Source organism: Drosophila hydei, unplaced genomic scaffold (assembly GCF_003285905.1).
Source record: "Drosophila hydei strain 15085-1641.00,03,60 unplaced genomic scaffold, DhydRS2 tig00000063-arrow-pilon, whole genome shotgun sequence".
NCBI classification, from domain to species: Eukaryota; Metazoa; Arthropoda; class Insecta; order Diptera; family Drosophilidae; genus Drosophila; species Drosophila hydei.
The window spans coordinates 7,625,887-7,748,217 of record NW_022045657.1 but is presented as its reverse complement, the minus strand read 5'-3'; the positions used below and the strand labels follow the sequence as shown (position 1 = coordinate 7,748,217).

General features: G+C 38.6%; 1 protein-coding gene and 1 long non-coding RNA gene across 23 annotated transcripts; one reads left to right on the top strand and one right to left on the bottom strand.

Annotated features, from left to right (window-relative positions):
- Window positions 1-782: 782 nt before the first annotated feature.
- LOC111596097 (protein lap4) lies at window positions 783-67,867 on the bottom strand. 22 transcript variants are annotated; one of them, XM_023310169.2, is made up of 29 exons: window positions 67,634-67,867; window positions 66,029-66,558; window positions 58,445-58,562; window positions 46,481-47,063; window positions 46,004-46,422; window positions 42,336-42,550; window positions 41,422-41,727; window positions 41,277-41,356; window positions 40,959-41,215; window positions 32,412-32,977; window positions 32,137-32,340; window positions 31,864-32,050; window positions 31,426-31,769; window positions 30,144-30,428; window positions 27,257-27,367; window positions 26,612-26,791; window positions 25,257-25,415; window positions 24,943-25,156; window positions 24,789-24,877; window positions 24,457-24,732; window positions 24,109-24,369; window positions 18,428-20,347; window positions 15,131-15,269; window positions 14,121-14,448; window positions 6,858-7,304; window positions 6,225-6,360; window positions 5,620-5,799; window positions 1,776-3,440; window positions 783-1,198 (listed from the first exon to the last, which is right to left on the bottom strand). In XM_023310169.2, exons 2-28 carry the CDS (start codon window positions 66,188-66,190, stop codon window positions 1,812-1,814), a joined length of 9,795 nt encoding a protein of 3,264 aa, XP_023165937.2. In that variant the 5' UTR covers window positions 66,191-66,558; window positions 67,634-67,867; the 3' UTR covers window positions 783-1,198; window positions 1,776-1,811. The 22 variants fall into 22 exon arrangements, with proteins under 22 accessions (XP_023165937.2, XP_023166021.2, XP_023166078.2 ...); XM_023310211.2 differs by lacking the exon at window positions 783-1,198 and having other exon boundaries at window positions 1,550-3,440; window positions 18,428-18,715; window positions 18,956-20,347; XM_023310177.2 differs by lacking the exon at window positions 783-1,198 and having other exon boundaries at window positions 1,550-3,440; window positions 66,029-66,573.
- On the top strand, window positions 27,694-28,495 carry LOC111596224. The gene is made up of 3 exons (XR_002751243.1): window positions 27,694-28,032; window positions 28,085-28,260; window positions 28,342-28,495. It is a non-coding gene; the product is annotated as an uncharacterized LOC111596224 (long non-coding RNA).
- Window positions 67,868-122,331: the final 54,464 nt, after the last annotated feature.

The following is a 122,331-nucleotide window of genomic DNA, read 5'->3' as shown; positions in this document are numbered from 1 at the left end:
CTCCTAATCAGGCCAATGATGTTTCGCTTTTAGTTGGATATCATTTTCCATTATAAGTAATATTCCGGTAAAATGGCTGATAATCTTAAAATGTTAAAATATACGTACCTTTATACAAATTTTAACTAACGCATAGTTAGTCAAACCACTAATTTAATTTAAAATATTCCATTTATCTCACATGTTTATTAAAATAATTTCCAAATGCTGGTATTTGAAAATTCATTTCATACAACCTGTATATGACGATAAATTCCAAATCATCAGTATTGACAAATATTGTGCAAATTCCCCACCTACAGATAATCTATGATCGCATGTTTATTATACGTATCTGAAAAGCTGTAATTGCAATAGACACCAAGTATAGAAGCTGTTTCGTTTCTCGTATTAAGCCTCTGTGCGGCTTTACCTGGTATCATGACGCTACCTAAATATAAACCTAATGGCTCAGGCTAAGCTTTATTTGCCAACCTATAATCCACGCCACTCTTAAACTCGTACAAAAATAGCACGTTTGTGTATTTATGTTCGGATGTGATAAATGGCAGCACGCTTTTTGGCTATTTGACCGAATTCCCCAAAAATTCGCGTGGGAACATGAAACTTACCATAAATAGAAAGTAAAATGAGGTTGGCCTGAAATATTTTAAAGAAGATAGAAAATAAACTTGATGCAGACTACTCTCGCTAATTTTGGAAATATATATATATGCGTGGTAACCACAGTAAAAGATTTTTTTAAAAATAAAAAATAAATTGAATTATTTATTGTACAGTGTGTTTTCTTTTGTCAGTTTATAAAAGGTTGATTTGCTTACATACTAAACACATTTTATATAGATCGATTTTATATAATTTTACTCGCATTGCATTTGTACAATTACAATTTAAAGAAACTGACTACTTTGACAGTTGCTGTTTTCCATACATTAACTGCAAGATCAGCAGCAGCTGAGTAATGCAAGGCGATGAATACATACATCAAAAATCATGTTCTTTTAAATATATGTTGTTTGTTTTTAATGTTGTTTCGCTTAGAGCTAGACTTCAAGATAAATGCCCAACTTAAAGTGGACAGTCGGAATGCTCGAAGTATAAAGTTTTGCATACGACGGGAGCATCAAAAAGTAGTTGACCGGTTCACATTTAAATATCCGGTTATAATTTATGTAATTTTTATTTTTCATTTATTGTGCTAAAATAAAAAACGCATCATTTAAATCAATTTCATTTGCGAACAATTCTTTGCACGTGACATGAAAAAAGGGAATGTAAATGAATATTAAAAGCAAAACAAAGTGAAATTATTTAAATTAATTAAATAAGATTTTGTTCATTGCAACTTAGTTACTTGGGCTTCAGGTAAATTTAATTGCCAATTGATGTGATTACCTAATTAAATGTTGTTAAAAGCTCACAGTGTTTAAGTTTTTGTTGTATTTAATATTTTTTTCAATAACAAACGCAGTTTTTTTATATTGCGCGAATTTTTATGATTAGTTACAAATGTGTTTTTTTTTTTAATGCAACGACAAGTTATTTGCACAGTTAATTAAAATTATATACACGCATGTATACTATATGGTATATACCCATGTCCATATGTAGTCATATGTATATGGAACTTACATACATTATGTATAACGGCACATTGCCAAATGTTTCTCAATGCGCTGATATGTGACTATGTCTATATGGGGGAGGGGTTGCTGGTGAAGGGCTTGTGAGAATATTCGTGTGTGAGTGAATGTCTATTTAAATGCTTTACAGACCATGTGTCGTATACGCAATTTGACGGTCACTACTGCCTATTTCTTCTTGCCTTTGCGCTTGTTTTTGCTGCGATTGTTGTTGTTGTTGTTGCTGTTGTTACTGTTGCGACTGGTTTGCTTGCTCGGCTCAAGCCTCGGTATACCGCTGGTGACAATGTTGGAAACAGTGCGCGTTGTGGTTACCACACTGGTGCTTGGCTCACCAGAAGCAGCAGCCGCTGCCGCTGCGGGCAGCGCCTCTGTGGTTGTTGTAGTGGTTGTGATGGTTTCGCCTTGCTGCTCATCGAAAATTTGACGCTGAGACTCTCCGCTGCTGAGTAAGCGATTAAATATAGCTTCTCCAGATTCGCCAGTGGCCGATTGACGTCCAGTTTTCGTTTGTTTCTTCACCACCTCTGTGACGGTGACGATAGCAGGGCTGTGGCTGGACGCTGGTAGTGTAAATGTGCGTTGTGTTTCCACTACCGCGCCGCTATCGGCGCTGAGCAAATCCTCAACAGATTTACGTAGCTGTTTTGAGATCTCGGCCAGAGCACGCTGCTCGGCCTGCAGTTGGGCTAGTGTGTTACTGCATTGTGCTTTTCCACTTGCTTGTTGTGCTTCGTCCTCCTCATGCTCGGCTTCCTTGATGGTGTTGAAAGTCTGTGACTTTTGAAGTTTGTTGCCCTCAGTCACAGTGTTGAGATTCTCGATTACCTCTGCGCCCTGCACGTAGGCAATGTTGAGTTGCTCCTCAGCATTGTCCTCCTCATCTGAGTCTTCGCTATCATCGTCCGAGGAATCGCTACTCTCTTCCTCCTCCTCGTCGTCGTCCTCCTCGTCATTGTCGTCGTCGTCTTCGTTCGTTGCCAATTGGTTGGCCAATTTACCAATTATGGTATTACGATTGCTATCCCTGATCAGTGCTTCTAGCACCTGCTGATTGCCATTCCTGGTATCGCTCAAGCCTTTAGATGTAGCCGTCGGCACTGCTGTAATGCCAAAGTCAACAACATCGTCCATAGCATCACCATAAGCGCTCTCATCGTCATCCCGTGCATCTACGTAGACATTTTCAGTTTCATCCTCCTCATCGTTCTCATTGTCACTTTGTTCCTCGAGGCTCTTTTGCAAATTCAATTTAACCCGCTCATTCTCAAGCAGCTCCTCAAGAACATTCTTCATTTTTGCATTTAATGACAGCTCCGACTTGCCGCCAGTGGGCAGCACAAAAGTTTCGCTGCGCAGCAGCGAGGTCGCGCCTTCCTCAAGCTCATCTATGTCGAAGGGCGCGCCACTCACTTGTATAGTTCGCGCGCTGCCATCACCGCCAATGACAGGATTCAGCACCTCCACAATGGTCGTCTCCTTGGCTAGCGTCTGGTGCATTGTCAGTGGCGTTGCTTTAATGCGTACCTTGCCCGACGAGACGCTCTCAATGGACGATGGGCCATAGCTGTCCGCATCGTGGCGCAGAAACAGTTTCTCGTTATTCGCTTGCACTGTAACAATGGATGCAGTGTCCTCCTCTTCATCTTCATCGTCATCATCGTCATCGTAATCATCGTCGTCAAAATCATCATCTGCCTGCAGCTCCAGCGGCGGCTGCGTCTCATCAAGTGTTCCTTCATCCCCCTCCGGTACTTGCAACTCCAACGAAATGATGCGCTCCTTGCAGGTCTCCACCTAAATACATTGGAATCGAAATGCGATATGTTGTGCATTTGTTTTGCTGGCAGACAAATAACTAATAAAGGCAACAGGAAGCAGCAAGCACCAAGCATCGAGACCAAAACCAAAGCAATAGCTTGAATATTTAATTACTGCTCTACAATGATTGCAAGACAACAGGATCAGCTGCTTTTTTATGTAATTAATTTGTGAGTTTAATATAACAGGAATACAGAAAATATATTGGTAAAAGTGATGCGAGTAGCAGAACGAATTTTAGTATTTCAGTTAGTTAAAGTATGAATAAGGTAGTAATATTTAAATAATGAGTTCAATATCAACTATCAGCATTTTTTATTTAAATGAGTTCAATATCAACTATCAGCATTCTTTGCTCATGCATAAACTGAGTATCTCTCCTTAAGAGCCCTAGTTGTGAAGTCAAATAACTTATTTTACCTGAACTATCTACATAAATATTTAACAAACTCAGTATAACATGTTCAAGAAATTGTGTAAGTTAGTTTCCGCGAACTATTTATATACTTCTTACAGACAGAGCGGACGAGATCAAATTGATTAAAATTATCAAAGTATTGAACTGGATGATCTCAACGATTAAATTGCATTGATGTGAATTATTATATTAAATAAGAAACAAAATTATAAGTCATTAATGTGTAATATATACAAATATGCTGAGAGTATTATAAAATATTGTGAACAATGAATTAGGCTGAAGAGCCAAAGGCAAAACTATATTAATGTGATGTGGACTAGAGCGTGAATGTGAAAGATGAGAAAGTGGACCCAAAGGATATATGAAGCATGAATCTCATACATCTGGCAAACTGAAGACTGCAAGGACGACCGCAGCGTCTACTCGTTGACAAAGTAAAAAGCTCCCATTGTCCAAAAACACGATAATCTGCAGCTTGCCGCTGACTGGCGTCGCACTGAGCCAACTATGAAAACTGCCGCAGGCCGCCCGCAGAGCATTTTGTGCATTTGGGGTCAGTTGTAGAGACTGCATGCCTCGGGCAAAAGTTGTTGGTCTCGAATCACTAGAGTTGCCAGCGAGCTTGGGGTAGTTGGGCAGAGCCTGGTGTGCCGCTGACATTTTAGCCGTTTGTTGTTTCTATCGCTCCCTTCCGCTTACAAATTGAAAAGTAGAGCAAAGCGACACAAACAATTTTTAAAATTCAGAATTGCGGCCAAAAATAGCAGGGGCTATAAAATATTTTGCGTTGTGTTGGTTTTTATTTCGATTGGAATCATTAAAACGACCCCAGCGTCAGAAAACGAAACAAAACTTTTGCTTTAATTTTAATGGACTTGGCCATAAAAGGCAGAGCGTCATTATAATGCGTTTGCATACATAAAATGAGGCAAATATCTGGCTCTAAAAGCGGTCGTCGTTGCTTTATGGACACGTGACAACAACAAGCCCCAAAAACACAATCAAACTCTTTGAAGGTTAGAACCCGAATGGAGCGGCGAGACAAACGGGGGGATTCTATAAACCGCGACACTTAAAAGACAACAATAAGCACGGAAATGATTTTGTTGTTGTAGCGCTCACGCTGCGGAACACAAGACCTTTTCGCTTAGATGGGCCGCAAAAGTAGCTTACTGTCTTTTTTATGTGCTGCATTTCGGTCGGTGCCACAGTTTCAGGTGGGCGGGACAACACTGACGCAATGTCAACAATGGAAGCCACTGCGAAACTGAAAGCTGTGCAGAGTATAAAAGCAACAACATGAATAACTGGTAAACATTTGTGGCATAGCACTTACAAGATGTGCAGATACTTTTTAGAGGGCAGCAGGCAGCTTTGTGCAGATGGCACATAAAAATCATGAGCTCTATAAAATAATTAAGTTGCGTTCAGTGAGAGAAAGCGTCTTGATGAAATGGTTGTTTTCTATATACAATGATACAAGTGGAGACGGGTGCTCTGTGCGCAGTGCATTAAATATTTTTTAGGGTGTGCAAAATACGTGAATCAACTACAAAATCGAGAGCGAGACCATACGATGACGCTTACGTTTAAGCTAACGCTTACGAGTACACAACAGAAGCGGCTTTCAACCAAAGAAATGTAAAACGCATTTGCATTGCTCACGAAACTCAAATTGGTGCCAATTAAATATAAATATACGATGTATACACAATTTCAGTTGGATTAGCTAACCTCCGTCTCAATGATTTTCTCAATGTACTCGACTGTGCGCAATTGAGGCTGCCCCGTAATGGGGCAGGGCACTTCCTCAGTGCGTCGCACAATTTTCTCATCGAGTATTTTCTCGCGTTCGCGCACGATTACCGGGCCATCGCTCGACTTAATGGCAATTTTCGGAAAGACTATTTTCGGCTGCATTACGGAGAAAGAATGTTAAAATTTATAAAAGAATTATTAGGCGATTCGAAATTTGGATATTTTATTTCGTTGTGTTGTTTTATCTTTTCCTCTTCTTCGGATTCCCAATGCAATGAATGCTCTAGCTACCTTTTGATTGAACTAACTCTGCGTTAGTTACAGTTGATCATGAAACAGATTCAATCGTATGTTGGATTTCTGATTTTAGTATATTGTTGTGGTTAGTAAAGCAATCCATGTAGCTCTATGGGTTGTATTTTTAGCTGGTTAAGAGTGGCTCAACCGAAATCCTCAGGCAAAACACGCATGTTAATGGAATGTTCGTTCGTTTGAATTTTGGGATGTTTTTTTTTTGTTTAGTTGGAGGTTTCGCTTGAAAGTGGATTAATATTAACGTGGTCAGAACGCCGACAACTTACCTCACTAGCTCTGGACTCATGCGTAATCAAATCATCGGTCATCTTGCGCATGTTCTTGATCACGTCCTGGGCCTCAACGGCGCCCTGTTCCAGTGAGCGAAGGCGGGCCGCACGCCAAGAGGCGCGTTTCTCAGCGCTACGTTATTTAAACATAAAGGCAATATTAATATAAATTTGGCTAGAGTCTTTCGCTTTTTAACTAAGAGAACTCAAATTACGAGAAAAATATTTATCTATAGATATACCAGTGTATTTATATACAGATATCGAGTGACTAAGGCAGACACCGTAAAATACTAATACAAAATAAAAGAATAGTTTAATCAAACTAAAAGTTAGATGAAAGTTGAAAGTGTTTCCCTAGAATATAAAGATTGATTTACATAGATAAACAGATATAGGCTGGAAAATTACACTGAAACTAGAAGTTGCTGTTCGCTTATGCGTGTGCGATGTGTTTGTGTGTGGGTGTGCGTATTGTCTTCGCCGTCAAAGTCTATGTGGCACACAGATACTTAAACTAAATGGCTACGCCTACGAGCTGTTGATTTGCTAGAACTTTAACCTGTGACCTTTGCGGCAACTTCTGCTCACACGCTTGTCAACTCGTTCACCGCCACACTTGCAACTTACTTCATCATGGCTCGGCTCTTGACCGCAGGCGATGTCGGCATAGCGCCTCGCTCGAGCTGCTGCTGATGCTCCGCCTCCTCTAACTGTTGGACGTACTCGTCCACGGTGAGGCCTGCCTGTCGTGCAGCTGCTGCCAGGGCGCGGCGTTCTGCCTTCAACGTGCGTACGGGTATGCGGCTGCTCGAGCTTGTGGGCGTGACAGGCTGCTCCTCTTCGTGTATGGTGGGTTCCTCAGGCTGGGATGGTTGTTGCTGTTGCTGCTGCCTAAGACGTTGCTGCAGCGCGGGCGGCATTACAACTTTGACCTTTGGCTTGGGCAGCAGCGAGGGCTTGGGCGTATCACCAGGCGGCATCGCTGTGGGCGTTGTCTTCATTTGCTGCTGCTGTTTTAGTTGCTTAGGTATTTTGCTGGGCGAGTGCGTTGCCTGCGCTTGATTTTGTGCGGTTCTGTCGTTTGTTGCGAATTTGAAATTCGTTGGGTGTTTCAATTGTGCAGAGTAAAACACATATGAATATACAGATATATAAAATTACCATAAATTTGGCAGGGTAAGCCAACTTGTGAATGTGTAATGCGGTTAGCACATGATATGAGAGAGCGGTTACAAAAACAATGACGTTAATTCTTTTAGTCGGATGGGTGTACGTGCCCGTGGCTCCATGCAACAAACTTTGCCATAACAAGTCAAATTTGTTGTAATTAAAATCCAAGAAACACATTGCGAACTTCTACCCATGCCCAAACCAAATACCCATCACTGACAAAATCACTTTTTGAACAACTTTGCCAACAAGTGCAATAACATGGCATCTGGAGATTAGCGTGTTAAGGCAGACAACCAAGGCACTGAAGCGGATCACAGGCACAGGCACAGGCACAGCCCTGAACACTGAACAGGAGTACAGAGTCATAGTCAGGCCAAAGCCCGAGACAATCCAGCACAGTCGTAAAACTTCTGATGCCAGTTCACCATATATATACATATATATATATATATATATATATGCAAAATTAATTTTAAAAGTGAGCACACTAAAACTATTTGCAATAAGGTTTCATCTGGCAGTGTTATTCGGCTTCCCTTGATCCACATCCTATGCACTCGCTGTCTGCGTCTGCCACTGACAAACTTTGTGGCCTGTTTTTTTGTCTTTTTTTTTGCTAAGAACTTGCTGCAAGTGGCTTTTGTCTTAAACAAATTGCTACACACTTTTGGTTCAAGTTTAATTCGAAATTATTGCAGCTGAATCGGCGCTGTAAAGGCTGCAACTTCTACTTGAGTGATTTATGCATTTCAATTTACACGTCGCCGTTGGCATCCGGAAGCTCGCTACCTATGGTCGAGCAGCAGAAGTCGCTACAGCTGCCACTGCTGAGAACTGCATAGAAAGGCGGGTGCAGTTGTAGGCTAAGTGCGGCCACGTTTGACCCAGCCGAGCTGCGCTTACTTGTTATACTATTTTTTATATGATTTTCATTTCTGTTTTGTTCACATTTTAGCGCTGCCGTTTGCTCGTCTCGTTTTATTCATTTATTTGTCCTTTCGACTTTTAAATGAACTTTGCAGTGGCCCTTCAGGGGGCGCCACTAGAGATGTCGCCATTTTGACCCAGTAGAACAACCAGACCGTTATGTACATACCATAAAGTATTTAAACGCGCTGAACTTTTGCAATTGACAGATTTATGTAAACTATGTCCCTACAAATTTTGCAATGCACTTTTACTTGGAATAAATTTAGTTTATGTTTTGTGTTCAACTTAAAGTTGTAATTAAAACATATTTTTGATATTAAGTCAGTAATTATTTGAAAAAAAGCCCGATACCAAAATATGATTGTTGTTTATAGTTTGTGTGATATAGTTATATATGTAAGATGGATGACAAACTGCAATTGATTTAAATTGATTATCATTTCCATTTATTTGTAGACATTTTTCCATTATGATGAGGAGGAACAAAAATTACATACATATAGACATAAGAAATATGGCACATGTTAATCATTAAATTCATTGGCAATGTTGTGAGCATAAATATTAATTGATGTTGGATTTTGTTTCTGTAGATGACGATGCATGGATATATATTTATTCGCGTATGTATGTGAGTGTGTATCGATTAATTACTACATTGCTAGAGTGCAGTTGGTTTTTGTACATATTACATTCATATAAATATTTATAAAATATATAAAAAATCTAACGTTGACAACAACGCAATGGTTTTCAAAAACTTAACATACATGCGTTTAGCTGGAACATATTTCAAGGATCTCCACGTGGAATTGTGAGTAGTACATAAACTAAGTATTAACACTGTTTTAGTTGTTGAACTGTATCTCCGCGTTTTCAGCAGCTATCCTTAAGAAATTATTTAACTTCCATTTAAATTTTAAACAATGAAAAACGAATGCTTCTTTCTTTGAACAATTAAATATGCAAACATAACTAAATAGATTCGGGAATTACCCATACCAAACACAACTAGGCACTTTCTTTTTTTCGTTTCTCTGTCTGCACAAATGCACTGAACGTGCAAAGAGCATAATAATTAGCTCCTTGTTCTGCTCTAAAAATTATCATAAATTTCGTATTTCCTCCACTTTTTCTTTCAAATATAAAATGCGTGTACTATAGAGTAGTAGTAGTTCAAATATGCTAATAACACGACCCCAGGCGCTAAGGGCGGTCAGTAAGTCAGTAAGTGTCAGTAAGTGTGGGTGTATGTGTGAGTGCGTAGTTTAGAAACGCTGCAGGTGTGTGAGTGTGAGTGTCGCAGAGCAGTGCAAAAGCATTTCGAGTGCTGGCAAAGTGTGCACCGCTGAGCTGCAGTTTTTTGTTTCGCACGATGAAAGAGGCGCCGATTGAAGAAGATAAATAATATGGCTTATAGTAATAAATATATACTTATTAAGTTATGCTGCGATAGAAAATATATTAGTCTGTTCATTTACGTAGTCATTAACATTGTCTAAAGAAAACTGTTCTGCATATAACAAGGTGTGTTCATAATTATGTGGGATCGAGTTAGTTGATTTTTCGTTTTAGCTAGTTACTTATTTTAGTCAAAGTCTCTCGCATAGAAACTATTTATAAATACACGTGTGTAGGCTACGTATCTATATAGTTAGATATCAAAACTTAGTCAATAAACGTGTCTCATTCTCATAACTGTGAGAGATTGACGGTGTATTTGTATTTGTGAGTGTGTGTACTTAGTTAAGTTTTAGCTTCTAAATACTGCTTCAATTTCGTCAAGTGGATTCCTGAAAAAGTTGGTGAGAAGCAGAAACAGAAAGTTTTTGTGATGTACAATTAAACAGGTGCATTGTTACCGGGCTTGCAGGTAGAAAAACAACCAAAAAAGCAATTACAAAAATAATAATACATTTTTAACAAAATCAGAAAGTTCATCGTGCGGGCAAAGAAATGCTCAGCTGTCTTTGGATTTGTTGCTGTTGGTGTTGGTGTTGCTGCTGCTGTTGCTGTCGGCGAGTTGTCTTTCGCTTATTCTTTATCGCATCAGGTTATCGTGGTTTTTCCAACTTTAATTAATATTTATGTGCCAAAAGCAACAAGCAAAATGTACAAAAAAAAAAAAATACCAAGAAAAAACAATCGAAAATCTGCCACAGAGTAAAATAATAAGCTGAAAAAACAATAATTGTATTCGTTGAAGAAGAGCAAATGAAATAGCTTGTCACTAACGCACACACACAGATTTAAAAAGCATCATTAACGCCCTCATTTTAGCTTAAGGTCAAATTATGCTTTTATATCAGAAAAACACAGATACAGGCACAGACAACTAAATGTTGATTTGCATATGCGCCACGGTGCGCTGCGGTCCATTTGTGGACGAATGTAGCGCCAACGCCATAAAATATAAATTAATTTATGCGTAATCAACAAAACATAAATATTTTCATCTGCATAAAAACACAAAAGCGGCCCAAGTAGCTGCGCTCGGTCACAAACCTACGTACCCAAATGTAAATACCAAAGAAAAAACAAAAACAGAAAAAAGCTACCAAGAAAACAAAACAAAAATTAAAGCTAAAGCTGCCCAATTGTCTTGACGTCGCGATCAATTCAAGGGCAACCGCTGCGACAAACCGCCAAACCACCAAAACCAATTGAAAGCGAGAGCGAGGGAGTCCATAGCAAACCGCGGGCATGTGGTTAGCTAAAGCGTTTAAGCATCTGGCGGCTGCGACGGATGCGGCGGCGGCATCAGCGGATCAACTAGAAATAGTTCATAAATTATCAAACTATAAATTAGCCGATTAATGCACAAATAATATTTCGATTGCGTTTTGCCGCCGTCGGACGTCGAATTTGTCGCCACGGAAGCTGGCAAAGAATTTATAAACACGGATCTGCCCGAGCCTTTGTGCTACACCACTTTTATAGATTTAAACGAGTTTAATTTGAATATAAATACAAATCGAACATTGCGTTGCCGGCTAATTTGCTTTGGCTTTAGTGGCTATACAAATATATAACTAACTTTTTTTGTTTGTCTTTATTTTTATTTTTTATATCAACGATAAAATGTAAATTTATGCGCAAAAAAAGAAGAAAAAAACAAGACTCGTAGAAATTCTTGCTGGGAAATTTTTAAATAGGTTATTAACATGTTTATCTTCTTTTCTTCGTTATGAGTTCCAAGGCCGAACAATGCCTACAATGCCATAATAACACACATTTAAATTTATGTAAATTTCGGGTTGTAAGCCATTTGGTCAATCGGTCCGGCCCGGCCGGTTTGGGTTTATGGATCTGAGCAAATTTGGCTTCTAGGTTGTCATTGATTTGCTGACCAGTCACAAAGACCTTCGTGTAATGTAATCGACAGTCAACGAGTTAACTTGATTCTCTCTTTAGTTGTAAGGAATTATTTTAAATGATTATTAGCACTTCAGGTATTTTAAATAGAATTGCAATTAAGAAATGTTTTACATTTTATTTGTGTCTGTCAATGAAAAGAAAACAATTGCAGTCTTTGGATCCTGCTGACGTGTTACAGACGTTCACATAATCAAATGTACATAAAGACTCTTCGTTCAGTCATTGTTTATAAGATATATTTTCATGGCAGCCCCTTGCCCGTTCGCTACACTCTGCACACATCTAATTCGCTAACTCACATCAGACAGCAAGACACAGAGACAGTTGATTGCCCTATGGGAGTTGCGGGGTTCCGCTGTCTGGCGACTTGATACCGTGTGCTACTAAAAGATATCTCGCGTTGTCATTCTTTCATGACGACTTGTCTGACAATTGCGGGCTATGTAACTTCTTCAAGCTGTTTGCAACATCAATCAACAAAACTAGGAGTTAAAATTGAAGAAATTATAATAATGAAAATAATCTAATTTGGTACAGAAAACAAAAAGTTATTTATAATTCATTTTTCATCTTATCTACTATATAGTGTAGAATAATGTTGTCTTTACCCACATTAAATCACTATTTGCTATCTACTATTGAAAGCTATCTCATATTTATTACCAGGGTATTTAGACATTTATGCGCTTGATGACAGACTTTCAGGCGTTTATTATTCTTTGTTTGCGTTCTTTTTTTTTAACAACGTAGAGTATAAAATTGTATTAAATTACACTGTTCTTGCTCATTACATAATGCTGCCATAGTCAACAACTTGAAGCGGCACCGCCACAGGCAACGACAGTCTACACTTAGCGTTCGTTGCCTGATAAACATGTAAGAGAATGCCAGTTACATGGACAGACAGTCGAGAGCAAAGAATTTAATAACAACTGCTTGAAGGGTGACAGAAGCCAGAACCGGGACTGAGCGTGACATCAGTAGTCGCTCCCAGTTGCCTTTTGACATACATTAGTAGAAATCATTTTACGGGAATTGCTACATATATAACTTTATAGCTTGATTCTGCTGGCAAGCTAAACTCTAGAGAAATCCAACAACAAATTTAGTATTTATAATTGCCAAATCCGTCATTCAGCAAATATTATTTATTTATATTCGGAGACCAAGTTGTATATAATATTCAATTTTTAAAGACAATGTCCCTTGATATAAGAGCGTACTAGAACGCATTGTGGGCGCGCTTTAAAATATGATGCGCCTACACATTTCAAGGATGTTTTGAGCTTTTATCAACGCAATGCTTATTTTATAAGTAGGTGGTATTTGCCTTGTATACGAGCCCACGCCCACGCTCACGCTTACGATAGAACCTTTCGCCAGGTGCCCATTTGATATTTACGATGCGTCGAATGTGTATGTAGGCGGCGCAAGGCAATTTGCGGCTTGTTTGAATGATGAAGTTAACCAATTTTAAAACAGCTGGCATTGGGCCGATGGGAATATCACTGCACATTTCCAGCTGAGCAACTCATGAGCTCCTGACAACGCTGCGTATTCGCAATGCGCTGCAAAATAAATGACCACTGGACGCGGCCCTGCGCAAGAAATTGAATAGCTGGCAGTTGTAGCACGCTGGAGCTTTTTATAGATAATATAGTAAAATTATAGTAAAATATACCGTGCTTTCCGTCTCACTGTCTTTCTGCTGGTTGCTTTAAAAATATGCAGCAAGGGACATAACATGTTTTTAAGTGGAGAAACGCCTCTGAGGCACTGCTGCGATTTATGAATCTAGAGAACGCTTAAGTGCTACTTAAAACTTAAACTACTTAGGGTGTATACCCTCCATTTTCGCATTCGGTACGTACTCTAGAATTAGATATACATACATATATGGGTTACTTAAATAACTATAGTAAGTGCTTAGAACGCACACTACGTTTCGATGATGATGATTAGGTCCATCATTTGGCTGGATGTGTATGGCATGTGGAGTGAAATGGATAATGTATACATATGCGAATATGTCTGTGAATGTGTGTGTGTGTGGGTGTTTGTGTGCAAGAAAGTATGATTATGGATAATTTAATTTAAGAGCAACTTAAATAAAAGCATCATTACACCAGCACCAGCACCAAACCATAAGGCAGCACGAGATAACTTTACCAATGAAACCTAAAACTTAAAATTTAGCAAAACGATTTGAAAAACAAATGCACAAACACCGTTAAATATAACTAGTATGTGTTTAAATATTTATATTTGTAACTGTGTGTGTGAACCATTATCATAATTATATTGTGGTTTGACCAATTGTAGACGTGTCTGTGCATTGAAATGTAACATAAAATGCAAAAAGAACGCAAGCACCAATAATCCAATAAGACTTTTCCATCAAGCACTCACCTAATGTCCTCCGCATCATCGAACTGCGCCCTGACAACGTTGTCAACGACATCCTTGCGATTGGTCGTGATCTGTTTTCCATAATCATCGTCGTGACCATCATCTATGTCGTCTTCATCGTCATCATTGTCATCGCCGCTGCTATTGCTGTTGCTGTCATCGTTAGCCGATTGCTTATCAGCATGCCGGGCGTCGTCCTTGTCAATGTTGTCATTGGCGGCATCTAATAATCTGGATTTCTTATCACGACGGAGTGTTGCAATTTTCTTTTCCTCTTCCTGGCGCAACTTTTCGACTTCATCCTTTGACAGGAATGAAAAAACTTTCTCTGTAATTTATAGGAAGTAAGAAAACCCATTAAATGAAGCGCACTTAAATGTCATCCTTTACTTGAACCCGTCAAGGCATCAGCCCTCCCTCCGGACTAAGAAATAAGATGAAAAGCTCTATAGCTGTTGCATTACGCAACGCCTGCTTGATTTGCCTTAATCTACGAGTGGCATCGCGTATATCAAAGTAAAGAAACCGTGTAAATGGCATATTCTGGGAACAGCTCCGTCTTGCACCCTTTTCTTTGTCATGTAAATGTCTGAACAACTCGCTCGCCATCTTTTCTAATTATAAAAGCCACTGAGCTTTCCAACTAGAAGGTACAAAAGCAAGCGGATACGCAGGAAACGTATATACTCTCAAATGGCTTCATTTTAAGCCTTTTTATTTCTTTTATACCCTAAGCATCTTGTAAATGGTTTTATAGTTATATACTATAAAGAGAGAAACTGGTTGGACCATCCAGCTAACATGATTTAATAATGTTTGTCTATCCAATCGAAAATGAAAATAGATGCAAATTATTTTTTTTATGCAACTAATTACTAAGCTAACCTAATATTATTTATGGTCATTGTCTGTATATTCTGCACCTTTCAGTCGAGCATTTTTAAAAATTACTTTTGTTATTCATTTCATTTCGTTTATTACGTTTCTTGAAAATTTCAACTTCAACCAACCTGCTTTTTGTGTGGGCTTCTGTTGATCCTCCATCGCAGACTCAAAAAATCGTTTTTTGTCGGATACCGATTTAGGCACTTTTGTGGGTGTGGGTGTGGGTGTGACCACGGCTGGTACATTGTCGGCCGCAGGTGTTAACTGGAAAATTGCAAAGTCTTTTGTTAGCAAGTCAACGAAAAAAAAATAAATTGAATTTGAAAAAAAACAACAAAGAATCCATAAAGGTTAAAATTTTTTGCAAGTTGAGCTCAGTCGCGCTTCGAGTCTAGATACTTTTTACGGCTGTGGAAAAACTGCAGTTCTCAAAGTAAGAGTCAAAGAAATCCAAACGACCATAAACCAAATGGATGGCACTACACAAGTTTATTAAAAAGCACGTGGAATGATGGAGGAGCATTTACTTGCATCATACGCCAGCAGCTTAGACAAAGGGAGTAGTTGCTAAAGTAGCAGCAGCCAGCGTTTCCATCATAAAGGGAAGATCCGGCGGAATGGGTAAGGGATCAAAGCTTTGTTTTTTATAATTTACGGGCGCGGGGACACAAATTACAGCTGTGCCAGTTCGGTTGAGGCCGACGAACAGCAGAGAGCATGACTGGGTCAGGCCATTTATCATCCAAAGTCATGTACTGTCGGTTTTATGCTTTCATGCAATTTCTTCGTTTTAGGCAATATGAGAAGGCCAATGCCTAGAGGGCAGAGTAGAATTTTCTGTGGGTGTTTGCGTGGGCGGCTACTGGGACGACGACAAAGTCATTAAGCGCCAGTGTAGAAAGAGCAAGAGCAAGAGCAAAAGCCAGCGTTTAACTGCACAAATTGCAACCTTATCCTTTGGTTCGTATAGCCCATACACACACGCACACCAGCACAGTTACACAGTAACGAATGCAACAACAGCCCTACAATAGCCAACACACAAGGCCAGGCTCATAAATAAAGGAGGCGACCATGCGACCAACTAACGACAAGTGCATGGAAAAACGATATCAGCTAACCAATCCACCCCCGTCTCAAGCCCATAAAGACAAGTCAAGTACACTACTTTATATATACAAAAGCCATCAGCCAGCAGCCAGCTGCCAACAGCATGGCAGGCAGCCAATATCAAGGATCCAGTTGAGCTGTATTTTTAGCAGAGAAATTAATTTCGTATCGAATTTTTCGATTTTCAATTAAAACTCAATACGTTGAAGTAAGAGCAAAGGCAGCAGCAGCAACCATGATGCTCGTCGCCAGTTCGGGCTAATAGAAACTTATTGAGCCATGAAAGTGTTGAGAATATGGCCACTGGGAGCTCAGCTAAAGTATCTGGTGCACAAGGAGCAAGCAGTTGTGGTCGGCGCATTAAAAGCCAATAAGCTATAGAATAATTCGGGCACAACCCTTGCTGCGTTAATTGCCTTCCCCTTGCATGCTTGCATGGTTGATGTGTGTAAGTGTGTTAGTGTTATCGATACGCAGACATTAAAAACGCTTATCTCTTATGGCAATTAACAATGTCAACTGATAAGATAAGATTGCGAGTTGGCACAGAGATGCCACCAAATGCGACACATCGCCCAAAGCGACAAATCAGTGGTGCGCTAAGCGCCAAAGAGTTCGGCAGGCATGACGCGTGGCCTGCATGCAGACGCCGTTAGTTGCAAGTTGAAGCTAGAAACAGCTAGCCTACGCGAGGTAACACATAAAGTGGCTTATCTTTTAGATAAGCTTTGCAATGATATTATAATAGCCAACGGCAGGGACAACACAAAATGAAAGATATCCACATATCAAATTACAGAATCGTTTATTGAAGATACGTATTTTTTAAAAAATATTCAACTTGTTTCATCGTTTTGTTAGTCAAAATAAATTAGCATTAAAATCAACTTAAGAGCTCTATGGAAAAATTAACTATATAAATTGTAAAATTGTAAAAATTGCATTTGTATTTTGTGTGATTTGTATGTCCGCTGTGTGTGACTGTGTCTGGGCGCTAACATTGGGATTCTTCTCGCAAATTCGTGTAAACAGAAGAAAAATGAAGCCGGGGCGAGTTGTGCAAACTTTAGCGCTTTAAGCTACGAACTGTTTCAATCAACGTCAGATTAATCTGGACGCAAAACGAGCAGCGAAAGAGATAAATAGATAGAAATGAAGAAAAGGAGCAAATATGTTGATTGAGGTCCTGAGCGGCAGATGAGGGACGCACATTTAACTTCCACTGTTCATTGACCACCTGTGGTCCATTTCAGCAGCAATTGGTGTGTGTGGAACGGTGTGGGATCTGATGCCAAAGTCAACAAAAAGTCGCACCTAATTAGCAATACAGGCGCGTTGCATGTTTTTTTGATTTTTAGTATGTGTCGGATTGCAGTGGTTGCTCGTTCCCATGGCTTCACGGGCGCTGGCAATCAATCAAATATAAATATTGAAAGCAATTGCAGCGCTTGCACTATGCTGCTCAATTTGCTGTTGCATTTTTAATAGATTGCTGGAGAGGTGTTGGATTTTAATTAAAACGCAAGACGGACTGTACGGGTGGGCGGCAGGTAAAGGGATTTGTGTTACACAATTTAGGTAGTTAGCTTGGCAGCACTTAAGCAGCGTCGCCTGCTTGACCCAGAAAGCAACAGTCAGACGGTAGACGGTATAGGGTAGAGGGTAGAGGTAGCTAACTCAAGTGGACATCTCGCAGGGAATGGGTCGCTACTTGGTGGCTACACAGTCGTCTCCTTGCCAGTCGGTGTTGAGGGCGTTTGGGGCGTGGTAGGTGCCGTTGTTAACAGCTGTGGCTGCGACTGTGAGCGTATTTTGAAGTTACCCATGCTGCGCAGACCCTGCGGCTTCTTGGCCACCGGAGGTGGCGGTGCCGTGCGCAGCTTAATGGGTTTCAGCGGTCGTTTTGGGGGCAACGGCGGCGGGGTGGGGGACTTGGAGGCGCGACAGTTTAGGGAGGTATCACTGCTGCGACGGGAGTCAAAGAACGCAGTGTTACTGTAAATGGCCTCCTCTTCGATGGTCGAATAGATTTCCTCGGCTGTCTCATAGTAGCTGTTGTATGGTGCAGCCACCGCTGCGGTGGTCTTAGTCCGCAGCGATGAATTGGACGAGTTAATGGAGAAGGTGCTGTTGGTGCCCAGCGAAGAGTTCGATATATCAACGCGAGCTGTGGTCATGTTCTGATAATTACTATTTGAGTCTGGGCTGACCAGAATTTCCGAGAACGTTGGAAATTTCATTGTGGCATAGGAAGGTGATTTGACCGTTGGCGTGGTCGTGGTCGATGTGACAGCAACACGCGTTTCACTCACCGGTAACTGAGCTGACGACGATGCAGACGCTTGCAGATAAAGTGGCACAGCTGAGCTGGTTAAAAGCACAGCTGACTGTGAGGAGCTGGCGGCAACTGCCACCTGGCGCTGATCGCCGGGCAGCAGTAGCAGGTTGAATACAGGCTGAGACTGCGGTGGCGGTGAGGCTGCACCACCCAGTCTAAGTTTATTGGGCTGCTGCGGTTGCGGCAGGCTGGCGTATTGCACAGGCAGTATTTGGGCCGTGGGAAAGATTTGTGTGGGCGACGCTGACCCCAAAAGCAGCGGCTGCGGCGTGGCATCCAGATAATTGTTAGCAATGGCAATGGGAGAATAAGATGTTGCGTTAGTAGCGGCAGCGATTAGTGGCTGCTCATGCAAATGATGTGAGTGCTGGGCGGACATTGTGGGCGGGTCGGCATTAGTTGGTGTCGGTGGTGATGGCATTGATATTGGTATTGGTGGTGGTGGAGGTAGTGGCAGGCTGTCAATGTCACTATCGCAACTATCTAGAAAAGAGTTGTTTACCGCAAAGTTGCTGCCGTTATCACCACCGCTGCTGCCTGCTATGGGTATGGGTGGAGCCGGCTCGTAGGGGGCGCGCAGCTGATTCCGCATCTCGTTTTCGCGTAGCAAAAAGTCGCGATGTTGCTCTGGTGTCACCAATATGTTATCCGGAGAGTTTTCGTGTACGAAATCATGAGGACGCCGCTGTGACGGTGGCAGAGCTTCCATATAAGTGGATTCCTCCAATAGCGGCGACGCTAGCTTGGGCAAAGGCGACTTGGGAACTGTTGCAAAGTTCACAGGCGGCGGCGGTGGGCTTTCACGGGGCCTGTTCGCTAGGCGCACGGGGAGTTTGGCTACCTGGTGTATGGTATTGGTGCTAGCATCGTGCTCAAACACCGCGAAGTCGCCTTGACCAACATCACTCGCCTGGAACGTCTCGAGCGCCACGTTGCGTACCAAATCGGCCTTCTTCAGCTGTGGCTTGGGTAGCGTAGGCGGCGGCACTTTGGGCCGTGTGCCTGTCAAGTTCTCCGTTGACTTGGATATTACCGTGCTAGGTGTGCTGCGTCCGCTGGAATGCGACTGCTCGAGTAGATCCTCGTTGGAGCGAGCTCCACCGAAGAAAAAATGATCGCGCGGTGAACGCGGCGACATACTAATTGCTTTGGCAATTTGGGTATATTCGTCATCTCCAATGGGCTGCACGTGGCGGAATGGATTTTCGCGATCCAGCTCACCATCAGGTCGATCGGGCGATGTGGCACGTGAGACACGCTGCAGCTTTGGTGAATCAACCTCAATAATGCGCGCAACGGTCGGCACAATGGGCGCCAAATGATCTGGACGACGTTCCAGGGTGGAATTAGTCGAGGAACTAGGACTAGTCGCACGGAGGATACCTTTGCGAGGCATGCGACTACTGATCTTTGAACGTGTTTCCTGCTCCGAATCATAGGCGCGCGTGAACCGATCTGGTGTGCGTGAACGCGAGCGCTCATAGTCCGATTTTGAGCGTTCATCGCCACTAAGATCAAAGCTAACAGACTTTCGATGGCCACCGGCATACTCAGGAGTGCTGCGTCCTGAACGTGACGGCTTATACGGCCGACAATCGCTTTCAGAATCACTGGTATAGCGCCCGCGAGGACGCTCAAAGCAATCGGAATCGGTGTCCGCGTACGAAGGAGGTGACGTCAAGTCGATGGGTGGCGAGGACTCGTCTTCCTCAGCAATGGCATCTATTTCATCATCATCATCGTCGTCGTCTATGATGTAGACCGGCTCGGCCCTTTTGGGTGTAGATGTAGGTGCTGGTCCTTGGGGTTGATTCTCTTCCTGGCACTCCAGCATTTTCTGATATGAGTAACGCGCCCCGGGTGCTAGTCGTTCCGGCGTCTGGGTGCCGCGCTGCTATTGGATTTTGGATTTTTGGGTTTTTCATTTAGTTTTCAGTTTGGTTTTCAGTGTTGTATTTGTTTGATGATTACAGCAGGAACTGCTTCACACAAGCATGAAACACAAATTGCAATGTGCGAAGTTAATTGAGTGCGTTTGGGTGTATGTTTCGTGGTTGTTGGTGTGACAGCACAGTTGTGTGTGTTGATGGTGGTTGTGCACATGATGATACATATTTGGTGCTGCGACGACGATATTCTCCTAAAGCTTACGTATACGCGTAGAGGTACAGGCCCCGCCAGCAGTTTGTTAGCCAATTAGCAATGTCTCTGTCTGATGATGAGGTGCATTTGCGTTGCTCTGGCCAATTTGCTTGATGGATGGAATGAGCTGCACAAAGGTTGCAGCGTACTGAAAACCCGAGTATACAGCGAAGCGAAACAGAGACAAGGACAGTTAACAAGAATGAAAGAAAACAATGAGATAACTTACAATGAAAACAAAAATGGACAAAATATGATATCTGCATCTGGCAATCAGTCTAAGCGCTTTCAGCCCACTCCTAACGGAGCTGAAAGCCATCATACTATATACTAGGCTTTACCACTCTTTCGAATACCCCTTAATAATTTGTTGGTACGATTATAACATTAAGATTTCATTTATTGACATCAAAAATGTACACTCCATTATTCCATTAATCTAGCCATGTGTCATTTAGACCAACAATAATAAACAAAAACAAGAAAAACAATATAACCAAAGAATCAAATCAATAATGAAATGGCTAACATACATCAAATACCTTTGCTAATTAACTATTAACAAATTGGTTTCCAATAGCTCTAACACAATTCATACGTATAATCTTAGATGTATGTGATAATTGATTAACACTCAAATATTATAATATTCTTACAATACTTGGCCTTAGAATTTCTCTTTATTTTTTGCTTATTCGTCAAGGTTGCGGGTAGTATGATATTTATCTATTAGTACAATTTAGTTGAATGTTTGGACCGTTTGTGTTTTTGATACACGCATATACTTATATATTTATATATATATATATATATATATATATATATATATATATATATATATATATACGACTCTTTAAACAGTGAAATACAACAATACTTTAACAGTGAGTTAATACTGGACGCCGCAAAATGACGGCACAGAAATATTTAATACAATTAGTTCATTTGCACTTTAAATAGGTTTTCCATTATTCAATTAACAGGAGGGACTTTTGGGAGTTTCGCTTTTTATTTCTTTTATATATACCTCTGCAGAGTTTTTGTTTTGTTTTTGATTACAAAATGAGCTGCATTGAGAAGTTTATAAGTGGCGCCGTTATTTGGAAATTCCAATATGAAAGCCACTGTAAAAACTAATCTTTACATATTTGGTATTGTGAATTGTGTAGAGTTCACAATCGAAGATTACTCATAATTTGAATTCAATAATTTGATTTAGGTCTGCAAGAGTACAAAGTCCTCGGCTAGACGAAGCTATATCTTTGTGATGATTTAGTGTTTACAATTCATATTAAATCCTTTCAACATTTATATAGTTAGAGAGCTAGTCGGTGAGAGACTCTTGAAACCATTTGCTTTGATAAGTGCGTTCAGTATTCTTTATAGGCAACATCGAGAGTGAACTTGCTGTTCCACGAATAGATGTAGATATACCTTCTCTTTGGTGCATTTTGTATTCCTGTAACTAGTAACTCTTTGCCCAATGAACACGAAAAGGCTTTGAATGTAAATGACATTTAAATTAGGGCGACTTAGCCATGCTGTTGCCTGTATCCTGTTTTTGATGTTGTTTAACACAAATAAATGTGTTTTACTTTTTATTTTCCTGTATTTTAAACTAAATACTCAGTCTTATGGTGGGAAACATCCGATTGTTAAGAAATACGCTGCAGTGATATCTACGCAAACTCAAGAAAAAATTATAATGGAAAGAGAGGTGAATAAAACACGGAAAACAATATGTTGAAAAGCAGCGAACGGCGCGCATGTCATTGAGAGCAATAAAATGGAAGAACGAGAAAAAGATAAGAGAAATATTTTAATGGAAATTCCTTTCAGCAGATTTTGAATTCCTTACATATATATATTTATACACATTTATTATACGTGCCATCTATGCATAATATTAGGTATTACTTTTCTCTTTTCCTACTACTGCCAATGCAAATTCAAATGTTACTGGATTTAAGGCAAAGCGGCATCCAGCAATAATAACAACAAAGAATAATAATAACAACAAGAACATCAACAGGAAGAACAATCATACACAATAACAATGCCGCCCATGCCCAAGTAGCAGCCAGCCAAAAGGTAACAATAAAGGCGCAAACAGAAATTGATATAAAATGTAAGTAGCATAAATAAAAGAACAACAACAACAACAACAACAACAACAAACGGCAGGCAAAACGAACGTAAGTTGGTCTTCTACCAGGTCCTTACGAATATCCTAATAAATAATAAATCGTGTGCTGCCATTTCAATAAATGCGGGCACGTGAGCCCAGCACCACTTGGCCTGGACGAAAAAGGGAACGAGAGAAATATATACACTACTATATAAACGCTTCGCACAGCACCCACTCGCATGCAGCAGTTCACTCCACACACCTACTCCCCGAAGTATTGATAAGTGTGATTATATAGTTCTATAATACTATCAAATCAAAAATATAGCAAACAACAGATATACATACAACACGATTTATAATGAATACACATGAGAGAAAGAAAGAGAGAGAGAGAGAGTATTGTGATTGATTTCGTCAAGAGTGTTTTTCTGATGAATATTGTTTTTATATGATGATTCCAATTCAGATTCAGATTTTGATAACGTTTCTATATATATATATATATTCTTTTTATTATGCTCTTTGTATATGAACTCCTGTATTTGGCAGCAAGTTTATCCCTACAATTATTTTAATACCATATACTAATTAGTTAATTAACTAATGATCTAGAAAGTATACAATTTTTTTAAGCAACATGATTCAGCATTAGTTATGTTGATTTTATTATGTAACACAAATCTCTAAAATCAAAGTCTTGCATGCACTTTTCAGAGCGAGAAGATCCAAGTAAACCTGCATACCATTGCCCCCTCTGTGTTTCCAAGTACGAAACCAAATTACCAAATTCGAAATACATTAAAATGTTCTCTAGTTAAAGGTCATAATATTTCAAGCAGATACACCAAAATCAGAATAAGGTTCAGACAGTGTGTTATCAATGGGATGCGTTATGAATTTTGAGTAGATGGAGTGTTATTTCGAATGGAATGAGTTAAGTTGTGGCAATTGTGGGAGCATACGAATTGCATAAATTGTAAAAATATTTTAATATTAAATGTAAAACATGGAACAGGCACAGTTAATAACAGGCTCATCCACACCGACACGTATCCTAAAGCTCAGACATTGGAAAAGTTATTAAAGACAACAAGTAAACAAAAATAAATAAATAATAATGAATAATTTGTTGAGTTGTGGTGGGGTTTATTTTTTGAGTTTGTTGAGTTCACAGCAGTCACTTGCGCTTGTATATGTTAAGTGTAGCACAGTTAAATCAAGAGGACAGACATGTGTTGAAAAATGTTGAGCAATAGTAACGCACTCGCGCACACAGGCGCTCACACACACATATATATGGACATTTATAAAGGAACACACACACATTAAGATACAGATAATTTGAAGTAAGTTAGCTGAAGACGTGCGTATTGGATACATACCTGTTGTTGTTGGGTTGGCTGCTGGCTTGGATTCGATTGTGGCTGTGTCTGTGCCGCAGCAACTGGTGCAGCGGTCGCTGACTCCGGTGGCAACAGCGTCAGAGGTGCGGGTGTTGTGGGTGTGGTTGGATTTGTATCGAGCGTGTGTTTCGATATAACAACAGTCGTTGTCTTTTGTATTTTATCCTGTTCATGATGCTCGGATGGTGATTTCGGCGGTACTGTTGTGAAGGCATCCGCTGCGCGCACAATTTCCAGCACCTAATTTAGTTTAAACACGGCAGGTTGAAAGTGCGTGGCCCATTAAGTTGCTGACCAGCCAGCTAAAGGTCAAGGATATTCTCTTACCTTCTCCTGGGTGCTCTTCTCCTGGCCGATTGTTGCCAGTTGCGTCTGCGGCTGCTGTGTTTGTTCTGCGTGAATGAGCGCCACGGTCTGCGCGGCAACTGTATCAGGCTGCTCCAAATCTTTGTTCATCGCCGGCCCAGCGGGTGGCGTCGGGGTGGTAGGTATAGGTGATGGCGAACCATGCACCAGAGCAGCGGCAGCTGCTAAGCCTGTTTGGCTGGTGGGCTCTGGCATGGCAGCAATGTCTGGCTGCTGTGACGCGAATACATCGAAATCCTGTAAGGGGCAAGGTTTAAAGGCTGTTGCCACTGGACAGGCTAATTTCGGCTCACCTGTCGCAGACGCTCCTCTTCGTCGTGATCCAAGCTGGATATGCTCTGACTCTGACTTAGCTCCGAACCCGTTTCTGAAGCTCGAGAGCCTGCAAAACAGAAATTCAGGCGAAATTTAACATTGAAAGGCATTTCGGTATGGAGTTTTACTCACCTTGACGACTGCCACCGCTACAGGATGTGGATGAGTTAAAGCCAGTGCTCATGCCGCCTGCTTGACCAATGGAATGCATTAAACTAGATTTGTCGTAACCTTTACAGACGACCAATTGAATTTCGTTGCCGGCAGTGCGCAAAACGTTGACTGCATCTTGATGCGAGGCGCCCAGCAGTGAATGACCGTTGACTTCCAGCAAACGCATACCCACCTGAGGTAAGATAAAAGTATAGTTTTGTTCAGTTCCAATCAATTGAACTTAATGAGCGCATTCGCTTTTGTGCTCAATTGTCAAAGAGTCACGTCGTTACCTTAAGCCTTCCATCGCGTCGTGCCGCTCCCACTGAGTTAATTTTAGACACGAAGACGCCCTCGTCAGACGGATCCAAAGGATTACCGCGTTGTCCATTCAAGCCGCCTTTAATATGCATACCCAAGCGCTCACCTTCGGCCTTGGCAAGTAAAATTTCCTGCGATTTTCAACAACAAAATTAACAATGGTATAAAAATTAGCATTGGCTTTGTTGGGATGCTCAACAATTATAATTAGGAGCAGGAGGATTTGGCAGAACAATTCAGTTGATAATGGAGCTTAGCGAAGCAGTGCAAAGTTTTCTAGCAGTGGAGTAGGGTATAAAAAGGATAAGATATCCTGACAGTCGAAGTTTACAAAATGTTCACTTCAGTGAACAATAAACTTATATTTGCACCTCTTTCTTAAGTTATGCAAATCTGTGACCCATTAACTGCTCTTTCCCATTTCGCGAAACTTAATAACTATTTTCCATAGCTTCTAGTCGTGACTTCAAACTTAGTTTTCAACTATTCAAACTTAAGTTGACCTTACTACATACGTATATACAAAGATAAATGTGCATTTATATTGAGCGTGGGTGAGATCTCTTATCAGTTCATCGTATATTGGAATAAACTTAATTTTTTCTATATGATCTAGCTACTAATTATAATTTCGACAGATATATTATATATATTACAAAATATGTTGATATCTAAGAGCAATGACTTATTTGACTTAGAGATTTTGGAGAACAGCTGTTAACAAAAGTGAAGTATATTTTTTCTTCAAAATAAGTTTTATGCTGATTCTTAACAGCAAATATCTATTTAAGTGGACTAGCAAATTAATAAAGATAAAATGTTTCAATGGAAATATTGTATAAATTAAATAAATTAGTTTAAGTTACTACTAATTAATTTCCTCCAAAGCCAAATTTAAGTTAAGAACTTTGTATACAAAATATTGTATGATCTAAGTATAGCTTATCAGAAAACTAAAAATTGATGTGAGCTCTGCTTTATCTACATTTTTAACATATTTATGGAGTGTGTGTGGTTTCAAATAATCGATAGCAATTCCAATAGTTGGCTGAGGGTAGAGTATCGTAATATCTTACCTCGGTGATTATATAAACTACTTCTATGTGCTTTGCATCGTAAATGTTTTTATAAGCATTCATAGAGCATAGATAAAAGAGAAGTATAAGTGGGTTTTTCGTATTTGATTTACAGCTTTCAAATTTTGATTTTTACAACAATAATTGGTAAAATATATTTACAGCATAAACTAATAACTGGCGTGAAAGCAAACTGAATACTAAAATAAAATAGTATACTAATGTGATTAGTTAGTTCGCGTTAGGCTTACCTGAAAACCTGGTGGCAGCGGGTCATGCTGTATGGTGAGCTTTATCTCATCACCGGGCTTCAGCAGCTCCATAACAGCATCCTGGTGTGTGGCCTTCGAGACGTCTGCTTCATTTACTTTCAATATTCGATCGCCCATGCGCAGTTTTCCACATTTCGATGCAATACCGCCGGGTACAATCTAAGAATTGAATGAATTTTTTTCTGACGTTAACGAATATATAATAAATATAGTTTATTGTGCTGTCAGGGCGTAGCCCAAACTAATTAAGTTGAAGTTTCCAGAGTCGTCATACATTTTTTGTACCTCAACTCTTTTTTATAAGGAATGTGGAGTTTAAAGAGTGAAAGTTCAATTTTTGCATTAGCTTTCAGATATAATTAGAGATGTAAGGTTAATGTACCACGGGTGAAAATTTGAATCAAAACTTCGTCCGGGAAAACTGGGTAACACTTGGTAGTCAGAATATATAAGTAAGTAGCGAGTTCAGCGGACCCAGGGTTTATTTAATTGCTTGCAAAGATGTCGGCATACGCTGGGAACTAATTGTGCAGTTCATTTGCAACCGCAAGTTGTGGCATGTCAATTGCTCTAATTTGAAAAGTTTGTCCCCACTACGCTGCAAATTGCTGTCGTTTAACTTACATGTGAAATGAAAATGCCCGGTTCGCGTGTACCGAACGGTACACAGGAGTGATCCGTGCCGCCGATGATGCTGAAGCCGAGAGAGCCTTGATTTTTGGGCAGCACCACTTCCTACAGAGACAACAAAATGCAATATAAGTATTTGTTACGAGTGTATAAGTGTACATAAGACTAAACAAATAAAATAGCTACTAAATATTTCTGTGTTCTATCTCAAATTTGATGAGCACGTTGTGAAGGGTGCTTATGTGGATGGCCTCATTGATGAGTGTAATTATGTGCAAAATTGTTGGTAATATTTACATGAACAATTTCCAAATTTCATGTTATGATAAAGGACAGAGCTTAGTAATAGAGAGAGACAAAGACAAAGAAACCAGGTTAAAGGCAAAACAAAGCAAAAGCCATGCAATTAACGCCAGTTAATCAAACAAAACACATAAACAAGTCAGTTAGAGACGAAAAATAATTTAAAATAAGATGTTATACATTTATGATAACTTCACTGCATATTAAATTAGATTCAATAAGCTAAAATAATTATTTGGTTTGTAGACAAAAGCCCCTGGTTTGCGGTTAAGATTCAATCTAAATCAGAAGACGGAACATGTGTATATATGTTTGCATATGCCAAACACAAGTTGCAGAAGTTGTTTATAAGTGCTTTTAACTGCCTGCGGTGTAACACACTCAATTTAAAATTCAAAACACAACGACACAAACACATACGCCCACGAATGCACGCACACGTACACACGTATGCACACACGCCAACTGTAAGTCTTTTATTAAACTGTCAAAGTATAATTTCAGTTTTACATTCATTAGCCGAGCAGACGACATGCATCCACACAAAGAACTTTTCTGCTACAGATGTAAGCCGTGTCTTGGCTTGCTTTCTTGGCTATAACTTTTGGAAGTTCACTAACACAAATTGGAATCTTTTGGAATGAAGTGCCGCAATCGACGCTGCTGGCCAAATCACATCCACACGTTGCCGAACTGTAAGCCAAATGGCAACAAGTGAAATGAAAAACAATTAAATATTTTATTTGTTCTCGAATGCATGTTTGCTTTGATGTCAGCCATTTGACAGGCGAATGAAAGAACCCTTATGAGTTTGTTCAAGGACTAACAATGAAACCTCCACATTGCATTCTAGGCAGATCTTTCTGTATTCTGTCATTTAGCTCTTACAATAAACGCATTTTTCATGTATCTCTCAGATACAATGCATTATTGAACGGACTCTGTGTGTACATCTTGTTTCAATTGCTTATTCATGTAGCAAACGCTTGAGAGGGAATCCAATACAGTTGCACAGATTTGTATATGTTCAACCGGGTTTTAAGTTATTCCCATCATGGGATTTATGTTTAAATACAATTGTTTTGGTATAAAAAAATTTAGCTTGAATCAACTTATATTAGTAGTAGAATGAACAAGGTAGCGCTGTTATCTGTGATGTAAGGAGGACTTGACTAGTCTTCTAGACATATTTTCTTTTTGTTTTCTTGTTATTGTGTAGTTATCTAATCTATGTCAAAATAAAGTACTGAGTAAATTCATTTAATAATTGATTTTTATGTCAGCTCAGATCTGATAGATATGTTGAAGTAGAGAGCTCTTTATAGAGAATATATAGAAGTTTATGTAAAATTTATAGAGTGTAAAATGACGTGAGAACCAAGGAGTTTTATTTTTCATCTACAAATTCTTTCAGGGGTAGTCATATAAAGATATGCGACTTGACTAAGCTGTATCATAATATAACACATATTCGTATATAAAACATTATATATAATCGTATTAATCTGAATTATATTTAGAAATTGATTATAAAATACTAAAATTATGATATAATTATTTTATTGTGCTCGCGTTAGTAAGTTTTGTTTGCGATAAAAACCACTTTAAAAATTATATTTATTCTTAAACACGTAAAAAAGTTAAAGGTCTTAATTATTTCGTTAGTAAATATCAAATCAAACTTTTAATTATAAACAACCAAATTGAATTCAATAATCATAAATCGTATTTTGCATGCACCATTAACCAATTGCAAATCCTTTCCGATTTCATAGCTTACAATAGTATTGGTTAAAGAGGACCATAGACCGACTACAACTAAGTCATAACTATAATTAAATACTATTTTTTAAATTAGTTCGATGTGCGTGTTTTGCATAATGCTGAACATTTCAATTGTAATTATTTAATCATGTGCATTGGACATCGCATTTTTCAAACGCTTCAACATGGTAGTTCGAAACATTCTTGGGTCTATGCTGTAGCGTCCGTAGTGCATTACAAGCAAGGAGGAGTTTCGATCAAATCATTTCGTTTGCAAAAACGCACAAATTATTTTATTTACAATACGTTTTATATAGGTGCTTAACGGCTATACAAATAAGATGAGGGCCAACAATAGAAAAGAGCCAATTACATTTGTAAACTTTAAAATAAAAAAGTGTTTTTGTGGATGTATGTGTATGTGTGTGTATGTAGGTGTGTGTGTGTGCGTGTGTGTTTATGTTGTGCATAAGTAGGTGAAAAGAAGCTCTCATCCTTGTTGTTGATTGCGTGTGCAATGAGCAGCAAAATGATGCCCCATGGGGAACTTCCACACAATGTTTCAACATTTCCGCTACGTTCGGGAGAGCGTGGAGCCACTTAATACAGGGAATGTATTGTACAAATATATATATATATATATATATATATATATATATATATATATATATATATATATTTATATATATGTATATATTTATATATATATATATATTTATATATATATCTATATATATTTGACAACTTTGGTGTCTTTTGGCATTTTGCTATTTTTTTTTTGCGTTTAGTGTATGCGTGATGTTGTGATAGTCACCTCACTGATCAATGGCTCCGCCAGCTGATTGTCGGTGATGCGCGTCATCACAGTTTCCGTGAATGTTGACTTGGTGATGGTCTCGGTGACGCGACCTATCTCGGTGGGCGCGGCAGGGAACATGGGTAAGTCTGGTTGCGGTTTGTTAACATTCACAGTGACAGCGCTGACGCCCACCTCGTTGGGCCGTGCCACATGCACCTGATGCTGACTGCCGCCGCTGAGAAAATGTGCCGGAATCATCGCCTGAAAATCATCGCTAGTCAATGGCCGTAGAGATGAGGGCTGCTCGTTGTCGTAGATGGTTGATTTTTTATTTATTTTTTTTTTTGCATTTGATTTGGACAATTTTTTCGGTTTTGGATATTTTATTTGTTTTTTTTTTTGGTGGAAAGTTCAGTTTTAATGCAACATTTGGTTTTATAGAAAAAGAAACAAAAATATGTTGGTTTTTGTAAATTTCGTTACACATGTTTTTGAATTTGGGTCTAAAAGCTAAGCTAATCTTTCTGGCTGTAGATGGTATGAATGTGTGGCGTTTTGTAAATTATATACTTTTATAAATGTATATACACAGCTTCTGTCCAGACCCGCCCTCAACTGGGCTCTTCAATCTCAGTGCATACGTACGCATAAGCCAAGGACAAAAAAGCAACACAAATTGCTTGTGCATACTTATCTATAAATGCTTGGGGGTAATATGAGACCAAAAAATGACGAGAAGTAACAAGATAAAACACGAATAGGGCGCGCACAGGGCACATGCAAAACAAACACAAACAAATTTGGTAAATATATGTATATAGTATATATAGTATGTACTAATATTGTGTTTATGTAGTATTTATGTATGTGTGTTGGCTAAGAGCTAGGGTTATAGGTTGATAAACTGGCAGATACGAGTATGTATTAGCACAATTAGATATTCAATATATTTAAATCGTTTTATTGTATATAAAATGAGCTTGTAAAAGAAGGAGTGTTTATGTGTTTATCAACAACAATTTGCGTGAATCCTTGGGCGTGAACTTGTGCGTCAGTTGGCCAACATCCATTCTTAAACTTACCTGCACAAGATTTGACTAGCTGTCGCACAAGTTTTTATGGTTTTTAGTGTTGGCCTGAAGGTTACTTAAGGCTAGCCTGAGCATATAATATTAAGGAACGAACAAACGAGCTTATGATACACATTAAAATGACGTGCAGGCAACTAGATAGTTGACTTAAGCTAGGACACTAACACTACAAAGAACTACTACAAAGTATACGCTTGTTATCTTACCTGAGCCTCGCCAGAGTCGCCGCTACTGGTGGATGCGGCGCCATTAAGCGGGCCATCGCCTTCAGCCTGAGGCACTGAGTTGGTACGACGTGGCGCTGGCACAGGCTGACCCGTGGATTTGTCAATATGCGCAGCTGGAGCAGCGCCAGAGCCAGCAACAGTAGCAAAAGGTGCAGCATTGACGGCAGCAGCTGTTGCAAATCCGTTGGTCTTATTGCTGGGAAGGGTATTATTATTGCTGTTGTTATTATGGACAACACCAGTCGTCACAGTTGCCGCGGGCATGGTGGCCAATGTGTTGTACTTGTAGGGCTGCTCGTCGCCAACAGAGCGTCCAAAGTTTGCTGTTCGAGGAGAGAGAAGCGGTTGAACGAAAGAGATAGGAAAAAGTTAACTAAGTTAAGAGAGCGATGCATTGAGGCGTAAATAGTTTCTAACCTGGTCGATTGGCCAGATAGCCGGATGGGCTCAACGAGTTGAGCACGGCGGGACTGCGCGGACTCAGTGGCGGTTCAAGTGGACCCCGGTATTCGCGTTGAAGCACGAGACGCACAAACCGCTGCGGCTCAGTGAGGCAGGCAACAGCCGCGTCGTGATGTGCCTGCGCCATGTCGTTGCCGTTAATCTGCAGCGAAAAAGGTGTTTTCGTTTATACAATGAAATGCAATTAGCGTCAGTCACTTAAACTACAGCATGGTTTGTTTCACTTACAGCCATCACACGGTCTCCAACCATGATTTTGCCGTCGCGATGCGCCAGACCGCCCTCAGTAATGCGCGATATGAAAATCCCGTCGCAATCATCTTTGAACGGCGGTGAACCCTTGCCGCCGGCTATGCTAAAGCCCAATCCCTGACCAATTTGGTCGCGTATAAGCGTTGTGTGCAATTGAATAAAGCTCAATGGTGCCAGATCCTGTCAAAAAACCACAATGCCAACACAAATCAATCAAATGTTCTAGGGAAAACGGCGGCTTATACTACTACCTTGCCATTTTCTTGCAGCATTCCATTTATGGCTGGCGCGGATGTGGCGAACACATTGCTCGAATAGGTATGAGCAGGTGGCTGCTGTTGGAACTGTTGCACTAACTGCTGTTGCTGCTGTTCTGGAACTATTTGAATGGGCGGAGGAATGTAACGCTCCTGTGTGACAGCTGGAACTTCAGCCACCAGTGGACGTGTCTCTACAGAGATCTGTGAGACGCTGCCATCCTCACTAAAGACTGGATGCCCAATCAGACGTGTCACTTCGCGCTGTACTACCAGCACCAGCACTGCACCACAAGCCTTCAACACCTGTACGGCCTGGTAATGATCTGCATCTACGACAACAATGCCGTTTACTTTGAGCACCTTATCGCCAACTTTAAGGCCGGCCAGATCGGCGGGTCCCGCTTCAGTTACGCGGGATATAAAAATGCCATCGTCATCGCCCTTGAATGGCGTGGAGCCTTTGCCACCAGCTATACTCAGGCCTAAGCCCGCCGTGGTACGCTCAATGTGTATCTCGTACTGCTCCAGACGCAGCTCCGTCACGCCATCAATGTTGTCTGCAAGGAAATAAACTTGTTAGGTCTCCGTTCGAGAAGAGTTTTGCGACCTCAACTGGTTTACAACTGTTTACCAAAATGCTGCCTATTTCGCTCATAGTCCCGCTCTATAGGATCGTAGCTGGTCACGATGCGCACGTGCTTGCCTTTGCGGCGCAACGAACCACCATTGGAGGAGGCCAGCGAGCTGCGTAGGCTGCCCGTGGCAGGACTGTTTCGACCGCTGCCGCCGGCGGCAATCAAGGAGCTACCATTGGTGCGCTGTGCGCTTCGAGGCAGTGTGTTGTTGCCCTCTTTGACTTTAATTTTGACATTGAACATGATGCAGCTTATGAGTTTCTTCTTGAATGCACTTTCAATATGCGCTGCTTAACATTTTCATAGGTTCACTGTTGCACTATTGAAAATTCACCCTGTTTGGTAAAGAAGCTTTTCATTTGAATGCGCTTTCAATAAGCCAAACATTTGCACACCCTGCACTTTATTGCTGTGCGCTTGATTGGAAAATTGCATAATATAAATTTGAACAGATTGTGAAAATTATAAAATACAATTTTTTTATTGTCAATACATTCGAGCCGACAGACTCAATAGATAAAATTTAATTTAAATGCATTGCATAAATTACACATTAATGATATCAATATTTCTTTGCAAATTGAATGGCCCACAAAAGTATCTTGGCCAAATGAAAATTCTGCAGCTGGGCCCTAGTCAAGGCCAATAAGCGAGTGGAGAGCAGACCAATATGGCCTCTCTTGGCTCATAAAGCCAACGACCTTAAGGCATAAAGCGCGCGCACGCCAACATCTACCCATGAAGGCCTTCAAGCAACTTTTGTATAATAATTAAATAAATTAGGATAGAGAGTCCCAAGGAGGACAGCCTATGTTCGTTGTCTACACCATGACTACATCTCTCAACTGCCCCCGCTGCCAACTTGGTTGATTTACACTCAATAAATCCGTCCACAGTTTGCTAAACTTATTTCGGTTTTAATGACTGTCAAGTCTAATGGCATGAGTCGCTTCGAAATTATAATTTCAAATATTAATTGAAGCCTACATTTTTGATGTATTCAAACCGACAGTTATTCGCGGTGTAATCGATACGAATATAAATTATTAAATTCCACTTTTTATAAGCTTCTGTTTAACATTCGCCCAAAATATCGCTGCTCATTGTTGTAATAAATTGGCAATTACTTATTTTGAGTTCCGCCTGAATTATTCGAAAAGGCTTTTATTTAAATCATAAAACAACGACGAATAATAAAAGATACGGCAATAAAAACGAAAAGATTTTCATTTTTTCTTCTTGTTGAGTAAATGTGTGAAATGCTCAACAATTTTACTGATGCTGCGCCATATAAAAACATTTTATGGCTTTTCCCACACACCACACACACACAGACGCATATACGTGCACACAAATTAGGACTTGAAAGCAAAGCCACGAAGAAATCTTTTGCACTTTTCTTCAAAATCTCTAAACACAAGCACAAACATGAAAAACTCTTGCTGAAATTGAGAATACTTGTGTGCTTGTATATATAAACATATATAAAATAACACGGATACCGAAGATAATGGTCTTAATTTTTGAAATAAAGAACAATATTCTTTCATTTGCCTGCCATAGTAATCAGATTAGATAATTTAGTGAGTTGATAAGGGCTATGACTATATATTTAAATATGTATGTATCGCATCAGTTGTTACTTAGCAAAAATGTATTTTCCGACCAATTTATAGTTCCCTCTATACCTTCTAGGTATGAGAATACAAAATAGCAAACAAAATATATAAGACTGGATTTGGCAGACTCAAATCTGATTACACGAATTGACTGCATGAGTGTGTTATTGCTTATGTGTCACAGTCTGTGTGTGATTGGTTGTGAGACTATAGCCACAGCAGCTGCCTCTAAGTTGGCAACAAGTGCAAAGGTGGAGAAAACGATTCTAGCTTATTGGCGCAGATTTAATGTCTACGAGCCTTAAGCTAGCCCAAAAGCCAGTTCTTTGTTCTCAGTTTAAGCCGTATTATATATGTCTAAATATGAGCGACAAATGTACTTTAGAAATTTTGGCAATGTGGATTTGGTAAGAAATATAATCAACTAGATTTTTTTAACTTTGATGGCATTTGCATATTCGATACAATTCTGTACTGAATACAGATTCGAATTATGTAAAAACTCATTATATTTGTTGAAAAAAAAAAACAATATCTTAAGCGTTTCATTCTTTGATCAACTCTAATTTTTAGCTGCGCCACGTGCCAGCGTGTATAGAAGTTACCATTTCCACGCACTCAAATAAACATTGAGCATTTTACGACATTCTTTATACATTTAAGTATGAATTTAAGTATTTTAAAGATACTCAAATGAGCGAAAAGAAGGGAATGAAGATAAAGATATAAAATATAAATACGCCAAAAATGGAACAGCTCATAAAGTGCGCGGGTAAAACTCATTACAAGCGCTGCTGGGAAAACTCTAAACAACAACAGAACGCGATTTCCCTGAACGCACATTCAATGTGAGAAGAGTGAATCAGAGAATGTTCGCCTGCCCCCCACACTGTGACATACAGCTGGCGAATGCCAAATCAATGCGTTGCCGTTGCCTGGGACGCGTTTTGGTTATTTATATGTAAATGACCTGGTCTAGTCTGAGAGTCAAGGAATTTGTGTGTGTACATATGACCAAAATCCCTGGGCAGGTCTGGGCCTGTGGCCCCTGGCGCCTGGCCTTTAGCTCAGATGCAAAACTCATATTTCACATATAACCCAGGCTTTGTGCTTTGTGTCCAGCCATGTCGAGCATGTCCTGTGTCCGGGCATTGACAGCCCGACAGGCGTCTCCGGCATGTTCTTGGTTCGAGTCCAAGTTCAGTGTTAGCATAGCGTCGTACCCTATAGCCTGCTTGTTGACATGTTCGCATTACTTCTGTTGCTACTGGCAGACCATTGACATATTCTCTTTATGACACAAGTCGAACTTGCTGCGAAAACTTGCAAAAACAGTTTCTTTATGCAAATTTAATGGACGCATGTCATAGACTTTATGCCAACTGATGAGCTGGGCACTTGTCCGCCACAACGGAATTTTCATTTATATTCCGACTGCTATCAATTGATCCACAGACCCTTATATACCCAATGCCAATGGCCGCAAATATAAACGCTTTAATTGCATTCCATTTGGATTTCTCTTTTTAAAGCTAATAGCAAAAGATCAACTGTCCAATTGCATTTAAAGAGCTATCGATGAGCACGTGAGCTGGCTCTGCCCTGTGCCCGGCCGTGAAATTTTATGTGGCACGTTGTATCGCAGGGCTCAGCCGGCAGCCGTTGTGATAAATTGCCGGTCATGTTGTGGGAGCTCTTGACAAATTGTAAGTGTATAGCTATCAAAATCCAGCGAGCAACCAGTCGAGCGACGTTTTTAAATGTGGTGACAAAAACTAATGAATCACCATTTTTGTTGTAACATAAAAAAGTTGAATTATTGTTATAAAGCAATGCAAAATGTGGAACTTTGTTATCTGCGCCACTGAAAATTATATATCCTTGTTGGCCCAGCCCAACGTTCCATTAGCGGCTATAGAATTTAAAAATCTTGATAGCACACGAGCGGAGGCGAAAGCATCGAAGACATTTGGTAAATCAAAGTAAAATTATGGTTCGATAGATGAACAAAAGACTTCTGTTGATACGGGTTAGGTATGTATATAAGTTACACATTTCATCATTAAATTAAAACACCCTTTAGAGGTGTATAAAAAAGAATACTTTTTATTGTGTCTATCTTTGATAGGATAGCTGCTTAGACTCTACGCATTTTGTAATGAGTTGCCCTGAGAAGGGGTGCGCTCTTTCATATCTAATCGGCCGTGTACAGGTATGACAACAACAACTTTGGAATGCCTAAAGCCAATTTGATAAGCGCACAAAGCACAACAGAAACAGAATCACGAAATAAAAACAGAAACAAACATCGCTGACGCGCAGCTATGAAAAGTAAATTGGGGGCTGCGATAACGCAGCAAAAATTGGAAAACTGAATCATTACGACATATTTGGGGCGGCGAACAGCACCAACGTTACACGAGCCCAAAGTCAAGCGTTAGTTAATGACCTTGGTCCACCTGTCGTATGCGTAATTTCGAGCAAGGGGCCCATACACCATTGGCTTATCAATGATTACGCTGCGACGGACAACAAAAATTGATATTACGGTATGAAGAAATGACATACAATGCACGCACACTCCCACAAATTACTACAGGTGTGTGAGTCCATACGTGTGGGTACGAGTGTGTAATAAGCTAAGCGATGACATCATAAGTCCATTAATTTTAAGTTCAATTTAGCGCATAATTCGCAAGCCTGACAACTGTTTGTGAATGAAGTAGGATTGTAAGAAATACTATATAGTGCTTAAAGTATGCGAATTATAAATGATTCATTAGAGTAAAATTGTCAGGGCTGAGTTGGTTAGGCAAAAAATGAATTGAACTCAATAGCTTTCAATTTCATTGGAAAAGTTATATAAATTCTTGGTTGGCTACATAGAGAATGTCAATTAAAATGGGTTTCTTGTCATCGCATATCGATTTAGAGTTCAAGAGAATCATAATTATTTAGATAAATCAGGATTTATGATTAATTTCTATCCGAAACAAAAAGCTATTGCAAATGTTATATATTCCGTAACAGCTTTTTTACCAGCGAATCAGAAGGTTAAGCATATTAAAACGCAGTTTGACGTGTGTTCACTGTTGACACATACAGAACGCTTGTTCACTGACATGTTGCCTATTCAGCCGTCAAATCAAACTCCCCTCGCTCGGCCCGTAGCAATAAGCTTCTAGTATTTCGCGCATTTGCCGCATTTTCTCGCTGTGAAGTGTAATGCAAAATCGTGTGACATAACCATCTCCACTTCCGCTGTCGCCGCTTGCTCCCGCTATTCCTGTCGGTTACGCAGTTTATTTCTTAGCCATATTTTCTTTAACTGACATTTATTGCATTTTTTGTGCTTAATTTCAGTGTGAGAAATGTTGAATTATAAAGTAAAATGCAACCATTTAAGCTGCTGAAAATAAGGAACAATTGAACGAGTATTCGACAGTGAAATATCCATCAAAATGCGGATAGTTAAAATTGTTGCCTGCAGCAGCAGCAGCAGCAGCAGCAGCAGCAGCAGCAGCAGCAGCAGCAACAACAACAACAACGACGACGACGACACGGGCAAATAATAATCCAACAAGAGTGTTTAGTATAGCAAAAGGGCAGTTCGGCAAACAAACAAAACAAATACGCACAGTGCAGAAATTCAATAAGGGCCCAGCGTGCAATCAGCAATACAATACATAAAATCAATTGCATTGCTTTGGGCTTATCAACGGTTTCGGATTATTTATTGGCCAACGTACGGCTGGGTTGGCGGTTATATATTATTGAGGGTTGAGGGCTGGGGGTTAAGCAGCAGCAGCCACACTTTAAGAAATCACAATGCGAGCTGATGGCAAATGCAGCGTAGTGTTTGCCAAAGCAATGCAAAAAGGTACTGAGCAAATGTTGATTGTGCTTGTGAAGCAGCTAACCAAAATAAAAAGCAAAAGGAAGGAAGGCAGCGAGCAGCCAGTAAACCGGATATGCACACTACTACTACAACAGAGACCCACACAGACACACACACAAAGGAGATAGACTTGGCATATTTGTCATGTGCAAATATATAAAGATTGAGAGAGAGGAAGGGAGGGGCAGAGCAAGATAGAACTCTGTGACTATATAAACAACATACAAAATTTCCTTTCAAGCTCTTTTTTCAGCGTATTGCATTGCAACCAAAATGCAAATAGCGGAAGCAACTGAAGCTCCAAGGCAGCAGCTCATGTGCTATGGCATAACCTTGAGCAGATATACCGACCTTGCAAGAGCTGCAGCGCCTTACACTTTGCAAATTTGCACTTGAAATTCAATTTGGGCCAACGCTGCGTATCAGCAACCTAAGACTCGGCCGACAGACAGTGTCTAATCAGTGGATAGGTAGCTGCAGCTAAATCGATAAACAGCAACAACAGTTCACACCCTTTTGTAAAATATACTATACATATAAATATATATATATATATAGATTTAACAAGCAACTGTGTGTTTTACATTTCGCTCTTTGTTTTGGGCCTATGACTAAGTCAAGGTATGTGAAGATTTGGACGTCAATGTTATTATTGCTATTGTTTTGGATCTCAAGTGTGAGAGTGTGTTTGTGTGTGTGTCTACTCAGCAGGCGTTAATAATAATAAACAAATAATAGTAAATGGTATTTGTATGAAACTCAAGACAAACGCGTTAAATGTAGCGCGCGCTCTCGCGATGTTGACAAAACGCCAGCGTTACTAAAAAATGACTAAAGTCAGCGGCAAATGGGCAAAGTGTCGAGACCCAGACCCAGAGGCAGACTGCCAATTGCACTCACTCACTCTTCCTCTCTTTCTCTCTCCCTCTCTCTGTCTCTCTCTGTCACTCTTTCTCTCTACCAACAGTACTCACAGTACACCTACCTATACACACAGACTCGCTCAGGTGGCTACTCGACATTTGCCATAATGAGGCGGCTGATTTCAGCTTCAGCTTCAGCTTCAGTTTTCAGTTTTCCGTTTTTAGTTCATTTTTTACACTTTCTCAACTTGTTGCGCTCTTCGTAGCTGTCGCTCTTTGGCGCTTCGCTCATTTGCCTCTTTAATCTTTTTTTTGTCGAGTGTTCACACTGACTTTTTGCTGTAGTTATCTACTCTCCCACTTGCCAGCCCCACACATCTATACGTTCTTGTTTGTTTTATCAGCTTTTGCAAGCCAACAAACAGATAGCGCTTGCTGATAGCCCCAGGCCCTATATATAGGCGCTGTACTGGCCCTAATAACTGGAGTTGTGTGTATTTTTATTTATAGACCGAATTTCGTGCGCTTGTTTACCTGTTGCGCACATATTTTCTTCCCAAACTTTTTTATCTTAACGCACTTTTAATGGGCTTGTGAGATAATTAAATCTTTGTTGCCGTAGTTAACTCAAATTGGTACTCGAATCATTCCTGAACTGATTGTCTCAACATGCTTGATTACAGCCAGGACTGACCTAAGACGTCGTCAGCTTTTCACAATTTTCACTGTCATTGATGCATATGAATACCTTACTTGAAATGCGGAACCTTAATACAGTTCATTAACAAATGTACTGTCCCTTATTACTCTTTACTCTTTGCGGGAGGATGCATTGTTCATTGAAACTGCACTGTGTACCTTCCACGCTTAGGAAACGTCGCGAAACCCAACTTTAATATAAGTACAATACATTACGTAATTAGTTCTAAGAGCTGAAAGTAAGCAGTAGACATTGGCTTAAACTTGGAATTGTTTAGGTTTGGTAGGTTTAGCAGAAAGATAAAATCTATTAGCTACAGAGCGGTAAATTCTTCGTGGAAATACATTTATAAAGACCTCTTTTTGTAGATTTCGGATTGTAGAAAGTCAATTTCACTTAATGTTATTGGCTAGTAGTTTTTTCCCATACCTAATCAGACTTTGACTAAGACCTTTTTCCTTTTCAAACCAACTATTTCGATTGCAATGAAGTTTTTGTTTTGCTATTATTTATTCTACACGCAAGCTGCAGATGGGTATCGTAATTATGATTATTTTAAGTAAATGAAAAATACATTTCTTGACATATTTTTCTATAGAGTTTAACGGTTCTTTACACGAAAAGAAATAAACCAAAGTATAATCAGTCATAAGTACCTAAAATGTGAATTACACTGAAATATTTTAAGAATGGACAAACGCATCGATTGGTTATTGATTATTTGTGGGGCGTAGCCTGCTGTTGCATTCTGAGCATTTAAGAGAGCCTCTTAAAATAGTGAGAGCTCTGAAGAGCTATTTTTTATTGTTTTAAAAAGCATTACCTGCGGCCTCGGCCTTGGGGGCTGGTATTGGGGAGAGCGATATATCGAATGGTTGCTGTTTTTGCTCCTGCTCCTGCTCCTGTTCATATTGCTCGGCATCGGCATTCTCCTCGATGGGGGACTGAACATTGGTCAGCGAGTGCTGCGGCGTAGGCGAATTGCGGTCTTGTGAGGCCAAAGCATTGGCTAAAATTTCATTGGCCTGCTTGTCGGTCAAGTGCTGCACGCGTTTATTTTTTAGATGATGCGGCGTATCGCTAAGAGAGTACCAATCGGATTAACAACATGATGCACAACGCACTTCTTAATATGTCTTACCGTCTATGCAGCTTGGGGGGTCGTTTGTAAAAGTCGTCGTCTTCGCCCTCCACCTGAAATCCCACGCGTCGGTCGGTCTCCTAGAAGCATGACCAAAAAAGGTTATCAAACTTATTTTATTAGTTGTAAAGTATAAGCTACTCACATATTCATCTTTATCATCTTCAGCATTAGCGACATCAGCAACTGTTGCTACTGCAATGTCGCTGCCGCTGTTGGTTCTGGTTTTTGCTGACACTGAGTCACCCTGTGTGGTGGTTGGTGGCGCAGCTGCGGTTGCTGCAGATTGCGTTGGTGAAATGACACCAACTGTAGCGGGTTTGGAATTCACCACTGCAGCTGGTTTCTGTATTGGCTGAGCAGTAGTTGAGTTATTGGTGGCTGTCACCACTAACTGTTGTTGACTATTGGCCACAGCGGGGGTTTCTGTCACGACTAACTTGCTGCCATTCTGTTACAAATAAATTGGATATAAATTTTAGTATGCAAAATGTTAAGGAAGCAGAAAATAGTAGCGTAAAAAGTTTAATTTAATCCAGAAGATAAGCATTATATGTAACTAGGCGAATAAAAGCATACCTATAAATACAATACTTTAATTTTAAATTTTAAAAATTGAGCTATAATTATAAAATATATAAGAAAAAAACGGTATAGCTAAATTGAATTTGATTTTAATTAGATATCAATATTACTAATAATACTGTTAGTATGGATAAATAATAGCTTATATATTTTATAATTAGGGTAAATAGAAAGTTACGGTAAATAGAAAGTTGGTAAATAGAATCGAATCGAAAAAATTGATTAAAATAAAATAATGGTATTATAGATAGATATGTAGGAACATTAATAAGAATAAAATATCAATAAAATACGGTTTATTAAACTACCATAAAATGAGGTCAGAAGTTTTGAAATGCGTTCAAGAGTAAGCATGCCTTTGATGAACCCCAATTGTGTAAATTGTGTTCTTTTTCATGGCAATTAGGGGCATTTGAAGTAGAGGCATAAACTTGACACTTGAACCTGTTCACTTGATCTTCTTGTATCATTTACCTCCTCTGGCAGTGTCACCAAATTGACATTTTCTTCATGTCGACTTCGCTCCACTTTGAGTTTCTGGGCCTTCGCTTTTAGATCCTTGGGATGCGGCGTATTCTGGCGCACAAATGGCGTATCCTTCTCCTGGGCGACCTCCTCTGAAAATTTGACAATGGTTCGTGATGGTTCACGCTCCTCGTACGGCTCGGAGTCTGATTCCAAATCGCGTGCTGCGGCAGAAGTGAAAATTGTTTATGAATAATTTACTCTTTATTGTTGTTTAACTAATTGATATATTAAAAAAAAGGCATGCGCATGCATAGTTAGGAGCTGTCGGTATGATTTCTAAATATTTACATTATTTTCGCTTAACGACCTGTGGCTCAGCCTATATAAATTCAATACATACGGCAATTGAAAACCCAACTGCAACAACGAGGCATATATATATATAAATATTTTTATTTGTTTCAGGCAGTGGCATAAACATTCTCCCCCCGTCCGCATCCGCAGATACTCTCTAATCCATCAAGTGCTTGTGGGAATGTGCGCCATAAATTTCCACTCGTAAACAATATTAAAATTGCAACATGTGGGCAACCCGCTCACCATTTATAATACATTGAGCGGCTGGATTGCGGTCAGAAGAGCGGCCAGTGGCGCTGATCAATACACAAATTCAAATCGTTGTTTATGACGGAAGTAGTTGGCCCTGGCTTAAGTAGCTGCATCCAATGTCAGCTCGTAACTTACAATTTTTACTGAGCACAACAAATTTTTACAATGACCAACACCAAGTGGGGTGTGTTTGTGTGTTTACGGACGTTGTTACCGCCACTGATAGCTCAAGTGATTTGGCGGGGCTTCAGCTATGCTCATATGGAGATTTATGTAAATAAAACAGACTAGTAATAACAATAATAATGCTGAGGGGCGCCCATTGTCTATTGTCTCTCGCCGGTTTAACGACTGCGTGTCTTGACCGTCATAGCTTTAATTGGATAATTTGAACGTCTAAGTGACGCGGGCGCAGCCACCACGCACAGCCACTATATGTCGCAACAGACCCCCAAAAAGCTTAACCCACATATATGCACTCGACTCTATTGAAGAGCCGCCGCGCCGACTGGTCTTGAGCATTTTCACGCAAGTGTGTTAATTGGATAGAAATATGCTTGATGCACTCACGAAAATCATTTAATTCAGCATTCTCAAGCTTAGGCATGAGTAACAGGAGCTGAGACTGATAGACTACAATAATATCCTGTACACAAAGGCCGCAGCATGTCATTTTATCCAGAGTTTATGAATTTATCACCAACTCTAGGAATATGTTTGCAAATGTGTTTATAGTAAGTTATATGCATCTAGACCTTATAATCTCTAAGTCATGCTTGATTCATTTTCATTTCTCATAAATAGACAGAGAACTTTATGCCCCTCACAGTCGCTTACACAAAACTATTAAACATACTTCACGATGAGTACAAGTTATGAAGAACGAGCACAAAGGCTGATGATCTGATCGATGTATTTTTAGCACTTTATGCGCGTTGCTTTAAAACTGGTTTCCGACTTGAAAACAGTTACAAAATATTATTATTGAATGCCAAACTAGCGAGGCTGAGAGTAAAACTACGCAATAAAACGAAAACAATATGAATGAGTTCCACAGTGAAACATCGAGAGAAACAAGGCATACCACACTGAATTATACTGAATGATATATGATATAAGCAATCAAGTTTATCTACAGACTTAGACCCGTGAATTCTCTATTCGGCTGTTTTAATAGTTGGGTTTAGTTACTGGAAAATACAATTGGAGGAAGACCACAAAGTATGATATTTGTTAAATAAAGTTCTCATTAGGCATATTCCAATGTTCTTCAAATGTCATGCTTCACTGTAACTAACAGACAGTCAATTTATCAATGTACACATTTTGTCGGTCTAGAATCGTGAGCTCTCTTAGAAAACGATTAATATTATTAAGCATCGGGTCTTTTTTAAAATACGATTACTCGTGAATTCAATTATATGTATTCATCGACCGCCTGTCGATCTTGCTCTACATTCAGAGCAATCCAGACCAGAACATGACGTCATTAAAGTTGACATCACTCGGAGCAGGGGTGTCTAAACAAAGAAAACGGCTGTGCAGCGGAACAGACACTTTGATCTGACGTGCTGCTACTGACAGGCAACTGTTTAATAACAGATTTCGTATCTGAATCAGAATCTGTATCGATATGGGAAAGCAAGCCACGAATCAGTAGCATAAACTAGGCAGCTATCGTTCAAGAGCCGAGCGTTGAATGATTGGCAATGCGGTGGGATCTTTGATGGAAAGCACGCGCAAGGCAAATATTTTCCGGACCGGCTGTCAAATGAATGAATATACACAGCAAATAATAGCATTATCAAATCAAACAGCAAATCACAATCCGAGTGCGCTTTCTGAAGTACATGTTGTGAATGGAATGGGTGTGCACATTACTAATGCTGCTCCACAGCTTATACCCTCTTGGCATGGCCACGACTGGCCCAACTTCCACATACAACTTCTTGTTATCTGATTTATATGACGTCATCTGACGGCACTAAACTGGTTTTCTTTAAGCAAAACAACAAAATACAAGTTCTAAAAGCAACCACAATGGACAAAAGAGCAGGCTTTAGTAGATTCTTTCTCAAAGCCAGAGTTTAGAGTTTTTAAGGTAACAGACGTAAGGAAAGGGCATGCATAAGTTAAGGCTAAACGATTATATGCGCTTACTATTTAGTAGAGTTGTGTACCGAAGATAAATGTTTACAAATTTGGTAGTTTGAAGCTTTACATATGCATAATCTATCATACATCACTAAAATTAATTTTTCGACATATCTTGTATTAATTTTTTTATACAAAATATTAGTAAAACATGAAAAAATAATAAACATTTATTTAACACAGCCCTATAAAAAGATTCACAACTCTGCTATATATTTATTGTTACATGCCAACTATATATATATGGGTTTTATATGAATAGCGATTGTTATTGGAAAAGTTACAGGCAACGCAAACCTTTCTGTTGATAACTGAAGAAATCCATCGAATCGAACTTTTCGCTAGATCTATAAAGCGCTTGAGGTGGATAATCTTTGGAATATTTTTGTTTGTGTGTTTGTTTTTGTTTGTTTAAGATATGTGAGTGAAGGTGCAGTAAGGTATTGAGAGTGCAAAAAAAAGAATAAACATAATCGATAAAAATAGGAACATTGAGATATTTGAGTTATTTTCAATAATGTGTGTTGGTGCACGAACAAATTTTAAGGCCAAATAACGTTCAAAGTTTTTAGTTACAAAAAAAAAAAAAACAAAATAATTAAGAAAATTTTAGAATTTAGAAAAGCGTTTACAACTGGATATCCAAAGCATTGCGCATTGCTTTAGTTGGGACAATCACAAAAAAGTTTCAACTTCTTATCTTATCGCGAGCATAGATTGCACCACGACGATATGGCCCAGGCATATACGCGTGCAAAGTATGCCAGCTAAAGATAAGCGCCCTATATTTATTGGCCAATGTTGAAATTTTTGGCCCATGACTAAAGCAATGAGAACGCACCTGAAATCACGATCTCAAGCAGCATTTACCAGTTGCTAGTTGCCATTTACCCTTAACATTTCAAACTTACCTGGTGTAATGGGTTGGTATTCCTGTTGGGGCAGCAGATAACAGGAGAGCACCTGTTCGCCCGTCTCAACATCCATGTCCGGCTGAAAGGTGAGCAGTGGCTGTGATTGATTTTCAGACAACCAGACTGCTTTCAGCTGGAGATTGACCAACGAGTAGGGCAAATACAGCAACTGGTTGCCGCTCACGTCGAGCACATGCAGCACCGTACAGTTGCCCAGCTCGGGCGGCAGCTTTTTCAGCTTGTTGTCACGCAGACTAAGCACACCCAGATTGCTGCACTGGCCAATCTCCAGAGGCAGATACTCTAACGCATTGCGATCCACGTTTAGATTGCTTAACTTGGTCATGTTTCCAATCGAGGCAGGCAGCTCGGATAGGAAGTTTTCTGTCAATATCAGCTCCTGCATGTTATCGCAGCTACAAAAAATATTGTATGTTTCTTATTGGAGCCCAGAACAAATTTTTTTATACTCACTTTCCGAGTGTATCGTTTAGGCGCTGTAAACGATTCTGATCCAACTTCAATATGGTCAGACGGCTCAGTTTGGCAATACCATCGGGTAGAGTCTCGAGCAGATTTTGCGCCAAGTCCAGATCGGTCAAGCTAATCATGCCGCCAATTTCGTTGGGCAGCTCCTCCAGCCGATTTTCGGAAACATCTAGATAAGTTAGCTTGGTTAAGAGTCCCAGCTCTGGCGGCAGTCGCTGCAGCTGATTGTGATCAAGCCAGAGCTCGTGCAGGCCTGGCAAATAGCCGAGATATGGTGGTAAATCCTCGATTTCGTTATCGCCCAGATCCAGGCGCTTCAGCTTCGTGAGCTGGCTAATAGTTTCGGGTAAATGCTTGAGCAGGTTCTCGCGCAACTCCAATGACTCGAGCTGCGTCAAACTGCCAAAATCGGCCGGCAATGTTGTAAGCGACATGTCATTTAAGCCCAGCACAGTCAAATTCTTCAGCTGCGAAAAGCCCGATGGTAATTTCGGTATCGGGTTCGAGCTGAAGTCGGCCACCTGCAGGCTTTGCAGATGCTTAATGTCATCGGGAATGTCGGGAATATCTGCGATATAATAAAAATAATACATCAATATTGTTTGTTATCTTGTTTATTGAGCAACATTATCGATTTGGGAGCATCCATTGTTGAACCCGACCTATTGCTTACGCGTGAATTGCGCTAAAGGACGTCCCTAAAGTCCACATTTAATTATTTATAAAATATCTATAAATATTTAATGAAAGCACTCTACAGCAACAAGTTGGAGAGTTGGCTAGTAAAAGTTATTCAACTAGAAGATACTCTATATGAGTATTTCGTCAACATAAACATTCAAAAAAGCGCTTAGAAAGAAGCCATATAGATATATAGCAGAAATAAACCGATAACTGACTCAATAATTTATTTTTATTTCATAGCTGCAATCAACTTTTTCTATATGTGAGTTCACAAACGTCTGCATTGTTTGTATAGTGTATATTCAGATTGTGTTCGATTCACTTAACATAGGCTTATTCACTCTGTCCTTTTGTTTTTTGTTGCGGTCACAGCAGTTCGATAAAGCGAGACGAAGCGTAAAATGACAAATGAAACTTGTTGATTGAGTAAAATTTCAACTGTCATAGCGGAAATGCGCACGCAAAAGCCAAAGTTTTCATTCATTCATATATATATAAATTAATATGTTGCTGGTCCAGCGATGAACTAGGCGTCGGTGGCAGGTCCAGCGTTGATCGGGTATTTATAGTCTTAATCAATAAGTTGCTGGTCCAGCTATGAGCTAGGCGTCGGTGGCAGGTCCAGCGTTGATCGGGTAATTATAATCTTCTTATGATGATTATGTTGGAGGGTTTGACTTCACCCCCTTTTCTATTAACTGGCCTTGTGGCTCAGCAATGATCAGAAATATAACAATTTGATTACGGCGGTGTGCCGGAGTAGTGCGGGTTTATTCTTCAAACTTCAATGCAAAACTGATTTTTAGCTACATAGAATATTTCACTTAAGCTAAGCCAAAACTCGCATCACACCACAATGTCATGGTCGGCAAGCCGACTCAGCAATCTTAGGCAATAACGGAAACTCTTGCAGTAAACAAAAGTATCTGGTTACCGCCGCTGACCATTGCAGTTATAGCGCGCTGATACAAAGTATGCAGTGTCGCAATTGCGAGGGCTGTTTCTTAACTTACGAAACACGCGATAGCGAGGGTTGGTTATAAACTTATGAAATACCCTATATTAAATGTTATGTGTTAACTACTCCCCCTTCAAGTGTAAGGCCGCCCTCGGCCGACCCAATTCCGGCGACGACTTCTCGTAATTGCTTCGCAGACTTCCTTGCGTCGATGAACCGCCAAAGGGTGAGGCCAATGCAGATTAAAGCACAGCATATACCTCCAATGATGAATGCCACACGATAAGCTTGATCAGTTCCGGCGTCTTTCTTGAATTGCTGTATCTCCTCCAAATTACGTTCATTTAAACGATGAAGATAAGGGAGGCTGAGGACATCTTGGCTGGCAGTGATGTTCAGCAAGGGAGAGTTGGCAATGCCCGGGACTCTATTGCGTACGTTGTTGTGGTTGTAAAACAGAGTCCCGTTGATCGCGACTCGGTCCCCGAACGTAATGAGATGCGTGCCGTGTACTTGGATTTCAGTGCCGTTATCCACCTGGATCCTTGCGGACCCGTCGTTAAGAATGATGATTCCATCATCTACGTGGGTGATTATTTCCAGGTTGCTCGGCTGGATTTCACAGTGTGCCGTGCCACCTGCATGGAGCTCTTTGGCACATGAACTCTCTAATGCCAGACGACAAAAGGTGGCTCCAGGTGAAGCGGTGCAACTCTGCAGTGTGTGGGTTTTTCCATCGCATTCGGCTATGACGTTGTCAGGCAATCGCAATATGAAATTCTTGTGAATGACAGGATAAATCGTAATTTTTCTGCAAGCTTGTTTAATATGATTTAAATTCCAAAAAAAAAAAAAAAATTTTTTTTTTTTTTTTTTTTTTTTTTTTTTTTACGTTGGGCGCCAATTAATATGTTGCTGGTCCAGCGATGAACTAGGCGTCGGTGGCAGGTCCAGCGTTGATCGGGTATTTATAGTCTTAATCAATAAGTTGCTGGTCCAGCTATGAGCTAGGCGTCGGTGGCAGGTCCAGCGTTGATCGGGTAATTATAATCTTCTTATGATGATTATGTTGGAGGGTTTGACTTCACCCCCTTTTCTATTAACTGGCCTTGTGGCTCAGCAATGATCAGAAATATAACAATTTGATTACGGCGGTGTGCCGGAGTAGTGCGGGTTTATTCTTCAAACTTCAATGCAAAACTGATTTTTAGCTACATAGAATATTTCACTTAAGCTAAGCCAAAACTCGCATCACACCACAATGTCATGGTCGGCAAGCCGACTCAGCAATCTTAGGCAATAACGGAAACTCTTGCAGTAAACAAAAGTATCTGGTTACCGCCGCTGACCATTGCAGTTATAGCGCGCTGATACAAAGTATGCAGTGTCGCAATTGCGAGGGCTGTTTCTTAACTTACGAAACACGCGATAGCGAGGGTTGGTTATAAACTTATGAAATACCCTATATTAAATGTTATGTGTTAACTTATATATATATATATATTTATATAAAACCCATGTGTATATGTAATATATATATAGATGAATCTATCAGTGTTTTCTCTGTGAGTGGAGCGCTCGTTCGTGTGTGTTTCTACGGCTGTTTGTCTACGCGAAACACACCCACGATAAACCACAAGAGCCTCGCACAAAAGGTCATCGCAGTGGAAACTGGCAGGTGGGCGCACAATCCTTTGCTACGCGGCGTTTAAGCTGACCTAGTTAAACACAACAGTAGGAGCGCACACACACTGACAGCCACCTACATATATATTTACATCAATATATATTTATATACGTTCCAGACTGGGGATAATAATACGATGTTACTAATACCGCACGTGGGACCTATGCAAGGCGACAACTTCAACGCCAGAGTAAACAATAAGCAGGACTGTCGTCTCTCGAGCAGGACATGTTCGAGTTGCACTGAAACAAAGGGCATTGTTTTTGCATCGCCATGTCGAGTGGCAGCCAGTGGCATCGGCCGGTGCCCGTTGCATATGAAGAACAGGTCAAATGTGGAATTTGTGCAAATGTGCATTGAATGGATGTGTGTCAGTATGAATGTAAAGCGCTCGCTGTATTGACTACAATTGCCACCTCAATTCGCTACACCAGCGCCACTGAAGTATTTGGTATGTTACTGATAAAATGTTTACCAACCGCAATTTAATTAAAAATATCTACCTGCAACCATTTGTTTGCAAACAAATGCATTCAAGTGTTTGAATTTTCATTTGGTGTAATCCACTTTGTGAACACGAATATAAAATATTGCTGAGCTTAAAATAAATTGTATGAATTGATGTTAAGCAATTGAGTACAATAAATAAGTTTATAATGACTGACATTCAGACTAAAGCCTTGTCTAAATGATAAGAGATATCACATCAGAATATTGTTTTTAGTTGAGAAGAGTATGAAAATGATGTTTAAATTTATGAGAAAAGCATTCAATTGGAATACTTCCATTCATAAGCAAATATGCTTTGCTGAGAATTGCAATAACAAATGACAAATCGATAGAAATATATATTTGAATTTAAAAAATATAAATTGCAAATATATTCAAAATAATAAGAACAGATAACTTTTGCTTTGATTCTTTTTAACTACGTGGCAAGAAGAAAAATAGATAAATAAAATATTGACAAGGTCTCGAAACCCACTAACTGTTTGGTCGTTTTCATATATATATAAAGAAAGAATTATTCAGTTTAGTCAACTAAGGGTTTCAAAAAATTAAAGCAATTTCTGAATCTCAGTCAAATTTTGATTTAATAAGCAACAAGTTGCAGTAATAAGTGATATTTTTATAAAAAATAAGATATTGAGGTACACAAGAGCAGGTCTTAAATGTTTGGGACAAACCAAATGAAGAAATACTGAGATAGTTAATGGTTAATGTATAATATTGTATATAAAGTGTTTCATGAACAGAATATGAAGATTTCTCAGACATTTCTGATGTTTGTTTGTAAAAATTCGACGTTGGCTGATGCCGAAGGGCTGTATCCAAATTGTGCTCAGCTGTGCGGCACAGTTGGCGGTCATTAGACGGGCGACAGGCGACCAGCAGCACGCGTTTCATTGACCTTTTCGCTGCAGAATTGATGGCAGATGAGAGGGGACTGCGGGGATACGAATCAGTTGAGCATATAGAGACTAATTTAGTTACCCGGAAATAAAAGGAAATGCTGAACCGTGCGAGTAGCCCGAAATGTAATCAATTTGTGCAATTATGAAATGACCGTGGCAACTAGAGGAACGAAACACACATACGACCCAAGTTCTGGGCCGTGCTAAAAATATTAAATATTTTATCATTTTTATAGCGCACAAGGCAAACACAATGCATGTAGCTTAAAATAGCGAACAGAGACCAGGAACAAGGCCGACAAGCCCATGAATTTATAAAGCATATAAATTTCGATGAAATGGGGCGAACAAGAGACAAGAGATCGAAGAGTCTACACTTGGGCGTTGCCAAAATTCGGCCAGGCGAAACGTCAGTGACGACGTCAACATTGTAGATGAAAAGCAAAGGCACACACGCATACACAAATATATACGAATTCTTTTCAATGTCATTGAACGAGCAAATATTTTAAGAGCGTTTTGTCGTCGTTGCTCTTGTTTTCGCTGTTGTTGTTGCTATGAAAAATGAAATGATTTGTCAGTTATCAAGGCAGGGAGCATGTCGTCCGACAGGCAGACAGAGGCGAACATCAGGCTGGTAGGCCTACATATCGAGGCCATACTTTTCAGTGTGACTTGCACATTGCACTTAATTAAGATGATGGCTTGGAGATGAAATACTTTCGTCAGACTTTTCAATTTCAAAGCCAGGTTAAGCTACTCTAAGCTTTACTAGAAAACACAGTATATGAATAGTTTTGTAGTACGTTGCCATTACTTTATTGAATGAATGAGCCGTCCTCTTTCTCGTCCATCGCCATCAGGAGCAACGGCATTAGCCTAGTTCCCGTTTGCATTTTTGCTGCCAGGTTTTGTTGAAAGCATCATCCGCATCAACATCAGCATCCGCAGCCACATCCGCACACATCCAGCAAATCCCTAAGCGTCAGAAAGCAAATATAAATGGTATTTGCGCCGTCTCTAGATGCTTTATGGCTCGATTCATAATAGTTGGCAGCGGCAGCGGTTGCAGCTGGCTGCCTGTACTACTCTAGCCCTCAAGCCGGGCTAAGCTGTTCAGAGAGCGCGTTAAGTAAATGGCTTTTAATTGTAGGCAGTGATGCCATAGAGACATAGACAGAATTATGTGCAACAGGTGCTATTAACGTAATTAAGGTGCTTAGCTAGCAAGGCTAAAGAGAGCTCATAAGGCAAAGCTCAAATGCTCTTAAGATTATCAACGAAAGGCATGTATTAAGATAAACTAAGAAATTAATTAATTTACTGGCCAGTTGATTTTTTATTGCTTGTTAAGTATCTTGAAAGTCTTAAAGATGATTTAGAAACCATTAAAGGTTGAAGACACTTACGGTGTTATTTTATGGATTAATTTATTGTCAACAAATAACTTCAAGATTCGGAGATTCGGAGAGCCAACCAAAAAGCTATTTAAGCAATATTTAATAATAAGAACTGTGTTAAAGGTAGTTCAATGTTATTATTTGAATATAAAAAATAAAATTCGACGCCGAATAGATTCTGCATTCCTAGAATAGTGTGTAACGTAAATTGTACCTCAATTTTCACCAGGAATTAAGTGACATGGTCTACTAAACAAATAAAAATTCTGTTCGTCGATAAAAACCAGTCATGGGACTGTAACCTAACGTTATTATCCACAATCGAGTGATTGCGAAACTTGTTTATATGCAGCACATTCGATTGCAGCTAAAGGGAAAGAGAAGCCGACGAAACTGTAAATTTTCAAATGTTGAGAGCTGGCACTGATTCCTAAACTAACTAATATGTGCCAACGACTCTTCTCCGATGATTTACGTTTATTAATATCTGCATTTTTCTCTTAGTTTCCGGTATAGTATATATTAGCGTATAACACTATAGAACCTGTTTTTAATAAGTATACCAATAAAATTAAAAAATTACTTTCTTTACTCTTAATTAAATGGATTCACATCTGTTTTTAAATTGAATTGTGTTGACTTAGAGTCTTATTGTTCTTAACACACTAAATATAACATTATTTGAAGTGTACCTTTTGTGCAGCATCTGGGAAGCTTTATGTGAAAGACATTAAATTTTGTCTTGTTTAGCTGTCAATCAATTAAAATACTTTGCAATTAATACAAATCCGCAAAATGTGCGAGGCACACCTGTGCCCAACGCACTCAAGACAGACCGCGGCTCACTCAATTTCCACGTTTTGTCTCTCACATTCTCTTGCGAAAGCAATCATTCAGTCAACCGCAACAGTTTTCCAATAATTTTTCTATCCCGCGCATTCGCCCCCTCTTTGTTTTATAGCCCGAGGGCCAACTGTGTTTACCGGGAAGTTTGCTATTCATTTGAGAAAGGAACTTCATAAGCTTTTAGTTGTAAGCCGGCAAAGGAAGTTACTTTTCTAATGCGTCAGTCAAAGTTAAATTCAGTTAATATAAACATAAATTTATATACAAATCCAGTTACTCATTAATGTTACTCATTTTATTAAATGGAACTGTTGTTATCAATTACTTGGAAGATACATTAAAAACAAAGACACATTTTAAATATTCATGTTGCTTAAGCCTTTACCATCATCATCTTCTCAGATGATAAAGGGCATTCTGTAGCATAATATACATTTTTTCTTTAAATGACGGGTATCTGACAAGTCTAGTTTACAAATATTCAAACAGTTCGTTCGATTTACGTTTTTCCAGAACATTTTTGCAATATTCGCTGAATGCTTCTTTGTTTCTAGGCAGTTCATGTCGTACTTTTCGCTTTTGATTTGTTTTCCGCACACAAAAATATGGTTCATCTGTCGATTAGTTTTTAATTACGTTCGCCCACTGACGTCAATAGATGCCAGGCATTTGAAATATGCCTGTATGAACATATTTATTATGGGTAAGTACAATGTGTGAAGAAAAGATTTTTCAATTTTCTGATTTCTGGATATAGTTTTTGTTTAATGCCATTAATGAAGCAATTTGATTTTCTCACACAGCTTAGCTTGTCCATATACAACTACCTTTTTTTATTTTTTCCTCAACAATGCATATATCCCTGTAGTCAATAGCAAATTGATTATGGAAAGATTTCACAAAGTCATTGCCAATAATAAAGTGTCTTCTTGACGCCTTCAAATAACTTGGCTTTGATTCTTTTATTGTGTCTAATTAAAGCTCTCTGTTGTAAGGCTGCCAAGCCCTTTTGATCTAAAGTGAAGGGCCTTCTGCAGCTTAGTGCCTGCCTATCTCTCCCCGTAGAGACGAGCAACAGCAACTTTAACAAGTTCTGTCTGCTGTCAGCGAAAAAGAACAACAAGAATCTGGCAAAAGCCACTTAAAGAAGAAGACGCGGTGACTTTGAATGCACTCGGCGCACAGCTTAACTTTGACCCAGTTGACACCTTAACTGCAACGGCAAAGAGTAAAAGATGACACATATTCTGTTGGTTTCTCGTGGACCATCTTCGAGGACGTCGACTCCGGATTAGAACATGAGTGGCATTTTATTGGACTCTTTGTTAAATGCATTTTTCGATCATTTTTTGTAATCGTTAAATTGAAATCGTCTGTAAATTTGTTCCCACGGTGTGAATACAGTTGATAGAGTTTAAAACACAGTCTTCAATGTGATTTAAATATATTCTATCACCCTTTCTCTATCTCTATCTCTATCTCTATCTCTATCTCTATCTCTATCTCTATCTCTATCTCTATCTCTATCTCTATCTCTATCTCTATCTCTATCTCTATCTCTATCTCTATCTCTATCTCTATCTCTATCTCTATCTCTATCTCTATCTCTATCTATATCTCTATCTCTATTTCTATCTCTATCTCTATCTCTATCTCTATCTCTATCTCTATCTCTATCTCTATCTCTATCTCTATCTCTATCTCTATCTCTATCTCTATCTCTATCTCTATCTCTATCTCTATCTCTATCTCTATCTCTATCTCTATCTCTATCTCTATCTCTATCCCTATCCCTATATCTATTTCTATTTCTATTTCTATTTCTATTTATATTTATATTTCTATCTCTATCTCAATCTCTCTCTGTCTCTCTCTCTTACATATGAATATGTATATATTAATTTAGCTGATTTTCTGTTTTTCTTTTTTAATAGACAAATAAACGAACCGTTGATAAGCAATGGCAGCTCTGTTGGAGGAGCAGTGTGTTTTCTAAATAACAATTCAAAACTTAAATGTGCATTAATACACAAGACACGAACTTCCAACGCACTGCACCTAAAACAAATTGCGAAATTTAAGAAATAGAAACCACAACAGGGAAAATAAGCAAACAATTAGCGGCACTGCGAAAACAAGAAAACAAAAATAAATAAAAAAAAATATTAAATACAATGAGTAGCAACGGCTAACAGCGCCCCCTAGCGCACGTTTCGCAAGCAGGTCAACTTGTCATAATGATTTACGTTTCGTACAAACTCGCCACTGCTAACAACGCCGCCGACGACGACGTCCGCAGCACCTGCACAATTGCAAACACACCTCACACCGCACACATACTCACAAACACACATATACAAATGCACACCAATACACACGCTGGTGCACCGCAACAGCTATACAAATTAATGTTTTTATTAGCATTGCTAGTGTAGCAACTGCAGTGCACAGTGGAACAATACGAAATAAAAATCGATTTTGTCGTTTTATATTTCAATTTTCTTGATTAAGTATCAACGAGCAAGTAGACATATGCAGCGCAATCTCTTATCAAACTTAGAATTACTTTGCACTTTTGTTGCAGGCGGAAAAGCCAGTGAAAAATAAAGTTCCTTTAAGGAAAACGATTCGTCATTATAACCTGACAGATTGCACAAGGGTAATAATTTTCAAAAATGAGCTCTCTTCATTAATTATTAACGAATATTAGCAATTACTACTATCATTGATTCATTATCATCAGACCTGCTTATTGGATTTTGATTTCTATATAAACAAATATATAAATGGTTAACAGTGTATAGCTAATTTTAATATAGTATGTTTTCAGTATGTATTCAGCCACTGTACATATCACCAACAAATTCAATGCACGTCGCCGTTACCGCTGCCGTCCAATTCTTTTGTCAAGTGCAAGCGGGCGTATACGTAATATACTATATTTTTGCCTACTGCGCTTGGCAAGTTGTTTTGTCGCGCATTGTTGTTGTAGTTCTGTACAAACACTTGCACAACTGCTGCTGTCATTGCCATTGTTGTGGCTAACAAACCAACACAAATCAAGCACACTAATTTTAACAATACGCCCCACCGTTGAGAACTGAAATATTTCTTTTGGCGTTGACCAATTTTGACGTTTTAAAAAACACGTTTTGCCATATAATCAAGTACACCAGTGTGTGTGTGAGTATTGCAAGGTGTGTCAGCACCTGTCCATTGCGGTTTTTCCTATTACGAGTCGAGTTCAAAGCCATCAAGCGACATTGCCTTGGAAATAATAATTGTAATTAATGAATTCGAGCATAGGTAATTGAATGTGAAAGGCTTTCTCTACAGCCACCCACCCACACAAAAGCTTCCAAACTATGCGAAAAGCACAACTGAAGGTTTAAGATCACAAATGGTCTATGAGTGTTTGATAGTCTCTTACTTTCCATAGGCTACAAATCACTGGAAATATCCATCTATGTCGCTGAGGGCCTTTCACTTAGAGTCCCAGCTCGAATTTCCCGCACAAGGCGACGATTTCCGAGCTTTAAATGGCAGTCCGTTCACTTGGATTGGTTTGGGTGTGTTTACAGATCATTTGTGGGTCATATGCATAAGCAGCAACCACAACAAGCTGCATGGTCAGCATTACGGCAATGCAGGCCAAATGCGGCTAATGGGTGCAATCAACTTGGCAAAATGGTAATGCAATACTTCTTGACAGTTTATATTCCGCTTGAAGCTCTTGTAGCCAAAACGGAAAGAGGAAGCCGCAATAAGTTGTCAGAACACAATGTCATAAAAACAGATTTTTGTTTTTCTTAACGAAACTCAGGTGCAAACTACAATACAACAATTCGAACCCATGTGAGACCAAATTTTATATGAATTTTATTTTATAATATTTGAAATACGTACATAGCTTTGACAAATCATCATTATTTACAAAGCAAAACAGAAATTAAATTCCAGCGCTGACTGAATAAATTACATGAATGAATGAGTAACTTCAATGAAATAAATTTATTACTTTATATTCTTTTAATACCCTGTGATTAAAAGCATGATGGCTAAAGTTTAATATAATATGATAAAAATATCATAAACTAGAATTACATTAACTATGTATATTATGAGTTATCGATTATTATTTATAATGGTATATTTATAATAATATATACTAAAATATCTCCATCTTCCCATATTTATTGACAACATATAATATAAATAAAATATTTAAAGGGTATTTGTTAAACGAAGTGAAATCGGCTTTTCTTGCAATACACATGTATATGATTGCATTTGTGTGTGTTTGTTTTATTTTTAATACGCGCTGCTCTGCGCACTGCACTTGACTCCAATTACTGATTAGTGTTTTCGGATTTATGCTTGCTTAAGCAGAAAACGAATACGTATATGGGATATGCGACTCTCCGACTCCAAAGCTCAACTGTCTGGCAGAGTGCTTGTGCGTGCAATATTTCATTAAACAGATGCGAGAGTATAAAACAAAACTTTGTTTACCTAAGCTATTCTGATACTAATGCACTCTGTTAAAAGTTATATTAAATTGACGCTGGCAGCAGCACACATTTCTACTAAAGTATAAGGGACATACTGCAGGACGACTACCACGATATGGGTCAAAGTTTATATGGGTTACTGAGACTTATTGTCGTTGTTGGATAACAATGGGTGAAAGCTAAGCCACAAGAGATGTTCGCTGACTTGCACAGGCCACAGAGCGTACTCCAGCAGGCTCAATGAAAATGATATGCAACTGTTTTCTACAGAGCATTGAGAGACTTCAAACGTATTGCAAAATGGACATGTTGTGTGTCAGTCAATTAGATGGATGGGCTCGTGCTAACGCTCGTTTGAAGAGCGCATCTGGAGCTTTCCCAACACAGAAAGAGCAACCCATCAATGTCAATAATAATTAGGCGGCACTTGTTGCATGTTTAGACTTACCGTTACGTGAAACATCAAGCTCCACCAGATTTTCAAAGTTTTGTATGTCCGGGGGCAGGCGTCCGATTTCATTGTCGCTCAGGCCCAGTTTTCTCAGGCGATTCAATCTGAAGAAATTCTGCAAGAGAAAGAGTGAAAGAGAGAGAAACAAAATAAATAGCTGGTTAAGACAACGGCACGACACAATGCAGCAAAGCCTTTCTCTAGTCTTTGGCAAACAAAGGCCGCAATCGTTAGGACGTGTTTCTGTTCATCTTCGAGTTCGTTTTCGTGGTCATAAATTTCGAAGAGTTTGTCATTTGTAAGAGCCGTGACCCATCCGGCGGGTCCAGCATCCCAAGCTATTAGAAGTTGCCTATGTGCCTTTGCTGTTGCTTTCTTTTCATCAGACATGTCGCCAACAATTCATTTATGAAAATCACGATTTTCCGGGCTCCCCATCAATTTTGACGTTCGATTTACAATAAATTATTTTGGCGCTCCTCGTACTTTCCCAAAGTGAAGGGTCGCGACCGATCACAGCCATAAACATTCAGTTGACCTTCCAGCTATGTGGAGCACACACACACACATTCACACCAGCCCAGTCATCTCTTGGCACTTGGAAAAGAAAGCAGCGCCCCGTAGTGGCTGAGTCAGTGAGTCATAGACCTCAAGGTTAACAGCCGCACCGGGCGGCGTTGCTGCTTTCATTGTGCTTGCGATTTTAATCGGCCATTGTTGGGTCACTCCTCTTACTTCTGCCCCCAAAAAGAATCTACCACACATAGCAGCAGTCGCGACAATAACAATCATGAAAATAATTCATAGTTGTAGTCGTAAAAATTATTAACTTTTTCGCTTGTCTCAAAATACTTGTGACACTGAGTGCTGCATGAGTGTCGCTGTTGAGACCGTGACTCGATAAAGTTGACGACCCAGTTCAACAGCCAGAAAGGTGTAAAAAAAACTCACTAGTTGTCTACTTACGAGAAAGCTGAAATGCTTTACTTACATCTCAAAATAACAACAATAAATGCGAAGCGATTCAATTGTCACTTTTATTCTATGGAGCTCAACAACGAAGCACATGATCTGCATCTATAGATACACATTGGTAAAACTTATCTGTACTATGAATAACTACTTGTTCTGTATTTAAATCATTTTCTAATGCTCAAAATTTGTCAAATGTTATTAATTTATCCTTTACAAATGAAATGATAATTTAAAGGTAAAAAAGTTGGACTTGGACTATTTCTATACCCAAATCACAACTTTTATAAAGAAATATAAATATTAAATACTAAAAATAAATAATTAATAAATTAATAGACCGAATCATACATACATCTGGTATTTCTGAACCAATTTCCTTCATATTTATGATGTTTCGTTATTACTAATTTACTCAAACGACCCGCACAGCGAAAAAACACGAATAAATTCATTTTTGTTGGTCAGTTTCGCTAAGGGCAAAGTACTTTGACTCGCTCCGCAATGGCATACGTTTTCCTGTTTCATTTGTACAAACGAGCACCTACAATGTCCCAGATTCTGTTTCCTATTTATAAAAAACGAAAGGCCTTTCAACAAATCATGCGTCAGAAAGTTGTATCTGTCAGGGACAAAAGCTAGCGACGAGCGAAAAATTCAGGAAGACGAAACGAAACGAGAAAAAATGACAACAAAAATACAGTCATGCAAATTGCATATGAAATAGGTATGAGAAGTGAGGGCTGGTGGCCCGTAGACAACAGAGCGGTGCAATAGCCGACAATGCAAAAAATAAAAGCAAAATGCACCCAAAGGAGGACAAGACGTGATGACAATAAAAACGAATGCGAATTGTAAACTTTTAGCCAAGTGCTGCCAGCCAACAAAGACCCACGCCACTGCCCTCCGCCCGCATATCCAGAGCCCACAGAGTCCACAGTCCACGGCCCACGCTGTGGCAGTGGCTTGTTGTATCTATGCGACTCGCTCTTTTGCATGACCATAAATTACAAGCCGGCCGGCCGGCATTGCTACGTGCCACACGTCCATTGCACGAGTACTACCAGTTCCCCCGACATACTCGCACTAGCTCACTCACTCACACACACAGACACATTGATCGACTCACTCACTCGCACGACATGCATTCACTCAGTCGGCCAACACACTTTTACTATTGTATCTAGTTGGAGCAGGCGCCCAGCAATCGACAGCCAGCAACTAACTGAATAGGTTGTGTTGGCCAGGCCAACAAGTTGAGCCAGCTTGCATAGGTTGCAACTCAGCAGCAAAACGTGGCGCGCATATGACGTAGACCCATGACGTTAAAGCCAGATACTGAAGCTGCATTCGATGGCATCCAAGTAGCTCCAAACCAGGCCACAATTTAATTAATCCACAAAGCGTTCGTACGCGCGCAGTTGGCAAAGCAATTAGTTTTGTTGAAATCGAATTTTGGAACCACTTTGCACTGCCTAACAGCAATTTTATTAGCTTTACATGCCAATGCAAAACTGGCTAACATTTTTAATCTATTTGCATGCACTATAACTAGTAGATTGACTAAAAACGCTGGGCCACACTTTACAACATAACTACAAGCATTGTTTTTATTCAGTAAAAAGGAGGGGTAAGATTTTTTGGCTCTGTCTGATGTCGATATATAGGGTGTATTTGAATTGGCTACTCCTGACTAGAGTATTCTTAAATATTTTCGAACCATAAAACTGTGTATGCGTTCACTGCGCTGAACCATGACACGAATATAAATATACACAATACAATACAATACAAAACAATCCAAAGCAATACGAAAAGATACATAGACACACACACATACATTCGTTCACAACCTGCACATCCATGCAGTGCGCTTCGTTGATTTTGAGTAATTTTATAATGTATCTGCAAGTGTAATCAGCTAAATGTATCTCGTTCTTTGTACACATATGAACACACACATGCGTACACATCGACAGCGAAATCAATGCTTGGTGGTGTGCATGTTGCAAATGACTGGGCGAGCAGCAAATGCCAAAACGGCGTACCTCACAGTAACAATCGCAACAGTTGAAAACGAGTTCTAGATATGAGTCGTACATATCTTGCGGGACGCATCTACTAAACGCGAAAACCAGCTGAGCTAGAACAGAGCAGAGCAGCGAGACGAGCCACACTTGAAATTGAAAGGCCGTTGATGGCACAAAAATATACGTATGCATATGTATATACTACGAACATGTATTCATGCAACTTGGCCAACCGTCAGAAGTTGCGGCATTGCTGACACAGGCACAGATACAAGTAAGCAAGCACAAGTTTTTGAGTATGTTGGTGGATCCGACTTTGTGTGCCATCCACAACCATCCCCAGCCTAGGCCAACTCTGCCTGCTGACCGATTCTGTGCGCCTGCTCCATTTTGTACATCTTCATTTTCCTAGCAAGGCACACAGACATCGCTCTAACGGAGCAGTGAGTGCACGCTCATAGCTTCATCCATTGTTCTTCTTAAAATTGTCGCAGCCACAAGTCGCAAGTTTCACGCAGCATTTGTCACTGCGACAGCTTGGTTTCGAAGCTAAATGTAATTTGTCATTTATCTCGTGCAGACAAGCAGATATGTTAGTTGTGCTATTTGATGAAACGAATCGATAAATTTCCCCCACGGTAGCTCCTATAATAATACTTATTTTTCGCTGAAAGTATTCCAAGTGCAAACGGTTTGTTGACGTCAGTTAGTGGATTATTGTTTAAATTCAGTCAGCAAATAACAACGGTTTCAAATAATTTTAAAGTAAATGCTCGACTAAAAGATATCTAAGTATAACATGAACAATATTAATATAAACATTGATTTTAAAATACACAAACAATGATTGAAAACAATAAAAAAAAGTTGAGCCAAATTTATCACATCAATCAAAATTGCGCTAAACCAAAGAGATAAGAAAATCGTAGAGAAGTTCGATCTGGCAAGTTATGTGAGACATCGTATCTGTATATATATATGTATATTCTATACATATATATATATATATATATATATATATATATATATAAATTTAGGAAAAATACGATTAAGAACTAATTTATTTATGTATAGAATATAGCTATAAATAAATAGTATACCTGAAAATAAAGACGAAAGCATTTTAAATATAAAGGAATAGAGAAATCAAAATGGAATCCACATAAAATGAAAATTATTATATTATAGAGCAAATTTTCAATGAATCTGAACTTGAATCAAGCTGAAGTTTATTCAATGTAACATCTGCGCAATTTTATTCTTTAGACATACACCTCTAATTGTGTTTGTGTTTACAGGGTATTACAACTAATTGAAATAGCTTGTGAACATTTATTGTACGTCTGTTTATGGTAACCGGTTTTGAGCGACTCGACGCGGCTAAAGAATTTATATAAGCGAAGCGTTGAGTGCGCAGCTAGAAAAAATAAAATAAAAACAAACTAACTGTGACCCATTGCAAAAGCTAAATAGATAAAATCCATTTCGAATTTCGGCCGCAACATAAGGTAGAACTATCGGGCACAATAAGACACTATCAATCGGGCCAGCTTATAAGCTAAGTTTCATTTGCTTGTACGCTTTGCTAAGCCTGAAGAGAGAGGGAGGCGAGCACGCCGACGCCATTTTAAATGATATTTAGTTGTTGTTTTCGTGGCTGCGCTGCTGCTAAATGATGTCATTGCCGACGTTGTGGTATTGTGTTCCAATAGCCAGACAAACAGACAAACAGCCGGTTAAGTTCTCAAAAAATAAAAAAACGCACCTGCAATAACAACGGCGCGACGTTTCGAATTGCAAAAGACAAGCAGCCAAAACGGGAAGGTGCTCAGGCTTTTGTAGGTTTGTGTACCTGGAGACCAGACCCCAAGGCAGCGGCAGGCGATAAGAGGCGATTACTTGATATCTTATCTGCGGGCGTGACTAATTGGCAGCCAACGAAGAGAGCATGGAATACGGCTCTATAGTACCCACAAGCAGGGTGGACAACCCAATTTAATACTCGAGTGAAAATGTTGAACTTTCTACGAAAGACACTTGAGGTAGGTTCCACAATCCGCAAATTAAATTCTGGAAAACCACAACGCATTTCGCATTCTAATGACACTTAGCTCAACACTGCGCCCTTGATATGATTATCAATAATTTGAAAGCCGTGAATTATGGATCATCCTTTAATTACAAAGAATAAGTCAGAACTTTAATTTGTCATATTTTTAAATTGAATACGATCTTAAGTCAGAAATAAATAAGGGCCAAAATATTTGATATCACTTTAAAAAATTTTTTATAAAATAAAAGATATATTTTCAGTAATTCTAACAGTTGCTCACGGGTCTCGAAAAGAGAGCGACTTCTAAGTATTGGAAGATAAGAAAGCCAAAAGCGATAGCCGCTATCTTTCTCTATTAATGGATTTGCTAATTTTAGCTATTAAGCTATACGTGTTTTACGTATATAGCTTAACTTGTAACTAATTTAAAAAGTGCTCATCTCTAGCTACCAAAGCTAACAACGCACGATATGAATAGACCACAAGATTGCTGCAGATTGTCGTCGAGTTAGCAATACAATTGAAGCACGGATTTATTGTCGCTATGACAACGCGGAAATTGTCTGCCGCACACAAACAACTAAAGGGTTGATGGCCGATCAACAACAGTAACATCAACATCCAGTAGCAGCAGTGACAGCAGCAACAGCAGCACATCCGACTTTTTCAGTTGATTTGGAATTCAAACGAACTTCCACAGCGCAGCAAGAAGAAACATCATCATTATGGCTGTCCATTGTCATCGTTTGGTTTGCTGATATTGTTGTTGTTGTCGTCGGTCAGCAACATGTTGTTGCTGCCGCTACTGCTACTGCTTGCAACGAGTGGTTCCATTGCTTTAGTAAATGCTGTTGCTCTTGTTGTGCACTTTATTGATGTAAACGAACAGCAGAAATTTGCATTAGAAGTTCATTAGCGAGTGCGGCTAACCGCGAAGGAAGCTCTAGAAAATGGAAAAACTTTACAATTTCATGACATGCGGCCAACAACTGAGTGGAAATTGCATAAAAAATGCTGGAAGAGTTATTCAGGACTTCAGGTTTGCCGTAGGTGAGATACCCTCACAAAAGTTAACAAGAATACAATTCAACTTTATAATCAGATAGATGGGATTAATAATGATTACGACAAAACTTGGTAATATGAACTCATTAATTACGTCTGACTTGTTAATAACTTTTTATCTCACAATTTTCTTAAGCCATAACGAACGATGTAAGACTTTAAAGGAAACTGTTTCAGAAGTTTGTTTAAATATATAATTTATTAAATTAACAATTTTTGGGCTTTTTCAAGCAACTTAAAGACTAACAAATCTGAGAAAAAATTTTTTTGCGACGTTTTATTTTTAATTGTGAGGCGTATTTTTATACGAATGGTTTATGGCAGCAGTTGAAATTTCGTATCAAACCAGGGCCAACTCGATTATCATCCGCGGTAGAACGGTATATATAGATATATAATGTCGTATATAGTACTTGAATACATATATAAGCCAAGCAAGCTGACAACCCCCAGCACTCACCACTTGTTGCTATGTCAACGCTTTGTTTTCTGTTTATAGCTCTCTCTACTTGTTGTTGCTTGTTTGATTTGTTTGCTTTTCGTCAGCTGCATATAAAACGGAAGTCAGTAGAAAAATATTATTTCTGACTCTTTTCATTCGAAATTATTCAACCACTGCTAATCGATGGACAAATCATTTGAGCCTATGTAAAGTTCTCTTTAGTTTCCGAATAATAATTTTTTTCTGATAAGTACGATATGTTATATATATATATATATATATATATATATATATATATATATATATATATATATGAGTATGTGTCTTTCTTCATGCATGTTGCGTAATTGGCGATTCAATTATGTTTGCATGCCGCAAACATTCTAGGCCCAAGTGGAATGAACAGAAATTTGTAAAAGAGCCGCGCCCCACTGTGCATCCATATTAATTAAAGACTTCCGCTCGAGCTGCACACGGACGTCTTTTGTTGTCATCATTGTCTTGGCAGACAAATATCTACATAGATGACGACGGGTAGGGAAGCAATGCAATGGCTAGCGGACAGTGAGAGACAGTACACCTAAAGGGGGTAGTTAAGGGGTTGATGATCTCTAGGTAGTTAGCAGGACTTCAGCCTTTCGTATTCATATGTAAAAAGATCATAGTAAGGGATGCAGCATATACATAAGAAAAAACTGAATCTGAACACTTTAGTAGAGTCCATTGACCCAATCCGTAATTAACAATATTTAATTCTTAGAAAGAAACACTTAAAAGATCTAGGAAAACTGTTTATAATTGATTTCAATTCGATTTTCAAAAAAATTTCCATTTCCAATGTGCAACTTTTTATGATTTGTTCTATAAATATTTTGCCCCATTTTCATGTGCCGAAAGGTAACAGCTGTTAGACCCAAACTCCATAAACCAAAAACATGGTGTCAAAGTAGGCACACATACACACATATGTACGTATGTATAGGCACACACACATACACTTATAGTATATTTATACTGACCTTTGGCAAATCGCGTATGTGATTCGCATCTAAAAAAAGTTCCTCGAGGGTTCGGGAGTAGCGTAAAATTTCCTCCGGCACTTGGGGCAGGGAACAGTGGCGCTTGTCCACGAATTCCACCTGCCTGTTGCAGCCTTTGAAAATTGGAATGCACTTGAACATGGTTTTGGTTGATGTTATTGTTGCTGCTGCTGGCCACAATTGATGACGTATTTCGTAATGGTTGTTGTTGCTGTTGTCGTTTTAGGCGTCGTTGTCGTTGCTGCTGCCGTTGTTGACTTTCCACAACAACAACATACACTTATAGCGTAACGTTTGCAGCATCTGTTGCGAACGCACACAAACACGGAAACACTCACACACACACAGAAACAGATAGAGACAGAGACAGGCACGCGCAGTCTTTGTTGCTGGCCTGGCCCTGCACTACGTTTCTTTATTTTTTCCGTTTGTTGTTGTTGTACTTTTGTCGGCTTTATTTTCGTTTCACTTTTATCGCACACGTTTTGGCAACATTTTGCGCTAATTTACTGCAATGAATCAAGCTTTTAATACATCTTACTGAGCACTCTTTGCGCTCGTATTTGTATTGGTTCGCGTTACGAAAAGGTAGCAAACGACAGAAACAGAAAAATAAGAGGAAGCAGAAGCACACGCGTCAAAAATTTCTTGCCTTCGACGTCCTTGCCTAACACTTATTGTTGTGACTCCAAAGAGAGACAGAGTGAGAGAGCAGTAGCGAGTACGAGAGCGCAGAGCGACATGAGGCCTACCATAGGTTCTGCAAGTATTGGACTATGCGTGTGTGCGAATGAGTAAAAGAGAGTAATAAGCAAAATAATGAATAATAATAAATTCTAATTGGCACTTATGTCTGCCCCTCTTCTTGCTGCTACTGATTTTGTTGTTGTTTTTGTCCGGCTTTCATAGTCGCACTTTGGTCACATTTTATCACGTATCACAAGTTTTCATAGTTGGCAACGCAGAACGAAGCAATCGCAACATTTGTTGCTTCTTCCATTGCAAACAGCCACGCACACACACGCACATAGGCACACAAACACTCGAAAGCGAGAACAAGCGAAGCAACAACAAGTCACAATGACACTTGACTAGTGCGCGGTAGCCCCGCTTGCGAATAGGCTTAGAATGAGAGAATTGTAAAAGACAGCCCAAAGCGTAGACGATGAAAAGCAACATGAGAAATACCGACGCACCAAGCACACACACATATAAACAAACACATATTCATGCATACAACAAACTCCACTTGGGTCAAAATTTTCATCGAAATAAAAAGAGAATTATAAATACGGCCAACATCGACACACCCAGGCAAACACACGCACACATCTAAATGTTCAAAGCCGGGTATACGCATTAACTCGCCTTTGGTGGCACTGTGCAGCGTGTTTTGGAATTTACACATACACTAGTACACACGTACACACACACACATAGTGACTGCGCGCCGCGCAACAACAGAATTCTGGACATAGGCAACTATACAACGCCGACTTCAACACAAAGCGAGGCAAGGGCGACGCTGCCGCATTCAGCGCCAGCTTGCACAATTTTTTTCGCACGCTTCATTTTGCCACTTACATTTGCTTCGAGTGCAACGCGGTTAACAGAAAAATATGAATATTAACTGTACAGAGTCTCAAATAATAACTCGTTAGCATGCAAATGCAAACACAAACACGCGCACACAATCATACGCGCGCACATATACCAATGGCGTTTACACAAATGAACGTACACAAAAATATACAATGCGCAACGCCCGATCACGTCAACCATTCACGACAAAAACAATTCGACAACTGTTTTGTGAGACCAGCGTGGAGAAACACAAAAAATAATAAATTACAATCGAACAGTGTGCCCACGTCCAGTTAACTAAATATTCGATAGCTTATGTTATATTTAAAGTTAACTGCTGTTACTTGTAATACAATGTTACGAAAACTGTTGTTCAACTAACAGTCTACTAACAGTTATGTCAGCTACATTATATATGTCTATACTCTGTTATTATATTTGAATTAAGCCACACATACAAACAGTATGAGTGGCAACCACAAGCGGAAAATTAGGCAAATGCAGTTCTGTTACGTTTAATGTTACATTTTCGGCTAATTCTCCTCTTTAATTTTTGAAGAGCCCTTAAGCAGAACTACTGCAAGTGCATGAAAACAAAGAGTTCAGAGACAAATTGTCATTATAAGTATGGAAAATATATGCTCTTTCACATTTCCTTTAAATTACCGCTATGCACATAATGCTTGAATATGTAATACACTTTCAAAGTACTCCAAAAACGGTGATGTGTACACCTGTTGCAATGTAAAAACACCTCAAAAATTAAAAAGAAAGGAGACTACATTTGTCACACTATCAAGTTAACAGACCGCTATGCGTAAGTCAACAGTGCTCAATTATGCGGTCTGGTAAGCTGTTAAACTTAAATGGCACTGTTGTTTTACATACTTATGTACATTTTTACCATGAAGATGGCTGCGCTACATCTGTAGTGCTCTAAAACGTTGAACCGAAAAATATTGGCGCGTTTTTTTAAAATAAAATAACAAGACCTATATATATATATGTATATTTATATATAAATAGTCACAACAATAATGAAATGAAGAATGGTCTTTAATAATATTACTGGGCGTTAAGAGAATCGGAAATGATCTATTTGCCTAATATTCAATTTAGTATTCTGTTAGCATAGAATTGTCAAAATAAAATTAATTTTCTTGAAATAATTTTTAGATTTTATTTACCACTATCACCTGCATGTGTGCTCGCTGCTTTGGTATAATTTATGCCTTCTTCTTGGTGAGAGGCGTGCCACTTTAACAGCCAGGTGCTTATTTGGGCTTCTGCTTTTGGGCACGGCCAAACGATCTTGAGAGACAACAAATAAGGAAAACAAACGGCGACTGCAAACAAACCAAATGCAACCTCAGCGCTGACATTGTTGTTTGTGCCATTGTTTGTTTTGTTTTGTTCTTCTTGTTGTTGTTGCTGCTGTTGCTATTGTTATTGTTGCTGACACTGACAAACACAGCTGTCGAGTGCGGCGCTTAAATGGCAAGTAAACTGCAACTCTTTGCTTTGCTAATTTTGCGAAAGGCGCCTCGACAATTGTGTGGGCGTGTTGAGCAAGAGAGCAAGAGAGCAAGAGCGAGAAAGAGAGACAGCGAGAGAGGGATAGAAGGAGAGCTGCCAGCCGAAGGTGGCAGCTTAAAGTGTTTTGTGGGGCTTCGGTGGGCGTGGCTGTGCACTTGCTGCTTATTATTTGCACTCGGCAAGGCCAGAAGCATAATAAATTGAGCGAGGTGGGTGTTGGACGTTGGGCGGGGCCGTGGGCGTGGACGGGGGCTAGGGCGTTCAGCACACTTGGAAATCTTTTATTCATGAATACCGCGTCGCCCCCGCTCCGTCAACCCATAAAATTGCACAATTTGAAGAGCCACCACCACCAACGGAGACATTTGGCCAAAAACGAAAAAATGTGTAAAAACATTTTTTTTTTGTATGCGCCTCAAGGATTTCGGCAATGAGGCTTGGTCCTGGCCCTGTCTGTTGCTGCTGCTGCTGCTACTGCTGCAGGCGATAGTTGCATAAATCATAAAAGCCATAGCCACAGATGTTGTTGTTGCTGTTGCTGTTGCTGTTGCACGCAAAAGGACTTTACGACACTTAAGCAGCGGCGCATTGAGAGTCACCAAGTATCTGAATTTGATTGCGCGGCCGCAACGTCTGTTGGGTTAACTCCTTCTGCCCCCTCGCTTTCCCGCCTCTTATTTATGAGGGTCTGATTCGTGCCTCTCTGGTTGCTTGTGGATTTGATATGCAGGCCCAAGCAGAAACTGTTTCAGCTTTATTGCGCTCAAATTGCTTCGCCTATAAACTCAGTCGGCGAAGGTCAAAAGGTTATGCAACAAGTTATGCTCTGTCTCCCAAGTAGCTGTCAATCATATGATAATTTGTAGACTGCTCGGGCGGCATTTACAAGGGACAAATAACGTTCTTTTTGGTTTTAAACTAATTCATGATTATGCAAAAAGAATATATTTTTATCAATTCAATACAATAATGGTTAACAATTTAAATTGTATTATATAATATATTTTTTTGCTTACCTAGTCAGAAACTTACATATAATTAATAATATAAATAATTTAAAATAGTTTCCCTCTTCATCTTTTCTTCACTTAGATTTCATGTTTTCTATATCTGCCATACTTCGGCCACCCACAACGACTCATCTAGGGATCTACTTGCAGATAGTTTAAGTTATGTCTCGACCTTAATAATACCACAGGTGTCACCTCTCAGGTGTCCTTCAATTATTAAATATTCATATACATGCTCTTACTCTCTAGAGAGATACAAGAAAATAGGTATAAAATCTCAATAAATTTGAGCTTCATTTAACATAGTTTAACATTTAATTTGTCGCTTTAATAGTTGACGAAATGCGTTCACACGACCTGACAGACTCATAGATGGACATGCCTGAAATAACTGAGCTTCCCTTCTGTTCATGAACATATACACTTCATGGAAAGCATTATGCTCTCCTCTTCTGCCTCTTCTCTTCGTTGCTGAGTTCAGGGCAAACAAATAACCAATGACGAAATTGGCAACTTTCACTCAAACACATATTTTTATATTCAAATTAAATATTTTACAATTTTTCTACAACTTCAAGACTTCAACGCTCAAGTTTTATCTGAAAACATGCAGAATAAAATATGAAAATAAAAAAGGAATAAATTTAATATTATTTTGCTTCAGTTTACAATTTGTGCATGAATGAGACACAATCACACAAATGTAAATAACAAATGTAAACATAAATATATATTCTATATACAATATATACATATAAAAGATATATATTTTTATATATGTGTGACCAGCTGCATTAGGCTTGAGCATATTTTGCATATGCAAATTCTTAATTTGATTGAATGGGGATTGGGGGAGCGTTGAGGAGGCGTTACGATCGCCTCTTACGTCCATTTCAGATTATTAGCAGGCGCTAAACGGTACTCAAGGAGGTGGAGCAGCCACGCCACCACGCGCTTTGCCGCAGGCGGCACGCCCACGTGACCAAGTATCTCACGAGCAGCCCACTTGTGAGCCGCGTACTTAATTTATGACTCGGCCTGCAATAATTCAAAGTCATAGGCCTCCGGAGACCATTCAGAACACTCGACCGCTGGCTATGGCCAACACTTGGCACAACAACAACAACAACATAAACATAAACAACAACAAGAGCGAGAGACAGAACAGAGCAACAGGGCTTACCACACCTTGCACTCTGAGAGAATGCCCGCTAGCATATTGAGGCTAAAGAATTTTTAATTAAAATATTAAAGCCTCAGCCGTAAGGTGTTTTTAATCTTGAAAATTGTTTTAATTGTTATTTAGGATTTGTTGCTTTTATTGCTGTTCTTGTGGCACAATTTATGTGCTCCTAATTAGAGCAGACAGACGCGCTGTCAGAGGTGCCGCCCCCTCACTTGCAATACTCGTTCTCATCGCTGAGGAGAGCATTTTGGCTTCGCTTCGGAACATCAAAATATTTCGGAATCTGCTTCTTTGACAATATATTAAAGAGATAAATAATAGTTGATTTTTGTTCAATTTAGTTGACATTTTCTGATCTATAGACTTAGATAAAAACAGAGTTTGCAAATTGTTAAAATTGTTAACAGATTAATAATTAATTTCGTCAAACTTATCCTGAACTTCGTCCGTAATAATCCTAATTTTGACTGACAGGATCATTGTAAACTTCAGTGCCATTCTAGCCATATAACCGAAATTAAATTACCACTTTAATTTCAAAATTATTTCTATTCAATAAAGATCATTTTATTGATATTAAAAGTATATTTCTTTACTTTATTATAATGTCAACTTGTGTAGCTCTAAAAAGAAAGCTAAACTCTTATCATTTACATTTTATAATATTAGATTTTAGAATTTTTAAGTTTATCCCTTATAATGATATTTCTTATCACCAGATATGCATAAAGCAAACCGACTAAAACTTTCTCATTTTTACTTCTAGAATCTTAAATGTTCCTTAAATGTTGTTGATCAATCTAGTGTTTATATGCTCTATACAGCAAGTCGGATAACACAATATCTTCCATAATTCGAGAGCTAAGATCAGCTAGTTCTGTAGTCTGAATGAAATATTTTCTTCTAGAAATATTTTTCTGTAACTGTAAATGTAAAGTGTTGCGCAGTCGATGGCGCCCGAGTGCAACACTCTAACTTGATTATTTACTGGCTTATACAAAATATACAAAACATAAATGAGAAATTATATTTTTTTTCCTTTATTTTTGGAAAAAACCTCATAATTACCATATTTTCAAATTACCATACGCCAAGTGAGACCGGGTCGGCATTTTCTTTATTTAACATGACGGCCATAAAAGCTAATTGTATGCGTGCATGACGGCCCCGGGGGAGGTGCGAAAAAGGGGGCTAAAAGCTGAAAGAAGACCAGATGAAGAAGAAGCTTGGCGGCGTTAAGGTAACCTTGGCTTGTTGCTGCTTGGTGATTTATATTTAATTGTTGTCATTATGGTCATCAAAATTGTGCGGCGGACCCCAACACCTGCCCACTGGCGCGCTTTTAATACCAACATCACCCACACCGCACCCAGCCACACAAGAGCAACTGCAAGAAGAACAAGAGAACGCGGCAATTAATTCAATTTGGCGGGCAATGTATGGGGCAGTCGACGCTTGTTTATTGTCGTCTGTGGATGCTTGAAGCGTGTAAATACGCTTAAGATGGGCCAATTGTTGACAGAAGTGCAAGACACTTGGAGAGCAAAACTATGAGCAAACACTGCTGCGGTAAGAGCGCATTTGCTCTTAAAAACTTTCCTAAGAGTCACAGCAACGAGAAACGTTTTGGCAATGAAACAGAGTCCACATCCTTGCTATTTATTCTCTCTCGTGTACGCTCTCCCCCCCTCTCAATATATTTCATTTCCGTTTACATATGCGCTTCGGCTGTAATCGCATTGAGTTCAGTTGCTCACCAGCTTTGCTAGCATTCGGGTGTGCTTATGCTTGGGGTCTGTATGTACTTTGCGATTTTTCGAATGAAGCCATCAAACATGCTGACGAGTGCAAAGGAAACTGCGTGTTCACATATGATTACAACATATATGAGTGTTAATTTGATGTTACCGACTTTTGCATGTTCTGAGTATTCACTTTGCTTTACGTACAAATATGATCACATTTTCTGCTTTGTATATATTATGGAGTATTTATTTAATTTTTTACCAGCAATTATTAAGTTTGATTATTGTGAATATTTATATAGAAAGACTTTCTTGTGATTCTAAATAATTTTTTGTCAATTCGTTATTCATATTCGAATAATACATTTTATAATCTATATGTTTATTCTATAAGCATTACAGTTCAAACAACTAATTGCCTAAAATATAACTTTTAGTTTTTTTAATTGCTAAACACAAAGATACAAATATATATATATATATATATATATATTATTTGTACAGTTATTTGAGATGTTTAATTTTTAAATCTGCGTTTGTCCTATTGATTGAATTGTTGATTTAAATATCTAATAATTTATTAAAATTGACATTGGTATTTAATTTAAACAATGCTTTAATCGTATGCATATACGTATTTACATAAATTTACTTTATTGCTTTGCATATTGACATAAGCTTGTATAGGGTATTCGCATTGAAATATTAGAGAATATATTTTAAGCAAATCAATTGTTTATAAAATGAACATTCAAGTCATATTAACTAGCTTTGGTCACACATATTTATTTTTTATACATGTCGGAATTCGATAAATCCGATATCTTTAACATATATCATACAAATGTCTAAAGATAGATAGTGTTTGTATTGAAAAAATGGCGACGTTTCAATTTATCTACAACTAAGTAAACTTCAAAGCAATTTAAATCGGTATGCAAAAGAGGTTGAAAGGGTATTTAATGCGCGGCAAATATATTAAATACTTTTTTCACATATTCTTCTGACTAATGCAATTTAAAATATAAATTGCAGTGAATGACTTTTTTGCAATTTCCAATTGACACAAATTAAATTAATTTAATTTTTTTGTTGCCAACCATTTTTATTTGTTGAATCAATTCCATATAAAATTGCAATTCTTTTATCCTTTTTTCTTTTTTTCTGTAATGCATTGAAATTTAAATAGGTTATTTAATTAAATACGTTTGTTGCCCATGTGACATCAACAATTGTGTGAAAATCAGTTGGCTTTTCCATTTTTCTTTTCTTTTTATTGTCTCTCTCTCCCTCTATATCTATCTCTCCCACTTTCTCTCTCTATCTTTCTCCCTCTCTCTCTCTCTCTCTCTCTCTCTCTCTCTCTCTCTCTCTCTCTCTCTCTCTGTCTCTCTCTCTCTCTCTCTCTCTGTCTCTTTCTCTCTCTCTGTCTCTATATCTATCTTTCCCTCACCCTCTCTATCCATCTCTCTCTATCTCTCTCTCTTTCGTTCTCTCTCTTACGATTCCTCTGTCCCAAATTTCACCTTTAATAGTGTTTATATATTTATTTTAAAGGCCTTGCGACAACTGCCACTTGACAGCTGAAATTCAACTCGCAGCTGCGTTGATAAGGAATCTGCGAATTGCAAATTACGAATTGCAGCTGTGAGAAATTTTCAAATTACAATAAATAATACGGAAATCATTCGACTCATTGCAAATGGCTTATTATGTCGCTTCAGAGCGGACTTTAATCAGGCTATTAAATAATTCAGATGTTTTTATTGTAAAGATGTATTTTTTCCCGTTGCCTGTGTTGTATATATTTTTTAATATTGTATTTTTTACGTAATTGTTTCAAATTGAACAACAATGCCCTTATCTGGAGTGGTCAACTCAAAGAATCCCGGAACAAATGATTGTTTATTGTTTTAAATTATCGATAATTTAAAGAAAAGCTGTTGAGCCACAATTAATAAGTTTTATGTTGTCGGTCAGCCGTTTCTCTAAATATTCTATATTCTAAATTAAAATGCAATGATTGAGCTCATCAAAACAACGCATTTCATAGAAAAAAAATGTTTCAAGGTGATCCAAAGGTTGAGTTTCATGGCTCAAGTTTGTGTGAAAAATCATAAAAAACAGCGGTGTCCTTCATTTGGGATCATCAATACATAATATATTGATAGAAATATTTGAATTTATTTTTTATTTCACATCCCAATCAAATTCAAACTTTATTATAAAATATTTGTTCGCCATTTAAATTGATTTGAGACAAATTCGCAGAATTCTAAAAACCAAGTGGAAGTCTTCAGTTGTTGATGCGAGAGTTTATTACTTTCAAAGTTTAGTGTTAAAAAATAATAAATAAGTACTTTTTTCATAAAATTCATTTTTAGCTTCATGAATTAATCCGGTACTGGTCATGAAAGTTTGTTATTAGTTTACAAACTATAAAATATGTCATTGTTACCGATGTGCCACGCTTCCAATGCTGTTTTCTATGCAATCTAAAGATTAAGTTTTTGAACTTTTTTAGGCCTTAAGCTTTTATGTAGAAGTTTATATATTATACGTCTATCTTCAATGTCTTCAAACGCATTCATAATCAAGATTATTGTATTGAGTAAGCCGGAAAGAAGTATCAAAATTGCTTGTTCATGTTTATTTGCTTATATGGAAATATCTTGCGATTTTTTTGTTCTCGTTTTAACATCCATTCTCGCTTTGATTTAGCGCTGTTAAGGAAATGAAATTCGACTTTGTCAGTTGCAAATTCAACCGTTTTCCGCGAAGTACATTAAATCAGCGTGAGCGAACTTTCGATCCATTACAATCTGGGGGCGACTCTCATTGAATATCCATAATTGTAATTGACCTGCGTAGCCGCGAGCAGGGCTTGTCATAAATATGAGCTAGCTAATGTAAACAGCTCATTAAAAGACTGGCAAAAATAGCTAAAGTTACCCACGATACGACCACAGCACACTCTGAATAAAGATATTTAGATCAACACCCATATATATTTCTCGGAATTTAATATCTTCAATTTTGTTTCATACACCTGCCCGAAAAGGCATAAAGAGACTTGGGTATTAATTACACACATTTTTCCTACGAATGTATGAAGTATATAGTATATGGCTAATATGTGTGCTTTGACTTGGACTGTTTAAGAGCTCAGCTGCTTGAGCTAAACAAATATTTAAGTTGATTGGGCGGGCGCAAATGTAAAAAGTTTCCACTCTTGAGTTCACCAAATTCGCATAAATTCTATGCGTGCCATAGCAGCCGTGAACTTTTTAATGTATTTTAAAACACTTTCCACTAAACATTTTAAGTAAACTGCTGCACAGTCAACGTCTTCCTCTTCGTGTTCGTTTTCGTCTTCATCTTCATCTTTGGGCAGATGCAGGCGGGGATGCCAACTTGACTTCCTGTGCAAGCGGCAAAGTTTTGTTGCACTCCTGCCGCTGCTCCAACTTCTGGCTGCAGTTGCACTTGCTCTGCAAATTCCATGGAGGCTGAAATCAACTATTTCATTTTGGATTCAACTGCTGTCCGAGCATTGCAACACGACCACCAACGGCCCCAGAAACAGCGGCAGCAGCACAAGCACCAGCACCAGCTACAAAATGGCAAATTAAACTATATACAATTGAATGGGCGAAGCTTGCAATACACTTACTTGGCCAAGGTGTGCAAACTGATCCGAATGCCTGACCACAATCCGTTAACAGAAATATATTAATAAATGCAGAAGACGTTGCTTGATAAGTGTTAAGATTTACTTTTTATTATTTATTTAGCTAAAGCTTGAAATCAATTTCTTTTAACAGAAAAAATAAATTTATGAATAGTCCATGGCCTTCTCACTTATGCAAGCTTGACGATAAGTATAATTATAACTCTTTAAATACAATTCAAATAGTACTCAAATAACATCAATATTTGGTAGGTTTTCAACTCACTGATATAGTCTATAATACTCCAGAAAGGAAAGTACTTAGCTGGCAACATCGGCATAGAAATAACAATACCACGTAGAGCATAAAGTTCTTGGGAGTTTTCGGTGCTGCATACCCTGCACATTCCCTCTGTGCCCCTGTCAGTTGTCGCACTTCACACTGGCCGGCGCCCATTTGGATGTTTGGATGGTCGAAAGGCTACTGCCAGTTGCCAGCTGAGTTTCCAGTAAGTTTTGTGCTACAAAATACTATATAAACTGAAACTCCTTTAGTTGGCTGTGGGCGTGGCAGTGTGTCAATGTTTGCTTTATGTGCCTAGACGCAGGCTAGCTGCAAAAGTTTTTGTGTCCAATTTTCCCCCGGGGTCTTCTCTTTTTCTGATGGAAATGAAGCTATACGGGCGTCTTGTCAAAAAATTTTAATTAATTACAGTCGTAAAACGCAAAAGTTGCATAATTAAAATGTTATTGTTAATAATTAAATAAGCAAGAGCAAAAGCAAATACAATGTCAGTCCACTGCAAATTAATTATGCTGTCAATATTTGTGAAATCTTCTCACTTTGCTCTTGCCATTCATTTTAATTCTAATTTATGCCACCTTCAAATGCGCACGTTTATGTGTTGGCCTCGGCCCTCATACCTAGCCCCTCACCCTCACCCTCACCCCTCAATCCTCGCCCACATGGTCAACTAGTGGCCCATTTACGTAAGTGGTTGCATGTTGCAGAGTAATTGCATGAATTTGTTGGCCAATGATTGCATGTTTGCCAAATTGTTTGACCAACTGTTGAGCATCGTTTTTGTGCAGCTGAGCTTTGTGCTGACCTGACCTACCCTACAGTCGACAAAACTGGCTTGGGACATTGAATAATTAAAATATTTTCAAAATCAACTCTAATGCTCGACACAAAACTGAGATTATCAATGCCTCTGCCAAAAGCAAATGCACAAAAAGTTGCCCAAACGGCTGCAAAGGCCGTGCTCAGTGCAGGGCTCAGCACATGTTTGCAAATTTGAAATGTTACAAAGATTTGCTTAGTTTTTGCTAGAAATTGCCATTGCCAAATATTTGCTATGGAATTCACATGCTGCCAACAGACAGAATGGACAGCATGGAAAAGTTTTGCAGTCCGACGGAAGATGATTGGGGTCAAGCCTGTATGTTTTGCTTATATGCAAAATAGTATTGGATTTGCTTTTAATTGTTTTTAATTAAGTACAATTTATTACGCAAACAACAATAAGCAGCTCACAATACGAAATTTTCTGCTCTCTGCCTTACAATTGTTGATGTTTTTAAGGAATTTGCCCTCCCCCCTCAAAAACAAGCTGCATTTGCATTTTGATGAAATTCAACATGTTATCGCAGGGTATGTTATACGCTCATAGAATAGTATACCGTTTGAAATGAGTCTTTCACTGCCTTGCACACATAACAGGGCTTACTTATAGCATAGCTGCCATGGTGCGATAATTGAAGTGTTTAATTTCTTTATTCAGACTGAGCTCCTCTAACGGAATTGTTTTTCTTAATACATTAACACAAAAGAAACAAGCGCTTTTAAAGTATTTCTATAATTTTATATGGTTGCAAATGCTAAAGAAATTGTTCTACAAAGTGTTTTATTAAAAAAAAACACATTTTGAAGTTTGTCAATTTTGAAGTTTGTCAATTATTTTATTTCAAATATGACTTGAAAAAATATACTTATTGCTGGAATATGGTGCTGACCTCACATTCTTACATCGTCAAGTGGCCTGCGTTAGACCATTGAGTAATTTACGACGATGGTCAACGTCAACACGATCGGGTATATCGGGAAAGTATGGCATTAGACATAAGTTATTATATAAGAGTTCTAAAAATGTTTCGCTCTTCGGAGCGGCACGCACTTCAGCATAAACTCTGTAACTGTCTGTGTCACTCTAAAGATTAAATTTTAATTAATTATTATTATAATTATAAATTTATATAATTATATTATAATTTTAAAGCTCCTGCTTTGCCTTTAGAATCTTCGGGCTGACTTTAATATCATTCAATTTTAGTTCTGAATAACATGAATTGTAATGCATAAATCTAAGAGAACTTCGACTCTTTTGAATAAATACACACACATATATATAACTAATATTGAACTGGTCCAAATTAATGAATTAAGGTGAATTCTTAATAATTTTGAGCTGTTGCAAGAAAACACGATGATTATCGAGCTGTCCTTAATTAGATTTAAAGTTTAATGAGCCAACAATTTAGGCCAGTGCGGATGTGTGTAGGTACAAGCCAATTATATTTCAATTAGACACCTGTGTCGTTGTGCTAGGCGCCATTAAAGGAGCTTTCCATAAGAGGACAAGCACTGACATGTGAAATGCAGCAAAATATTGACAAGCTACTTTCTCAAGTTGCCACACACCTATTCAAGCCTGCTTGGCATGAATTTATGCTGCCAGCGATTGCAGATCGATGCTTACATCATTATGTCAGTGGTCTATGTCCTGCCACTCACTGTGGCATTCTGTGTGCGTAATGTGGCAATTATCAATAAACAAACTGATAATCTCTGCTGGGTGCTGTTTGATTGTGCCCCCGTATAAAGTTGGGTTGCTCTAACAGCATCACAAGAATTTAAGATGCTTTATTAAAGAATTTCGAGTTCTTAAAGTGTATACGAGCTCTTCTCTAAAGAAATAGTGGCTAATTGATAAAATTGTGTTCTTATGTAATGCACTAGCAGACAGCTAAATACCAGCTAACGGCCGTATCATAGACTGGATAAGTATTCCTGAGCAGTTTATTAGTGGATTGTACGATACTTGATTCTTATTATTTGCTTCATTGGCTTGTCTGCTCCCCTTGCTCTCCTGCTAGCCTTAGCAACGGCATAGGGTAGCCGGAGTTGCCATCTCCGTGGTAGCTTGATAGTTTTAAAGAAATGCACGCTCGCAGTTTCCCACGGCCCACTGCAGGTATTTGTGGGATAATCGTATTGCACTCAACTATTTGGTGTCGTATGTGTGGAATGTCTCTGTTTGCTGTGTGCATGGCTACAGTTTTCTGCTCGCTGACCTGCAACTTGTGCGCGTTGTTCGAACAGCGCAGAACAATATGAAATATTTTCAGTGCGCAACTTTGTTGGATACCTAGACGAACTTATGAAGCATTTAGAAAAAAAAATATATATATATATATTTATATATATATATATATATATATATAAATATATATATATATATATATATATATTTATATATATATATATATATATATATATATATATATATAATCATTATTTTTTCCAATATAATTATAAAATATATATCCGTATCATGTTTAAAGCAGTTCGCCTAGTTATCTCATAGTTGAGCATATTTCCCGCCTACTCGAGAGCTCCTCACAGCACCCTTCTTTGCTTGCATTCATCCTGTTGCAGCAAAGAATTATATTTTGAGTTGTGTAAGCCACTGACTAATTAAGCCATGTTAATAAATACATATTCATGGCCAATACGCACAAATCAGTCCTGCTCCTGTTAATAACTCATACATTATTTTCGATTTTTGCCCAGCCTACGTCATCTGAATATATATATATACTTTTTCAGCTTTATGCGCATAACACCCATTGAATATAGTAGTAGTAGTAGGGTATAATGGTTTTGTGAAAATGTCTGTAGCGAGCAGAAAGTGGCAGACCCCATAAAGTAAATAATATAATATTCTTTATCAGGATGATGAGCTGAGTCGATCTAGGCATGTCTGTTTGTCAGTTCGTCCGTGTGAACGCAGTAATCTCGTAAAATTTAAAATGTATACTCATGTAAGCCATGCGTTGTACGAGCTTAACATTATTTTTTGGATAAATCATCCCATTTCCTTACTAACGATAAAAATCGATAGTTTTAGAAGCTTAGGTTGAATACCGTAAAATTTGGAGACTTCAGATTTACTAGTAGGTTCGTTTAATGTATGCACAGATTTTGTATATTTTCGATTTTCAATGCTTCCCATTCTTCTAAATCAAATAAAACGTCTAGATGCTTGTAAGCAGCGCGCGTGCTTAGGCATGCTTATGCTTATGCAATTTATGTATTGAAAAATCGAAGAATGATGGAATAACACCGCTCTGCATGGTTCAGGGTATCTCGACTAAAGTACTTTTACTTGGTTTTTTTTGCGAAAAATATTACGGTTCATTGGCCGTGCAGGCAATAATTTTGTATAGCACTCTTCAATGGCCAAATGATTGTGCGTTGCATTTGTCATAATAACTTTATGCCCGTTAATGAACTGAAAGATATTTGGATGGAAAAGAGAAAGCTTTAGCTGTTGGATCACGGCGTTACTACTCTTTGGTATCCTGGACTATTAACAAATTAAATGTATTTAAAAGTTGCAATGCCCAAAATTTAAAAAACATTTACTGAGAGCCTAAGTTTTTGATAATATTAATCTAATTGAATTGTTATTGTTTTATTTCTCCTCTTACTATTACCTTTATTAGCAATAAATTCAAGTACGGTACTTATTATGCTTTATTATGTCCAAGCACTGAAATCATCATAGAAAACTGTGCGGAATGATGCGATAGACACCGCAATCTATGACAACGTATCAAAACGTTGCAAATCATGTACAACAAACTAACAAAAACATTGACATACATAGCGAAGAGCTTAGCCGTGTGTGATATGAGTTAGTTGTGGGAAACTTTAGCTGCAAAAGATGCAGACAAACCAATTCAAAGACAGACAAAATACAATACTTTACCGAATGCTGAAAGTGGCGAAAAACACACCCCAAGGGCATAGGACTAACTGGCTTTGCGGTCGCTTTGTGTTTGTCTACAAATGTGTCCTGTTGTGCCCCATTGAGGACCAATAGCTTCGGTTTAGTTCGATAATGATGCTATTGCAACTGAGCCGCCCTCGAAATATTAAGGCTCTCTCGTGTACTCTTTGGCAAAGTTGTGTATGTGAGTGGGCGGGCATTGATAAAATTATATTCAATTGATGCTTGTCGAGTTGAAATACCATAATAAATTCAATTGTGTCTCAGAGCGACTCCCTGGGCGCCTTCTGTGTCTATTGTGTGCCAGCCCAGATCCAGCCGAGCGAGCATGTGGCCCAATTTAGGGCCAGTGGCCCACAAATCGTTTATTGTTTGCTTTTCTAACTTTGTCATAATATCGTCCTTTATCATTCCATGGCCTTCTTTCTGGTGGCCTTTGCGGAAAAATTCTCCTTTTAATTTGGCAATTAATTGAATCAATCGCTTGCACATCCTGACATCCTGCCTCGCCATTTTAATGCCGCTAATTTATGTGGTCAATTGTTTTGCTTTTAACGAGCGTTCCATTCAATTTTATTGAAAAATTGCCTCGTCAAGCTTGGCCAAAGCACTTCCGGTCAATGGACGGGCTTCCTAATTTTTATTCCGCATTATTTTCAGTCCTTTTCAATATGTTTCAGCTAAAGGGCAATGGAATTGGGTGGTCATTTGTTATGTTGTGTGTTTTAAAAGAAAGTATTTATCATATAAATGCGTCAGACTACATAGATATTGTTTATTAAATCCATTTTATTATTTTCATCTCAAGTTTTCAATTTTTGTTGAAGCAAATATTTTTAAATTTCAAGCAATTTAAATTCGAGTTCCATGTGGTTTTCCATTGTTGTCTTTAATCGCTTTACTAAAACGGTAACAGCACATATAAGGAATTCATCGGCACAAATTCCAAATAATTGAATTTATGCATTAGACTGGGCTGGTCGATCAAAACGGAAAATAAATTTAAATTATCGTCTCGGCCTGGTTGCAGTGGGTTGTAGCTTAGGAAACAGAATGCCGTTCGGCTTAAAAGTCAAAGTACATTAAAATACAATACGTACACAATACTGTAGGATTTTTTCTGACCTAGATGTGAAGTTCACACAGCATGAGAAATTGTTATAAAGAGCTAGCCGGATATTTTCGGAATTTTTAATTAATTCCCCTGCAGATTCACATACACATGCACATGCAGTTCTTGCTATAGTTAACACACACACAAGCAGGCTCGTACGCTTCCTGAGAAGGCTGGCGACTGAACCTTGTCCTTTTGTTGCCCGGTTGCCTGCCACATTCGGAGTGTCCGTTGGATGCTGTTGTTGCTGTCAAAGAGCAGAGGGACGTCAGCAGTAACCATTTTCAGCAATTGCCATGGAAGGAGGACGATGTGGCGCCCAACCTTCCTATCTTGGCCTGTTGGACACTCTGCAATGGCATGGCTATGCGACGGTGCGCACCCTTTGTTGTTGCTCATTCATTGTGCAAAGTTTGTATAAATTTTTGATTTCTTTATACAAAATGCTGTGCATGTCTTTCACTTCGTCTGCCTGTCTGAAGTTCTGCTGCATCTTCAGTTCCTTTCACTCGTCTTCTTGTTATCATTGTTGTTGTTGCTGTTGGCATCGTCGTTGTTGTTGTTGTTGTTGCACACAACACAAATGCCATTGATTGAGTCACATCGCCTGGGCATATAAATCTCACTGCTGGGGCTTGTCATTCGGTCTGTCTGACTTGCTGGTGCCTACCTTAAAGTTTTCGCCGTGCTGGGTCTGTGGCGTTTGACGTAACTTGCTCGATGATTTCGTTATTGTTCGATTGACAATAAAGAATCAACTGAAAGTTCCAAAAAGCACAAAATGCCATTGAATTTACTCAGAGGCACCGTGGCGAGCAGCACGGGCGGCGCACTGTAAGAACCACAATAGTTGCAAGCATATACAAGCCTATACATACAAAAAGCTTCCAAATTTGTATGCAAAAAATGCAATAACCAAGTGCAGCTTAAATAAAATACATTTCAATGATTGCATTTTGGATTAAAATAACAAAAAGTTCAACGACATCAACAACTTTATTTAAAAAAATTCACACGAGCTGTGAAAATGTATCTGTGAAATATATAATATAAATTTGCAGTTTTTCTTAATGCTACTATCTCTCACTCGTTTATTGCTTTGCTGTATACCATTTAGGTTTAATGAAGTGCAAACAAAAATAATTTCAATTAGAGCGTAACAATCGCAGAGGAAAACCAAGCAGCAGCACGACAGGGCAACGAGTCGAACAAGCGAGTAGACAATGCGTAAACACAAAAGTCGAAATGGCTGCAAAATGCAGAACATGTGAGTTGTGAGTGGCATGCAAATGCAACTTGCAACACGGCAACGACAATGGCAACAACAACAAAAACGACAACGACAACAACATGCATATACATGGAACATAAAATGCACTTCAAGCTCGAAACAGTAGTTCCTGTCGGCTTTGCATTCGCTTCTCAGCAAAAAACCAGCTCCTTTCTCTATTTGTCTTATGTGCCAAATATTGCTTTGCTCGGCTTTACTTTTTACTACTGTGTCAAAGTGATAGTTATTTGCAAGAAATTTAAGCTTGAAAATATAAGAACTTATTTGACTTTTAAAAATAATAAATAGCTTTAAGAAGATAAAAATTATTTTAAGAATGATAAAATTGAATGGCAAAACTTCGAGCTATCGATCTATCTATCGAATACTTTCAATATATATATTAATAATAATAACAAAAGTGCTATAAAATGTTTACAATAATTCTATGCCAACAGGTCGTATGCGTATTCGTGACATTAAAATCATTCTAAAGTTAAAGATGAAACTGCATGTAATAAAAATATTTATATTATAGATTTTTTTACATTTACACATTTTACGATGCTGTTGCTTTAGTACTTTGAATATTATTTTTGTTACTTTTCCGATAAATTTCGTAAATTCAAAATGAGAACAGGCCAAATTACAATTTGCCACGAGAGCTTTGCCTTTGAATTGTGATTTATGCACACATATGTCATAGTATATGCTGCTTAATTTCGCTACAACAGCAACTTCATCATCAACCTTAACAGCAACAACAATAGCTAGAGTCATAATAAAAGAACGACAATATACTCTGATTGCCATTTGCTGGTCCGCTGCTGCTGGCGCGGCAGCGTTTTAGCTTCTTGCTAAACATTCAATAAATAAAAAGCTAAATTACATAAATTTGTAGGTATATGTAAAATGTGTTGACTTTTTTACTGCAGCGACGTGCGCATTTAAAGTGCTTTTGATTTGTTGTTGTTGCTGTTGCTGTTGATGTTGATGTTTCTGTTGCTGCTGGTGTTGGTGTTCTTGCTGCTGCCGCCAGGCATATTAAATTTATATGCCAACGTTTCACGCACATCTAAATTGTGTGGCAAAAGTTTATGTCGCAAGTAATTTTTACAGCCAAACAACTTTATTTTTTCTGCATTACGCTCTTATTGGGCATTTGACTTATGACGTGTGTTTTTTATGCGGGCTATCAAAAACCAAATTGCATTTTGCACTTGTCTCAAAGTCATCTTGCACTCCGATGCTACCCGCAGCTTTATTTATGAAATTGATGAAAATATTACAAACTTCCAGCTATAGATAAACAACTTGCCTTATAATATTTGATTATCTATTAATATAAGATTATGTTCTATGAAATGTTTAATTTGTAACTAAAAAACTGATCCGCAATTATGCATAAAAATTGCCGAGGATTATATTTTATAAATCACTATCCTGATATAAAAAAGGGTCGTTTATATATATTTTTTTTTACTGATTTATATACTGATTTATATATACTTTTATACAGCTGGAATATTAATCTTTAAAATTTTTAATTAATTCATTGCACAAATATATCTTAAGTTCGGATAGTTAAAAACAGTTGGAAATTAATAATTTAATGTACTGTGTCCAGCAGCTTAAGTCGTCAACAATCAAAGGGCTCCTGCAGTTAATTAAATAAAAATATTTTTTTAATTAATAACTTAGAATAATTAAACTTTTTAGCATATTTTTTGCTTTAGCTCCTGCTATATTAACATTATGGAAATTAAAAAAGCAACTCAGATTGCAGCTAGGATAAAATATAGAGGTACACAAATGCCCTCAAGGCCCGAACTTTTCCATACTTTAGCATTTCCTTCACTATGTGGCTTTTTCTTTGTTTTGAGTACAACCAGTCATTTTGCCACTGCCCCACAGCGTTGCTTTGTAGTTGCTGCCAAAGTGATGTTGCCATAATGCTCACCTGAGCGCAAATAAAAAATAAAAATATAAAAAAAAACCTACATGAAATCGCTTAAGTGCTTCTGCCATAACTTCCACATAGGAGCTAGCCCCTTCGCTGCTCAAAAGTTTTCACACAACACCCATACTCAAACAGTGTAATTATTTGTTTATTAAATGCTTGCAAAATATATTTTATGGTTTAATTCAAGAGCCGAATACATGCGAGCTGTGATAAGTGGGGAAAATATAACAAATTGAATTGTTGAGCAGACAAAAGCTTTTTATAAGAGAAAGAAAGAAATATTACAACTAAATGCTAACGGTGCTGTCTAAACGTGGTGCTTTCATTTCCGCCATAGCACAGCAACTGGGCACTTGGGCGATACTAATTACAACTAGAAAGAGGCATCAATGTGCCTTCATTGACAAGCTGCTTCCGCGTTTTGGAACCCTGGCAGCTATCACCGTATCTCTCTTGTCGTGCTTCATGACTGTATCCTAGGCAGCCTTTGAGTGACTGCGCGTAGTGAACTGCTCTTGATACTGTTGATGTTTTTGCAACATCTTCATCTGCTTTTCATGCGGCTCTTACCTTTGCCTTAGCATTGTCTGTCGCATGTAACTAGCTGCGGGCGCCATACGTTTTCCCACTTCTTTTTTTTCTTTAGCTGTCATCTGATGCAGTATTTCAAACTGCAGCTGCTAACCCGCATGCTGTCCAAGAGCATTGACCGACGACCCACTAACAAAAGCTGGACACATATTTAGAAAGAATAGGAAGAGACCAGGTTATGCAAACTGGTTGCAAATTGAATGGGATTCCTTATATCCTACCCTTCACGATACGGGTACAACAATATCCATTTTTTCTTGCATATAAAAATGAACGCAAATATGAATTTACTATTTAACAATTATTGTTAATTAAATTATTTATAAGTATTAATTTCATTAAATGAAAACAAGAAGACTTAGAATTCCAGGAATTTCAGATAAGTGTAAAAAAATGTATGAAACTCAATGTCCACAGCCAAAGCGTTGTTCGTGATCGTTTTTTAGTTTTATAGTTTTCTGCTCATGTTAATTAAAGTGTTGGTATCCCACCGTGTTTTAACATTATATTTATAGTTCTAACAAACTTAACTTTTACAACAATTAAGACGGATTTTATTCAAGTAAACTTTAAAAGTATTGAGAATCATATGTTTCTACTGTGTATTGCTTAGACTATTTGAACCATAGTAAATAGTAAATTCAGTTTTAGATACATATAAAAATGGCTTATATAAAAATTGTTCATTTAATTTTTCGAAAATTCATTTTGAACAATAAATAAATTTTCCAATTATCGCAATGCTATAGAAAGAAAGGAGTCGCAACATGCAATAAGTCAAATAAAACTGAATTAGTGGAAAATAGTTTTTTTAATAACACTGCGAAACTAAACCAAGCAGTGCATTCCAAATTTATTACTCTTATTTTGTATAAAGCTTGTTGATTTTTTTAACGATTTATAAACATTATAATTTTTATACAATCTAATCGGTAATTCATTTGCTTATCAGCATTACTCTCAATCAAAAACGTTGCTGGCATTCATCGAGTTTCAACCAAGCTCAAATTAAAGATAATATTTGCTTGTTGCTTGGACTTGGGCCGCTTATCATCGATTTTATTGGCATAATCAGCGTAGAAATTTGTGTTTGCCAACTTCTGGCAACCTGCCACGCCTTGTTACTAACCCACGCCTCCTCAACCCGTTGAAAGGCGATAAACATTTATCTTCATTATACAATTTGCGGCAGTCCGCTTTACTTGCCCCTTTGTGCAGCTGACCCTGATCCGATAGTAGGTCCTCAATCTCTCTCACTCTCTCAGATGAGTTGAGCTGCAATTTTGTTGTTATTTTGAGCCGCGTCGCTGGCGTCATCACAGTTGCTATGCAGCGTAATGAAAAACTTTTTACAGCGCACGGAACCCTTTTTTAATTTTTATTAAGCAGAAAATTGGCTGGCCACCCGTTCATATACTACGTTGGGAAAATATTCAGAAAATGTTAATGCAAAGAAGCATGAAAAAAACCAGAGCCTCGAGGCGTATTTATGCTTTGCCAACTTGACTTGGCTGGCTCTCAAAGCGCAACATTAATATCATTAGATGTCCTCTTGGCCAAAGATAAGTAAGTTATTGCTAGAGCACCAGTACAATGCATTGCTTATATGGTTTAAATAAACTATATATACAAATCTATGGATCTTAGTCATTGTCAATGCAGTCAGTGTTCAAGCTAATGCGAATAATTTTGAGTTGTGCGAATCGGAATTTGTTTGCTCCGCATTCAATGCTTTTTATAATTCAGAATACACCCATACACTGTCAGGAAAATTGCGTTGCAAGTTTTATTGTGATCTAAATACAATTTAATATGTTGTTCGAATACTCAAAAATGTTTTAACTTGGGTACAACAGACTATAATTTTTGTTCACAGTTCAAGAGCAGTACAATCAAAGTAAAATCAACCTTATCTATTATCCACGCAGAGATGGATGAGTGATGATTACAAGACGCTGTTTTCCTTTTTACTTTGTATCAAATTGGGAATGTTCTAAATAATTCAGATTGGAAATATAATTAGTTTGGTGGTGAAAATCATGGGCTTTTCTCTGAGTGTATTTTTCATGCTTTATGTTTTCGTTTGCTTTTTCTTTGGCAACCCGCGCATTGTTTTCATTCATGCTAAAACAATCTTTTTAAGCTGATTTAAAAGCTACCCATAAAAGGGATTTTCAAAAAACAAATTAGCAAATAATTTTCCTCTTATTAGCTGGCGCACGGCTCAAATATTTTCAATCAATGACTAATTTGTTAAAGCTCGAGGGCGATCTGAAACTGAATGCTGTGCGTCCCTCTACAGCACGTATTGTTTACTCTTATTTTAAATGTTAATATATTTTACTTATCCATCTAGCCAGGCCTGGCCTTGCTTATTATGCTTGTTGAATTCGTAATGCTTTTTATTCGCTTAAATCATTTTATTGCCACTTCATTATACTTTGAAAAATGTGAAAATTTACTCTGCTTCGTCGTTCTCGTTTTCCACCTCGCTCTCTTTTCGCTGCAAAGATTTAATTATATTGTAGTGAACAAAATTGAAATATAATTAACTAACTTACCCACACAGATATACTGCGACCACCTCTGACATTGTATCTGAACGGTGCAGTTAGTTAATTAAATTTTTATTTTTTTATGGGTATAAAATATTTATTCCGATAAGTGTTGCACTTGGTAATTCATTTAGTTTCAACAATTGAAAGCCATTATATCAAGGTACCCTATTTATATACTTCATTGCTAATTAATCCTCAATAGAGAGGCAAAAAGAATAATCCGATTTGCGATAATATTATTCTGTACAACGAAGCAGAATCAATCTAGTTCGCATGTGAGTCTATTAGATAACACGACACAATTTCATGAACTCGATTTTACTGAATTGACTAGAGTAACCTATACAACATATATATATGTAATTAAAATTGAATTTTATTTTTCACATAGCATAGCCAGTCATAGAATACTTTTTCCATTTTTAATTTTTTTCCAGACTACGAACATTTCATAAATTCCTTCATTTAAACGTATTTAATAAAAATAAGAGATTAGACTTAAAACAACAAATGTTGGATAGGAAAAGTGTTTATGTGCACTAATCAAGTTATGTGTAGAAGCATAGATTTACATTTCGATTTAAATAGCTGTTTGTTCTTTCTGGAATACTAAATGCATTGAGTGCATGCACCCTCGCTATTAAGAGCGCGGCATGACGCATGCTACCAACTCATGTCTTCCCACCATGTTCTAAGCCATCACATGCCGCTTTTATACTTTGTCGCAGCAAATTTGGCGACGCTTGCTTATTTAGTTAATTATCTCAGATTACTTGCTCTTGATTATTTTCTATCGTTGTTGCTGTTGTTCTTGTTCTGACTGTTGATTGTTGGCTGTTGGTTGTTGGCCGTGGCTGATCGTTGTTGTAGCTGGTTTGTGCTGTAAAGTCAGCAACTTTGGTGGACCGCTCGTTGGCTGGTTGGGGCCATGATGTTTACTTATTTGAACCCAGCATGCGGCAATGCCGCACAGCAGGCGAAAGTCAACTTGGATATTCTTAGCCAATTCCCTTGGCAAATAGCGAAAAGCTGACTCAATGACGCTCTGGCTGTCCTCCTGGCCGTCTGGCAGACAGCCCGTCTCTGCGGCTGATTCATTTGTAGCGTCGCCATATCAACAATTAAATTAAACGTGTTTGCCTTACACAAGCGAGCTTAAGCGCTCAATCAATGTAATATACCTTTTTAGCGCTACACCGCGCCATTCCATGCACGTGCGGCATTTTAAATTAGTAATTAATGAAATTTCAGATAGAATTTTCTCTTATTTTAACTTCCCAAGCTCTTATAGATTATCGGCCAGAACAATTAGCTAGCGTCCAGTTGATAAAAATATCAATTAATGAAGTTTGTTAATAGAAATGAAGTGCCTAAATAAATATTGATCTGGTAAGATAATTCATATTTTTCTGACGATGTAGTTGAATATCGAATATTAACGTAAATTAAATAATTTCTTAACGGAGAACTATTATACACTGTCATAGGAATTTGTACAATTAACAGATTCTATTCAAATCCTCGGCAACATAGAAATATGTAACGATTTATCTGGTCACGTAGTCTAAGGTTATAATCTTACCGACACTGATTAGTTCTTATTCCTCCAGTGACAAACATCCTATTTAATTATAGAGATGCTATTTTAAATCTGGGAAAACTGGTGAAATTATTATTTTTTTTTAATCGAAAGAAAATGTTTCGCAACAGAGTTGCTTATGTGAAACTATGTGTTGTAACCATAATTTTATTTTCTACACCTCAATATCTCATTATAAATACAAAAACCTTAAGTAACCTAAAAGCGGCTTTCAGATTTTATGAAAATGCAATAAATTTGACTCGGAAACAATTGATTGATGCAATATTAGAACTCAATTAAGAAATTAGTATGTTGCTATTCATATACCTGCACTGCAACAAGCATTGATATCGATATCTGGCAGTTCGGGAGGAAATAAACACTTCGTTTAGTTCGATTGAGTACTCGATTGTGTGCCTATATCAAAGTAATTGAATGCAACTAGGGACGAATGTCTATGAACGTCGAGTTTGTAAGTTTCGGTTTCAACTATTGGTTGAGTAGATGACTTTTATTAAAGGAAAAAAATGATATTCTGGAAAATGCATTTTGTCCATCAAAGCAGCTTCATTTTGTAGCAAATAATGTTCACTTGTGCAAGCGGTGCAGACAATGTTTTTGGACAACATTTTACAAAGGTTATATACAAATATATTCAACTTTATTGTTCTTTTAAAGGTATCAAATGTTAGCAACGGGCATAACTATATGCAACGATAATTGCTTCGTACTTATGGCGCTTCCATTCACTCTGTTGATGCATTCAAAATTAACAAGCGTCCATCAGTCAATCCCATCATCTTCCAGCCTATTACCACAGCCATTTTTGATACCCATCCCAATCCTATTGAATTTTCATATTCAACGGGTAACGCAAATAAATGTAGAACTACAATAACGTTCCATGAGGTTCGGACTGCTGGTCAAAACCATTGCAAATGAAAGCCAATAAGCGCCGAAAGCAGAAAATGGAAGTTAATTACGTTTTTCAATTAAGCGCCCGTCGATTTGACCGCGGCATTGCCGGGTCAGGGGCATTCGCTGCAACAAAGCCAATGGGTTTCATATACTCCTCATTCTCAAATTAAGCCTGCAATTTGCCGTTGAATTTGATTTCAGGCTCGGCAGGTAATCGTTTTGCTTTGTTACCTAGCCAACTAAAAGGAGATAAACGAAATTTGCTTACTTAACAGATTATTTCGATCTATATGTCTATATCCATCCTCATTTTTTCAAATTTTTAACAAAACTAAAATAAATTCAGCGTCGAGTAGGAGATACTCCGAACCCAGCATAAGGCTGCTATTTCAAGCATTCAAAACTTATTTTATAAATAAATGAAACATATGAACACGCACGCATAAACAGGCGTTCCTCTTACTGCTCCCTTTCTGTAGCTTCTGCTCTCAAGGTCTTTGCTATTCAAAATCTGTTATTACTGATGAAGCTTATCTGCCTGTTAGCTCCATTTCAACAAAGCCATATAGTAAGTATTTAGTCAGTAATCTATTTCGTTAAGGGACTTAAGGTAGCACATTATTAGAGAGTATAAATATTGATCCTCAACAGATATCACGATAGCTATAATCCAATGTATATGTTAACTTAAATGATGCTAAGAGCAGGACTACTTCTGACATTAACTATTTTATTGACGCTGATGACCATTTGTAAATTAAAGAAAATACATTTGTACCTAAAAAACAATACAAATAGACAGAATGTTAAATGGACTCAGTAAAAACTAAGCTATGATAAATAAAAGGCAAGATTAATTCTAATTGTTATTAATATTAAAAAAATTGCATATTTACAATCTATAAGCCTATGTTCATTGACTATGAGTAAGAATACATTCTTAAACACTTAAACACATTTTTTGGACAGTTAAATATAGTATGTAAATTCGACAACATAGTTGAACTATTAGTCAAGTTCGTCAATACACAACATTTTATTAGAGGCTTGTGTGGCTTTTGAAATAGATAATTTATATATGTATGTATTCGTGAAAATATTGCGATATGCTGACAATTGAATGTAATTCATCATTCATGTGTCCAAACTGACACGTTTGTGGCCACAAACAGAAATAAAATTCACTTTGTGTGGTTGGCACTGTCTGGTTTTTATTAAATATCAGTTTCCTTTTGGATTTTGGTCGTATTTCGACTCCACTTTGGGGCTGTTGCGGCTCGTTGGAATATCAAATATTAACGACTTTATTCACACAATGTATATTTTTGGTGGGATCATAGCACAGCGAAATTAATCACAAAAATATGTGCTCAAGTGGAAATTTCGTAATCATCGCGGCGGTCGATTGGTGGCTTCAACCTGTCGTATGGTGAAGGTTGGGCGCTCAGGTGGTATGTGGCAGGCTGGCTAATAACTTGCGGGCTTCATGGATGCCTTGGCGGCATTAAAATTTAATATATTCTTAATTTTTAAATAGGCAGCGCTGCCAGCGCCCACTAGGAGCAGTCGACGACTCGACAACGATGCCACTCAAAGCCGTATAAATCCAAGATTGTGGCCTCCAACTTGTCGCATATGTTTGCAGCTGACTGTATATATATTTTATATATATATATATATATATATATATGTGTGTGCGTGTGCACGCGTGCCTATGTGTGAGTATGTGTGGTTGCTATTTTGGCATCATCCTTTACTGGCTGGCTGGCTGGCTTTGGCACTAGCCTTTCGCAATGTGCTGTGTGCTTCTGAGTGTGTGCGTGTGTGTCTGTATGCGTGTGTGTGTTTGACTGTAATTGAAGCAAAATGAAAATCTTTTATTCATGAGGCTATAAAATTGCCCAATTTTCAGGCCATTAGCAAAATTTACGCCTTTTTCTCTGCACGCAGCGCATAGTGGCCATTAAATACAGTCGCCTGCATAAGTATGCATGCCATGTGGCGGGTGTTTAGATTTCTCAATCGCGTCTGCATTTTATTTTTAAATACACTATTCAGCATTAAACACTTAATACCCACGAAACTGAAGCAATAAATCTTACCACAAACGCGACGTATACTTAATTTTTGCTCTGCAAATGTGCTAAGCCCTCCATCAATTAGCCCTTCTGCACCTTCACCATCTTCATCTTTCTGACAGCTGCACAGCCAGTGCATAATCCTATTAGCCGCGCTCTGTTTGTATTGTAGCAGCTTAGATATGTCACCGCTGTAATTAAAAGCAGTGGAAAACATCAGTTCCATTCCTGGACTTGTCACTTGACGGGGCAACCGCCAAAATGTTGCCAAGTCACGCATTGCCTGTCGGCTTTGCAGGCACTCAGCACTTGAGCCGCCCAATTACAATGCTAATTATGTGGTCAAGCGTATATTGTTGCATGTCATTAACCAAAGACCGGCCATTTACCGAGGCCGAGAAGTTGTCAATTCCTGTCAAAATTTTATTAGTTTTCTAAGATAATTTTGCAAATAACTAGAAACTCAACTCAAAAACAGCCACAGTTATTTCATCACCCAGACATGACAGTCTCTGTCTTCATCATATATGAAACACGAAACTTATACTTTGGCATAGGAAAATAGATATTAGAATTGGTATGCAAAATGTACTTGGACCGATAATTATCGCTGTAGGCTGTAACTGTAACATTAATTAATAATTGTAAGCTGTCGAAATAAACAATAGTAGTTACTGAATATCGCATGTGGGAACAAAAATCACAGTCGCAGCTACATCAATGGCACATTATCTGCATGTATTTAAGGATATGCAGCATATATAAGAGTTATAATATTTGAAGTCACAGTGACTTGAAAGGTTTATTTAAATTTATTTTCGATCTCAGTCGACTAGATCAATCTTTGTTAGTTGTTACAATGTTAGTTAGGTAATACGATTTTAAAATATTTCCATATTTCTTATACCCAACCTGAAACTATAAATGTTATTTTCCAGATTGTTAGATTGGATCACATAATTCACATTAATTAAACTGCCTGGTATTTGCAGGTTACCCAAACTGATCCAATGGTGCATATCAGTGGTCTGAAGGCTATTTGGACTAACCTATGGCTTAACAATTTTCCAGCAATTGAATGCTGGGGCAAACAATGTTGACGTTTCACCGCCCTGTGCCTTAGCTGTGAATTGCCAAGTTGTAATGCACATCACATATGCTTCAAGTTTACGAGCACTCTTCAGGGATATTACACATACACAAAAACATACAGAGATGCAGTTGTGTGCTTATTGAGCGGCTTGCAGCTAGCACACTGCCTTCGTATTCAGTGGGAATCAAAATCGAATTGTGCCTGGTATTAAAAGGCAAAGTCATCGCATTGCCAATGCATACTTTGATCTATCTGCTTGCTCAGTTATGGGCTTTCAATGTGTTTATGCATATGCATACATACATATATGCGCTTGTAGCATATCTATCTATATTCAGTGAACAACTACTTCATTTCAAATTCTACAATTTAAGTAGAAAACTTTAAAATTGATCAGTAACTTTGCTCGTGCCTCCATCCTGAATCATGAATGTTTTGGTTATTAAAAATTCTTCAAGCATTCTGAACCGACACCTCGGTTAACCTCAGAATAATAAATACGCATTTGTATGGATATTGTATACATATTTATGAAATTGGTGCAGGGACTGTTGGCAGGCTATTGGCTGGCTACTGGCTGTATATTCTGCACAGTAGCTGCAAATATTAAGCTTAAATTATTGTCAGTTGCTTTACCAAACACAAACCAGCATTAGAAATCAAACAACAATGGCAGCCAGCGGGCAGCCAACCTCCAATTACATACCGTACCGCAGGCCGGGCCCACACATTTGTTCAACTACAGTTGGTGTGACCGTGTTCAACATGCAAACAAATGGTCAAAAAAATGTTTATCCACACAGTGGCACACACATACGCACACACACTCACTGCACACTCACTGGCCGTACCATACTCAAAGCGGAAGTATATAGGGGCATTTAAATATGCAAAGGAAGTGTGCACTTAATTTGTGCCATCCTTGTTGTTTGCCATTGTTGTTGCTGCTTCTGTTGCTTTTGTTGCTTTTGTTGCTGTTGTTGCTCCTAGTTTTAGTTGGTATGTTGTTGTTGCTGTTGCTATTTTTCTTTTTGGCCACACAAACAAAAACAATCTGACTCTAACCAGAGTGCGCAATATTCCAGCTCAAACACAAATCCCAACTAATGTGGGCCAAAAAGTTTTGCCTATCCATAGACCCACCAACCAGCTGACTGTGTTGACTGTTGAGTAGCGACAGACTAACGGACTGACATACAATGCGACGGAATCGGTGGTCAAAATGCTGGCCATGGCCCGCTGATGTCGCCGCTTCAGCTGCTTCTGCTGCTGCTGCTGCTGCTGATATTCCTACTGCTTCTTCTGTTGGCCAACTGTATGGCCGGATGGCTGGCCATGTGCCATGGCAAAAGTTATCAGTGGGCCACACTCCGCTTGCAGCTTTTGCCCATTTCCATCTGACAGTTTTAATTGCCTTGAATGTTTGCAAATTTCTTATGGGAAATTGTTGTACCATGCGGTTGGCTAGAACGGCCCGCCAGCCAGCCAGACAGACAGGCAGACGCCGACTGTTCGTCGTCCCACAGAAAATCTTAAGCTTTTAAGAAAACTTCTGAGCGCTATATTTTTCAGAATGCTATTGCGAAACTTTTTAGATACATGCAGCAGGTAAGCTGATGAGCAGGAGCCAAGGGCAGTCGCCACGGGAATGAAAGTGCTGCACTTGCTTGTCAAATCAATGCTAAACGCTGCGAATGGTTAAATGAATTCTATGGCCTCAGAAAATATGTTAACGGACTGTCTGCTTGGGCTTCTTCTTTGGGAAAGAAAACAGTCTTGCCAAATGAATGGGTTGACAATTTGTTACATGGCAGATTGTTATATTTTGCAAAGCTCAATGAATACGTGAATTCACAGAGAAAAGTTGTTAAAGGAAAGCAACACATTTTAAAATCCTTTTGATTGCTATACATTGATATGTTTTTGGTTTGTTTAGGACTTATTTCAATGTTTGTTCCTTTTTCTATTTTGAGAATTAATAAAATGATAAATTTGATTACCAATAATAAGTTGAAGTTTAGTTTTGGACTGTTTTTCAATAAACATGTTATTCAATCGCACAACAAAATTTCAGACCAAACTTCTAGCTCTTACTTTTGTTGACACTGTGTTCTGTTTGCTGTGCCTTTGGCTTATTGATTTCAAAGTTCATCACGAAACATAAAATGCACTGAAGTCAGAAATACCTCAATACAGAAGGAAACGCATGGTTGTAAGCAGCAAGCAACATGTGAATACAGACAAGTGTCAACAGGCGGACATATTCGAGACTTCAGTCCGCACTCCGTAGAATCATACTGTACACAAAAAAACATGTAAGAATAACGTAGGTGTGAGCTTTAATTAAGAGCAACCAAACTTTAAGGCATTACTCAAGCGCAGTGCGTGCTGGCAGAGGAAAATTAAGCGAACATCTCTACGAAAAAGAACAGAAAACAACAACAGTTAGTGAGACAGCGGACAACAACAAGATAAATGCCTGATCATTATTACAGACCCATAAATAATGCAGACAAACGGACACCGCAGAGACATGACGCACCTTTACCGAGTACCAATCCGTAGGAACAAATATCTATGGAAGCCGGAGCGACTATAAAATCCCCTGCAATTAGCATATCCTACTTAGTTGCTTAACGTTCTGCTTGAATGCAAATAAAATAATAATATAATATATATATGTAACATTTATATATATATATATATATATATATATAAAGATTTTCTGCATATATATCTGTGATATAACTCCATATTAATTATATTAGTATAAAAGCTGTCGTTAGCTGTTGCAGGGTGTTTAGTTGCTGCGCAGAAAAAGATGTTGCTGCGGCTGATTCTATGGCTGGGCACTTTGAATAACTGCTATTAAAGCGGGCAACAAAACAATTATTGAGCATTTAATTGCTCGACAAAATGTAATTAAGCAAAGGTAGCACGTTGTGCATAGCTGGCATTGTGAGAACCGGAACGATAAGCCGCAGGTTGAAATTTTGCATCTGTCAAAGTAACCACGCTACATAGTTTAATATGTACGCATGAGGCTGTGTGTGTAGGTTTGGCTGTGTAGCGATTTAAAGCAATGCCAAAAAGTGTCCATAAAATGCAGTAAAGAGCACTTGACGGCCTCTCAGTGCGTTGACAAGTGGTCTATAAACGGCAGCCGAATTGAAAATTTTCGTTGACATGGCAAAATGTATGTGAACATACGAGTATTCCAAATCATTTTTGTAACAGTTTTTGGCACTCGGTGGACACGAGGCAAGCTCATTGTAAACGCTTCGGCTTACAGCCAAAACTTTGCAGCAAGTTTCAATTTATTAACCAAATAAAATGCAGATAACGGCTGTGGGATACGTAAGAGAACGCTATAAGCGGCAGGCGATGTCGAAAGTTTTGATAGATGCGCAAAGTTTTAGCCCGCAGCGGGCAGAAACTTAGTCAAGCAGCGACCTAAAAGTGAAGGTGTGCGATCAGCCAATGCCAAATTTCCTATGCAACCCTTGATTGACATGCACCTCGAGGCAACACCTACTGCATATACATATACATATACAATTCTATTTGTTTATTTGGGCAACTGTTTGACCAACACCAAGCCGTTTCAATAGGTTAACCAGCAGTATCAAAGGATAAAAACACGAGAAAAAATTGGGGAATTTTATTTGTTACGCGCCCGTGACTCTCAATGCAATTTCGACCAGACAAGCCCCAACATTTGTATCCAATTGCTTATGTATGTGTGGCCTCTCTCCCAGTGTGTTACTGTACTATTTGTTATCCGAATTGCATTTTTTCAAATACCCAGTGTATGTTGTTTTGCAGTTTCGCCCAGAGCCTAGACAAGCTAAAGGCGCCAACAAAATAGGCCTAGCCAACCGACCACTCGATAACTGCAGGCGGCAATAATGTTTAGGCCTTTTATGTCGAATATTTCTGCTTGTTCACGAAGTGAAAAGAGTATATTTGTTTCGTGTAATATGCCAAATCGTGAAAAAGAGAAAGCTTCTATAGTTTTATAGCTAGAAGCTGAAAATGCAATAACTTTGGTACTATGCACCTCCCCTGTGTATATACTTTTTCCAACCAAATATCTAAAAATTCAATTTGCATTACTCACAGCATTACCCTATCTTTACATATATAGGTTATTATTGAAACTACTATACATAGTCTTCGACTTCTCCAATAAATCGATTAAGAAAACTTTAAATTATTTACTTTAAATACAACTCTTCAAGGAACTGTGCTAGCGCGTAAAGCGATTTTCGGCGTTTGCGTTGATAGACAGCTGTCTATGGGTGCAAAGCATATGTGCGAGTTCCTGTGAGTGTGTGTATTGCAAAGGAATGTGCAATGAGTTGTAAAAACTTTTTCGATTTAAGTTCATAATTACAGTTGCAATGTTGAAGCGACTTAGTCAAAGGAAGATGAAGAGTAAACTGGATGAGATGGTAGATGGCAGTCTGGTTTACATCTCCCTCTATCTATAGCTATGTCTGTATAGCTAACTGCTTTCACATGCTGATTGGCAAAGTAGTTTTAATTGAAAATCTTTAGCTTTCAAACCCATCGTTGACAGACATACGCCGGGGGGAAACTGTGCAGGCGGGTCACATTTTGACCCAAATATGAGGACTAAATTAAGCGATTTACATTTGCCCTTAAAAGTTCAGTGGAAAGTTGACTTGCAGACGCGTCGCCAACATTAACTTTACAAATAAGCACATACGTATATAAATATGTTTTTTGGATGTATAAATATAAATGCATATGCATATAACGGCAGTGATATTGAACGTGTATAAAGAAAAAGAGGGAACAAAAAAAAGAGACAGAAAGCAACGTGATGCTATGATATCATTTATATACATACGTATTCATATGTATGAAAAACATATATTTGAATCGATATCGTATTTGCTTAATTTTCCTGAAAACTTAAACATTTTGGTGACTGACTTGGCAACTGAGCATGCTCGAGCAAGTCTCATTCGATTGTCAATCATGTGCTTCACTTATTCTGCTGCTGTCTGTATACATATATATAGTATATATAGATATATGCATGTGTTTACAGTTCCTATCATTTTTATCAGTGAATGTTCTTTTTAAAGGTACATTTATAAGTTGAATACAAATCGATTAAGAATTAAATCGGTAAAAGTTACAGACGAAAGCAAATAAGTTCCTATTTGTATATATGTATATTCTATGTAGTAGAGAAAAAAAAACAGTTTATCCAGCTCTAGAGCCTCAGCATTTTTATACCCTCTATACATTGTAAATTTTAGTCCCGCACACAATAGTTGCGTGAAAATGTATGCAGCAGCCAGAAGGGGGCGTGCAAAACATTATTAAGTATATATATTCTTGATTCGATATAACCAGGCTCGTCCCTCCAAACGTCCATCCGTCTGAGTGTCTGTCTGTGTGATTAGAAGGTTGTTGCAGGGCTCAGGGCATTTACTCTAATATTTTTTATTTAATGAAATATCACATTTTTGGTTGCAGTAAATGAATATTATTTTTTTTCGAATTTTTTTTTCGTTTAAAAGTCAATTAGGAGGGAGGACTTTGACCCTGTTTGCCTTGAGCTCTACAATAAATGAAGATAAGTAGACAATATTTGCTTGACATATTTTTGGCTTTGCTGGCTCAAAGAAATTCTCAGGGATGCTCGCCCTAAAAGTTATTTGGAAATGAAAATTTAAGATTTGGGGAAAAATAAATAAAAGAAAAAGATTTTGGTTTTATTGAACACTTTCAATGTACAAATCTTTTTGTCAAAGCAATGTTAAATAACAATCAATATCATTTTCTTTTATTCTTTTTGCTTGTGAGTTTTAGTTGATTTAGGGATTGTACTTTGAAACAGCTAAGCATAAAGGGATCACACAAACCATTTTAATCAGAATCTTGTCAACATATTAAGATAATCCGTATTTAATCCTTTTGTCGACACCCAAAGTCCCCAGCGACAACTCACCTGCCTTTTATACCGCTTGCCCCTATTGTACGAAGACTGTAAAAACCCCATTTTATAATTATGATGACAGTAAACAAGTCGGCCAGGCAGCTTCATGGACCGCGTCCCGCAGCCCGTACTCCGTACTCTATGCCGTGGCATGCCGTGCGGTCCAGGCGTCCAACCTCTGAGCCTGGGCTCTTGTCTTTGTCAGCCAGTTGATGGTTCGGGGGTTCGAGCTTTTATTAGCTACTTAGCCATGGCATTGTTACACCTTTCATAATGAATTTCCAGAGGCAGGCCTGTCGCCACAATGCCAAGACCAAGGATATTTCAATTTAGCTGCTCAAACAGTTGCCACTTTGACGTTTTGTCTGCCGTTTGCCGCCTGTTGTCAGTTGTCGGCTGTCTGACGATGCCTTTTGCCCCGCCTGGAATGTCTACCGTAAATATTTCTGCGGCACAATGCACAGCACAAAGGTGACGTTGTTAGCTTTTTAACAGCTGCGGAATTTGTAGCCTGTTTTATTTGGCTGGGGCCAGGAGTTGATGGTTAGGTAAGGTAACGGTGGCAATCTCAACTAATCTGCGGTTGTCATAAAATTTGAACACACCAAGGAGATTGCGACTGCGGCTGAATATCAAAATATTTGAGCAATGAATGAATGAATGACAGACAGTCAGCGGCTATACGTTGGCAGTTCATCAATCACAAATGCTTATCGCTCTGAAGTGTATGTATGTGTTTGAGTGTGTTTGGCCTATAAATAAACAAAGACACTTAAATCTGAATCTGTGTAGAATTTCTGCTTGCCTGTGGCCTTTTAATTGTTCCACGAAATTCATTTTTCACACGGCGCACAATTTTAAAGGCGCCTGCCGTCTGTCCGTTGGCGTCAATGGGTCTGTTGCTGTACGCGATTCTGGGTCGGATCTGATGTGCTCTGTGCACGCTTTAAAGAGATCATCAATCTTGTTTAATGGTTGTCCGCACGATTGAATTATTACATGTGTCAGCTGCGCGTGAGTTATTGATATTACGTAACAAATGAAGAAAGCGCCGAAATAAAAATCAAGCAACACAACATCAAATAAACTACATACAAACGCACACACACGCACACAGATATAAAAAACACAAAATACTCCGCACATGAGAGCATACACATATAAGGCTACAGTTAAGATAACCCCTGTGTGCTTGGCTCTAACGGCGCAGTTGACGCCAACGGCATAGCATACTTTTGTGCGCGACCCGTACTTGCAACTAGTTGCATGCTCCAACGAGTGCCGTCAGGTGGTCTGTCTCTACTTTTTTGAGACTCGATTCGATAGGCATTCCGGCTGAAGCAAATAAAAAAGCGTTTCAAATGCTTTGTGTGGGACAGATAAAAAAATCGATAGGCTGAAAAACATTTTCGTATGGAAAAATAAGAAAACTTAAGCATGTGCTCTTTATTTTTTGCTATTTTTACTTACTTCTTTTTTATTTGGCTCATAGGAAAAACACCAACGTGATTTGCATATTTTTAACGATTTGAAAATCGCAAAGAAAGTGCAAAAAAAATAATCAAAGGCCAAATATAAAAAAGCGTCAAAAAATGATACATACTAATATTAAAAGGCAAATGCTCTGCTGTTTGTTGTACAGATTACAGTAAATCATATGTAACATGAAGATAAATAATCTTTTTTATAGAAAGCTCTTTAAATCAGTTTTTTTTTTAATTTAATCATAAAATGATTGCACCGTATATGCATGTTCATAATTGCAGCGATGCTGCTTGCAATCAATACATATAGCTCTCGTAATGCTGGTCTGCTTAACACATACAGCGCCGAAACCTAAGAAGATTAAACTCTTATATTTTATATATTTAAAAATCTTAAATCTGATTGCCCAGTTCAACTCTTCATCCGAATTTAGTGCTTAATTAATTATATCATTATCATAGATTATTAATTATCAACGGTCAACGATATGATGAATTGCATTAACAAATTCAGCCTTCAACGCTTATACAAAAAATATTTATATACATTTCATATGATAGAGTCCAATATTGAAGAGTATATTGAGAATATCTGTAAAGAAACCAACTAGCAAGAACACTTAAGGATGCAAGTCACGTGCGCTGTTTTGGTCAGCTTAAAATGGCTTTGGACTAAAATCTTAAACTGTCATTTTTTCTCTTATGTCATCAAACGATAAAGCCATGTAATTCCCATAAGGAAATTTTGGTTGCATACAGAAGATTTGGTTTGATTATTTAATTTTTCCCTAATAGGCATAGGCCCCGTTGCCTTAGAATGCAGACCGTGCGAATAGGAACGTTGAAGTGCACCGAAGAACTGCACCAGATTTATATTCCGCTCAACCCGCAATGTCTATTTGTGCGGCATAAAATGATGTCTTGCTTACGCAGCTGGCAACATTTAAATAATCGAAATGAACTTTTTAAGAGTCGAGTGTCTGCGATGCAATCGGAAATGATTATTTATGGCCATTTTTCTTTCGATCACAACTTAGTTGAATATATAAGGTAACCATTTGTCGTCGCTAGCCAGATGAAGAGTCAATTTTAGTAATGTACATGCTTTAGATTTACTTTGTGGGCCCTGTTTGCTGTCTAACTAAAGCTAAAATGAGACACACAAAATGTTCAGAGTTTCTGTATATAGGTGAACATGAAAGAGTAGCACCTGCACAAAAAATTGTGTTTTACTTAAAATAACTGTCCGTCCTCTTTTTTGCTTTCAATCTACTGCCCCCTCTTTCGAGTGTCAGATTTTGTTTTGGCTTGTCGAGTTAAAAAACATTGAGTGAAATGGCTCGATTTGTATACCCTCATATGGAGGGTATTATGCATTCGTAAAAATATACTCTCCTCGTGGTCTCAAAGTACAACTACCTCATTGTTACTACACATTCAATACAACACATTTGAGTTGGATAGTTTCTATGCTGGAGTTTTCTGTTATTATAAGGTATATGTTATTATAAGGTATATAGTGTACACTTTACTGTGGTATTCTTCAGTTTTGTATTGATCATTATTCTTCTGAGCAAGGGTTTTTACCCTGATTCATGCATATTTCATCCCTCATCTATTGCGAACTTTGTAAGACTCAGTTCGCAATAGCCTAATTTTATATTCTAATCATGTGGTCTTATCTATTTCTATTTCTCTAGCTGCTAGTCGTTGAGTGCGTAGACCGCATGTTTATTAATCCCCGTTTATTTTTCTTCATGCTTGAACATATAGATCACATATTTGTAATCACTGACACTTAGAGCTTCTCATCAATAAGCCTTACTTCTGTATAGCAAATAACCAAAGTCGAAACCCAGCTTTCATCTCTGCATAAGCATAGTTACGCCTCCACCCGCCAGATAGCGCCATGCACACAACACATACACGTACAAAAATGTTCCTTTGTAAAACGATTAAGAGGGTATTTACGATTCGGAATGATGAAATGATTTTTCCTTTTCTGTAGTCAACATTTCCGCACATTTTATCGCCCATTCGTTCATTCGCTTTCTTTCTCGTGTCTGATGCGCGCTAAACGCTTTGGGGCGTGGCGCCGGTGTAAAACAGCATGAAAACTCAGTCACAGTCAGCGCAAAAACATTTTGACACTAATTTCATTTTGTACATAGAAGAAAAGCTGAAGCTTTTTTGTGCTTTGTTGCCGTCAAAGGATTTTCCCGACTGAACAAAAAGGTTGAAATAGAATGGTAGACTATAAGGCAGGGCTAAAATAGAAAGCACATTGCCATGGATTTTCTATCCCTCGAGCCCAGTTCGCCTTTGAAGCTGCGGCTTATGTTGGCAATTGGCTGTTGGCTAGCGAATGTATTGCGATTTGCTAAATAAAAATTGATGATAATTAAAATGCCACACACAAAATAACTTTAAGTTTAGCCAAATTAAAGGCCGCACACATTTAATAATTAACATAATTTTCGGAGCACTCAACACTTTTACACCTTCAGGGAGCGCCAAAGGCATTTAACGCCTCGTTTCCAAAGATTAACTGCCGTGAAAGCATTCCGCATTTGGAATTTTTCAACAAACCAAACAGAACAAGGGGAATTGCCACAAAGGAAATAGAGAATTGGCTTATAGAGAGCAAATAATGAATGCTCTTTAATAAATATCAGATATTATTTAATCTTATGTTTAATTATCTAATCTCTTATTTTTTATTTTAATTTTTATTTATTTTTTGTTCTGCAGATCTTGTTTTACTTGTGACGTAAAACAAAAAGAATTACTAAGCGCAAATGCCCAACAAATTACGAGTGACATAAGAAGTCCACGGGGAGCAGTCACCAGCAAAAAATGGTTCAAAAACTGAATGTACGCCATGGAGCAAAACACATTTTAGGGCGACCGCAGCAACTGTAAATCGAAAGTCGCTGTTGGGCAACAGCATGCTTGTGCCTTTGAGAACTTGGTTAATTTTCAATTTGCCGGACAGCCAAAAACAAAAAGGCAAAAAGCTATTTGTCGCATAAAAAACTGGCTTAACAGATCCAGTCTGGGGAAGGACTTGAAGTTACCTTGTACCCTACACTGTGTAAATTGAAAAGCTGCTGCTTGCCTCTGTGCATAAAATCAGCACAAATTTTATTTCTTAATTATCTCTAAGGAATACATAGAGAGAAAATTACTTAAATTCATTTGTGTACCCTCGGTGACTGCGCTTGTCTATACAGATGTAAATATATGAAAACAATTAACTTCAAATTTATATATAATTCTAGTTATATATAAGATTTATGAAATAATTTAAAAAAATCTCTGGCGAGTAGAACACTAAATAGGCTTTAAATGAACATGACAAACTAAAGAAACAATTTTCCCAAGCTGATTTTCAATTTTCGATGTAGATTGTGTTGGGGTGCAAATGCATAGCACGCACAATTTGCTAAAGAAAACATAAATAGTAGCAACAGCAAGCATATGCCAAAGTATTGGCCGATTGAAAGGCTGGCGGGGAAAAGGACGGCTATCCACACAATAAACAACACAGGGAAATGTTACCGAGAAAATGAAGTCATGTGCGCACCTGTTCAATGCAATTCATGTTCATTTGTATTGTTGATGGCGTTGTTGTTACTGTTACTGTTTCATCCATAGTTATTGTTGGTGTTGTCGCTTTTATCACAGCCAACAACAGAAACGGACAACACCGACGTTTGCTGGCCAACGAATCGACGACGTTGGTGGCGTGTCTATCGTCACAACATGGTTTCCATTTGCTCCTCTATCAATGGATAGATAAACCTACAAGTATGTGTGAGTGTATGCCAGTACATGTGTGTGAGAGAGAGAAAGAAAGTCAGTGAGTGTGTGTGCGTATACTCGTAAACATGATTGGAAATTCGATCACAGCTGCACACGTAGAGCACATAAATCAGTCCTCGCTCATGCCCCATGCCGAGTTGAGTCACTTTCAAGCTTTCACAGCGCGATGGCAACAGACAATTGTCCACACATGAGCATTCCATTTAGCTGCTGCTTCTGTTACTCCCGGGTCGTGTAAGCATATAGTATGCCTATGGCTGTATCTACGATGATGTCAACGTATTATGGAAATTGAGCAGATGAAATTATTTAATATGAGGCTACAATTGACGGTCAGATCAAGCTTTAAAAATCTATAAATATACAAATATCTACTCTCAACTTTTAAGTCTCACTATTGTTCAGATAATAATTATAATTTAAATGTTACAATAATTTAGTATAAACAAGTAAGAAAGCTCTAGTCGGGGTGCCCGACCTAGCTGCATACGAGCGCCGCCTCTACCAACGCAGCCACTGCACTGTTTTTTCGAAGAGCTGCAAATTTGAATATAAGTAGCAACTAATAACTCAGCACAATTCAAGCGCAATTTCGATTCTTCGAATAGAAAAGAATACACGCATTTCAATGTATGTGTGCACACGCATAGGAAAAACGCGTGCGCGTGGCGCTGCTGACATGTGCTTTTGCAAATTGGCCAAACATTTTGTTTAATAACTTCTGTTTTACTTAATGGATTTTAATGATTTTTTAGCATATGATCTACATATCCTATTGGCTTGGTTGAGATGCAAACACCTTCACATAATGGCCCTAGTTCTAACTAAACTTAAATTTTAAGAATTTGGGGGAATTTGGAGCCGGTATCCAAAATCCAACTAAAATCAAAATTGCATAAAATATACATAAAACTAAATACAAAATTTGAAGGCTCTAGCTCTTAAGATGTCGAAGACGAAGATATAATTTATTAACTGCATTTCAATCATGTTTTTATTTGATAACAATTAAATGCGAATAATTATCGAATATTTGAAACAAACTCGATATGCGCGTGCTATACACGGACCTACATTTCAAGTCTCTAGCTCTTATAGATCCACGCGTTCACGCGTTCACGCAGACAGACAGACGGACAGGGCTCAATCGATTCGGCTTGTCGTCCTGATCAAGAATATATATACTTTATGGGGTCTGCCACGCCTCCTTCTGCCTGTTACATACATTTGCACAAAACCATTATACCCTGATTTCACATTTTCAATGGGATCAGGGTATAAAAATATATTGTTTTTATACTTAATCACAAATACCGGTTTTTACTCAATGATAAGCTTTCCATGGATCTGTCGAAATTCAAAGACACAGACATGAAAAATAATATGATCAGTTTTTTGAAGTGAATTACAGTTGAATTCTTCTATAGATATCCTGCAAAGTTTATGGCCAGTAACAGAAAAAAGTATTTTGTATACTGTAGTGCCACTGCATGGATAGCAACAAAGAGAGTTTCTGACTGATTTCTGCATCTACTGCCACAATTAAGGTTTATCTCGTCAAATGTGTTTGTGAACATAACGCCGAGCTGCTGGAAAATAATAATTCAATACAAGCTCTTTAAGTTATTTAATTTAGGCCCCAGTTTTCAAATCTGATGCTTTAATAATAGCCAAACATTATTCGGTCAAATTTTAATTCTTCCCCCAGTAACTTAAATTAGAAAGCATTGCCTGCAAAATCAGTTTCAATGTCTTGAGTTGAGCTTGTCAAAATAAATGCATATTATTTGACACGAATTAAGTTGCTTGTGTCAAACTTTGGGGAACTTTCTTTATATGAAGTGAATGGTATTTTTTCAATATTTTTATAAGTTTTGCATCAGCCATCGGCAGTAGAGTCCCCTCTGCACTAGTTGCAATCCCTTGAAATGGAGATTTTGTTTGAAGTAGGCACACAACATCGAGGAGGCTGAGTTACTGCCAATCGGGTCGCTTGTTTGTCGTTTAAGCGTCACTGAAAAACCATAGGTGAACCGTGAAAGACTTTGTGTTTCTGCACTAATGCACGTTGCCTCGGATTTTTTTCTCTCTTTAATTTCTACTGGCCAGCAAGAGAAAAAAGTATTTTGTATACAGTATACTATTGCTTTTACTGTAACAGTTAAGACGTATTTTTTTATATGTTTTCAATAAGCTGAATATAGCGCCAAGCTATTGCTTTAACTCTATAACCTTTATAAAGTTGCACCAGAAAGGTGAGTAAAAATTATTGGTGGGTCTGGATATAAAGTGCATGATATATGGGAATCGATTAAAGGCATTAATTCAAACCTAGTTATTGTCCTCTGTTGAAACTAAAACTAATTTGTATGATACTTAATAGGAGCTAAAAGGCTGATATAAAGTATCATAAAAATCTCAACTTAATTAGCGATTGATTATTGCAATTTCGATTCTTCGAATAGAAGAGAATGCACGCATTTGAATGTATTGGAAAAATTCGTACGCTTGGCACTGCTTGATATGTGCTTTGGTAAATTGGCCAAACTTTTTAATAACTTATATTTTAGTTAATGTATTTTAATAGAATATGATTTACATATTCTTTAGGATTAGTCGAAGTGCAAACGCCTTCACTTATTGACTGTATTTCCAACTAAACTTAAATTTAGGGAAATTTGGAGGCGGTATCCAAAATCCAACAAAAATTAAAATTGTAAAAAGTTTACATATAACTAAATACAACATTTAGAGGCTATAGGTCTTATGCCGTACGAATTATAATTTAATAACTGTATTTCGAACAAGTTTGTAATCGATAACACTCAAACGGGAATAGTTATCGATTATTTGAAACAAACTTGATAGGCGCGCTACAAAAGGACCTACAAAAAAAGTTTCATTTCTCTAACTTTTATAGATGCTAAGATCGCCGTGTTCACACACACCTTGCAATGGGATCAGGGTATGAAAACGCATTATGGTCTTTTAAGATTACACATTGCTAAGTAAAACTGAAATTGCCGCGTTTTTCCTGCAATATTCACATTCACTTCAGAAGTGAAGAACAAAGAGTTGGATGCTGATTGAAGAATTGCCAAAAACACTAACTGCTTGCTAAGCACATCTGCGCATCAATGAATATACCCCACATTTTATACAAGTATACATGTATTAATATATCAAAAGATGTTGTTTTTTTACGCCAACACTTCACTTTTATGTGACATAAATTGTGCAGTTACGAATTGCTTTTAAAATAAAAATAAAATAAATAACACGACAACTTTGGTTGATTATTTTGATGAGTATAGCGCAGAACAGTGAACACACCAAAAAATAACACATGCATAACCACTCACACTAACATACGCACACATACACACACACAGTATGGAAATGAAAGGACCTTCTCACAATAGACAGCACATGTCAATGAATGAGACAGAGATTTTTATGAAGCGCGAGTCAGGGGCATTGTGGAATGGTAGAGTGGGGAATTTGTTTGAGAGGGGGAAGCGGGAACACAAAATTGGCATATTTGCCATAGAGGAACGACGCGCAATTCATTCATTCATTTGCCGCAGACAAACAATCACAGTTGAAATAGGCAAGCATACAAATACACATATGAATGCGCGTATTAACAAATGGATATAAAGCCGTGGTCGTGGTGGTGGTCCTGGGAAGGCGTTGCTAGGCAAAATGGGCTGGATGAGTGTGGAGCCTGGCATTGCTATTGGCGTCGCCAATGCCGCAAACAGCGACATATTTTCAAATCAGTGCAAAATGCTAACTTCCGCTCGTTAAACAAGTGAAAAATTAACTCTCGACTGTAATTTGCTTATGCATGGCACGAGAAGGGATCGGCAATAGGAACGGAAGCGCGAGGGACTGGCTGCCGCTTTGACGAGGCGGAGCAACTGACAATGATGCGGCTTATGTGGCGGCATCGTTGTCGCCGACAACAACAATAATAATGCTGGCGCCATAGTGTGCGTCTGGGCAGTAAATAAAAATAATTGCCTTCTGCTTCAGTTCGTTGTCATTTTCGGCTGCTTGGTGGGGCGTGGTGCGTGTTGCGTAGTGCCTAGTGCGTAGTGGGTGTGTGTGCCATAAAAGCATCTACATTATGAGCAACCAACTTAAAACTCACGCATGTTATATCAAATAGTTGTAGATGGAGTTCTGGCATTAGCTGAGGCTGTGGGCGTGTATGTGAGCTTGATACCCTCTTGCGGCCTACGTAATAAATTAATACACTTCTGCCCTTTTTGGCTTGCTTTTTGTGTATCAAATGGCTCAACAATGCGTCACAAACAGCTTCTCGATTTTTACTGTTAAATGAAACACGTGCCACGGAAGCAATTTCTGTGCAATCTATGGGGCAAACTACGCCCGCGGCCCTTGTTTCCTGCTCCCCTTAAACATACCCAACTGAACTGTGAACGTGTATAAGCCACAATGGGCGTGTGTTCCCCTCTGCATTTCAATTTGGCGTTGCAGCTTCCGGCTTTGACTGTGCTTTTTGACTGCCCAACCAATTCGCATTGCTGGGCTACGATTCCGTGTATAGTCAAGTGTATTGAGTCAGAACCTGATCCCGGTAAATACAAAACCTTCTATCGCTGACCTGGTCGACAGACAAGGAAATGAAAGACGCTTGAACAGAAGTTTAATACTCTTTATGAAAGTTTTACTTAAGTTTCTGTCGTTTCTCGCTTGAAATTGTTTTTATATAAACACCGAATTTTTTATTCTTCATATTATTCGCAATTTTGTTTTGTGCTCAAAACATTCTTCAACTATACAGAATGCAGAACATTCTTGGCCTTCATTAAGAGCTCCTCATTTCAGATATTTATATATGAGCAACATTTTAATTTTAGCTAACAAGCTCAAATTTTCGTAGTTTGTTCTCGGTGGGAACTAAAATATTATTAAAATTATGTGCACAAACGACAAACACTATGAACGACCCTTGGAGAAGTATTTACATCCCCTTACACACACCATATCCACGTAGTAGTTGCAACATTTAGCGCAAAGTTTTTCTATAAAATGGAAATATTAATTTCCGAGTAAGAAATTTGTTATTTCCGCAACGCCTGCTCCAATACGATGACGATGTCGGCGTCTGGTGGAGTGTAGGAATTTTAATACGATAATAAATGAGTGGTGGCTGCCGCACGGCCTTGCAAGCATTTTTTTTCTTTAATTTTTGTAATAAATTTTCTGCAGTAACTTTTGCTGGCAGGATGACCTTTGAGCTTGCGCTTAAAAGTAGGCAACCAAAAGTTTCCAAACAAAATTAAATTCCATGCAACGGCGTTTCATTTGAGCAGTTATCCGAATTTTTCTAGCGAATCCCGCTGCAACATGCTGCATCCCAGTTGAAATTTATGAATTGAAATTAATGAAATTTCTCTACACATAAGTCATCTCTAGCTTTGAGACCCGAAAATATTCCATGTATATTTTCCGCCTAGCTTTAAAGATTTTGCGTTTAGGACACGTCTCCTAGAACTGAGATTCATTAGGCGCATATTGAGCGGCAAGCAGTCCAAATCGGTATGTGCGAATTCATTTGGTTAATTATAGCAGGATTTGGGATTACAATGTGCCAGCCGGTGTCTCCTATGCATGTCAGTATGCGTGTCTGTTGGTGTGCAGGTTCGTGCGTTGTGCGTGTACCACAGATGAAAGTGTGCGTGTGTGTGAAGCAGTTGGCCACAAAACGCGTGAGTAGACCTGCACAAGTTTGCGGCTTGCTGACGATTTTGGTCTAGAGCGCTTAGCATACTCGTTGCTTGGTTGAGCGTGCGTGTGAGATTGCTCTGTGTGCAAGTGTCTATTAATAAGGTGTTCAGCTGTGTTGTTGCCATTGGATACCATGACAAAATCGTTTAGTGTGCACAGTGTCCAACAAAAGTTTTCTTGTTCTGGAACAAATATGTGACTAAAACATAATCTGTAAATATATTTCGCATTATACACATATGAATATACATATATAAAATGAGAAAAATAAATATAGGAGAAGCTGCATAAAAACGTAATGTTTTTGTTCTGCGCGCAGGCATGGTGCAAACTTTATGGTCACAAATACAAATTACAACTACAACAGCAACATCAGCCAACACAGTAGCAATGACAAGAGCAACAACAACAATAACAAGAACAAAAACAGCACCACGAGCTCTACCAACATCAACAACACAAAGTTTGCCCTGCAAACAAGCGAAAATGGCCGCTGCTAGCTGGTGCGGGAACGTTGCAGTAGGTGCTAAAAGGGAGCGCTGATTTACATGTTGGCCGGAACTGGACATTCACGGCCACTAAATTAGAAGTTACTCTGATGCTGATTTTGAGCCGGTGAGCTAACTAGCTGGCAGAGTGGCAGCGGAGGTGCAAGGCGTGTGCTTCCATTTTATCTCAATTAAAAGTTGTCCTTCAGCGTGTCAGCAGCGAGGACTTGTGAGTGGCCCACGGCGCTGCTGGCCACTTGAAAGTTTATGCCTTATGAGCCGCAAATGGCTACAGTACATGAACACGAAAACAGACTACCGACTGCCTGCCAGCCACGATGCTCATAATAAAGACACACGGGCAAGGAAGCTAACTAAGCCTGTGCACTCTACGAGCTAAAATAAAAAATGAAATTGCTGAGTCAACATGGAGCAGCTATTGCAGTCACGCTTGGCTATCGGGGTGCTGTCTCGACCACGGTGTTGCCTCATCATTAGCATCAGGATTTCTAGAGACCGGGCTGCCAGTGGGGATCTCTGGCCACACCAACGCGTTTGTCTGCGGCCAAGGTGTGGCACCAGCTCCGGCAGGGGTCCGCGCAACCGCAGCAACATCGCCAACATCCTGGCTCTGGCTAGCACTAACAATAAAACCGAATGTGTGGCTGGCCAACGAGGTTGACTGTGCTAGACTTGGCATAGCGAATTGTGGCCGGCTACCTTTGCGTACAACTCACCACAAAAAAGAAATATACAAAAAAATAGGAAAACGCTGCTGCAAAAATCGCAAGTGGTGCATTCATTTTGTTTGGCGTTTTTCACGTCAGTTCTTGGTTTTTGTTCTAACTCATTTTGCATGCAAATAAAAGTGTTATGAATTATTTATATATGCATCTGGGCGAGGGTGGGGATATTGCGGTTTTGGCTGCATTTACAAAACAGTTTTTTACTTTTTCAATTGGCTTGTGTACAAAATAAAATTTGTTCATTTGGCTGATTTGCAAACAATCACGACTTCCATTTTTTTGTGTTTTATAATTTTTGCTAATATGCTGGATCGGAAAATGTTGATTTTAAATAAACCGCATTATACAATTTTAATTTTAACGAAATGCACTTTACTTTTTGTCAGGGTTAAAGAGCACATTAACCCAATATTTGTTAGCTCACAAAAAATGTATATTGATTTATGTTTGAATAGAAAAAATGTTCTAATTATGAGTATTAAATATTGAATAATTTGCAATTTTTATTTAGTTTGGATTACTATATATAGATAAGCTACTGGACGTTCGACAACAGGGCAAAGTTCAAGGTGGTGATTCGAATCTGTTTTGTGCAAAAGACAGAATATTGATATTAAAGTTGTTCTTAAACAGATTTGAAATTGTATTAAACATTAATCATAACTCTTTATTCATAAGGCTTAATAATGGTGCAGTATATTAAAATATTACATAAGTAATAGGGACTCAATTCAATATGAATTCGCTTACTCAAACATCGTTTCAAGTTCAATGAAAAAAGAGAACCCATAATAGTATCATTCAAGTCAAAGCCGCAGTTGCAATCATGAGATTCATTTTCGCGAAAGTGACTGCATTATTTATGACTATGTTGGAGCACCGCTAAATTGTGTAACGTCACAGAAAAGCCACACATATTTTCCCATACGCATCCTGATATGTCTCATATTAATAGTCTGCTTAAAAATGTTGCACGCTTTTCGCGTGTTTGTCTGTCCGTATGTCAGTTTGTCTGCCACCTGTCACCTGCCATCCGCCTGATGTGCACCAGTGCCAAACAAACAATGCCAGTCGCTGGCATTCAAATGCTACGCACTCAGTCATTCCAGCACTCGTTCGCTTCCTCAGCCAGCCCCCAGTCGGACTCTCTGTGTGTCAGTCAGGCAATCAGAAAGGCAGTTACGTGTACCAAGCGAATACCTGAGTACAGACGAGACGCAAAAATGAGGCCCGTGTCGTTGTAATCATTCTGGTGCGTTGCGTGATGTATTACACTGGCATATGATTGTTCATTTTAGAAATTTACACATGTTTACCCCTCAACTTTGTTCCTCGCTCAAAATTTTAAACATATTGTATAATTCGTATGCAAAGTTGTTGGCCTGGCCATGTAACCGCAAATCGCGAACGGTCTGATTGTTTACGATGACGAAGCGTGACAAATTTTTGGCCGTATTAAGTTTGTGGCCAGCGCACGCAGCGTAAATCCATGTAATTTTAATAAAATATTGTTGAGCTTTGTAGCAACAGGAATGCTTGTTGATTTGCGACTAAGCCGCTTAAGCCATTACAGTTAAAATGCTTTCAGATTTATTATAATTTGGCTAAGCCTGCAGAATTATGATGCTATATTTTCATCTCAGTTAGCCCATGTAATACCAGTATATTCAAAGAGAGCAAATTTTAACTAATAACAGTGCGATTATCGGTTAATTACTCACATCATAATAGCAATAGTTCTAAAGCAACAGCTACTTCACCGCCGGTCTCCATATTCGTTGCTAAAGTTAGTGTTTGTTCATCAAAATTGGCCATATCCAAAGAAATGTTCCAAGTTATCGTTCGTACCCACATTATTTGTCGCTTATATCTAAATTCCTCCTATAAAAAAATCATTTTTTCATTATGTGTAATGTTGTGCTTGGCTTTAATGTTTGATCATGTTAACAAACGATTTAAGAAAATGAATAAGAAAGATGATATTATTATGTGAAAGCATTGGAGGTGGCTGCTACTATTTATGGAACAAAAAAACTTTAACTATCAACTTTTCAATATATTTACTTTGCTTAATTTTTTGTATCGGCAAGAGTTAGAAGTTAAGCCATCACGTTTGTTGCCAGCTGACAAGCGTACAATAAATTGGACAAAGCCCTCCAATTTGAATTATATTTTTGACGCAATAGTCGCTTTCTTGGTGCTTGTGATAAATTGGGTTTACGTGCAACTGCTGTAGCAGCCAATTTTATGCTTGTACGCATTATTTCAAGTTTTTGGCCAATTCACGAAACAGACAACGTGTGTCATCAAGTGGGCCCATACTAAAAGGCAAGCAACAAATTTTCACATCCCGCTTAAGTCGCTTAATCCTTTTAGTGTTAAGGCGCGAGCCAAGTGGCAACTAGAAACTGGCAAGACAACATTTGCCCATGGCGATGCTGGAGAACCAGTTCTATGAGTACGTATGTGGGTGCTGTCTGCCATTATTTAAAAGGACTACACAGCAGGCAAAGCCAAGGCCCAGGCACAGACTAAACTCCAGGCTCACCCACGCCACGACGTTAGTATTGCCTTTGGCGAACTCTGGATTTGCGCTTTACACGCGTGTAATGTGCAAAAACTGCGTTTAATGCCGCACTAATCCCTCAACTACAATGCTGCCAATTTACGCAAGTGGCGCATTTGCTACGATGGCAACGATCTCGACGTCGAGGCTTGAGGCGTTGGCTTTGTATCTTTTTTTTTGGCTCGGTTTCAGTTTTCCAGCCGTGCGGTCTTCTTCTCGTAAATGTAATGAATGGGGCGATGGGCTAAAACTTTTCAAGTTGTGCTAGTATAGCATCAATTTATTTAAGTGGATTTAAGAGCCACTTACATTTGTTCTAGCACATTTTCAACGTTTTCATTTCATATTGCATGTCATATTACCTCTGACCTCTGTCCAACACCTTTTCTATATCACGAAACAGTATTGATAAAATCTTTTTAAACTTTAAGTATCCAATCATCCGTTCAAATCTTATGCCGGCCAACACATTTGAAGTTTTGCTTATAGCTAATCTGCTTATAGATAGGGCGCGTCATTTCAATAAAAATCTTTTTGGTGAAATAACTTGCTGATTGATTGGATTATGACTGAGAACACTAGCTGATATCAACAACCAATGTGAGGCACAAGGCCGAACATATTTATTAAGCCAGTAAAGTAATTGAAATCTAATAAAATAACGAAACAAAAAATTATATTAAATACCATGAGTTTTTCATCGATTTTGAGAACTTATTCTATGTGTATAACTATTGTTTTATTTGCATATGTATTTCAAATGGATTGAAATTTGTGTTCAGCTCTAAATATTTTGATATCATTATTTTTTATGTATTCATTACAATTGCACTTGATTTGACATATTTTTTTCTAATCCTTCCTCTCCTGTTATTTATTTGACAGTTTTTAAATATATTTTGTTGTCAAATTGTTAATATATCAAGTTTAACCGGCCTGCCAGTGCCAGACGAGGTGTAATTGTGATATTCTCATATTTTTTGATAACCGACTCAGCATTGGTCAGAGGTCACAGTCTGTGCGTCCTTTTCCAATGCATGCATATTTAGTTTGCATTTGGTTGACGCGTTGATTGCTGTGAAGCAGTGCATGAAAAAGTCTCACTTATTGTTTTTTGTTTGTTTTACAGGCCTTTCATAGCAAACAGCATGTTTCAGCACTAGATAGATATGTGCTAATAATTATCCGATGCTGCCCTCGATGTGGTTGCATATAAATTGAATTTTTCACAAACATTATTCGTGTTTGTTTTTACTGTTCCAATTTTGCATTTGTTTTTTCTCCACGATATCAGATGCTCTGCGCTGGAAGTATTTTAATTGATATTGAACGACCGAATGGTCCCCACATCGCGTATTCACAATGTGTGCGTGTGTGCATTTGGTTATTCTAGTTTTTTAGGTTGTGAAATGTGTTTATGTTATTTCAGCTTTTGTTTTTTTTTTATTTGTCTAACGCTTGAAAGTCCATCAAAACAAAATTAATTTGCAAAATTTAGCTTGTATTTGTATTGGGATGGCCACAAACTCGTGTGAAAATTGAAACGAAACACTTGAGTGCTAAAGCACTTCACATGGACAGAAATACTGACACCGAGGCAGCCACTGAAGCTGGGCTGGGCGTTTTTTGGGTGAAACTTTGGGGCCAAAAACTTTGCGAAACCACTTGAAAAGTTATTTACATTTTAAGTTGTTGAGGTGTTCACATAACGTCGAGTTGTGTTGTGTCCCTGTGATGTGCAAAATAACTGTAGGCATGTATACACACACACACATATACCACACACACTTTCGCATACCAATATACAGACCAACGACAACAGTGACTCGTCTGAGGGCAGGTGTTTATGTGTGTATGCGTGTGTGTGGTCGCCGATGTCAAATCTGAGGAGCACAGACTTGAGAGGCTTACATAGAAAATCTATTAAATTGCGGTACCCGGCAATAGAGTTCAAGTTGCTGTTGTCGCCGTGCTCTAGTCTTGGTGTTGCCGTACTTGCTGTTACTGTAGTAGTTGTTGTTGAGGCATCTTCTGGTCGCTGGAAAAGTTTGCAACATAAAACAAACATTGGCGAGATACCCACACAGTAGCAACAGCAGCAGTAACAGTAGCAGTAATACATCGCATCTTGACTGACGACGTCGACTGTAGCGCGCTCAATGGCTCACTAAACTTCTGAATAAAAGCAGGCAAGCAGGCGCTTGGCGGTCGGGCGATGGCTGCCTGTGAGGCCGTCGAGCAGGCTGGCAGTACTGCCAGAGCCGTCAGTGTGCAACTGCTGCAATGAGTTGCCGCTGGCTGTTGGCATTGCAGTTCAGCCGGAAAACATAAAAAACTACTTGATTCTTCCTGCTGGAGTGCCAAAAGTAAGCATAGCAGTACCACATAATAAATAAAGCAGGCAACGCAGTAGAAGCAGCAGCAGCAAGAGGAGAAGCTGGAGCAGGGGTAGGAAATATGGCACTTAAAGTGCTTTAAATAACATTAGAAAGTTTAGTATTGTATGTGATCTGCGAGTCTCTCTGGTTCTCTTTTTGTATACATATACGACGACATATTTATCTGTCCCTTTGTTGTTGTCGACTTTGTCAGTGTATGTTTGACTTGAATGCAAATCTTTCATGTCAGGACAATCTACGCAAAAGGCAGCGCCTTGCATTTGTTAAAGATGTTCATTTGCCTGGCAGTTGACAGACAGTATAAAGACAACAACGCCAGCGACAACGACAACGACAACGACAACGGTGACGGAGGCAAGTGACTGCCTCATTGTTTGTCTTGCCTCTACAACGCATATGACACACTCAACACCACGCCCATGAAACGCCCATAAATAAAACATTTCACTTTGTTTTACTGTCTGCTTGGCTACTGCTGCTGCCGCCTTTGTCTCAAAAGCTAACATCTGGCGAGTAATGCGGCTAATATTTGCTTGCTGCAACACACTTTGATTTGACTTTAATGCACAATAGCATTTCATGCAGCCACTAAAGCAACCTTTGTCTTTTGCAAAGCTACGTAAATTGATGCTGGAATGCATTTCGCAAATGCCAACGTAAAAACCTCAAGAATGCAGTAGACGTGTGTGTCTACACTTTTATCCGTCGCTCTATTTATCATTACGTAAATCAGGACCCAAGCACGCATATGTAAGCCAATTAATGTTGAAAGTGAATCTTTGTGGTGACAGAAATTAAATTTAAAAGGCGCATAATATTGGTGGCTTTGTGTGCAAAATGTGGTATTTGCAACAATCACTTAAATGATTTGTTTCGTTCTGCAGAAATACTTTATAAATACTATGAGTAATATTGAAAACAGCAGATTATTATAGTATTTAAGTCCACTTTGCTGGGGTCAGGATAATGAACTACATAATTACTTGAATATACGCATTTCAGACTTTGTATGTGTCGCACTTTAAAAAAACGCTTTCAAAACTATGTATGTGCCGCACTTTGCAAAACTAATGCAAATTTTTTGGCGCTTATTCTGCTTCCATTTTCATTTTGAGCAGCGTAAAACTTTTCCTAATTGGCAAAAAAGAAGGATAAGCGAAGCTGCTAAACTAAAAAACATCCTTTAACTTGATATTGATTAAGAAGATACATTTTATTATATAATCAAAATGTCAAATTAGAAAATCAATCTGTTAATTGATAAGATAGATGAAAGTATAGAAGCTCCCATTAAAATTGTCTTTAGTTTTCAAACTATTTACAGGGTATATAGAGCTTGGCAATGCAAATCTTAAACCCCTTTAGCATTCATAAACTGCAAGCCTCGAGAAATTTTTACTTCCGCAAAATGTCAGCGTCGCTGTCGACATCGTCATCAACGTTGCCATCTTCGGTCCTGCGCAAGTACAATTTAAGCCAGTCGCAAACAATCCGACAACTCGAAAAACTGGGCAAACTTTTGGCACAAGTGCTCGGTGGTATTTGTTGAAAGCCGCCACCGAAATTCGTTGACAGTTGGGTGCCTAACTTTAGGCGCATTAGTGCGGCTCAAATATTGAAAATGCCGTCAAGTTATTTAATAAATGTCATCCACGAGTCGTCGACTTGCCAGGTTAGTTACGGCTGCATGAATTCGTTCCTGTGCCAAAAATTGCCCAAATTATTGCTTTAAACACGCGCCGACCAAGCTGCAGATGGCGCAAAACATATGTGGATACATGTGTGTGTGTGTGTGTTTGTGTGTGAGTGTGTTAGTGTAAGTGAGAAATTTGGCCTTCAGTCTTCCGGCTAAAGTCGCCTTTAGTATGTGACCTTCGCCGCCTGCCTAAGCAAATTAATGCGAAATTTAAACCCAATTTAACTTTGCACTTAATTATGAACTTAAATCGAAAAACTTTACATTTACGGCCTTCGTATGTACTGTCTATGAGCGCTTTGACTATGACTTTGACTACGCGGACACACGCTGGCGTGGGGGCTCGTGGCCGATTCAGAACTTGCGCTTGGCTCATTCATTCATTCATTCAATCGTTGGTGCTGCTTTTATGTATGCAAATTTTTGGGCTGTTGCACTTGCTGGCCCTCGCATAGAGCTAATTAAATTGCAGTGGCAAATAGCACTGAGCAGCCATAGAAAGCTCTGTAATATCCCGCACAAAATATTATGCTGCTTCTCGGACATTTTTAAAGCTAATTTAAAGTGTGGCTCACCCAACGTGCAGCCTCGACTATCCACGTTCCGCGACGGCATGTGGCACACATCACGTGCCGAGCGCGGCACGATGTGGTGCGGCACGACGTCAAAGACATTGCAGATGAGCTCCGTGCATACCAATGCAGTTAGAAGGCAGCCTTTATGACGTCAGTGTGCAAGACTCTTGATGTCGCTGCACCAAAGCGTCGCGTTACAGTGATAGTGTGCCCCAAAAAGTATGCTACCGGTTTTAGTGCCTTTTGGCATTTTGGCCAGTCGCTGTCGTCGCCTAATGCTGCTACAATGTCGCGTAGACGCTGCCGCTTTGTTTTCTTTTTTCTGTCTTTTTTTGTACAAATTTCCAAAATCAATATTTGCCGAAAGTGTTTTGCATACCAAATAATTTCTGAAAACAACTTGCAAGGCAGCCTTCTGCGGGGTCAAAGGGAAAACATTGTAGTGGCAACAGCAGCTAAGCAAATTGTCAACAAATGATTTTATTTTTTGGATCTTGTGGGGGCTAAGCATACATATGTACACATATATACATAGAGACACATGTCACGAGCTGCTGCCCTGCCCCAAGGCGTTTGCAAACATTGAAAATTTCAATCGCTGCTAAAGTTCAATAGGATATGAAAAATTTGCACTATAAAAGTCGAAATATTCTAGCTCTCACATTAAATGAAAAATATATTTTATATATAAAAACAAAACTAACGAAACTATATACTTCGAAGTTGCTAAGTAACAATTGATTTTTTTTTATAAAAATATACTCAAATTTGTTACCTAGTCTAAATAAAGTAATTATTTATTAAATAATTTATTTATACCATAATTGAGACAGAGCAAAGTATAAAGTGTCAAATTGAGCTGAAATAAGACGTTGACCCTGTGTATTAGAGCAAATCTATTGACCCAGTTTACATATGCGTTTGTTTGTACACCGTTAATACCTTGGCATGGGTATGAGTGAGTGTTTTTGACCGGCGTTTGACCTAAGTAAATAAATATTATAGCTTAATGCCTGCAACTCCTACCCCGACTACTGTTTACATATTCATGTTCTCAAAGGTGCCGCCTTCCGAAATTAACTCATATTTCACTAGCGAACCGCTGGTCCATCGTTGAGCCAGCGACGCGCATTGATATATTACGTGTCAGTAAGCCGCGCGTTTGCCATGCACCACGAAGCCGTGCTCGCCATGTGGAGTGCACATTGTTCGCAGCACTTCCGGCAGGCAGTGCAAGTTTGACGCGCGCATCAACACGCGCTTTGTCAACCCAACAAGGCAGCTGCAACAGGAAAGACGCGCGCACACGCACACATACAGCCTTACAAGCGATGTCCTGGCCAGCTTACAATGTATGGGAAATTGGTTTCGCTTGGCTGCACTTTGCTGAAAAATCCAATACCAAGTCACATACACAAAATACAAAAACACATCCATGCCTACAACCAGGCAGGCAACTCAGACTGTGTAGACGGATAGGCGGGTAGGCGAACAGACTGTCAGGCATTCAAGTCAAAGCCGGAAGTCTTCAGTGACCGCGTCGCACTCGATAATCAGCACTGGTCGACAGCCCAGGCTGGCTTAGGTTGGCGCAGTCCTATTGCTGCGACCTGCCCTGGACGGACCATGGCTCCGCTGCTGGGTGTTCTTTGAACCTACAATTAATTTACTTTGTTTTTCCAGTTGACCAGATATTAACATTACTTGACTTCCGTGCGTGGCACTAGTGGCAGGCGCCGTCACACATATGAGCGAGCGCGCAGATGGTGTTCTTAACGGTTGGTGGTGCGGTG

Coding starts and splice junctions, on each gene's coding strand:
- LOC111596097 (XM_023310169.2), bottom strand. CDS start 66,190: ATGTTCAAGTGCATTCCAATTTTCAAAGGCTGCAACAGGCAGGTGGAA. Junction 46,423..46,480: donor CTAAACGATACACTCGGAAA/GTGAGTATAAAA, acceptor TATTTTTTGTAG/CTGCGATAACATGCAGGAGC. Junction 30,429..31,425: donor GCGACTCTGGCGAGGCTCAG/GTAAGATAACAA, acceptor GACAACGAGCAG/CCCTCATCTCTACGGCCATT.